Source organism: Nipponia nippon, unplaced genomic scaffold, assembly GCF_047370975.1.
Source record: "Nipponia nippon isolate SJK-2023a ecotype South Korea unplaced genomic scaffold, ASM4737097v1 scaffold_2, whole genome shotgun sequence".
NCBI lineage: Eukaryota > Metazoa > Chordata > Aves > Pelecaniformes > Threskiornithidae > Nipponia > Nipponia nippon.
This window is the reverse complement of record NW_028262336.1, coordinates 55,661,048-55,782,943: the sequence shown is the minus strand read 5'-3', so window position 1 is coordinate 55,782,943 and position 121,896 is coordinate 55,661,048. Positions and strand designations below refer to the sequence as shown.

Sequence of the window (121,896 nt, the reverse complement as noted above, 5' to 3'; positions counted from 1 at the left end):
GCATGTGATGGGTGGGTACCTGTTGTATGTTTTGCTTAGTTTAAAGACTTATTTATTTTTTTTAAACCTCCTTGAATTCTTCGTGTTTCCAAACCTTTCACTTACAGCTTTTAGACAAATGGCAGAACAGAACCAGAGTCATTTGGAACCTGTAATATCCCCATTTATCCCAGAAATGCGGGGTGGGGTTTTTTTTTATATACTTTTTTCTTGCTTTCAAAGTATCTTAGTAATGCAGTAGTACGGTAATTCAAAGAGAAACTATGTTTTTAATAAATTTGATTTTTACAGAGCTGTTTAGATGTAACATTATAATCAAAGCATTCTACAAAAATCCTCCAATATTTTATTCACACTATATATGTGTGTGTGTATTTTAACATACAGTCTGACAGTGAGCAAAAGTTTTTTGATATTTACTCCTCCTTTTTTGGTCATTTATTTAAATGCTTCTCAGATAGACTCAGAGTCCCCAGGAATTTCAAGCTGGATAAACTTTGAGCTCAAGTTGCTTTTCTCAGTTTATCTGTTACACAATTATTTTGCATCCTCTAAATGATGGGATCTTGTGATCCATGCGCTGGCGCTCCCTTGGGTCCCCAGCAGAGTGCAAAGCGACGTCTCTGGTATTTAAACACGGTGAAGTGAGGTCTCTTAGATGCTTACTGTCTCACTCCTGTGAGACTCGACAATTACTTTGTTGAGTCAGTCCAATGCAGCAATTCCAAATGTCATTTAATAACGATCCAACTATTTAGATGGAAGTCAGCTTCATACAACATGAACGTCAAACGTTTATACAGTTCAGCCACAGCTCTTTCAGTATAAACAAACTTCACCTGTTATGGAGTAACGCTTCCCTCTCTACGTGTCTATATTTAACCACGTGTAGGCACATTCTCCTATGGTTAACACTGGCTTGGAGATTTGCCAGTTGTCTCAGGTTTTCCCAATAGGCCATTTTACGTGGTGCTTGCTCCCTTGTATGAAGGGAAACACCGTGAGAAAAGAAGGGAGAAAGCATATAATTTAGCTTTTATTCTTATATATTTTGCAGAAGATCATTATAGATGATTTTTCAAGCAAACCTAGGTAACTGACTTAAGAGTTTATTTCTTTCAGTATTATTCAAATGCAAACAGTTTTTGTAATAGCTTTTTACTTATTGATGCATTTTATGTGGAAGTGTGCACCATGCCAACTCCTAAGTGCGATACTGGGTTCACCTGCTTTATGGAGCATATACATTTCCCAGGAGATCAAAACAATAGCTGGTGCAGAGCTTGCAGGCTCTGGCTAGATGTATACAGATGAAGAGATCAGCAACCACTCCATGGCTAGGATCTGCAGAAAACAGGTAAAATAATTTACCTCTTTTCCCAGCTTACCGCTGTCTCCTCAAAATTTACATCTTTTAAGATACCTTTAGCTTTAGACAGTGAAAGGAATTTAGGACTGAAAATAGTCTGTTTAGGGCATTCTTTCTTATCTCTCCCTCCGCAGTGTTTTTCTTTGAAGTGATGTAAATTCTATTCAGTGATTTCCTATTACTTTGTTCTCCTGTCACCTACAGATTACCTCTGTGCCCACTCTTCCTCCCTCCCTGCATGGGGAGAGCCCATTTCCCTGTGCCTGCCTGAGGTCTCTTAACAGTTACTTGACAAAAGCCAGTTACTCTGTGCTGCCAGGCCTGTTTCCTCCCCCTCCTGCCCGACAGCCCCTCTGGCTTGCCACAGATGCCAGCCAAGAAGAAATTATCTGTGTTTGGATGTCAGGAAGGCAGCAGATAGATAAATTCACATGAGTTCTTAGTGTCTGACTCTATATGGCAGTTTAGCAAATTTACCTTTCAGAGGAGTGAGGTGTTGCACAAATGTTTAATGTTTACTTTTATATGGGGTGATTTTTTTTTTTTTTTTTCCTGTGAGGTGAAGGGCAGGCTTGCATGATGGCCATGGTATAAGCCAATCCAAATGCACTCTGCTCACGTTTCTAGCTCTTAGCCTGGCTTTAAACTTGGGTCGAAAGCATTCATGCTATGCTTGGAGATGGAGTTCAGGGTTTTTGCTGATGTACTGGGCTTCCCAGCCTGTCAGCAGGAGCTTGGACCTATGCTTACATGCTGCGTGGGTGCTTGAGCCCCTTCCCATCCCCTGGTAAGTGCTCTAATCATGGCCGCCTCTGTGACTGGGCACGTTCCTGTGTATAAGCGGAGTGGGGAGCGCAGTGAGGTGAACTGAGAAAAAGCTTATCCTCATGCTTAACTGCCAGTGTTGATGTTACTGAACTGACCAGCTTGACTCTAGAGAACAGCTTTTGGCTTCGTTCCCCACTGAGCAATAAGATTTCTCCTCCATCTCTGAATTGGACAAACTGGCTTTAAAATGGATGGTCTTTTATGCTCTTTTATTTCTGCATGAATCCAGGGAAATGCAGCTGCTCTGGTTTCAATCCCTGTCAGCCACAGAAAAATGTCAAATCTGACAAGTTCTTAGCATTTAAATCCACATCAGCATTGCTATCAAGCAGTAAGAACAAATGTATTTTTAGATACTTCTCTCAAGTCTGACGTTGATGTGTCCTATCGGTTCATTGTCAGATTAGCCCTTTGATTTATGTGGAATAATTTCCACGTAACTTGCTTGGTGACCTTTTAGAGGAAAGGTAAAACAGGCAATAACCTGAGGAAATGCCCGGTCAGCTTTTTGGAGACTTGTGTTCGGTGCTGCATCATGGTCACAACCTGTGCTGTTTAGAGCAAAATAATATAGCGACTTACCACACTGGTGACGCACCACATCGGGGGCGTAAGTCAGGACCTTGCCTGAAAACACTGCGAAAGGCGCATAGCCCGGGCACATGCTCGCTTTTGTTGCGAGGCTGGCGAAAGGGCTGGGATTTGCTGTTGCCGCTCGGGAGGTGCGCGGGCTGCGGTGGGCCTTCTCATCTCCTCCCGTTTCTAAACGGCAAAAAAGTGACACACGGACAACCTTGGTACTGAGGAGAGCTGCACTGGTGTGGTTCTGCAAGGCAGCTCGCTTTAAGGAAACAAGCCAGCTGAAGCACCTGCTTTGCTGCTCTTACTGGCCCTTGTTACTTTTAAAATCTTGGTGACTTTTAGCTGTGTGGTAGGAGTGAATACACAGTGTCCAGGAAGGCTCAGAAGTTTGAATCTGAGCCTCTGGCACACAATCTACTTTTTTTGAAGCAGAAAATGCAGGAACCTCCGCTTAAAAATCGGATTTGACACAAAAACCCTGCAAGAGCATGGCTAGGATTATATATTGAGAGATGAATTCATTTAACCTGAGGGCAGCAGGAGAGGATTAGATATTTTTAATTCCTTCCCTTTCCCTAATGACTGTACAGAGTGCTGACACTTGGAGAAGATGACCTGTACGCTGAAGTGATTAGCATGTGCAGTGAATTTTTTAACACCTCTTACTGAAAACAAAATGCTGGCTCACAAAACAAAGCACATTTTTCATGGGGCATAATAGCAGTCTTACGAAATCAGGAGCATTATCACTGAAGTGGGGCATGCAGCTTATGAATTGGTCTCGCAGATCATGAAATTTGGGACCTATCTTGTCGAGGCAGCTGGGTGATGATTTTCAGTGCTCTCGCAAGTAAGATCATTTAACAACGTGGAAAATGTATGTCAGTAGGAATTGCTGTGGTTTAGCATTTCAGAATAGCTAGATACTTCGCTGCTGAACTTGGGATGATAACTTTAGCTACCTAATTTTTAAAACATACTTGTCAGTTCAGTTTTTCCTGGGAATTCTTACATGATAGATAAATGAATGTACAGATGAGTCAAAAAATTGCTGTAAATTAGTAGGTGTTTATTTCTTAAAGGCCAATGTGATTTGGTATGTTTCCAAATTAAATGTGCAATTGTGCTTTTAAACACAGGACATTTTTTTCATTAAAAAGATAAGGCCTGAATAGAGATCCTCTCTTGGGCTCAGTCTGGTGCCTTAATGAGGATATTACCTGTACAAACAGCTGCAATTAAAGTTTGCTCTCTTATTGTTCATAATTTATTTGAATTTAAAATCAGTAAGGAAAGAAATTTTGTTTCATTTATTTGGGTATTTGATCCAGAATTACGCACTTGAGGGATAGATTATACAGGTGACCCATAGGTGGGATATGTTTGAAGCATTTTCAGTTTTTTTTAAACTATAGGCTTATTGAAAATCTGCTATTTTCTTTCAGTTATTCCAGTGTAATTTGACCTGTATCTCTCTATGACTGTAGTCACATGACTGTGAAAACTGTTACCTTTTTTAAGCTAACTGTACTTTGATTTTGGTATTAAAGTATGCCATCAGCTTTGTTGTTTTCTTCATCACACCAACAGAATGGGAATGTGCCACAGCATGGCTGCAGCCATGGCTTCCATATATTATTGTAAGGAGACAGCTGTTGTGGGACTGGAGTCAGCGTCTTGCGATGCTCTTCTACAGCTTTTCCTATTCTCTTCGTTACAGTGTCGAACAAGGGCTCAGTATCAGCTGATAGAGGATCTGCCTCGGAAGGATCTTGCGAGAGATCAAACAGCAGCGGAGGGTCATGATGGGTTACACCATCCCCAAAACATGGGCAAATTCCTCTTCCAAAACAGGCCCCAGAGGCTTCTGGCTGGAATACTGGAGTAGCGTAATGAGCTTTCCATGTGGTGCCGCCTGCCACAGAAGAAGCACATTTGAACAGCTTAATGGCATCAGGAGTCAGGGGACGTCCCTGAAAGATTGGTTCATGTTTTACGTGACCTGCTTTGTCGTTCCTAGGGCAGGCTTATGTCGTGGTTGTCACATATGGGGAAAGGCTCTTTTGGGAGCTGGCAGGGATTCAGAATGTTTTCGTGGCTCATAGGCCCACCTGGGCTCTGGGTACATCCAGGGCCGTATACACTATGTGGATGGTTAGGTCTAATATTTTGGGTGCAGAGGGAGTCTCTGCCACTTTCTTGCATCCCTTTAAAACTCTACATGCCTCTTGGGGGGGAAAACAAGGAAGGTAGCCCCCAGTTTCTGGGTGGAGGTACTGGTAGGTGGTTCTTCTGTTGGCTCTGTACATCTGAGCCAAGAAGAGCACCTGGGCAGAAACTGATCACAGCCCATTTCCATGCTCACTTTCCAGCACGCTTTCAAATAGGGTGGTAATTGCAGGCCATGAAAACAGTAAAATCTGGAGTCTAGTTTTTAAGTTAACATGATGAAGGCAACTAGTTTGCAGCTTTAGAGCTTGTACTTTATCAAGATCTGGTACTGACTGCTGGGTAAGTGCAGGTCTGTAACTTTTAATGAAGAAATGATAAATGACTGGGACTAAATCTGAATGCAGTTCAACAGATTTTCCTTCTCTCTCCCTCCTCCTTTCTCCCCTATCCCTCACCCCACGTTTAGAAAGCACTACACTGAACTGGGAGGCAAGGATTGTGCCCAACAGGAAGAGAGCAATTAGATAGTATGAAAAAGGGAGAGAAGAAGAAAGGGGACATTCAACACTTGGAGCCACTTCTGCAATGCATTGAGCTGACAACTGCATTGTCCCTATATGGCATTTTCTTTTTGGTTCAATGGAATCAGCTGAACTTTCTTCCTTCTGTTGTCCCTGGAGCTGTTCTTCGTCACTGGGAGTCTGCAGTTTTATTTTTCTGTCTCTGTCGTGTCACTACTGCTAGAACATATTTTGTTAATAAATAAAATTTTAAAACCTCTTAAAAGGTGAGGGAGAACAAGTAACAGATATTAAGGCTCAGATAATCTTTTAGCTTAAAATCTCCAGTTGCTGGCTGGCTATGTATCTATCTATTTCCACCCCACAGTTTCCATGTCCTGCTAAGCTACACTTCTGCACTTCTGTGGAGGGATGATGTCTCAATGGTTCTTAAATGTTTTGGCATTATACATCTAGAAATGTTACAGATTTTAGATATCTCCATTTCTGAAATAGTGAGAGCAAGGATGCAGAAGGTGGATTTCTTAAAGGAAATGGGCCCATTTCCCGATGGCTTACGAAGGACAGGTATTCCTTAGCTCTGGTTGCGTGTGTGCTATGCTGCTGGCTGGGATGTGCTCCAGGTCCTTCTACTTTTCCCTGTCTTGTGACTAAAAGAGCATTTGTCTCATGACAAAAACGCAAGCATCCTCTGTCACGTCAGGGTTCCCCGAGCATGGGATCTGGGTCTTACGTCTGTTGGTCAGGTAGCATAGATACTTGTTAGAAGGAGTGAAATAAGTGCTCTCATGGCCATACGCATTTTTCTGATCAGCTGGCTCTAGTCAGAGTGCTATTGTGATATTGCTAAAATGACCATTTAATAGATAAATATGAGATGGACAGGTAGACTTCTCTAGCTATAGGTAGGAATTTATGTATGTGATCAGTTTTCAGAAAAAACAAAGTAGTCACTCTTTTCCATAAATAGTTGAGCTGAACTCCCCCTAACTTATACACTATAGGGCAGTTCAGAGAAGTGAGCGTAGAGTGAGGAGAATTGTTCTGATTCTGCAAAATTTTAACATCCACTTTTCACAGCTGCAAATAATTACTGGAGTTGCAGAGTGGGAGACAGCCAGGTCCTTTTTAGTTCATTCAGAAGGATACAGTGAGGCTGATTGTAATTAACCTGTCTTGGTGAGCTGAGTAGACAGCTGGGTTACAGAGGGATCCAAAAAAAAAAAAAAAAAAAGGTGGTAGAAATCAGTGCTGATGGAAGCAGCAGGGGTTTCAGTCATCTCCAAGAGGCAAAGAGGGATATGGAATTTGCTACTGAAGTAGCTCTGACAGAATGTGAAGGATGCGTGTGAATTTTAGAGCAACATGTTAATATAATATATCCAAGGGAAAGGAAACCTGCTTCTTCAATCCAAACATCTCTCAAACCCATCTGGTAACAATCAATCAGTTTAACGAGCAGAAATAAACGGACTGTCACTAATAAGCCTTATTGTGCTGTGGTAGAGGAAAGGACTGTCTAACATAGAGACAAAGGCTTCTTCTGGCTTCAGTGAAGGGCTTAATTGATGGGTCCTGCCTGGGTGACATCAAGACACAATGGCTTCATTTCTAGCCTGTCCAACAGATAGAAGTAAACAGACAATAAGTATGTAACACGAATGTGATATACTTGTAAATGAGCTAAAACAGACTCTAGAAAGTCTGTAATGGCAGTTGGAGCAAAGAATCAGAATTTCTGGCTTGGCTGAAAGTTGAGCCCCACAGTGATACTTGAGTAGCCAGTCTTTCAAATGCAGAACATTGCATTGTTTTCAACCCCCTTGCCATGAGTGGCTGTGGCTCAATGGGGAATGGCATGCATAGGAGATCTAGCTGTGTGTGTGGCTTCATAGGAACACAAAATACAGCTTGCATCTGCGTATTTCATCTGTGTTTATGTTACAGGTAGGGTGGCCTATTAGAAATTGATCTGTAGAGCAGAACAGTTATTGATGGCTTGACATCCATGCTGTGTTTGTCTGGGGGCGTTTTGCTGGGGGCTAACTCTTCTCTGGTCCCAACTACACGTCGTCTTCTAGTGATTAGAGCATACTAGGTATGATCCCGTAGCCTATTTTACACTTTGATTTTATCTAAAGTCACGACCTCTAAGCCCATTCCACAACTCAACCCAAAGCACAATGAGTGGGTATGCTCAAGAGGGGTTTGCTTCAAAAGCACACTTCTGGTCTGAATGGAAATTGTAATGTAGCCACACCTTACGCAGCCTAGGAGAAGAGGTGAAAGCTAGGTGAGGAGAAGAGCAGTCCTTTAACCTGAAAAGCAATTCTTCAAACGCATCCCTTGATGGAGTATGTATTTGGCCTTTCACTAGGGAAGTGTGGCGTGACTCTTCTAGCAGGAATTTTCTCCAGGAGTCACTGCAGTCAGACAAAGCTCTCTCTGCCCAGAAACTTTCTCTGCCCAGAAAAAATATGTATTACAAAGAAATGAAGAGAGATTGCAAAGAAAAGCAATGGATTTAGAAGCATAGGAGATTTGAGTTTCTGACTGCTGTTTTGCTTTAGGTAATGCGAACAGCTGAATGGGCTCAGAGTTAGGTGTGATCAAGCCTGGAGCTACTGGCAGTTCTGGTGTGGGGCCGGCTTGGCACCAGCCTGTGTCAGGTGAACTGGTCTCTCACCTCTTGAGGGGCAGCTTTAAAAGCTGTGCTCTCATTGTCAGTCTCTAACTCCCTGGTCTGCTGAGTATTGGACACAAGGGGAGAGAGATTCCAAGCGGTGACTCTGGTGTTTCTGCCAGGCGTAGGCTGCTGCGGGCTCCATGCACAACAGCACAGGGCTCCCTGGGCACGGCCATGCTCCGCTGGTGTGTCTTGGCTCAAACCTCAGGCCTGGAGCTCAGAGTGGGGCTCAGGTGGGCACCAGCGGTGACAACGCTTTGGAAATGAAGCCCCTGCACAGGGCAGGGCCCGGCGAGGGCTCCTGGCGCCGTGAGCCCGGCTGGGCCCGAGGCTGCCCCCCACGCCTCCCGGGGGAGCCGGGGCAGCAGCCCTCAGCCCGCGGGGGCCTGGCCACGCTCCCTCTGCACGCCCACAGACGTGGGTGGCTTTGCATACAGGGCACCTCCGGATGTGAAAATGAAAAGCGGAGCAGCTAGCTGCGCCGAAGCGCCAGGGAGATTTAATTGTTTCATTTTTTACAGCCGCCCCGTCTCAAGCATTAATTCGCGTCTGATGGCGCCCTGCCGCCCCTCGAGCGCGGGCGCTGCTGCCGCCTGCGGGCAGCGAGGCGGCGGTTGCGGCGGTTGGCGGTGCCGCGCTGCCCCCTGGCGGCGCCTTCCCCTGCCGGCTCCGCTCCGCCGGCTGAGGGGAGGGCGGCCCAGGCGCGGCTCTGCGCCCCAAAGCCGGGCCTCCCGCCTGCCCCCCGGTGCGAGGGGACGGCGAGGCCGGGGGGAGCGGTGTGTTCGGGGGGGTGGATGCTGCACAACACCACGCCTGCAGCGTTCCCCTGCCAGGCATTTCCCTCCATTGCTGGCCTAAGCGGTCAGCACTTACCAGGTAAGGAGCACTCCAGTCCCTTCTCCACTGTTTTTTCTGTATTTTAATCATGTCAATCTTGTTTCATAGCCATGGGGGTATCAGGTCAGCCAGACCCCCAGCTCAGGGGAAGCAGCAAGGCAGAGTGAGCTGCCGAGAGCAGGCCCACCTGCTTGCAGCTGCCCCGAGCACCGGCTCTTCAGCAGTGCTGCCCAACTGCGGCAGCCCGGTAGGGTTGTGAAGGCCTTACCACTCAGCTACAAGGCAGAACAGCAGCAGTGGCTGCTGTTTTTTGGGTTTTTTTGTTTGTTTGTTTGTTTTTTAAATAAACAATCCCTTTCCTAGTTCTTAGACAAAAATATTATCAGCATCTTCTCTCCAGAGAAAATAGAGAATGAGGATTCCCAAGAGGAAAAAAAAAAAAAAAAAATCAAAACAAACCCAAAACCCAACCCTTCCCTGAAGGGCTTGAAGATGCTCCACTCCGTGGAAGAACCAGACTTATGAAACACCCTTGTACTTAGAATTTTCTACCATACAGCTGCTTGAGCAGCGTCTGGGTTAGTTTGGATCTCACCCTGAAGGTATTAGCTCCTCAAGTACTGTATGGCTTGTATAGCTTACACATTTTTCCTTTAATGGCGTATCCAGGTTTATCTTTGGGGATTAAGAACCTAAAAATAAAATTCCACCACAGCACCTGGCATCACATCCTCACATTTAGTCCTTAGTCCCTTTCCTCCATGTTTCCTGTCAGCCGAGCGCAGTGACTTCCTGCCCGGAGCCATGCTTCTGTCAAACGTGGTGTGACAAGGGCAGGGACCTCAAGGTTAAACTGGCAGCATGACTAAAACTTTGGTGTTGCAACTCTGGTATGTATTTATTCATGCCAACAAGACAGACAGCGAAGTTAGCCATTATCCTGATATTCTTGTGTGTGTATTTAGGGGAACAGAGAAGCCCTTTTTGAAATATTTGGAAGTACAAGTTTTGTAGTCTTCAGGTTTTCACTGAGCAAGTAGATTCTTGGCTTGATACTATCTATAATTGATACTGTCATTGTATCAGAAGATATCATACAGAAAATGTAAATAGGCATTAGAAAGATCGCCCAGTTAACACTGTGACTTAAGAAGGATTTCCTCCAGGAGTCCCTCCTGGGCTGCCTAAGGTTCTCTCATCCCACGGTCAGCACTCAAAGCGCTCTTCGAACAGCCAGCTCCTTGTCAACATACCAGCTGAATGTGAACAGCTGCTGATGGTGGAATGCCTCAGCATTTGTAACCATTATCTAATTGCAGTCTCTCAAGAACTCCGTAATTCCTCTCTCACTTCACAGATAAGGAAAGCAAAACAAAAATTAAAGGGGCTCATTCAAGTTTCTAAAGGATGGGAAGATGCATAGGCATAGCCTACTGCATTTCTCCAGCTGTGCAGAATGAAGGAGAAAAAAAAAAAAGAGAGAGTACAGCATCACCACAAATTAATCAACTTTACACTTGCTGTCACATCATCCAGTCACAGAAGGTGCAATTCATCCCAACTGGCTTTAATATGAGGGTGATTTTTATATCTGATATGGTCAGTCTCAGCTCCCTTGTTAGTCAGTGGAGAGAAACAGGCCTGACTGATCTAGCCCAGATGTGCTAATCAGAAGGAGGTGAATCACACCCTGTAAACATCTGCATCTCTTCAGTGACTATAGAACAACAAGCCCAGATCCAGGCACCTGTGTTTGGTCACACCGATGCCATCCTCCATTCTGAGCAGGAATAAGGACACAGCCACCAGTCACTGGTCCATTCTCTTTTACACTGTAATGGAGGGTGACATCAGCAAAGATCGGGTGCTTGTTGAAAGCTCAGGAAAGCATTACAGCTGCAGTCAGCTTGCCTAATGCCACAGCTGAAAAATGAAACAAATAAGATAGGGCTATTGAAAAAAACCAAACTACTGCTTAAGATAAAGACCTTAGGTGAGCAGTTCCTTTTTCTTCAACCTTACATTAAAGCTGATCCCAAATGCTTTTGCAGCAAAAGCGACAGAAACACTGCAACGACAGGGAGATTCTTGAAGCTATGCTACCCAGGAAGTGAAACTTCATCTCAGGCAAGGGAGGACAGCTAACAACGAAGCCATTCTGCACCTTGCAGAAGAAGCGAGCATTTGAGGTAATAAACTTACCCCAGATATATGTACATATGTTTTTACGTGATACTCTATTGGAAGCTAGGGGTCATTACATCATCTCTGATATGCAGGAGGGGTGTGTTTATACTCACTGTCCTTTTGGTGCCACCGCACTGCATGCAGAAACACACCGCAGTAGTGAAACATGAACTCATGCTCGGAGTGCTGAACTGTCCCCCGCAGCAAAGGCAGCAAGGTGCGCCCGTCAATTACCCTGATGGAGAGGACGGGAGTCACCAGACTGTTTAAGAATTTCAATCTGCAGCTGGAGCGTGAGCAGTAGTCACTCCCCATGTATGCAGCATTAGGATTTCAAGTGTAATTTCTAAACCAAGCTACTGCTTAGCTAATGAGCCCTGAGATTTTTAATTGTGTGGATGGGTGGAGACCAGTGATTAGCAGTTACTAGCATTTTTTGCAATTACAGCTAGTTCACACATCCTGCCTGAGGAGGTAAGTCACCATTACTGTAATTTCCCTGGGAGTTAGTGATAACCATAGTGAAGGCATGGTTCACAGCTTTTAATTTTGCTCCCTGAGATGGAAGTCACTGATAGCTCTGTGAGCTCAAGGCTTCATAAAAAAAAAATAAAAAATTGACTAACAGTTGGTTTAGTTACACCCTGCCAGTACTTTTATGCTTTTTGCTCAAATGTCTCAGCCACCCATGCTTTCTTGTGTTCTTTAGAGGAGTCTAACATAGATGCTACAAATTGTTTGCTATCGAGGAAGCTATTTCTCCAGTACTGGCAGCCAAATGCAGGCCATGTGCCATTCGCTCCACCTTCCCTACTCATGAAGAACCAGGCTTCCCAGTCTTGGAAAGGGCCTGTCCTAGTACTCTAACAGGACCAACCAGCTTTGTGAATATCCGCATCTGCAGACAGGATGGGGAAAGCTACACAGAAAGCAAGCTAGAGAATTGCCTGGTTAAGAAACAAACAGAATTTAACCTGTAGCTGTTAGGATGCATGACACATATAGTCAGCATCTATCTAAACCAAGAAAGGGGAGCAAATATGGTTTATGTAGCCACCTTTGTACCTGTCCTGAGGCACTGCCCCTCCAGCGAGGTGAACCACTGTTGGGAAAATGTCCATAAGGCTTGTCAGTTCATTGATAACTCTCCCTGCAGGCAACACTCCTGGCCATCTAACTATTCCTGGGACACGGATCCCTCCTTCCCAGCCTCCCATTCCTTTTCCACCTGTTAGAGGAGAGAAAAAAGTACCAAGAAAAGATAAAATAATGGAAGATATTAGACATTTATTATGGATATATAATAAAAGCTTTTAAAACTTTCAGAATATTAAAAATAACTTTAATGAAAACACACTAAATCCTGGAGAACACTAGAATGACTACAGTGCAAATTCCATTCTTCAAAAATAAGTATTATTAACCTCTCTATTTTACACTGCTTTCTTGGGTGGCACATATGGCAACTCAATACTAAGCAGTATTTTTGGCAGAAGAGGAACAATTCCACCCTTTGACACCTGGCAAGACGTTCTGACCAATAATCTTAATTGAATGTCATGTCTGAGAATAATCTCCACACTTCCTAATAATACACACAAGAAAAAAGTCTGTTATTAATAAAAAGCAAAATCTGACTTGGAGTCTATGAGAGGTTGCAGCCCCACTTGGTACCTGAGGAAGAAGGATTAACGCAGGGCAAGCTTGGTTGTCAGACAGTTCACAATCAAAGGCAGCAGGAACATTACAAAATGATTTGCAGTCCTGGAGAGCAGTGAGGGGAATTAGGATAACATGTGATTGCCCTCCAGGAGTTTACAGTCCCAGGGATGCTCTGAGGTGGTCGCAAATGAAAGAGAGTGGAACCTGTACAGCAAATAGGGGAGTACTCTGAATATGTTGCAGTGATGAAGACTTTCCACCTACATTTCTGTTGAAGTTGTCTTGAGGTAATCCAAAGAGTCTTTCTTAACTTGGTTTCTCTTGCATTCCTCTAGTTCCACCATGCAATTGGCTCTCTTGTAAGTCAAAATATTGCTTTGAATAGCATTTCAAAGTGAGAACCATTCATTAATTACAGATATGAATTACAGATGTCAAGGATGGGGATATTAATGAAACAATGTGGTTTAAAGCCAGAACTCCAAGTTGAGGGTCCAGTTAGGAAAAAAAAAATTGCAAAAAGCTCAGGTACCTATATGACCTTTGCTCTGTTATTCCTCCTATCAAGGGCAGAAATGACAAGTCATTGCTGGAAAGTGTTGTAGGAAAATTGGCAAACAAAACTTGAAATGGGCTTATTAGCTCAGGTGATAAATCAACAGCTGAATGGTCGTTTATACTAGCCTCCTGCTTTGCTAAGTAATGCCAGACTTTGCTATGGAGGAGGTGTGCGCATAGTTACAGCTGAGAGGCAAGGCTCCCAGAGCTTGGTTTTAAACGCTGACAAGGTGGCATGATGGTTTATAAACAGGGCAAGTCCAGCTGCTTGTGCAATAACCTTTGTGCTATGTAAGATAACGGTATCTCATGCTGTGTTATTTGCCAGTGGCTGTTCTCATTATTCATATGGATGGCTTATTTATCTTCTTGGTTTTAATATCCTGTTAGCAATATGAGCAGTGAGTTCTACAGATATTTATGAATTAAACTAAATTTTTTAATCTTTTTTGAGTCATTGCTAGTTAGTTTCACTGGGATGTCCTCTGTTCTGCTGTATGTGGACATAAATGGGAATGCCTTTCTGTTATTAATGTCTAAACTGATATTCTGTCTCCTCTTGTCTTCTCTCTAAGCAGGCATTTCATCATTGTCCTCTCGTACTAAAATCTCTGTCTAATCACATTCACCTTTCCTCTCCAGACTTCCCTGTTACAAATATACTTGTGTTAGGCTAGTAGACATGGACTCCCTAGGTTAGGTTCTGAGCTATTCAAGTGAGCCCACTGGCCTTTTTGCATCTGTTGCTGGTATGGAAACTTTGTATCCAGACCTGCAGGCTAATTTAGCATTTAGGACTGTTCCTGGATGAGATCCCAGGTGTATCAAACATGGCTTGTGTGGCTCATCAAGTAACTTACTACTAGACAATGTGCATTTTGATGCTGAGCAAGATCAAGGCACCCACATCTTCTTCTGTAGGAAAATAAGTGATGGGAGCAGTTTTCAGGCTTCATTATACAATAAGTTCCAAGCTGCCCAAGCTGTCACAGTGGCTTTTTGAGCTCGGCAGTCCAGAGGGAGCACATGCAAGAGATACCACAGATCTTCATTTCCACTGAGCTTTTGATACTGTGTTGCAAGCCAGTCACAAAAAGAGAGTCTAGATGAAACATCTGTATGATAGATGAGAAACTGGGAAAGTATAGCAAGAAAATAGTCATCATGATATCTGCCAGTGTTGACACAGATAATTGTCTAATGTGAAAAATAGAAAGATGTTTCAAGTGAGACTCCAAACAGTGTGTTCTGGATCTGCGTCAGGGGAGGTTCAGGTTGGACGTTAGGAAAAGGTTCTTCACTGAGAGGGTGGTCGGTCACTGGAACAGGCTCCCCAGGGGAAGTAGTCACAGCACCAAGCCTGTCAGAGTTCAAGGAGCATCTGGGCAACGCTCTTAGTCCTATGGTTTAGCTTTAGGTAGTCCTGCGAGGAACAGGGAGTTGGACTCGATGATCCTTATGGGTCCCTTCTAACTTGAGGAATTCTATGGTTCTATGATGCTAGAACATTTTCAAGTAGTGATTTGAGTTATGCATTAGGTAATAGGCTTACAATACTTAAAGACAACATGGAACTAGAAGGGGTACAAGCATACCGGGGTCTAAAGAAAGGATGAACAAGGCGGGACATAACAGCATTGAAATACATTACAACCTTGCAACAACAGGCTGTTGCAAGGAGGAAAGGAAGAGTCTCTTCTCTGTAGATTGGTGGATAGGGCAAGATCTGTTGCTTAAACTGCAGCAAGGAAATCCATGGTAGGTACCAGGAAAAAACATCCAGTAGCATAGACAATGGAAACTGGATTATCTGGGAAATCACTGAAGGTCTTTAAGAACAGGTTAGACAATATAGCTGTCAGGAGTAGCTTTGGTGAAAGTGATCCTGTCTGGGGGCTGAAAGATGAATAGCTGATGCCCTTAATTTACTCCAGCCCTACAATCCAAAATCATCATCCCAGTTTAGTAAATACAGTCTATCTAAATGTATTTTATCCTGTCATTTTCTTTTTAAGAGGAAGTCTCATGCATGTGCACAGTACCAAAACTTTACCTTTATAGATCCCATTCCATCCACCCAACTGAGCATTTCCTCTGTGAGCCTCCAAGAATCCTCCGTGATCAGATGCAAAATAAATGAATGTGGTATTCTTCAAGCCTTCTTTGTCAATAACATCCAGAAGCCTGCCTATAAACAAAGCAAAAAATCATAATTATGTCTGGAGATGCAGTCAGACTTTTTAGGCCTTGACTCAAAATTCAGTGAAGATCAAGTCTTTCCGTTTACCTGAATGAGTTCTGTTATGAGCTACCACAAGCAATGCAAAAAGACAATGCAAAAAGACAGACATAATAAGAGCCCAATGGAAAGCTGCTGAATGTGTCCAAAATTCGTTTGTGGTGTCTATAAAAACAGGAAAATTAAAAAAAAATTGGAAAATAGTTTAAATGAATGATCCTTTTATGCAAGCTACTCAGAATACTCTGTCCACTTTATGCTGTGAATTCTCTGAGTCAAGGATTGTCTCCATTGTGTAGCCTCAGGCATCTTGGAAAGCTTAAGTAATAGTGCTGCCTAGGTTCCTAATCATAGAAAACTGCTGTGTCTCACCAGGAACCGAACAGGAACCCTGAGATCAGGCTGCACACTGTCAACCAAAATCTTCTCCTGATGTCAGTGGGAAAACTCCACAGAGTGCAATTCAAACCTAAATTCGTAAGGAATGTTTTTGGTACTGATAGCATCAAATGTTTATACAGAATATGATTTATCTTTGATTGCTTATCCTCATTACCTATTGCATCAAACACATTCACCAAGAATAGCTTCCATAGCTACAGAAGCACCAGCAAAAGCTGAAGTATGCAAAGAAAAAGCATAAGCTAGTGATTGCCTCTTTTGCTCAATCTCTTAACCTTTACAGACTTCCTGTGTCTCCTTGGTCAAACTACTTATTGACCTTACCTAAAAATAGACACCTGCCCCCAAAAAGAGTTTAGATTGAGTCTAGGCATCTTGGTTCTGAATTAGACCCCAAATCTCTTTCTTAGCTGTCCAACCCTGGAAACTTCTGTCCTCACTGGCTGCCATCCTGTTTGGCCTATACAAGGCACGTTCCTTACACCATCAGACTTCTGCTATCCAGCTGTGCTTGCGTAGCTGTGCCTGAAGGTGACTGGTGCCAAAAATCTGCAAGATGAGCATGGCAGAGTCCTCTGATTCAACTGGATCTCACAGAAGTTCTCAGCCTGCCCATCAGAAGCAATGGGGCTCCCCTCAAAATATAATTTTGTAAACATGGTTATTGGAGGAAAAAAGGGTTCAGGGACTGAATCTTGGCCTAGACAGGAGATGAATACTTTGTCAATAGGGTCTTCACTTTTGGCTAAATACAAACAGGAGCTATCTCCCTCCCTCCCACTGAAGCAGAAGGCAACTACTAAGTAAGGCTTTGAACTAAGTGAGTCTTCACGATATACTGACTTCACACAATTTATTAAGTGAAACTCCGTAGCTTTTTAACTTGGCCTTTTGGCTAGGAAGGAGTTCTGGTTTCTGCTCCAATGATTATTCTTCAATAAAAACAAACAAGTACACAAACCAACCACCGTATAAAGTCATATTCAGCAGCAGCACCACTTATATCTTCTGAGACTAGACAGAGCTGGAGAAATGTCATACATTTTGATTAACCACATGATCAAGCACATATTTGATTATTTGACTGCATTTAACACTGCAGCACAGAAGGTGTCAATTAAAAAAATAAAAAGAACAAATCCTCACAAGAAAAGTTTAGGCTTTCACCTTAAGAAAAAAAGAGGTGTGGTAATGGAATGGCAATTGCTGGAGCTAACTGTGTATTCAAGACAAGTCCACTGATTTTTGTAATATGCACAAAGGGAGTTCTGTGACCACCCCTTTAATTTCTTTTCCACATATTGAAATAAATTAAGGATTTTCTTCAAGATGAGCACTTACCCACCATCCAGTCCATCTCCTCTACATTATCTCCGTATAGACCATGTCTGCTTCTTCCCCGAAACTTCTCTGTGGTAACGAGAGGGGTGTGGACATGTAAAAGGGAAACAAAGAGAAGAAACGGTCTATGCTTGTTTCTGAAATAAAAGAAAACAGTAGTCATTTCTCTGCAAACTGTCACTCAGCCCAAAATATAACAGTGACATGGTAGTGACTATCTCAATAAAAATTATTAGTGGGGTCTAAAATAATTTTTGGTTCTGTATTAAGACCAAAATAGTAATGGGTCCTTTCTTTTTCTGGTTCCAAACTAGGCATGCGTAGCACATTAAATAAATAACTAGGAAAGTTCACAGCCAAAAGACTGACACACTCTCAGAGGCAAGGAGAACAGGACTCGCTTGTGTAAAATTAACATGGATGTCACTGAGCATCTGAGACACCCTCACGGAAGAGGCAGATATGACACTGCACCTGCAGAGGAACCATATCCCTTTAACATCAGGCCAGGCAGGATGTCCTAGGAACCTGAGATTATCTATGCTCAAAGTTTTACAGAAGAGATTTATGTTACCCCCAATTTCCCTTAAAAAAACCCTGACAGAAATAGTATAATCTTATTCAGGATATGCCCAGACTTGACCCATGAATACTTTTAAAGTGGCTTGTTCAATGCCAGTTGAGGCTATTGATAGTATTGTAAATGAAGAACATCCTTGGAGAACAAAACAAAACTCACTGTCACCCTCCTGTTTGTAAAATATTAACTTCATATGACACTTTCTATGACAGTCCATTCATCAGGCTAAGATAATTTTTCCGTTCATACTAGCAGAAGGCCCAATCCTTGGCCAGGACCCCTTTGTATTAGGTGAACAAAACATAAACACAAAAAAATAATCTTCCTTTTCCTGAGGAGCTGACAAGCTATGCATAAGACAAAGGACAGCAGTTGGATGCTGACGGGTAGGGCGATGCCAGAAAACAACAAATTACTGGCCAGCATCAGGATGGGTAGGTCAGCATGCCAGCTGCCTAACCTAGTGCTGTATGACACAATGCTCACATTGTTTTTAAAAACCCTTAAAATGTGGTACAGCTTCTGTTGGTTACCTTTCAATGAATGAAACTGCCTCCTTCAGCATATTAGAAGTAGTTTTTTCTAGGTTCATCGGTTGTTCAGTGATATCATGGTTTCTCATCAGGATACAGTTCCAGTACTTGGTGAAACCATAGCTGGAGTACCAAGAGATGAAATACAGGAGACCACAGATGGCCAGACATATGATTATTTTCCATTTTACTGAGAATAAGTTGGCAAGTTTTCCAATCAAAAGAGTAAGCACTGCAAGGATGATCATCTGTGTGTAAAGCCAATATGTATCTTGCAAAGACTTGGCCAGTTCGGGGTCATTTGTGCCTTGACACTCATTCAAAAGGGTAAAAGGCATGCCGTAAAAATAATCAAAGCCATGATTTAAAGGATGGTGGCAGTGATCACGGTGGGATTTGCAGTTCACACCCATATGCCACTTCCCTGAAAATATAAAACAAAGATCTTAAATCCGACATCATTACTCTTGGGAGTGTCTACTTGTATTTCTGATATCTAATTTCTAATTTCTTAACTCCTCAGTTAAAGTGCAGCCAAGGGAGGAGCTGGTGTGGAACGGGGACAGACTCTCAGGGAGCAGTTGTGAGTTGGCACTTTATCTGCCTAAAACAGCTGGTTTTCCTCACCTATCTGTTAAAATTCCATGTAGGGCTTATTATTTTTCACATGATAAAGTAGCCATTCGTTAATGGGTAGCCTGATGGGGAGAAACTGGAGAAACCCTTGTGCCAAAAGAAACAGCTAAGTGCAAAAATATGAACTAATTTACACACAAGTTCCATGTGACCTTCACAGTCCAAGAACAAATTTCAGGAAGAAGGTGTACATATTGGCTCTATGTGTCTATATTCATCCTAAAGTGAGTAGCAAAAATAGGCCATTTCAATTACCCAGTACAATTGGACGTGAGAGAATATCATACGCTGATAATGAACCTTAATGAAGTCATATTACAGAGCAGTGTAATTATCCTGACATTGAAGGACAAACAGTCTATAACCACGGACTTAGGGGCTATTAGCTAGACAAATAACTTCTGAGAACTGCTGACCAGCTCTGTGCTCATGTATATGAATGTTGTTTACTGTATAAGCTATAGCAGACTGCAGTGAGCTAGGGAAAGTTCACCCCTTTGCACAGGCATGTGTGAAGTCAGTACATCGCTAAGACTCACTTCAACTTAGGAACTAAATGACACCTCGGTGCGCTGGAGCCGAGCAGAGGTGTGAAAATCTGTGATTACAATTAAGCACATGACACCTTTGACTACATCAAAAAGAGTTGAAGAGTTTAAAAATGAGAGATGCTTGAAAGACACAGCCTTTAATTGCTGTTCAGGCAAAATTAGCAAAGAGTTAATAGGATTTTCTTTTTTGGATGTGTATTCTGATCCAAAACCCACTGAAGTCAATAGGACTCTTTCACCTTTTTAGTAGAGTTTCTTTTTGCAGAAAATAAGGTACTTCTAGAGTCTTAACTGTAATAATAAGCAGGATCCATAAATAACAAAAATCTAGCCATCAGATATAATTAAGACCACTGTGGTGCCTTAGTACTGACTGGCAGACAACATTTTTCTGCTCGAATAAATCAGTGAATATCTCTATTGGTTCTTCCTAAAGCAATCTGTGCTGGGCAAAAAAGATTCTTTCCTTTGCATTTACTTCTGTTTGCAGTCTACATCTATGTATTCCATACATCCTCATTTTGGATTTATCAGATACGCTGTGCTGACATAGGGGCTTGTGGATGGCATTCTCTAAACCCTGCTGATTTTGAAACTTATGCATACAAGAAACTCTGGTTTAACTGATCCTAGACATTTTGGCAAAGAAAAATATTTACAGAAGCAGCCTCATTTGAATAACAAGCAATGAAAAGGTGGCAAGTTGCTATGTCTCATACCTATAAGTGCTGTAGAATAACCTTGCTGGTGCAGTATTCTGGCAAAAGTAGTTTCATTTGGTGGGAGCCCACCAGAACACCCATTCCAAAAGAGAACCTGCCGCTGAGTGCCTGATGCCATGCCTAGAGAGGAATGAGAGTCTTTAAAATAAAACAAGCCATATTTCAGATTTTCAGTCTTCTCAGATTGTTCTTTCTAATGAATGAGACTCAGTTGCCTAAGCCTAGTGCCTTTTTATAAGCCATTTAGTATGCCCTGGCATATTCTGATTGACGCCCTAGAATAACGTCTCTTCCAAGTCCCATGTCATTATCTGCTATTCCAATGCAGATGCCTCAGCTATGCTGGGTGTCTACAAATGGCACTAAGGTGCCTATGTTTGGACATTAGGCAACATCTTACAACAAAACTTCTATCAAAATATAATGTTAAAAAAAGAAAAGGGGGGGGAGAAAATAAGTTTTATATAGAACAAAAGGCTTACAGAGTCAGGGGTACACACTTCTGAAATGTACAGTTCATGATTACATTTCTCCTTCAGCAAGTCAGAACCACATCAGAGGAGCTACACTGATTATTACTGCCATATGCAGTGGCCTAAGTTTTCTGTCGTGAATTTACGTGGCTGAAGTAAATCTGTTTTAAAATGTTACTGTTGAGAACTATTCCACAGTCTGACACATTTCACTATGAAAAAGATTACCAGGATATTCAAAATATTACACTTAATATAATCTTAATACCACTGAAGATACAGCATTTGCACAATTTTCTTCTTCATGTTTCTACGTCTGGGTGGTTTGTGCTGTTTGGATCCATTTCTGTGTTATCATTTAGCCACATTAAATGTGCTTTATGTGGGGATTTTCCCATAGAAATCAATTGCTAAATCCAGTTGTCTTTATTTTTGCCCATCTCGCTGAGACCCCAAATCCTTAGATTAACTCGTCTTTGAAATGGTTTATTTAAGGAGATTTTTAATAGCAATAATGGCTAGACAGACTGCAGTGAACCGTTAGAGAGAGGCCCAACCTGATCTGATGGGGTATCTGCCAGTCAGGAAAGCTGCTCTGCTTGGAGTACAGACAGCAGCTGCAGCAATGTGCTGAGTAAGTCTCACTCCTTCCTTTGCCAGGCCATCAATGTTAGGGGTCCTAAACATAAAAATACCATCTCTGATAAAAACATATTACACAGAAGTTCATGGTATCCTGCTCCTCCTAGTTTTGTTGAGGACATCACCGTCAAATTTATAAAACTCTCTGTTTACCTACAACTCAACTAGGAAAGCTCTGTGTTATATATTTTTTTGGATACCTTGACTCCTTAGAAATGAATTTTCCATGATAAATTTGGTTTTATTAATAACTAAAAAGAAAAAAAATATAGAAAAGGTATTTCAGGTCTATCCCATATCAAAACCTCACGCAGCATAGTGAAAAAGATTCCACTAATAGATACAGGACAACACAATTTCCAGGACTATAATAGGCTAGAGTAAACACAGGATATATATACAATCATTAGTTATTAGCTGATATTAAATCCTAATCTCGGTCCTTGACATTTCAACCCTGGAGTTGTGGAAACTTATAAATTATACACATGCCTGACAATTACAATGCATGGACACATTTGTAAAATTCTGACTGTATATACTGAAAATTAGAAGTCCAATAAAGTTGCTCAAGCATGCCTGTATAATTATTACTCAGTAGGAATTACTGTAGAACGTTTATTTTGTACATGGTTTGAAAAGAAGTGTATCTAGATAAAACAACGCATTAATAATCAATTTTCTAGTACTGTTACCAGTGGTTTTTTCCACTGAAATTCACCAGGAAGGGATAATTTATTTCACAGAATACATTCTTACCTTATTGTATCATTGCCATAGCAACCCACATCTCCAACACCAAGATCATCAGCCAATATCAGTAAAAAATTGGGTTTTGAAGGATTTGATACACAGGTTCTTGGAAAGAAGCATAAAATTAGCCAAACGTTTAGGCAGCTCCTGAAATTAAAAGTAATACGGTAATATTATAAAAACACTTGTAAGCTTTACAACAGACTTTAAACTATCATTCTTAAAGTTCTATGAGGCCTCAGTATAGATGCAAACAGCTACCAAATACTGCCAGCAGATGGAGCTCCTGAATATTTACAAAAGTTCTTGAGTTTTCTAGAACCAGTAATATTTTTTTTAATTCACACAGGAATTTTGTGTGTGCATTTCTTGATTGAGATTTGCATTGATCTCAGCAGATGTTTACAGTAGGATGAGTGGTTGGATGCTTGCAAGCCTCCCGAGGCAGCCCTTGTGCAGGGGTGTAGGACACTCCTGTTAAGGCTCCTGGAATGAGTGGGACAGGAGCATGGAGGAGGTTGGTGTGGAGCCACGCTGGTTATGATTGCAATGCCTTGACTATTGCATCCACTGCACCCAGTGCTACACACTGCATCTGGAAAGTGCTCCTTCAAGGTTGCAGCAATGGGCTTAACTTCCTACAAGACCCTAAGAATATCTCAGCACATCTTAGTTGCTCAAGGTGTTTGCAAGAGGCACCTTACAGATGTTCACCTGAAGTAAAATACATATGCTAGAACATATCTCCTGACTGCTAGTTCATTAATAGATACTGCAATATGATAAATGCATAGTAAATGTACTACACCATATATTATATACACTCCTAAACCTCCATGTCCTATAGAAGTAGGATGAAAGGCCTTGAAAGACCAATAGTTCTAAACCTGTATTAACTGCTTTCAGATTCAAAACGAGTTTCTAAAATAAATATATAAATAAATGAGAGAACTGTTTAAATTTTCTTAAGCACAACATATAAAAACCAGAAAAGACCCTCAGTGAAAGTCTTTTCTTACCATTGTTTTCCCTGGTAAACTTCATCACTTCCCCATCTATGAAACAGGTACATAGTTGGTTAGAAATTCTGGTAGAAAAAGAAAAAAATAACAAAAAAAAAAATCAGAGCCCTGTAGCTCTGGTGATCTTGTCTGTGAGGTTGGTCATTAACTGCCCTGCATTGCCACAATCATACTGGCACTGCCTGAGGCTGGCTACAACAGAGGTGGACTGAACTACTAGGGCTTGATTACGCAGGCCCCACATTCCTGAACGTGTGCTTGCAGAACCCTGTTGAACTGACACCACAAGGCAGAAGGGGCACTTCTGAGGCCAGGTAAGGTCGGATAGCACAGCATGCAGTTTTGCAAGATCTGTCCTGTTCCCAGCTGCCAATAACTTCAGGGTTAAGTTCACTGAGAGTAACATCTTCACCATTTTACAAACAGGAGGTAATGATAAGTAAAACTAGTATCTCACTCTTTACGTAACCTCAAATTATCTTTAAGTTCCAGGAAAATAATCTAATCCTTACTGTGAGTTTTGAAATGACAAAAAATGCCTCAAAGAAAAGCCATCCTGGAAAGTGATATTGCAGTGTAATTCTTAGGGAAGGCACTATAATATTCCTAGGTTTGGATGCTATCTAGTATGTTCAAGGAGGTGTTTCTGTCTGAATGTTACTAAGAACTGTCCAGAAACATAAATATCATTATGGTTATTTCCTTAAAGGACTTCAAAGCTTAATGTCATTTATAAATTTAACAAGCCAGTTTTTCTACCTGCCAATTCTATGAACTCACCCTGGACTTTAAAAACCTAGAAATAACCCTTCAGTTTCTAAATACTTATTTTTGTCTGGCAAGGCAAATTTTATGAGTGGAAGCAATTTCCTATGCTTGCTGAAATAGGGAGCACAACTAGTCACTTTGTCCAAAGAATGGCTTGGGAAACACACTCCTTTTCCTTGTCAATGGCCACAGACTAAAGGATCTGCAGAAAACGTTGCACTGGAACCGTGCAGGCAGTCATGCAGAAGTACTTGATAAACCGGCTCCACAGGGACTGGCATATGCTTATCTTCATGCGGTACGCTGAAGTAAATTAGAGATGACATGCATTCCTTCACCGTGAAAAGAGATAAAAATCTGAAATATCCCATCCCTGCGCAATCCCTACTTTTCCACGTTTCTTTCTATTTCAAACCAGTACAAAGGCAAAGATGTTGTCAGCTCTATTAAGGAACAGATTGAAGCTAAGAAGAACATTTACTTTCTATAACACCTAAAAGCACATTTGTTAACATAAAGTCACTTCTAAACACAGAGAACTGAAAAGTTCCACCTTGACTAATGAAAGAGATGTACGTTTTGTTTGTTTGGTTGGTTTTCCCCCCAAAATCAGCATGTTCTCAAGTGGGAAAAAAATAGCATTTTCTGAGAACTTTTTTCTGCCTTTTCGGTACAGAAGAGTGTTACAGTTACCTTGAATGCCTGAGGAATACTAAACTGGCCAGAGCAGAGTATAATCCTGCCCTATGCATTTCAAAGAATGAGTCATAGGATAAAAAAATTGTAGATGCTGTTATTCTGATCAGGAAAATAGTACCAGAAGAGTCAGAACCTGGTGTCCATTGACGATTTTTCCAAGTAACATCCAGGTGCTTGTTTGGCTATGGCTGAGACAATATGGAAAATAAAAAGGAAAAAAAAAAAAAAAAAGCTTGATCTCTTTTAGATGTGGAATTTTCCATAGGGTTGATGATGCTTCCACCTCTGTATTGGCAAGATCCTGAAAGATAGTACCAAGAGCCCATCCTCCCCGCCCACTGGCTGAGTCGGAGATTAACAGGGAAGCTGCAAGATCCCTCTGACCCAATGCACTGGCTGTTTGAAGCAGGACCTTGCCGCGAATGCAAATGCCAGAAGCCTAATATCATGCTTTAAAAAACAGGCTGTATTAATGTGAAGCAAAGGACTCACTACTCGGAGCTCAAATCTTTTATTTGTATGCTAGTGGTGCCTCAGAATCAGAGCCTGGCAGCAGTTCCCCCAAAGCCCCAGTGAACTCTAGCCCCATAGGACAGAGCTGAGGTGACGATTAGGCAAGTGCACGAAAGCATTAACCTGCAAGAAGGAAGAACTGGTTCTTATCTATAATGGGAACACCTTTATGGTGCTTTAACAATGGAGGCAGAGCTCTGCCTTCCCAGCAACTGGTAGCAGTGTTGCGTTTAAAGGGCTCGGGGTATGAGATTAAGCCAAAACTATTGCAATGAAAATGTTCTCAGCCTATGCCGAGTATGTGAGGGTTGTCACAGCCCTTGTGAGCTGTAGTGGAACAAAGGAACCAGACAGATCTGGACATCTAAGAAATCCCTTGATTTCCTGCAGGCATTGATAAGCTTTCCAAGCTGGTACAACAGCTCTGCTACCTTCCGCTTTCTCCCCACAGGTTCATGCAGCACAGCCAGCTGGTGATGGCAGGTACCTTGGTATTTAGACAGAGACTTTGTACAGCCCCTCAGGAAAGCTGTGAATTTCAAACCAGGGAGGTGCAGTGGTGGTATTAAAAGATATTTGGGTCTTAATGCCACTGGTAGTGGCGTGATTAAAATTAGTGCTTCCTGATTTACGGCAAGCCATTTTTGGAACACTAATCTTACTAAAGGATGAGAAGAAATAGCAAACTTGTTTAAAAAAAAAAAAAAAAAGAAAAAACACAACAATTTAAATATGCATATTCACCTTTTTCTGTTAGGGGCCAATTCCTTCTGAAAGCAGAGCTTGCACTGACATCACTAGGAGTGTCATGAACCCAGTACTGGGCCCTAGGGCTTGTCCAGTTTCCTTAGCTGTTAAATAAAAAACTGACTTAATCCATAAATCTAACATCAGCCTCTAGTAAGTCAGTATGCCACAATAAATGATCAAGACTAATAAAAAAGGCCAACCCCTTTTAACAATGTGGAAAACAAACCCTTGTCTCAATTTTTCTTCTTACTCCGAAATCCCTCTTGCTCCTTGGTGTGCTGAGCAGTCCTAATCCTTTAAGAAGTGCGTGGGAGGACATGGGCTGGGACTTGCTCTTTTTCCTCTTACTCTCCCTTCCCCCAGTCTCCAGCACAAAAACCGCCTGGGATCCCCGCCAGCAACCGCCAGCAAACTGGAACTGCCGTGCAGGCTTTACATGAATTCCAGGGAGTACAAAGTCCTTATTCTTGAACTACTGGCACAACATGGCTACTGCCTTTGCTAGATTCCCTATCCAGTTAATTCTTTGCAGATTTGTATAAAGCCTGTCACTGCTCTATTTCAGTGCCTCAAAAGAGATGCTATAAATAATAACAACACAGCACTCTGAGCCCTGGGGTTTTGTTTCTCCCACCCTACTTTTCCAGCCTCCCAGGCAGGATAACAGGACTAGCTTGTCCTCCCCCTTTTCTTCTGTCATGTTGTCTTCTCTTCTTCGTTGAATTTTCAGGAAAGGTGGACCTACCTGTGCTGAAGATATTAATTGCACTTTCTTCCCCCACCCCCAAGAACTGAAAGTTTAGTATTGCCCTACCCCACCCCTTCTTTCAGAACTTATCTGTTCTAATACACTTTACCCTTCAAAAGGTCTCAAGCAATTACGTAGAGCTCTCATCTATTCGTTTGTTGACATTTCAGTTCTCCAAGTTACTTGAATACAGTGAATGCTGAATTTAACACTGCATTCTAGAGAAGTCAGTAGGAGTCAGTGAGGTGGAAAGATGAAGCAGCTTAAACTATCAGATTTGTAGAATACATAGCAGGGATAATCGTGGTTGGAAGCAGGTTTTTTATTTGTTGACCTCCTTGCACTTATGACTATACTCAGTTATTTTTATAAGATACAAGTTTATAAGATACAAGTTTTCAAATTGGGATACTTTTACTCATACCTATAGATATGACTATACTACTTATTTTGTATGACTACTTAACAGCTTGTGATGCCTCTAGTGCAAAGATTTCTCTCGAAAAAATTATATTTCTCAAAAATCACGTCATGCCTTGGGAAAGATGGATCTTTAAAAGTTGCCAATAACATAAGTATTAATTTCCACCTGTCTTTGGTCCAAATTATGACTAAACTTTTCTTTCAGCCTTTCCAGACTGTTTACATCTTTCTCACCATGTGATCACTACTGACGATGTGCCCATGCTGCTGCTGGCATGCCTCAAAAACCGAAACGAAACCCCAAATGCACCCAAAACCTCACTCCTTTAAATTTTTCCCTAATAACAAAACTCTATCTGGCAGTAGTGGAGGTGTTCTGCTAGCACAGACCTTGCATCCTGTTCCTCACCACTACATTAATGACCCAATACAGATGTAACAGCTATGATTATTTATTGTCTTCAACAGAACTAAGCTTTAAATCAAGACTTTCTTAAAAAAAAAAAAAAAAAAAAAAAAGAGAGACATTTGTAACAATGAAGCAGAAAGGAGATGATCTTTATCTCTGCATTTTGAGCCCTGCAGTATTTCCTTCTCTTCAGCTAACTGGTTTTTCACTGCGCCTGAGCACAGGAAGCTGCTGTTTACTCACTGCTGCATACAGGCAAATTCTCTGCCAGCAAAAACTCAATTTTTGAGTCATTGTGTGCTTTATATTGCCACTGTCTGGCTTTTTGCACGTCTGAGTACTAAAAGCAAACGCTGACATTTGTATAGTCCCTTCTACCTTTGACAAGTGTTCAGAGTGAACTTATAGTCGCAAAGAACATAAATATTGAAATGGCACAAACAGAAATTTGTAAAATTGTTTCTATGTCACACTTATGAAAAAAGACTAGGAGAGAAAGAGAAAATTGTTAATCCACTAAACTGGCTGAGCAAGCAAAACATTTGCAGGGGTATTCCTTGGGGGAGATGACGACAGGACGACAACAGAAATCAAACTAAAATCATCTGTTTCCATTTACTCACTTCAGCCCCCAAGTTCTTTAGAGTTCTAGCAGCATGCTTATAATAAACTCTGACTTCATCCACTCTGGCAAAAAACACAGTCGTTAATACAATTCAAAGCCCTGAAATCTCTGCAATTTCACTGCAAACTTCAGTGCAAAGTCCCATCTCCTTAGAAAGCCTGGCTAGGGTCACACCACTGCAGGATTTTTGTTTTCTTTGTCTGTTTGGGTTGGGTTTGTTTGTTTGGGTTTTTTTTGTTTGGTTGTTTTTGTTTTGGTTTTTTTTTTTTTTTAACTAGTATTGGCAACACCTCTTTTTACAAGTTGTAGTTTGTAAACCTATGTATACTGCTACCAGATATTTTTGAGCCTTAATTCTAATATGACTCTCAAATGAACCTTGTTTTTCTGGAACTGACACTGAAACAGTGCAAGCTATTAATCCAAAACATTTTTTATTGGCATCTTATATTCAATAAAATTGCTGTTTGCCAAATTATTATGCACCAGGACCTCTTTCTGAAGAGCAAAATGCTCCTCTCTCTTTTGTAACTTGCTGAGTTATACTGGACTTCAACATTTTGTACTTTGGACTGTTTGTCATATATATTATTGTTACCCAGCTAAAGCTGCAGATCTGTTCAAAAAGCTATTCACAACTTGAGGACAATCCCTCACTAAACCAGATTCACTCTGTCTCAGGTGTTACTCAACAGCTCAATGAAATTATTGCAGAGATAAGAGAGAAGTACAGGAAGCAACTGTTATGTTTGGATATAGTATGACCATGATTTGTGGACTACAGGGGTACAACTGTGAACATCTAGAGTTCTGTGTAAGTCTAGTATTTCTTACCGCTGCCTGCTCAGCACCATATGCTAGGTTCTTTGCAGAGTTCTCCAATTGTCTTCCTTGAGCAGGCATAAATTAGGCAGAGTTTAGGCATATACTGCTACAGCCATCTCTTACACGCAAACCTGTGAGACCAATCTCCATTCAAGCCCTTTACCACACCAGACAGGATTTCCTTAGACCTTTGGCTACTGGTGAAGAATGAAGGGGAAAAATCTCTGATCAACATTCCTTTTCTTTATTTTCATCCACTTTGCTTCCCAGAGAGAGAAAGGACACAGTTATTTTCCAAAAGCTTTGTCAGCAGAGGACTCATTGCCACAGGACATGTAAGTAGACATCCATCTCACAAACTTTGTGTGATGTCACCTTCCTTATCACACCGACAGAATGGGAACGTCTCACAGCACGGCTGCAGCCACGGCTTCCACATGACGTTGTACAAGGAGAGCTGTTCTGGGACTGGAGTCAGCGTCCTGCGATGCTCTTCTATGGCTCTTCCCATCTGCCTTATTACAGCGTCAAAGAGGGGCTCGGTGTCAGCTGACAGAGGTTTGGCTTCCGAAGGGTCTCGCGAGAGATCAAACAGCAACGGAGGGTCATGATGGGTCACACCTTCCCCAAAACATGGGCAAATTCCTTTTCCATAACAAGCCCCAGCCCCAGGTGGATGAAAGACAGGGGTCACATAATGAGCCTTCCAGATGGCTCCACCTGGCAGGAAAGAAATCTTATGGCACAACTACAAGGCAATAGAGGAAAATGGAAAGTGCCTTCAAGCAACAGGAGTACAACTATTTACTAAGGAGACCTCTTCTCACACACCCTGGCACCCCCATCACCACAAATCAAATTCTCTATGTGGAGTACTGACTCTGAAGACGGAAAACACTAGAAGAAGAAAACCACAGTAAATTTCCGGTGTAGTAGTAGACAGCCTGTATTCCCACCCCACTTCCTGTTAGGTTTGTTACTTGCAAATATTTCTTTGCCATAAGACACATCCAGCTAGCCAGAGTCACTGGTAAGTCATTCACAACAATTTGAAGAATCTCAGAGATCAGTACTGATAAACACCACAAATTTATTGCATGATGGAAGTAGCAAGATGGCTATCAAGAGGAGAAAACTCATGTTTTGCAGTTACCATGGAACAAACATTTATACTTACTGTCCTTTTGGTGCCACCGCACTGCATGCAAGTAGGACCCACAGTAGTGAAACAGGAACTCGTGCTCTGACTTTTGAGCTCTTCCTTGCAGTAAAGGCACCAAGTTTCGTCCATCAATCACCCTAATATAACAGGTAGAAGCGTAATCAGGTGGGGGCAAACCTGACAGTGAACTGCATACTTATCACTGCCTTTGCATTGGCTGCACTAGTGCTTGAGACAGCATATAGAATAATTTGGTTATAGATTTACAGCAGCCAACAGACTGCCAAGCCAATATATAAATCCCTAGATAATTTTTTTTTTAATAGCTGGGTCAACTCATTCCATTTAGCAATATGTAAACCATATTTAAAGCTTGGTCTAGTGGAAAAAAGTAATTTATTCAGGAAATCAATACCAATCTCATAATTGTTTACATTTCAGCAATTTTCAAAGGAGCTTAAAGAAATCTGTTGAGCAAGGATGGGTTTAATGACTTTAGGAGGTATTTGTAAGTGTCCCTAAGTCAAGTCAGTTAGTACCAAAACAACCTCAGCCACCAATTCTTTCCTGAATGAGGCTGAACCTGGGTTTGAAACTAGCACCTAGTCTTTGGCAGGAAGAACTCCTCTGGCCATGAGCACACCTGTGGGCATATCTGGGAGAGTTTGCTCACTAGTTTAAAATCTCAGACCAGGCTTGAGGCTAAGCAATATTTGTGGGATCCCCAAGGATGATAAGAAACACCGTAAATTGTTAGTAGTTAGCTCTCCTATCAATCTCTCCTGTTGAAAACATCTCCATACCTGTCCTGTGGCAATATTCCTCCAGCCAGATGAACAACTGTGGGATAAATATCCATAAGGCTTGTAGGTTCATCAATAACTGTGCCTGCAGGTAACACTCCTGGCCACCTAAATACTCCTGGCACACGGATCCCTCCTTCCCAGCCTCCCATGCCTTTTCCACCTGCAGTGAAATGAATCAATACATGGCAGTTCAGAGGCAAACAGAAACCTCTTCACTGGCTTGTTGCATTTGAATGCACAGAAAAAGATGCAGTAATACACTGCTTATCCAACAGATTCAACTCTTCATTTGTGTTGGACTACCCATACTTTAGAAGGCCTCAAAATGTGACATATAACTCATCCAAACTTAGAAAGATAGGGAGAGGCAATCTCTATTTTAACTTCTACCACAGGTTAGGGTAGGAATAACAAATCTACCTTTGAAAACCTATGTTCAGCAACAATAAAACAGCTTCATCCTTCTGTTATCCTCTATTTCATGGGTTGCCTGCATTCACCAGTGTTATTGAAGAGCTTCCCAGCAAGAGAAAAGAGGAGGAACTGGAAATTGAAGAACTCACAAAACTGAAGAAATACATGATATTCTCTTTAAACCCACACAAGACTTACTAATTAGTATCCTATTTTAATAAACAGCAAAAAAAATTTCTTCTCTTTAGAGCCATGGATTCCCTTCAAAATATGTGTCCTTAATACTTATATTTCCATATGCCTTGTGCCTCTCCCTTTTTTGAAATTGAGATTTGGACCTGACTCTCCCAATGCTTAATGCAACATCTCTTAACTCAGAAGAAAAAATCCAAACCTATGAAATTGTACCATATACACTTTACTTCAAATGACAGGAAAACATCTTTTCTCAACTTGCTACTAACAGAAACTAACCTAATGAAGCATCCTGATGCTGGGTGTATGAAGACAATATTTACTTAACTCCCAAAGAAGAAACCTGTTTTAATTCATATATTCAATATGGAAAAAAACATTGTCTTTGTTAGATCCTATCAGGCTTATGAATCAGTCTTATCCACAGAGAAGCACTTTCTCAAGCAAAAGCAGCGAGTGAGATGGAGGGTGAACAGGCTAACTGACAGCCCTTCCCTTTCATAAGGGCCAGCAACCTCCATTGCTCAGCAGCAGAGCATCCACCTCATGAGAGCCAAAATTCCATGTCTTGGACCTCTGCTGTGCCCTGTGGAGCAGCTCAAAAAGGTTCTGAAATGGAAGAAACCCTGTTTAGGAAAATAAAAACATCAAAAGTTTGGGCAAGAGGTGGATGATTTATTGGTGATAATAGAGCCTAAACCCTGACACACATTGTCACATGTTCATGACGGGTCACAGGATGAGGTGGTCTGATGACACAGGGCTGTTCGGGTAGGTGGGAGAAAATGCAGTGAATGCATATTCTTTTGGCTCGAAAAAAGCCACTGTACTGCTCAGCAGGTTGAAGAATGATTCACAGCAGAAAGGGACAAGCAGGAGGTAAAGAGTGAGCTCTTCTTAGACCATCAAGGCCATTTGGATTTTATGCCAATCACTGATTTTGGGTGGAATATAAAAGCATATGGGAAATAAATTATTGCTGCAAGTCATGACACAATGTGCGCTTACTCTATTCTGTATTGATTAGCTGGGCAGCAATGATTTCTGGAACATAATGAGGAAAAGAAACAAGCAAATCAGCAAACAGTCCTGTTCTGGAGAGAGGATAAAAAGTCAGACAGAGAGAGAGAGAGAGAATACAGTATAGGGAATTATCACTTTTTTTCCAGTGCCTTTTACTTGAGAACACCAAATAATTTACAGGTATCAAGCTAGACAATACCTTTGTCAAGGACATGTGTAATAATGCTTGCACTTTACTGAAAGAAAAGGTGACTAAGATTAAAGCATCTCTGTATGTCACCTATATTTCAAGCTAAAAATGCAACTCATTCCAGCCTTGATAGCTTCAGTCAGGCAAATTCATTATGTGTCCGATTTTAAGTTACAGTGTTTCTCCTACCTTTATAAATTCCATTCCAGCCACCTAACTGGGCAGATCCATTCTGAGCCTCCAAGTGTCCTCCATGATCAGAGGCAAAGTATGTGAATGTATGATTTTTCAAACCTTCTTTGTCAAGCAAATCCAGAATTTTGCCTTAAATTTAAAAGAGACAGCAAGGTTTCTATTAACCAATTAGAAAGATCAAGCCATATTTATAATGTTTCAATAATAATCTTTTGCAATGCCCTATAAGAAGTCTTTAATAGTTTAGATTTCTGTAGGTATTAGTTTTCCTGCTTTAAAATACACAGGTATATGTGTCTGAAGTAAATCCTTCATGAAGGATACTTACCGACCATCCAGTCCATTTCTTCTACATTGTCTCCATATAAACCATGACGGCTCTTCCCAAGAAATTTTGCTGTGGTAAAGAGGGGGGTGTGAACATGTAAAAAGGAAACAAAGAGGAGGAATGGTCCATGCCTGTTTCTTAAAAACAAACCAAAAATAAAAAAAAAATTTGTTGTATGTTTGGAATATTTTGAAAGGTTTCATATTCATCCATGCACAGACAGACACATTGGGTCTAGATCATACTCACATCTAGTGCATCCCCCTTGATCACTGTTGACCGTTTTCTTTTTACATGAAATGTGGGCAAGAAAGATCTTTTTTCAGCCAGATTATTTTCAAATTCCAATGTGTAAACAGGCATAGCATTTGCACAGTGCTTAAATGAATCAGATGCCTAGCTCTGATGCCTTTTTAATTAAATGCAGCTGGATACAGTCTCATATTTACTTTAAAATTCATGTGGCTTTTCTAAGATGGCCACTTAAAATTTTCAGTATACTTGTTTTCACAAACTTTAAGAAAAAAATAGTTACTTTCCCTGTTTCACAGAAAGACACTTGATGCACAGAAATATTATAGAAGGCTGTGCAGGCAGAACTTGAATCTAGAAAATGAATGATCTTACTTGGCTTCCTTCTCAATTAATAGAAATAGATTTAAAGTGTTTTGAGATTTTCACATGAAATACTTTTGTGCATCACACACATTTTATCTAGGTGTTTTGTAGGGTGTATGAAAAAGAGCACAAATGAGGCTTGTAGAGTAAAGTGTAAAAATCGGCTGATTAGTCTTGGAGCAAATATAGTAATTACAAATTACAGGGCACAGTGAGATGGTCATGTATCATTTGGTTAAAATATATCTCATTTACTGTAGCTTCCAATATGAGACAGTTGCAATTGAATTTTAAGTGCGTTGGATATGAGTTTCAAAGCAGTTATCATGATACAGCTGTAGTTACTGGAGAATAATACTCTGTTCCAAGTGCCCAGAACATCCTGGCCCCTTTAAAGAAAACTACAGACAATCATTTACCTTTTGATAAATAACACTGCCTCCTTCAGCATGAGGGAAGCAGTCCTCTCTAACTTCATCGGCTGCTCAGTGACATCGTGGTTCCTCATCAGGATACAGTTCCAATACTGCACAAAGCCATAACTGGAGTACCAAGAAATGAAGAAAAGGCCACCCGCCAAAGTAAAACAGGCAATTATTTTCCAGCGGATGGAAATCAAACCAATCAGTTTTCCAGCAGTAAGAGTGAGCACAGCAAGGGCAATTATCTGACTGTAAAGCCAAAGCTTAGCTTGCAGGGCTACATCCAGCTCTGGAGGTTTGTTTTCTTGACAGTTGTTTAGAAGCGTGAAAGGCATACCATAAAAGTAGTCAAACCCGTGATTTAGAGGATGATGACAATGATCATTGAAGGATTCACAGCTTACACCTTGATGCCACTTCCCTGAAGGTTTTAAAGCATGAAAGAAATTAGAACATTAAGGTAGACAACTCAAACAAGGTAACATCATCAGCATCTGTTTGGGAATTAGGCGAGTCACTCTTGTTTTTCAACAGAGTATCAATGCATTCTCTTTGTGCACAAAGGTGCTGGGTGAAACCAGTGCCTGATCAGGTGAACGTCATACCATAACGGGCAATCCCCACATGGACACGTGATAAACAGAGAAATTTGCAAGATGCTCAGCTACTCAGCTAAGGGTCACATAAGAATGGGATTTCATTACCTTTCAGCAAGGATCAAGGAATTAAGGTACTCTAAGTTGCTGGCTGCTTTAATACATTCCCTTCCTAACTTTCAGTTGTTTACTTGCAACTTCATTTTAACAAAATGTTACAAATTTTCTAGAAGATCCAGTAAACTTTTGGCCAATGTTAACAGGTATCTTGATCACCAGACTCCGGAAGATGATTTCTCAGGCATGTCCTGACTCCATATGAAAAGGAGAAAAGGCTGTAAACCAACCTTTGACTCTGCCCCTGCACAAAATAAAGCAAGTAGACAGAAGCTGTTGTCTGCTTAGAATATGTGCCGGATCAAAGGACCCTGAGGTTTGCTGGGTTATGTGACTGCCAAGTAATTACAGACTGAGCCAGGAAGACTACAGTTCATTACCTCGTGATTCAATGCAGCCACATCTATTTCTAGCACTTGGAGATGACAATGAAATTGGCACAGCTGGCCCCAAACCCCCTGGCTTTAAGGGACACAGTGCTTACCCTACCCACCCATTTCTGTGAAGGGATCCATTGCGGGAGTGCCTGTCACTTGACAGTAATAAAAGCAAATGGAAGGGAAAAGAGACTTTGCCAGTTCATTTTAGAGATATTTGGCAAAAGAATGATGAACCTTGAAGCTGCTGAGGTCTGACCAAAGTCACAGACAGGATGGTGCTCCTTTGCATTTTGGCTTCATCTGAGGGAACAACCACTATATCGTGCCTCTTTGGGATCTCACAACCTCATCTGTGAGACACTTGCACTTCATCTTCTCCTCTGTGGGTACAAACTTTGTTCCTTTCTTTCCCTGTCCTCTTTTGTTTCTCCGACTCTTGCCTCCTAAAGGCAGATGAAATACTTTGTATATACTTTGAAAGACATTGTTTTGTTTGGAAAAAAACCTCTACATTAACAAAACTCCCACAGTGGACCAACCTCTGAAAAATCTGAGGCCAAGTAAAATAAATGCTCACCCATTATAATCATGAGACAGTTCTTATTTCTTCCTGTTCCAGGAATGCCCTGTACAGGCATTAACGTTTTCTTAAAACTCTTTAGACTGCAGTATTTGTAGTTATCTTGCAAATAAGAGGGTATTTCCCCCTCAACCTTTTGGTTGATTTGTATCTGTGACTAACTGACCAGTTTGGGTGAATACAATCCCTAAATTCCCCTCATGTAACTCATTCATTCTTCAGGGTCATGCTAAAACATTTCCTCTTACCTATCAGTCCCGTGGTATAGCCTTGTTGCTGTAGCAGCCTGGCAAAAGTAGTTTCATTAGCAGGGAGCCCTCCTGACCCAGCGTTCCACTGCAGCGCTCGGTACCTGTTGCTGGACGCCATCCCTGACAGAAACAGCTCTGGTCATTCCTGCGGGCCTTTCGCTCTCTGCTGGCAGAGGCTGGGCTGCTCCTGCCAACCTCTGCATCAAGAGCTCAACCTGAAGCCAGCAGAGTTCCTCACAAGATGTAAAACCGAGCACATCTTGTAGGCAGTCGCATCAGCGCGTCTAAGTACTTCAGGTAGTCAAGAGTTATATTTCAAAACAAATACTGCTTGGCACCAGTTTTACCATCAAACTGAAATAAATCACTGGTGACAGTATATAGTAGGTTTTATTTTCTGCCTTTCTGAGGAACTGTGATAATTTAGCCTCTCTGCTCTTCATCTAAAATGGGAGACAACAGTTGCATTTCCCTACCTCAGAGCAATGTTGTATCATGTTAGGCGAGAGACAGTTCACCCAACACACCCTGATTTTGCACTTAGCTCTCAAAGTAGCCATCTAATTTTCCTATATAGCACCTAGTGAGAGCTGGATATCTATGAAGCCCTCCATAAGATACCTTAGGTGGGGAATAGATGCAATGCTCCATTTTTCACTGGAGTTTTGTGACTTTCTGCACTTTGCTGGCAAAGAACTCACCCATTTCTCTTGGGACCCCCATTTCAAGCCCTTACCTCTAACCATCACCATCAAGAGGAATTCCATCAGTTTGCCCTAGACTGTGTTGCAAGTAAGGAAATGACAGATATTACTGCTGCTGGCATTTCTCCATACCTATTTTCATCATAGAGAGCTCCCGCATCCTATAGTCAGGCTAAAGATCTGTCAGCTGGTGAGGCAGTGGCTCCCGTTCAGAAGTTACTTATAGAAAGTTTGAGCCTCTAGCAGTGTATCTTCTATCTCAGGTTGATGAAATAGCTGAATTCTCCTGTTCCAATACTTATTGGCTATTGTAGTACCTCAGCACCATACACACAAATTTGTAATTCAAAAATGGGCCCAACCTGATCTAATGGGGTATCTGCCAGTGAGAAAAGCTGCTCTGCTTGGAGTGCAAAGTGGAGCTGCAGCAATGTGCTGAGTAAGTTTCACTCCTTCTCTTGCCAGGCGGTCAATGTTCGGGGTCCTAAAAAACAGTTTCAAGTTCAATAGAAGCAAGGTAATCTGAAACTTATTTTAGTAAGTTGCCAAGAAGAACTAGAGCTTTTGAACAGTTCCTTAAAAAAATAAAAATTTCCTTTACATTCTCCAGGACTGATATAGTAACAAGTTTGATACAGCAGGTGAAGTGGGTTGTAGCCACTGGAGAATCCATTCTTGGGACACAGCCATAGAGTGCATTTGGCAACACTGAAAAGAAATCTAGGCATTGTTGGTACTGTTTAGTTTGAAAATAAAACTGAAGTGGAAAGGCCTGTCTAAGATAGGCTGATATTTTTCTATTCCAATACTTCCAACAGATCACTTTTGCCAGCACATATGGACCCTAAATGTCAGAGTTCATTGAGCCAGAGAATCTCTCAGGGTGACTGGAGCTCTTGGAACCAAGACTTTCTGTTCCACATTTTTAACATGTGCTATTTATTTCATAACACAGTGATATCTTTACATAGTTATTTGTATGGGAGCCTAGCTCTCCCAGCAGAATGGGCTACAACACCACGAAGAGCGAGAGCGCCCTGCCCCATCTTCACCACCAGCAGAGGAGGACAACGGAGTTCCACAAGTGCGTTGCCATTTCTCTGCACAACCCCACCAACATCATGTGGGGGAGATGCACCCAGAGCATACCAACAAAATGTCTGTGCTCCACTTGGAAGACATGAGTGGAGGCTTACAAGATGTGCTCCTAGTGCCCATTCAGTTCTGCTTTGCCTTTTTAGTTTTGAAGGAATGTAATCACTAGTTTTGAAGGCACATAATCACGTAATGAATATGTGGGTCAGTCCACATGAGTCTGGATGAGAGTGTTTTGGAGGAGACGGCAAGTAAGTGGATGAGGGATTCTAGAAAAGCACTGGGTGGATAGAGTAAGGCTTAACTATGCATGAAAAGGAATGAAGAAATTAATGCATGAGAAGGAGAGAGAAAAGTAACTCTAATAATAAAACAAGTGGCTGGAGAGTTAGCACATGCAGGAGGGGTGGGAGGAATTCCCAGAAAGAACTTAAAAAACAAAATGAAAATATGGTATCTTTTTTTTTTTCTTTCACTGCACACTGCTTACTTAGGCCCCAAACCTATGTGCATATATACAGGTACTTAAATACACAATCACTAGAGCCTTGAATTCAGAGATTAAGAACATTTCTTATTTTCTAATTCGGCCTAATTAACCAGGATAGGCGTTCTGTAGTGCTAAATATATTGTACGGAGAGATCTTTTACCTTATAGTATTGTTCCCATAACAACCTATATCTCCGATGCCAAGATCATCAGCCAGAAACAGAAGTATATTGGGTTTAGAGTCCATAGCTGCACTCAAGCCAAGCATGTTCCAGAATAAACATGAAATCAGTGCCGTTAGGAGGTACCTCCTGAAACACAACAAAATAACTTTTTACATACGTGACTTGTAAGGGTTGGAGAGGGATGGGAGCCCTTTGGCAACAGATCTGAAGCATGAAACACAAAACAGTGGGAAACTTAATTTCCCAGCCCCACTTTCAGTGGGAAGGAGGACAGAGTTTTACTAGTTCCATTTCTTCCATCTCTGCTACCTAGGTCACTCTAGTCAGAGAGGCTGCAGTAGCCTTTCTACATCCCAAGAAGCAGGGACATAAGTGAAGGCTGTCATCTTATTCATTTGGCCCAGGAATTTTCATCTTGAATCAGTTGCACAGATTTCAAAATATATCAAAAACTTCGAAGAGCTGAGAAAAATCAGTGTTTCTAAGTTTCACAAATTCTATGAAAATTCAGGTTATGTTCCAAAGTCACTCTGATGTTTTCTGAATATCTTGTCTCCAGTGAATAAAGCAGTTTTAATTATATTTGGAAGGGACGTGGAAAAACCTGAACAAACTCTCCCCTCCAACTCAAGAACACTTGAACTGGAAGCCATCTCCTCCACTACCATTCTAAGATGCCAACCAGGCCCCATACCAGCATTAGCTATATTTAAAATCTGCAGAAAACAGAATTTACATTTTTACACATACATACCATAGTTTTTATATAAATATGCCTAGAACATTTGAAGCTATGTGTTCCTCCAAGTAAGTATTGCTGATCAATAGTCTTAAAACCTAATCCTGGATTGATTTTTCACTTGGACAGAGTTATCACTGCAATATGTCCTAATTTTGCAGGACATGGGGCAGCCGCCACTCTCTAGCACAGACTGAGAAAGCACTGCAAATCATTCCAGGGTCTGCAGTTTTGGTGTGAAGATCTCATATACAAAAACATGTTTTTGAATGAACAAGTAACCATCACCTCTAACAGGCAAACACAGCACACAGGACTTTCTGTAAACATGACTGTGAACTCCCAGTTGTAAATAAGTAACCAGTGGCTATGGAGATTTAATCATCCAAGAGCAAAGTTCCAGCTGTTTTTTTTTTTGTTTTTTTTTTTTTTTGTACATTCTACTACTAAGTTACAACAGTGATTTACAGAGTTGTGGTGAAACCTTGCTTTAGAAGCACTGTGGTCAATTTCCATCTCTATACTTGGATTACTCATTTTAAGGAAAGGAGAATTTTCTGTTTGCCAATGTTGTATCTCCCAAGAGTTACAGGGCATTGTATTAGTACAATGAATCCTTTCAGAGCACTCATAAATTCAGTTAGAGCTGCAGGGGGAAGGTCTCCATAGGACCCTGGAAATAACCAACCCTCACCAGCCCATTTCAGTCACTTGGGCATTCTTCTTTCCAAGCTGGGGACAAGAGTAGTGCTCCCCACCTCTGTTACATTAAAAAAAGAAAAAAAAAAAAAAAAAGGCAAATGATGAAATCTGCTTTTACTCATGTCTGCAGCCCCATCCTAGCACTTTGTTTTCTTGTGGCGTTAAGTGCTGGATATTTCCTGATCCCTGTGGTAATCCTGCTTGTGGATTAAGATAGGGTCAAGGACAAATTTCATCTCAGGTAACCTACCATTTAGAGTTCCAAGTCTGTATCCTAAGTTGTTATGTAGCATTACTGTACATTATAAAATAACCATGCTTAGAGCTCAAAGTGATCGTCTTTCAGCAATACATGGAGGAAGAGTGCAAGAATTGTTCAGTTACTAAACACCAATAAATCCTGAAGCAAAGTAGAACTTAAGTTCAAAGAAAGTAGAACTTAAAACATGCATATAGATACATATGTGTTTTTATATATATATATATAAAACTTTTCTGAATTACCTAGAAAGCTATTCTGGAAATGATAATCTGGAAAATACAGGACACTATTTATGTAACTTTTATTTACAAGACTTAATATGGATTTACACCATAGTTGAGCTCCCATAGCTTTATTGACAATGATCTTCTGAGGACAGGTTAGAAACCATTGGCACAGGCAATCAAGTGTTGAAAAAAAACCTACTAAACTATAAAATTTGGTGCCTGTACTTGCCTTAGAATTATTTTCTAAGGTGATGCTGCTGTCCTTAGTGCATACCTAGAGAATTACAGCATTATGAGATTAGAACATCCTTCTGTTCAGGAAATCTGCTCCTCCTACAAGATTTCACAGGGAAGTTACACCCGTGTAAGAGCCTGGCACCTTAGACTACTTCTCTAAGGGCTTGTAGAAAGAGAAAGACAACTTTAGAACAGTGTGGGGCTCTAATTAAAAATTAGAATTAAAAAAAAAAAAAAGGGGCAGGTGGGGAGAGAACAATGATGACGTGATTTTTAATGGAGTTGAATTTCTTACATGGGGGTAAGAAAAGTGATTCATTTGAGCCCAGGAATGCTTGGGGAAAAAAGGCGGGTCAATTCAAACAATGCAATTTTAATTCTGCGAAGTAGAAACAAACACATGCAGGGAGGAGCCAGAAATCTGTTCACCTGAATAGAATGGCAGCAATGGCTGTACAAGGTAATGGTGCAGTCATCTCCTGGTAGGCAGCGATCCTGAAAATAAGTTAAGCTTATAGTAAGCAACAAATGGAGCACAGTCACCAGTGTGATGTTGGAGGAAAAAAGGAACCCAGTCAATCCTTATATCTCTTTACAAAAGAGGAACTAGTGAGATTATTTTACCTCAAAGACATGAGTACTGATGGGATCAAACTGTGTACTGACCAAAAGCAGACTATTTTCAAAGTGAAGTTTGAGAACTGGAGAGGGGGCAGAAAACCACATACAAAGGATTCAAGAGTGGGAAAAGACATTTTATTTTGAGAGAACAAGAGCTCAGTCAAGAACAAGACAGTAAAAGATTAATTAGTGCATAAATTCATGGGGAAGAGACACAGGTCTTAGAAAGCTCATCAATTTTGCTGAGACAGAGTCAGTGTTTGGAAGGTGAAGTCAGACAAATAAAGCATGCATTTTCTGCAAGCAAGGCAATTTATTATTCAATCTTATTTCCAAGTAGACTGCAATATAATCATTATTGCATACCTTAAGTGGAAGAAAGAAAAGTATTGTAAAGAAACACAAGTTATGGGACTCCCCGTAATGGGCAGTGAGCTGAAATTTAACAGTTCACAGTAAACATGATCAGAGCAACAATCTGATATAAACTCCATAGTATTTTCCCCAGCAGCCACTTCATGAAACATCTTTTTCTAAGCTACCTAGAGGAGTTCAATTAAAGCTAATTTTAAGACTCTTACCTAAAGAGTTCAAATAAACTGAAGAAAATGGCCCTTGACTTGAAAAAGCTGCTTCTCATCACACCATTACTTCTTTATTTCAAGATTGCTTTTAGTTCTCATATTAATAAGCCTCTCCACTATATAAATTCAGGTTCATATAAACCCAAAGTAATCCTAAAATACTAATTCTATAGATTGATTAGTCCTTGCACAGACAAAGGGGACTCCAAATATACGTGGTGATACTAAGTTATTCTCAACAGAAGTCTCCCCATACAAAGAATCACTGGAGGCAACTGTGGATTTCCCAAAGTCTAACAGAGCTGGTTATTTTCAAGCTGATAGCAAGTACAGTCTTGCAATTTACCACTGACGCTACTACTCAATTTCAACTGAAGGGTTCTCAAATGTCACTATTAACTAAAAACATTATTACTTCATTTACAACCAGACGTACAGAGCATCAGTTATTCAGCCTAGTACCTCCACATAAAAAGTCATAGGACTCTATAATAATTCAGTCTAAACATTTCTGCAAAATGAGGCCAAATTGTGCAGCACCATGAACAGCAGGAAGCGGCCAGCACAACTTTGTGCGGACATGTTCCCCTTAGTTAAACCATTTTAATTGTCTGTAAACCTTATCCAAAATTTACTGTCTTCTGCAGCTGATACTACACGACTGCCCTGCCACTTCTTTCTCCAGATTTGTCAGCCATTAACAAAGGCTTAACTGACTTACAATACAATTAATTCAACCTGCTAGGAATGCCACAAAGCCTGCAACTGCCTCAACAGCCACTTGAAGAGATTTAGCAAAAGAAGCTTTTGCTTGGTTAAGTGGCTGAATTAGGTGGACTTGACTCAACTCAAATAGATTTGTAACAACTCCAATTAGTGTTATATAGCTTTTTCTAGCCAACTGCCTTGTGCAGACCCCGGGTTTTTTGTCAGCTCTGTTTTACAGAAAGCAAGCCGCAAGCCTGAAACTGCTAGAAAATTAGCCCCCTCTTCCCCGACTGCAGCTTAGCTCCAGGCAGTTCCCCATTCCTCCAGATATTTCACTTGTTGAATATATTCCAAGGTTGGAGTCTATCCTTCTTGAAGCCCTACAGAGAAGAAAAAAGACAAACCTTCGCTTCAAAAATATCTGCCCATGGCCAAAATATGTATTGAAGCCAGGCATATCTCATGTTTCACCCTCATCCTAGAAGACTGGCAACACCACCACTCACTCTGGGAATCCACCAGAATTGAAAGGAACTCCTCATTCTTAAAAATGTTGAGAGATACAGCTCCAACAGAAAAAACTGGAATAAGCTCTTGTCAGCTAAGCTATAAGTCAGTAATTGGACACAGCAAAAGAATTTACTTTTTTGTTCTCTTTATCTGACTTCAGATACTGAAAGAAATTATTGGCACACTGATGCAAAACCAAAACAAAACCCCAAACCCTTTACCACTTATTTAAATGTAACAAAAGTGAATTATAAGTATTAGGACAAACACCTTCAAGTAACATGTGGAGGTACGTTGCTGTTTAGCTGTTAGCCAAAAATAAACACTTGCTTTCTGCCTTCTATAAAAATATACTACACAACAGTATATTAGAATGTAATTAAAAACGCTAACTTCAGCTCGCACTATAGCTCTGGAAGAAACACATGCAACATACCATACGCAACACGCCATTCCACCTTGTTATCCCTTTCCTCCCTCTCTCCCATAGCTTCTAGGCATCCAGATATTCAGTAAGGGAGCAGCAACAAGCAAGGAATGAGCGAAACAAGGAAGAAAAAGCTCCCAGCTGGTGTGAACGTAGTCACTTGCTCAGAGCTTACAGCTGGTGAGCCAGAAACAGGTGCTGTTCATCAACCATAAAACAAGGGATGATCTTGCAAGAAAGGCAGAAGCCAAAAAGCAGGAGATGCTCAGTGGTCTTTCTTCCTGTTCATTCTGCACTCTCAGGGAATCACCTGCAACAGTGCTCACTGTGGGGGGTGTAGTTCTTACTGACCTGGATAATATCAATAGTTGTTATCTGTTACCGTGATTAATAGCACTGTATTACCACTTAGCATTGTGCATTGTCAGTAACCAAAACTTATAGCAAGAAGCCTAAATTGCAACATAAAAAGTAACCTAAAACCTCTCCGGGACGAGAGGAAATGGCCTCAAGTTGCACCAGGGGAGGTTTAGATTGGATATTAGGAAAAATTTCTTTACGGAGAGAGTGGTTAGGCATTGGAACAGACTGCCCAGGGAAGTGGTGCAATCACAGTCCCTGGAAGTGTTCAGAAAACGTGTGGATGTGGTGCTTAGGGACATGGTTTAGAGGTGGACCTGGCAGTTAGGTTAACGGTTGGACTCGACGATCTCTCAGGTCTTTTCCAACCTGAATGATTCCATGATTCTAATTTTTTTAGTTTATTATGGCTACCCTGTTCTGGCCTTGCTGCGGCACAGCAGCACCTGCCTTCAGAGCAACAGGGGAAAGGGATGGCCTGGCCCTAGGCTTTGAATTAGCTCATGCATTTTCACATTGTGATTAGCACTCCCTGGTCTAAATGATCTAATTGTGCCTTCTGGCTTCAAACTACTCAGCTACGAGCATGCTGCTTTCCTTACAGCAGCGACAAGAGCAACGCACAAGGGCGGAACATTGGCGACAGAAACAGGGCAGACAAAGGAGACAGAAAGAGTGGCAACCAGGAGCACGGCTGCTAGAGAAACAGTGAAGATCACACGGAAGCAATCTGGAGGCAAATTATGCTTTCTGTATGCAATCTTAAAGCCACAGCAACTCTAGCAATAATACAACTAAAAGCAGAACACCTGCCATTCACCACCTAACCCTCCAAAAACTGGAGTGTGGTTTGAAACACCAATGAGGGAAGGAAAACAGAGATTGTTAATTATTGTAACGCCCCCCCCCCCCCCCCCACCGGCACGCTGTAACCCCGCTCACAGGTTGTGTTTGCTGGCTGTGATCGGGCGGATCGGCTCCGCTGGAAGGCGGAGGCCGGGCGGCGCTCGCAGCCGGAGGTCAGCGGGGGAAGGTGCGAGCAAGAGCAGAGGCAGGACGCCGTCCGAGGAAAGCACAGCTCTGCGGGGCAAAGTTCACTGTTCAGCACAGCTTCCCAAAAACGCCTCGCGGGACACGGGCTCGGTGCCGCCGGGAATGCCCCCGCCCCGGCCCCGCCGGGAGCGCGGCCCCGCGGCCCTCGTAGTCGGGGCTCGGCGGCGAGCAGCGCCAAACTCACCCCCTGCTCGAAAGACGTGTCAGCTTTGTGTAAGGGAGGGAGGAAAAAGTCCTCCCCGAGGGAAAAACGGAGGCGAGGGGTTTTAAAAATTTATTATTACTGTTATTGGGGGTTTTTAATAAAAAAAGCCGATCATTTACTTACTCCATGCTTGCTCACTCACTGCCGGAGCTCTGTTCTCACTTTCGTCTTTGTCTCAGGCTTTCTGATCTCTGCTTCTAAAGAGGTGTTTTCAAAAGCACATCTTGTATGTTCGTTATCAGAGTAATTGATGGGTGTCAGTCGCCTTTAAAAATCTGGTCAAAGGCATTTCATCCCGCCTGCCGCAGGGGAGGGCTTCCCTGCCTGCTGAGGGTGGCAAGAGCTGAATAAGGAAGAACCGTTTGGAAGCAGAAGCTGGAAACACAGCTCCTGTAACAGCCAAGGCCAATAGGAAGAGCTTTAGCGGTAACTGAGTGGAAGATCACAAATCACGGGCAGTGAGACTGTAGGCAACATCATGCCATATGGAGAACCACCCTATGGATGGAAGCAGGATGGCCATGACTAATGCAGAAGGCGAGCCAATTAGTCCCCTTGAGATCAAAGAAAATCAACCATCATAGTGTCACGTTAGTGTATGTGTACCAACTCTAGCAGCCTGTCTAATTTCCCATCATGTTATTACAGTTCCTCTGCCTGTGAGCACTCTTCTGTGCCAGCCTCAGTACTGACATGGTTGCACAGTCTGGCCTGCCATGCTACTTTGCAGGCCCATGGGGGCACCGGACCCCTCTCTTTACTGGCTACATGTGCTTATGGTGGTTTAAAAACAGGGTGCAAATGTGTCATGCTGTAATCCACTGAATAAGGGCTTTATTCAAAAAGACAGAAAAAAAGAATAGAGGTTCTTGGTGTAGATATATTATTGCTCAGAGGCCAAAATAAATATTAATACAAAATACCATAGCAAGGTGGAGAAAACAATCAGAATGTATTTACTAGACCTTGATAAATACAACGCATGGATACAATGAGATTCATAGCATCATCAGTGGGTGCAGTGCATGAGTCTCAAGGAGAACATTAGGGACTTAATTATTTATCTGGATATAGCAGCAGCAATTGCACCATTATCCTCAAGAACCAGAACTTTTGCCCAAAGAAGTAATTGGTAGAACTAGTTGAAGCTGGGAGAAGCTCATGGAGTGGGGCAAAGAAATGAGAGTGCAAGGAAGAAGCCTTCAGATCAAATTAGGACAGGGACACTTATGGAAGGAGGCTTACATGCATCAAGGAACAGATATTAAAGTAAATCTTCAGAAATACTAAAGACATTTTTTGAGGGACTTGGAAAGAACTAGGTGGAAATGGTACACCTCAGGAAGCAGCAGAAATTTTCTGGGTTACAAACCAAGACTGAAGGAAAGAATCCACCTGTCTGCAAAGACATGGTGAAGAAAGTAGGGGTCTGGTTTTGGCCCTTTTACTCCAGTGAAGATCTGATCACACCACTCCCAACTCTCACACCTGTGGAAATCTCACTTTCAAGCCAGAAAGGCTCTTCCACCTTGTCTCTCTGACCACCTGCCATAATCAGAAGCAGAGTAAGGTAATGAGATGTTTTTAAAACGCTCCTTGTCAACAGCATCTTCAGTTTGGCCTCCAGAGAAAGACTGAAATATGGTGAAATAAAGCAACTTCAGTATCTCCTGATTATGTTTTTTTTTCTGATTTCTCAAATTCTTTCATATAGATTGAATATGATTTTTTAAAATACTTGCTATTTCGACATGTTAATTTTGTGTGAATATTTTACTATCTCTTTGTTGATATAACCAGTTTTAGTTAGCTTACATTATACATATCTGTTCTTTTTTTCCCCCACAGAACTGAAAAGTGCATTTTTTAACTTTAGGTACATTTTTCTATTTGTTGTTTTTCTCCAGTGTTATTCATCATGTCTTTATAGGTTGTTTTGGCATTTTTGTGACTTTAATATCTTTCGCTTGGGATTTACAATAAGGCTGTTTATTGTTAGTCCTTCAAGTCAATCTTTTTGGCAAGCTGAGTGACACAATCACTCTGAGTGACATATGGATCCCCAAGATACAGAAATAACCAAAGACCAGCTTTAAATTCAGCCCCCCCCCCCCCCCCGCCCCAGTCATCCAAACTTAATGGATGGGCCAGTTGCACAGAGCCTAAACATCAGCGTTTGCAAGAGCTGTATTTTCAACCACAGAAAGAACCTGCAAGTGCCAAGAAAGAGCACTTTGTGAAGGGAGCCTCTTGTTAGCAGTGTCTTTGCTGCCATGTATAGAGACCCAATTTCAGACCAAGACCCTGTCGCACAGTGCAGAGACAGAGAAGGAGCTGTGCCCCTAAGTGTTAAAAATTAAAATTCATAAACATTTATTTATATTTGAAAATGTTCATCAACAGTCAGTGCTCTTCTGGATATCGAAAACTCGCAGTTAGTAATAAGGTTAAAATGGCATTTCTCTATCAGTTGTATCAATATTTGAAGAGTCCCACCTAGCACTATCTAAAATCAGAGCCTACTGAGTATACTTGTGTTGGTACACTTGCATATTGTAACAACTAAACAGTCATTGCACTTAAAGAAGACACTTATTTAAGATCTTAGGTACTTTAAACCAAATTTATTTGTTATAGTCAAAATATGGTAATTATATTATTAATTGTACAGTTGTTAGAATAAAAAATCAGTCTCTGCTCCTCAGCAGATCTGTGTTGGTTTTTCCACTATGATTACAGATGCTGTGATAGCATTTCTTGCCGTGTGACTGGAAGACAAGGAGAAAAGTTTAAAACTTGGGAGACGTGTGATTTCCACAGCAGGTAAGATTCCCCGGATTTTGATCCCTTGCAGAAATCAGTGTGGCACCTGCCCTAAGCAGTACTGCCAGAAGTGGGAAAACTGGAAGTTGTGATGACTCCTTCCTGCTGGGAAGTGCCGGGCAGAGAATAGAAAAAGCCTCCCTGTAGTTCTTATGTGGGTCAGAAACTCAAGTAAAGTACAATCAGATGCAACTAATTTGGTGGGCCCATGACTGAAGTGAGCATGAAATACTTGCTATAGGATATGCTGTTCTGGGAGGCCGGTCTGCTCCTGTCTTTGGCTGCAATCCTTTAAAAAGTTTTGGTCTCCTGAGCAAAAATAAATATTTATTTAAGTGTAATTTGGACATTTTTTTTCCAAAATGTGAGTTTGCAAAACTTTTCAGTGCCTGAAAAGAGCTAATGATCATGGAAAATTCAGGGCAACATTAGCTTTTGGAATGAAGACATAATATTTAACAGAACATGCTATTTAACAGAAACCGTCAGTCTTGCTTGAGATAGTGCTGAAACATAGACATCACAGATACCAACTTGTATATTCAGGGACAAAACTGTTAATCCGTGGGGCCAACCAGATTCTCAAAATGTTGCATCATGGTCTCCCCAGAAGGACACTTAGCTTGAAATACTGAAAACTATGTGATCTTCTCGGTGATGACATGCTGAAGTCAAACTGAAGCAGTTGACCAATGTGTGTTCAGAAGAGTTCAAAACCAGCTTAAAAATATTCCTATTATTCTAAAGCAAAAAAGAAGATTCAATACAACTTAAAAAAAATGCAGTAATTCTTTTCTTCTTCTTTAAGCTTCAAAGATCTCCTTTTCAGTAAAACAGACAAATATTTTATGACTGATTTTTAAATGAAGAGAGATCATTAGACTTTCAACATCTTAATTTGCTCAAATGCTGGTTGCTATTGTGTTTGAAAACATTTTCAGTATCCAAATTTAGATTTTAGGGGTTTTGTAAGATGCTCTTGAAATCCAGTCTTGAACACTATCATCTACATCATCTTAGGCTATGACGAGTATAAATGCGTCTAGATGAAAACTGTATTGTGACTAAGCAGGAAAAGTCAGTCTTAGCAAATAATTTGCATTGAAATAATAGTGCATCAATCAGGTGGAAAAAAAGAAATGTGGACAAACTCATTAGTATTTGACAGAATGTTTCCAGTTCTCGTCTTGTACTAATGTCGTACAACTTCTGAAGAACCTTCCACTAGTATTTCTTTTCCTGAAGGGCTAAATCTACAAATGGTGTAATGGGATATAGTTACACAGATTTAATTCTGTATACCTAACCTGAAGGTATCTTTTAAAAACTGAACTTATGCATGTGTGTTTATACAAGAATACTAGATGAGATGAGTCTTTCATTGAACAGCAGTGAGATATTACTAAATAAGGTATTTTAAGAAGCACGCAAAAGATCTGGTGGCAGAAAACACTGGCCAGCTGCCTGGCTCTCACTGGCATCTTCAGCTGATGTCAGCGGGAGCTCTCAGCATGGCAGCTTCACTCCTCCAAGAACATACACATTGAAACCATTGAGGTACCAGGCACTAGGCAGCTTCTGATAGAGGCGCATATAGTTATCTGGTTTTTGGAGCTTCCTGAGGAGTTCAGTTTGACAGGATAGCTTTTCTTGAAAGAAGGAATTTCAGAAAATTATATAGTACTCAAACCAATGGCTATTTTATGGGACGAATAAAATTTGATACACAGCTAACAATAATGGGTCTGCAAGCCAGCCATCCTGCCTGTAATTCTGCCTGAAAGGAACAAGCGTGAGTCTGTGTGGATTAGTTCAGTTACCTGTAGGGCTAAGTGATTTCATGTTTCTGAATGGGAGTAATCTGTTACAGGAAATAATATTCACATTTATTCACATTTCAGTCTTTTTGTTTGTTTGTGTTTTTGAAGACTGCACATCAGCAGAGGCTACGGCCGTCTTCAACATGTAGGCTATCTGGCCTTCTCTTGCTGTGACTGACTGTGCCAGCAAGACAGCAATTAATCCTCTCTCCCTTCATGAATCACCATTGGGTGTCCTGCAGAGAGAGCAGGAACCCATCACAAGGGACATGAGGAGTTTCTTAGAGATGGAACAAGAGCAAGAGCTTCAGTGAGTTATTGATGATTCCTTGAGAACTAGTCAGATACAGGGCCTGGCTCCAGTTTCATGAAGACTTTCAGAGGGAAATAAATGAGGAAAGGAGAGGCAATGCAGACCAGACTGGGGACACATGGTCTCTCAGTTAGTTCTCAGATATGGAAGTGGAATGCACATTTTTTGCAATGAGGAAAAAATTTCCATCTCAATAGATGAGAGGCTCCCAGAGCAGTGTGTCTGTCAGTGCAGGGATGTGCAGCACCCTGCAGAGCTTTCAGTGAACTATTTTTATTTGGCTGAAGAAAGTTTCTCATGAGCTGTTTATTCAAACTATCATAAATAGACTAAAGCTGGGAGTTATATAGTCTAAAGGGCCACTGCAACACTTACAAAACACGACAAAATCTCAGAGGCATTCTCTATCCTTGGAGGCTACTTAGTCAACCTTTTACCAGCCCCAATGCAAGTGTTTCACCTGGAGCATGATTAATGTTTTTTTTCCTTCTCCTTTTCATGTGACTGTTTCATTCTGGCACCAATTTTGTTGATGCACTTTGCAAAGTTTCAAAGGGTCTTTGCTCCAAGGACCTGTAATCCAGGGTTGTTAACAGCAAATCTAGTGTTACTGAGAATGAAGGTAACCTTGAGCAGCGTAGAGCTTGGGAGCAGTAGTATTCACTGGTGGTGTTTCTATCTAATGAAAATGTGCTAGTCTATACAAGACATATGATGCCCCATCTTCCCCCGTTATGTCATGATGGATGGTTTGACTCAGGGAAGCAGTGTTGTGTATATGAGGACCCAGCCTATAAATTCCCGAGGCTAGCAGAAACCATATGATCTATTTTACATATATGAAGAGTCTGTTGAGCTTACTTTACTGGGGACTGAACAGAGCATTTATCTTTTTATCACTCTCTTGCCCCCCTCTCCCCCCACCCCCCCCCCCCGCATTATTTATTTATTACCTGGATTACTTTCTACTACCTGGTTAGCTCACAGCCAAGGGCTCAAACGCCCCACCTGAGGTTAAGCATCATTGGTCTTTCTAAGACACCAAGAAATTCTTATTCTATTTCTGATAAGGTAGTAATAAAGCAGTTCATAGTACTTGGCCAAGAAAATGAGTTGGTAACTGGTGAGGCACTGGAAAAGGTTGCCCAGAGAAGCTGTGGATGCCCTTTCCCGGGAAATGTTCAAGGCCAGGTTGGATGGGGCTTTGAGTAACCTGACCTAGTGGAAGGTGTCCCTGCTCATGGCAGCGGGGTTGGAACCAGATGATCTTTAAGGTCCCTTCCTGAAATGCCACCGAGGCAGGGAAACATGGAGGAGGCCTTTAGTTTGTCCTTCCTGGCTTCTCTGCTGAGGCAGGAGATCTGTCCGCATGGAGAAGAGAAAACTCAGTGTTCCTCTGCACTAGATTTTACCTGGGGTGGGGTTGAGAACCTGACGTGGCACTCTGGTACAACCCAGCTGTTCCCCTGGTGTTCTCCATTTAATAGAGAGAGTGCACAAAACATCAGTTCATGCTGCTGGTGATACAAAAAGACTATGAAAGGGAAGCAGAAAACCACCTATAAGCCATATTGCTTTCATGTTTTATAGATCTTATATTCACCCAACGTTTTAAAGTATTTACAAAATATGTGACATATTTGTCTTAGTTACTTAATATAACAATTTATAAGACACATAAAATGACTTTTTTTATCATACTACTATGGTAATATTACTAAAAGGGACAGAGAGCTTTGGCTGGAACTCAGGAAAAAAAGGAGACCCTACCACCTTTGGAAGAAGGGGCAGGTGACTCAGGAGGACTATAAGGATGTTGTGAGGTTACGCAGGGAGAAGATTAGAAAGGCAAAGGCCCAGCTAGAACTTAAACTGGCCACCGCCGTTAAAGATAACAAAAAATGTTTCTACAAATATATCAGCGACAAAAGGAGGGCCGAGGAGAATCTCCCTCCTTTGTTGGATGTGGAGGGAAATATTGCCACGAAGGATGAGGAGAAGGCTGAGGTATTTAATGCCTTCTTTGCCTCAGTCTTTAATAGTCAGGCTGGTCATCCTTGGGATTTTCAGGCCCCTGAGCTGGGAGATGGAGATAGGATGCAAAATGAAGCCCCAGTTGTCGAAGAGGTGGCAGTCACCAACCTGCTCCTCCACCTGAATGCGCACAAGTCCATGGGGCCAGATGGAATCCACCCGAGGATACTGAGGGAGCTGGCAGAGGAGCTTGCCAAGCCACTTTCCATCATTTATCAGCAGTCCTGGTCAACCGGGGAGGTCCCAGACGACTGGAAGTTAGCAAATGTGATGCCTCTCTACAAGAAGGGTCAGAAGGAGGATCCAGGGAACTACAGGCCTGTCAGCCTGACGTCGGTGCCGGGGAAGGTCATGGAGCAGGTCATCTTGAGTGCCATTACACGGCATGTGTGGGACAATCGGGGGATCAGGCTCAGCCAGCATGGGTTTATGAAAGGGAGGCCCTGCTTCACTAACCTGGTCTCCTTCTATGACAAGGTGACCCGCTTAGTGGATGAGGGGAAGGCTGTGGATGTTGTCTACTTGGACTTTAGGAAGGCCTTTGACACTGTCTCCCACAGCATTCTCCTGGAGAAGCTGGCTGCTCATGGCTTGGATAAGTGCACTCTGTGCTGGGTAAAAAACTGGCTAGACTGCTGAGCCCAGAGAGTGGTGGTGAATGGAGTCAAATCCAGTTGGTGGCCGGTCACGAGTGGTGTTCCCCAGGGCTCAGTGCTGGGGCTGGTTCTGTTCAATATCTTTATCGATGATCCGGATGAGGGGATTGAGTGCACGCTCAGTAAGTTTGCAGATGACACCAAGTTGGGTGGAAGTGTCGATCTGCTGGAGGGTAGGAAGGCCCTGCCAAGGGACCTGGACAGGCTGGATGGTTGGGCCAGGGCCAACTGCATGAGATTCAACAAGGCTCAGTGCTGGGTCCTGCACTTGGGTCACAACAACCCCATGCAACGCTACAGGCTGGGGGAGGAGTGGCTGGAGAGCTGCCTGGCAGAAAAGGACCTGGGGGTGTTGGTTGACAGCCGCTTGAACATGAGCCAGCAGTGTGCTCAGGTGGCCAAGAGGGCCAATGGCATCCTGGCCTGTATCAGGAATAGTGTGGCCAGCAGGACCAGGGAGGTGATAGTGCCCCTGTACTCGGCACTGGTGAGGCCGCACCTCGAGTACTGTGTTCAGTTTTGGGCCCCTCACTACAAGAAGGACATTGAGGTGCTGGAGCGTGTCCAAAGAAGGGGAACGAAGCTGGTGAAGGGTCTGGAGCACAAGTCTTATGAGGAGCGGCTGAGGGAGCTGGGGTTGTTTAGTCTGGAGGAGACTGAGGGGAGACCTTATCATTCTCTACAACTACCTGAAAGGAGGCTGTAGCAAGGTGGGGGTCTGTCTCTTCTCCCTAGTAACAAGTGATAGGACGAGAGGAAACAGCCTCAAGTTGCGCCAGGGGAAGTTTAGGTTGGATATTAGGAAAAACTTCTTCACCGAAAGGGTAGTCAGGCACTGGCACAGGCTGCCCAGGGAAGTGGTTGAGTCTCCATCCCTGGACGTATTTAAAAGATGGGTAGACGTGGTGCTTGAGGACATGGTTTAGTGGTGGAGTTGGCAGTGAGAGGTTAACGGTTGGACTCGATGATCTTAAAGGTCTTTTCCAACCTTAACGATTCTATGATTCTATGATTCTAATAGCAGTCTACTTCCAAATATGATAGAATATTATTTTTTTCCTAGGGGACTTTTTTCTTATCTGCAACATTTAATTTGCTATGTACTTTATGAGTTTCATTCTCAGGATCCTGTGAAGCAAAGAGAAATAGCGTTGTTCTGTTTTGCAACTTCCTGTTAGGTGTGGTAACAATAAATAAATTAACAATGTGTAAAAATCCTAGTCTCAAATCTCCTGAAATAGGCAATTTTCACTGATTTAAATAATCTTCCAAAAAGCTGAAAATTATATGGAATGGCAAAAAAAAGAATAAGCTCAAAGCACAGGTTGCAATATGTTAGTAAATATTAACTGTTAGATCTCTCAGTTTGCAAAATTTATCTGGATGCTTTCTCAACATGGGGAAAAGCTGGTAGCCAGCTGTGAGAAACTGCAACTCTCACTGCCACAATGGCAATACAATACGTGGAAAATGGGAAATAGCCTGAAGGTGAAAAATTACTCTGAAAAAAATACTTTCAAACAAATTGACGACAAGAAGAGGTTAAGAACAGCAAAGAGAAACCGGTTCCCATGGTATTTATGGAATGTACAGGATATGATACATTCTTTGTAAGTGAATAAGACTACCCTAAAGAAATACCTGCCTTAATCATGCACTTCTTATTCAACTGGAAAACAGCCTGAAGGACTAACAGTGGCAAATATTTATGGATGTTCATTACATTTACTGTCAAGGAGACTACTTTGATGCACTACTTTGTTTTTATCTAAAAAATGCTATTTTGTGTCTCCCAAAACTGCTTCTAAGCCTGTGCCACATTCATCAGAGTACACAATACATGTCAACACAAGACATGGAGACAATGACTGGCCGTGTGAGTGTCCTCTGTGTGTGTCTCTGGGGTACACACTCAGCTTCACCATGGGCTGAAGCTGCAAAGGGGAAGGCAGCAGCCATGTCCCCCAGCCTGGGCAGAGACCCCGGGTCCCCAGGCACCAGGCTGGGCTCCAGCAGCCAGGCAGGAGGGTCCTGGGCCAGGGCGGCTGGAGGAGGCAGCTCTGCTCCTGTCACTTAACATAGACAAATGTAAGGTTAGAATTCCCAAAGAAAAAGGAAATTAAACTAATGAAAAAAGGTTGTTTTTCTGCTTCAGCTGCAGAAGAAAGCAGAATACCATCATCTGCTGACTACCCAAAAGAAAAAGAAAGACAGTATGGTTTTGTCAAGGCAGTCTTTATTATTGCTCATGACTGTTCCATGCATAATGTCTGTGCTACCAAGCCCCGAACGTTTGCTGGTCCCATGGCACTTTGCATATCAGCAGGGCCTGATAACTGTGCTTTCATGGGTGAATGCCAGTATCCGGGACAAATTCTAGCTCAGATGTCTTCCTGTGCCCTCTAGCTCCAAATGAATATCCTACAGTACTATGAAGTATTTCTGTGCAAGAAAAATTGGTTCAATCATGTGAACAGGTATTATATCCACATATTTTTAAAGGTGTTGAAAAATTGAGAGGACGTAAAATCCCAGATACTAAACTGGCTTAAGAATTGAAGTGAGATCTTGGAAAATGACTGAGAAAATTGAAAAATGCCAGTCTGATTACAGTAATTTCATGTAAAGAAAACACTGCACATTGAATATGAAAAGACCTTTAAATCTAGCCAAGAAAGAACCAGTGAAATAGAATACATTCAAATGAGAAATAAAGCACACACTCTTAACAATGGAGGCAATTAGGCAACAATCCAGTACATGTGTGTTGTGGTTTAACCCCAGCCAGCAACTATGCACTACACAGCCGCTCACTCACTCCCTGCCCCCAGTGGGTAGGGGAGAGAATTGGAAGGGTGAAAGTCAGAAAACTCATGGGTTGAGATAAGAACAGTTTAATAATTGAAGTAAAATGAAATAGAATGGTAGTAGTAGTAGTAATAATAATAATATAATACAATAATAATATACAAAGCAAGTGATACACGACACAATTGCTCACCACCCACTGACTGATGCCCAGCCCGTTCCCGAGCAGCAATCCCTTCCCCCCACCCGGCCAACTCGACCCAGTTATATACCGGGCATGACGCCATATGGTATGGAACAGCCCTGTGGCCAGTCGGGGTCAGCCCCCCTGGCTGTGCCCCCTCCCAGCTTCTTGTGCACCTGGCAGAGCATGGGAAGCTGAAAAGTCCTTGACTGGTGTAAGCACTGCTTAGCAACAACTAAACCATCAGTGTGTTATCAACATTATTCTCATACTAAATCCAAAACACAACACTATACCAGCTACTAAGAAGAAAATTAACTCTATCCCAGCTGAAACCAGGACAATGTGAAGTGATGGATTCACTTCATCTCTTGAAATTATCACAGTAAGACTGAGTGCCTTTCTCATCAATAGCACTGATGGAGCATCTGGGTGAATTATAACAATCATCTGTGACATGCATGAAGTCCTAGCACACAATAAAACTTTGCTTTTAAGCTGTAGGGCTTTGTTTACCTGCAGATTTCCTGCTGGCTGAATTGCGGGAAACAAGGGGGAAAATAAAACCAAAATAAGCCAAACATTAATCAAAGGAGATGAACAATTGAAATGGGTGCTAGGACAATAGTTAGAAAAATAGCAAAAACTGTGAAATAATTGAATGGGCAAATTATCTTCTCAGATGCCTACATATTCAGATCATATTCAGATATACCAGTGCAAACTTGTCTATGTGAACAGATATATATTGTACCCTACAATATATAACAGATATATATTGTACCCTACAATGAAAAGCATTACCTGCAGGGCCACTTTAATAGGAACAACCATTTCAACACAAAGAATGAAAGAACTGAATATACAGCAGCAAAGGAGATAGATCTAAGTAAATCTAGCTGTTTGGTGGGATAGAAATTTAACTTGTGAAGCAAAAAATACCTTAATTCTGCATATTTTTTTTAATAGTAAATTAGAGTTTGTTTATTTTCATAATTAGTATTGGGCATCTTTCAAACAGTCTTTTCCGAACATACTACTTATTAGCAGGAACCAGTTATGACTGAGATATGGCCGGCAAGGTAACTCGTGCAATCCTGTGCCCAAATGACTGAACTGGTTAGCAGTGTGGCGCTTCTGTGACCATCAATGCCACTATGCCCTTGCCAGTGCTGCTTAGGGAGCTGGGTGCAATGGGAGCTTTGAAAAGGGAAAATCCTTTCCCTTTTGTGTTCTGCATCAAAAGAGGCTGACTCCAACCGGAGGAATCCCATCCTTCTCAGAAAGCACAGACAGCTGTTACCCAGCTTGTCATGTTTCCAAGCTTTATGCCTTACCCGGGAAATTTCTCCTGATCCAGAAGCCCCAGGCTAATCAGCTGCCATCATCACTGCTGCTGGAGGGACTAGCTACAAGGAAGGAAGGAAGCTGTTTTAAAGGAGATTCTGTGAGGAACTGTGGGCAAAATTGTTTTGGAATTATTTTGGAGGCAGTAGTCTGCAAAAATTTTTATCAGTGGCACCTTATGCATCATCAGTAAGGGTATCAAAATTAAGGAAGACCTCAGTCCATGAATTACTTAGAAATTCAGAACAAAAAACCAAAGCAAAGCTTCTAAGTATACATTCATAAACAACGAAACATATTTTACATCATTACTTGTACAGCTCTGATCTTGGCCTGCTTCAGTGCATTTGAACTATTCATGCAGTTGTCAACAGATGCAAGTGAAAACATGCTCTTCAGGCTGTTCTGTCTTGCTCGCTCCCTGAAAGGGTCCAGCCTAAAGCCACCTTTACCAAATACTGTGCCATTCACTGGAACAATTCTCATATAAAGGCTCCATTAAAACAAACAAACTAACTAACAAACAAACAAACCAACAAACCACCAATCAACACCCCCAAAGAAAACACTGCTGATCTAAAAACACTTTTGAGGAAGTAACTTGGGTTCTTTCCTTTATAGGTTGGCAAGTTTATTATCACCTTCCTTATCACACCAACAGAATGGGAACGTCCCACAGCACGGCTGCAGCCACGGCTTCCACATGACATTATACAAGGAGAGCTGTTCTGGGACTGGAGTCAGCGTCCTGCGATGCTCTTCTATGGCTCTTCCCATCTGCCTTATTACAGCGTCAAAGAGGGGCTCGGTGTCAGCCGACAGAGGTTTGGCTTCTGAAGGGTCTCGCGAGAGATCAAACAGCAACGGAGGGTCATGATGGGTCACACCTTCCCCAAAACATGGGCAAAATCCTCTATCATAACAAGCCCCAGCCCCGAGTGGACGGAAGACAGGGGTCACATAATGAGCCTTCCAGATGGCTCCACCTGGCAGGAAAGGAAGAAGGCTTGCAATGACACTGGTGGTTATCACAAAGCATTAGAAGAGAGAATGTTTTTCTAGAGTTCGTTTCTGGTTGCATTTCAGCTCTACACTTATTAGTTGATATAGTATTGTAATTTCATTTAAAATTAAGTGCCACAGAATTAAACCAATAATGTAAAATAATTTCTGATGTTTGAAAATTTCTCCAAAATTTTCAGCAAGTATCAGTTATACCTGACTTTTTTTTTTATGAAGACATGAAAAAAAAGATTTGGGGTTTCCATGGCTTGCTTCCTTGTTAAGGTAACAGAAGGACAAAGGACTGAGGCAAGGACTTCTCCATGAGACAAGCAGGGCATGGACTCCCCAGGCCTTGCATTCAGATGGAGAGGTGGGTGAGACCCATCCTGAGCTCTAGTAGCCTGTCTAGCATGTCATGTGCCTTGGAGCCACAAACAAACTCTTTGTGCCATACAATACAGGCAATACTAGTAACTTCTTTGCCACCTTACACCTGGAACTACTTGGAAAGCTGCAAACCTGGAAAAAATGTGTGAGACAAATCTTCCCTCCTGTAAATTGAACCTAATTCTTGGGAAAGAAGTTCTGTACTCACTGTCCTTCTGGTGCCACCGCACAGCATGTAAGTGAATGCCACAGTAATGAAACAGGAACTCGTGCTCTGAGTGCTCAACTGTTCCTCGCAGTAAAGGCATCAGATCCCGGCCATCAATTACCCTAGCAGAAAAAACGGAGACCATCAGACTGGGGTAAGCTGTACAGGACTGCGTTCCCTCTGCACACCTCTTGCTGGAACTGGCAACTCTGAATGAGGAAGATGCTTGTGGAAGATTGCAGGTAGATGCTGAATCTCAAATGTAGAGAAGAGGTGACTGAGCTGTGGTAACATTTATATGTCTAGAAAAGGAGCAGGAGTGAAAAAGAAAATGTCAGACTCAGAATGTGTTTCCAAACCAAATTTTCCGTTGTCTTGGGAGAGAAGGAGGAATAAAGACACTTGTGTTTGTACCTGTCCTGGGGTAACACCCCTCCAGCCAGATGAACTACTGTAGGATAAATGTCCATAAGGCTTGTAGGTTCATCAATAACTGTGCCTGCAGGTAACACTCCTGGCCATCTAAATATCCCCGGGACTCGGATTCCTCCTTCCCAGCCTCCCATAGCTTTTCCACCTTTCATAAAAAAATAATATATTTTCATTAAAATAAATGTTTCATTTAAAACAGAGACATTTTAGACAAATATTATTGTATTATCATAAGCTGTCTAATGTTACCTTTATGAGCCTTCCTTACCCTTTTAGTTATACCACTAAGCTCCTTCTCCTCAGCATCAGTGAAAGTGTGTTCACTGTATCAGACCTCTCGAGTGACCTTACACACTTACTCCCTTCTGTTGTTTTACAAACACATTGCCCCATCAAAACTCAGTGTAGATAAAATTTTCAGGCATAAAGTGATATCCCAGCCTAGTTCTCCTCTTTCTTTTACAACCCTATAACATAGCAGTTGTAGTTAAAGCAAGGGTTCAGATGTAAGATGCAACTAATATTTAATGAGAAGTTACACAGTCCTCATCAAATTTAACTTGTGATCAGTTGCCTCACGAGGAAATGCCAGTTTGAGAGTTCATGCTTATATAGAACACATGCGCATGATAGAATTCTCTAAATTTTTAAATGCCTGATTAGAATGAGACAAATTTGCTTCTAAGTGAAAAAACACTGTTACTCCTTGAGCGTACAGTCTTATCTAAGCTTTAGGGATGTTCTGAGTACTTTACTGGGTTGTCACCCTCCCTGACAGCTCTTACCTCTGTATATTCCATTCCAGCCACCCAGCTGCCTTTTGCCTTCTTTTCTTTCCAGCCATCCACCATGATCAGAGGCAAAGTAAATTAGTGTGGTATTTTTCAAGCCTTCCTTATCAATAGCGTCTAGAACCTGGCCTATAGACACAGGAATATGTGTGTATTAAACAGCAAAAATACCACTTACACTACATAAATTTTAGCCTCTGACTTGTAAACATTCATCAATGTAATTTCTTATCTATGTAGGGCTGCTCATTGTTTAAAAGAAGAGGTTTTGGGGTCGAGATTTGTAGCTGTGATTTCACTATCTGTAAAAGCACAGAAAATTTGTGATGTGCTGTAACCCCTCTGTTATTAGTGTTATCACAAAGGCGTGCAAGAACCACAGTCACAGACAAGAAGCCTGTATTGTTATGGGCAGAAGTCCCGTGTGCTGTAAAAATACGGAAAGAAAGCATGATCCAAGGCCCCCCAAAAGTTAGATTCTACACACATGGTGGCCATCATGAGAAATGAGGAAAAAATGTTGTGTATCCTTATCTTATATAGTCTAGACCACAGTTAGTATTTGCATTAAATTACTGGCTGGATATAATATGCATTAATAATATAGGGCTTTTTTAATTACAAGTCATTCTTGAGCTGTTTCTGATGTTCTTAATTATATTTGTGGTGTGTAAGTGCTTGACAAGTAGGTTTGAAAACCAATTCTTTCTGAATGTGTACCTGGTTCTTATCGCTTTTGCAAATGTGGCTACATTTCCTCTGCCATGACTGGGTGATAAATAAGTCTCCTTCCTGTCCAGAAAACAGGCTGAAAAATAACATGAATCTAATTTCTGGGCCATATCAATTAACATTTATGAACATTTCTGGATTTGTGAATGGGCTGAAAAATATTCAGTATTCTGCTGAGTGTAGCAGTCACAGAGAAATAACCTGCTGGTTTACACCTGGAATTAATTTGCTTATCAGTTTTATCACCTTCTGATGTGTCCTACTTCGAAATGGATAAGGCATGACCATAAGAGACTGAAATTACCTGATCTTCAACAATCAGAGAAAACTAAATAATTCTCAGTTCATGTAGTATTTAGTAAGAAAAGCAGGAGAGGTCCTTGCCAGGAGCCAATGGGACATGGTTAAAACTGGTAAACACTAGACAAAAAAACCTGAGTGAACAGAAAGATGTATTTGGTCCAGTCCTGGAGAAAATAAAAAGCCAACACTATAAGCCAACAGTGCTCATACAAGACTGACAGATGTTCATGAAAAGCTTAGGACTTTTTTCCTTCTTGCTTTTGATTCTCTTTGTTGTTCTTTTAAAAATGACTGCATTTTTATTGTATATTCAGACCTAGGTATGAGGTAGTTGGAGACATTGTTATTTACTGTGATGACTTACCAACCATCCAGTCCATCTCCTCTACATTGTCTCCATACAAACCGTGGCGGCTCCTCCCAAGAAACTTCTGTGTGGTGAGGAGAGGGGTGTGGGAGTGTAAAAAGGAAAGGAAGAGGAGGAATGGCTTGTGCTTATTTCTAAAAAACAGAAATCAACACTTTGATATTAGGAAGGAAGGTGCTCAATACATACAGAGGTCAGTCGTAACGGAAAATGTATGATTTGTGTGTATACATATTTCAACAATCACTTCAGAAACATCTTACTTCGTAAGGTATTAGAATCCAGTGATTAGGATCTGACTGACAAAATAATGTTTGGCCTATATAAAATGACCCTCTTTATTCCCTGAATCATACATGGAAAAGTTTCAGATTGAAGCTCCACTTCCTGCTATTGCAAACCACCACAGCGCTTACTGAGATGAAGGCAGCAGGTTCATCTCCTGCCAGCTGTTGCCCACGCGTCAGTCCATACGATAAGGCTACCTCACAGCTCTACTTCCCCTTCCCCATCCCACACACACATTTCTGCCATCAGCTGCTAGCCCTTAAGGCTGCAACGTTAGTCTCATTGATAGAAATATGTATTTCCTCAGAATAGCCTAGAAATATTCAATCCAACATGTAGAAATGTTATCAACTTTAGTGAACCTAGGAATAACAGACATCCTTAAGCAGCAGCTAATTTTTTTGTTTAATACTGTGATATCATTATTAATATTATTAATAATTAATAGGCATAATAGTACTTATGATCCTATATAATATTATAAAGACTTCGCATGGGAAAATGCTGTTTAAAAGTTGCAAGACATGCAAGGAGCAGAAAAAATGTGGTCAAAGGAAACACACTTTACCTTTCAATAAATGAAATGGACTCTCTCAAGATAAGGGACGTAGTCCTGTCTGTCACCATTGGCTGCTCAGTAACTTCGTGGTTTCTCATCATAATGCAGTTCCAGTATCGTACAAACCCGTAACTTGAGAACCAGGACACAAAGAACAAGAGACTAAACCCAGCAAGGCAGGCCAGCGTTTTCCAGTGGACTGAAATCAAGCCGGTCAGTCTTCCTAGGGCAGCAGTGAGCGTAACGAGGCTAATCAGCTCAGTGTAAAGCCAGAGTTTGCTTCTAAAGACTCTGTCCATCTCTGGTGTTTCTGTTGGTTGGCAGTCACTTATTAGTGTAAAAGGCATCCCATAAAAATAGTCAAACCCGTGGTTTAAAGGGTGATGACAATGATCATTGCGGGATTCACAGTTAACACCTTGATGCCACTTCCCTGAAAATATAGATTATTAAAATATAAAGAGACAATATTTAAAAACAGGCTTTTCCTTGTACAAAACATTTCTCAAAAAATGGTTGGTTTTTTTCCTCTTTGTGATAACTTCTTTGTCCTACACAAGTATACTGAGTATGCAGTGATATAACGGGATATATTGTACGATTGATGAAAGGAAACTTCTACAAATTATAAATTTCCAACAGTTATTGGTGCTCTGTATATATACGTGCCCTGTAGTTTTGATCAAATGTAAAAAACTGGACTATAAATGGAACTAGAAATTGAGAAAAATTCAGGTTTTCAGAACCAAGCAAAAATGTAAAGCCTTCCTGGAGACCTGTCAGGTATGAAATACGAGGAAGTCCTTTCGTAAGCACAGGGCAATATAACATTGTTCTGTTGTCTCTTTACCTTCAAGATGCTATGCAGACTTGTTTCTGAAAAGTTTTGAACGGCTTGATGTCAGGACTCTGGCAGCACTCAGCGACGTGTTGGTGCCAGACTGATAAGGGAAGCTATGGATGGTGTAGTCAAGTAACTGGCAGCTCTGCAGTGGGTTTGCCAGACAAACCACCAGATCCAGAAGAACTTGAACTCAGGAGATCAGGATGTCTCATGAAGCTGTACATATGTAAGTAACTTTGCTGATAATAGTGTCTCCGTATACTGGATGAGAATAAAAGGCCTTGTTTTATAAGTATTTTTGCCATTTATTTGTATTTCATCAAATTTAAAAAGTCAAAGCCGCCTTCTTTTAAATTCTGAAGTCTCCATGTATCAAAAGGAACATCTCCTGACCTTTTGCAATACAAGTTGTTCTTTATTGTGAACATTTGTCCACTATTATGATGAATGGCACATCAAAACCATGCTTTTGCTTCCCCTCCAGTCTATGCAAACAGACTGGTTAGGCACTTACACGGAGACATAACAAGTTGGCTCATTTGGCTCACACACTGAGGCTTGTGAATATCTGAACCAAGTGACCAAAATCTACCTCTCATCACAGAGATGCAGTTTAATTGCATTTTATGATCTCTGATGTAATGCAGGCCCTGGATACCAGAACTATGGATCAAAATGAACTTTTAGAATTTTACTTGAAAACTAATTTGCAACTAATTCTTATTGTGGAGTAAAGAACTGTGTACTTACAGAAGGATATTATCCTTAACAAATGGTTCACTATGTTACCAATACGTATACCAGCAGACAGCCCTCAGTAGGTTTCAATAGAATTACTGTGCATTACAACAGGAGCAGAAAAAAACTACTTCAGAGGAAATAAATTGCTGCTTTTTGAATATAAATATAAAGAAAGAATGAAAGTTCTGTTCTAGGTGCATGAATTGCTTTCAGCTACAATCTCTACTCAGTTTACCTCTTGACATATTTAGAGCCAGTGATACAATGAAACAGGTTTATAATCAATACATAGATGCATTGGTCATAAATACAGGTGCAGCTAAAGTATCCTTGGACTTCAGATGCACTCCAACACCTAAATCTCCAGCTGATGTTGATAAAGCCTTCTGACATGCTACCAAAGACTTGAATTTCCAGAAGATAAACTAAGTATGTAATGAAGATAAATTAATCTTTGAGGACTTTATGTTATAAAACATGGTCTTTCTGACTACAAAGAATCTGCAATGCATTTCCCAACAAAAGGTCTCATTATCACATCAAGCTGAAGGTTATTAATAGGATTTAACTCTGCAATTAAACTGGTTGTCCTTAGAGCCAAACAATCACAAACCATTCAGGTGAGTCTATTCAGTGCTCATTCAGCTGTGGTGATGTGGGTATGTAAGATTTCTTGCTTCATGACTTGAATGTAAGTTGTTCTTATGGGTTTTTTTTTTTTGTGTCATTTATCACTAGTGCTTTCCATCATCCCCTAAGGTGCAATTAATCAGAGTCTATCAATACAGTTAAACTAAGTGATGCTCTTGGTTTCTATGGTGTGATTTTAGCTGAGGTGCCCACAGGTAAAATTCCAGCACAGTTTGCTAGCTGGCTTCTAGGAGGGGTGCAGCACAATCTTCCTGTGGGGCAAGTCCTTTGGCAAAGTGGAGACAAATCTGATTGTTTTGTTAGTGATTACATGCCGAAGCACGTGGCTAATAGACATGGGCTTTTTTATGAGCTGATTAAAATAACTAAAATAATATAGCTTCAAAACAAACAGGAGAAGAACATTGAGTAATATAGGACTTAAAATGCTTGGAGAGCTTAATTTAGTTTTGTCCTGTATAGTTTAGATTTATTCTGCTGAATGAATGCAAATCCATTCCTGCAGGCACTTTTATTAGTAAATTCAATTTATTTGTGCAGCCAATATTTTTATGTGTCAGACATAGATTTTGGATATTGACACTTAGATGCTTAGATGAGATAGGACAAATAGCTGAAAATTCAGCTCAGGAACGTTTGTGTTTTATCAGTCTGTGGAACTATGTGACATACCTAAGATAAATAATTATCATAGAATGCTTTGGGATGGAAGGGACCTTTAAAGGTCATCTAGTCCATCCCCCCTGCAATTGGCAGGGACATCTACAACTAGATCAGATGATTGCTCAGAGCCCCATCCAGCCTGTCCTTGAACGATTCCAAGGATGGGGCATCTACCACCTCTCTTGGCAACCTGTTCCAGTGTTTTGCTACCTTCTTTGTAAAAAATTTCTTCCTTATATCTACTCTGAATCTACCCTCTTTTAGTTTAAAACCATCACCCCTTGTCCTATCGCAAAACGTCCTGCTAAAAAGTCTGTCTCCATCTTTCTTATAAGCTCCCTTTGAGTATTGAAAGGCTGCAATAAGGTCTGCCTGGAGCCTTCTCTTCTCTAGGCTGAACAACACCAGTTCTTTCAGCCCTTATTCAGAGGAGAGGTGTTCCAGCCCTCTGATCATTTTTGTGGCCCCCCTCTGGACCCTCTCCAACAGGTCCATGTCCTTCCTGTGCTGAGGACCGCAGGGCTGGATGCAGCACTCCAGGTGGGGTCTCACCAGAGCAGAGTAGAGGGGCAGAATCACCTCCCTCGACCTGCTGGCCACGCTGCTTTTGGTGCAGCCGAGGATATGGTTGGCTTTCTGGGCTGCGAGAGCACATGGCTGGCTCATGCCCAGCTTTTCGTCTATCAGTATCCCCAAGTCCTTCTCCTCAGGGCTGCTCTCAACCCCTTCATCCCCTCATTGTGGATTGCCCCAACCCAGGTGCAGGACCTTGCTCATGAGGTTCACACAGGCCTGCTTCTCAGGCTTGCTCAGGTCCCTCTGGATGGCATCCCGTCCCTCAGGCGTGTCGACTGCACTGCTCAGCCTGGTGTCATCTGCAAACTTGCTGAGGGTGCACTCAATCCTGCTATGTCATTGTGAAGATTTATTAATTATATAATTAATTAATTAAGATTAATTATGTGCAGCTGGATCATGACCAAAAGTTACAACTGTATTACAAAAAAAAAAGTTCTGTAGAATGTAAAGTAAAATGGAATTCTTATTAATACTGAAGGAGGTAATGTTTTGTGGGCTGTACTCAAATCTTGGTGAACTATAGTGGCAAGGTGCAACTAAAGAAGAAATAATTGCTTTGTTTCTGTTTTTGAAAGGCCAAATCCTGTGATATTATAAACTGGTTCTGTTGTTTTAAGTAGCAGCTGTTTCCTTTTCCAATAGCATTGGAAAAATTATCATATACTTGATAGAATAATATTCAAGAAATATTAATGTATTTTCCGTTATAAACAACCACAGCTGTGCTTGAAAGAAGGCCAACAGTAAAGACTATTCTTTTTATCAGATGCTTGTTCTTTTAAGAGAGATTCTTTTTGGTCAAGATTTCTTCTTACAAGATATTCTTAAATCAGGAAATAAAAATGTTACAACTGAGGGTTGAGCAGTTGCTAACTAAAACAAATGGTTTGAGTGAGATGTGCAGGTGAAACACATTCTAGGCCATCTTCAGGAGTGTCCCCATACCTATCAGTCCTGTGCTGTAGCCTTGCTGCTGCAGTATTTTGGCAAAAGTGGTTTCATTTGGAGGAAGCCCTCCTGAGCCAGCATTCCAAAAAATAACACGGTAATTGTTTATAGCATCCATCCCTACAAAATACAATAATAAATAATCTTAGTAAATATAACTGGTAGAGTACTTTTATCAAATACAGTTCCTTTTTTCCTGGTTTCATTGGTATTATAGTGTTAAATGTTTATCCTAATACTGTTTGTTTGGGGAAATTAATCTAGGACACTGGACAAGAATAAGAAAGAGTTAAGTCTCTCCATTGTGTAATACCTATTCTTCTTTGTCTTTCATAATGAGATTATTTTATTGTATTTTATTTTATTTTGAATGGCACAGTTGCATAGGAGCTTTTATATGTCACAGTGGCATCCAGGCTGTATGAAGTGCACTTACTTAGTGTGAGTGTGAGGGTGGGGAGGAGGGTAGCGAAACTTCAGCCCACTGACAGCCTCAAACTCCAGCTTGCATAAAGCTGCCTGGGAACTCAAGATTTCCCTGCACGGTGGCATGGCTGTCATCCAACATCTGAAACCCACAGAGTAGCTATCTAGCACCATAATCTTCTCCTCACCTGCAGGTTTACACTCTGTTATTTAGCATTATATAGTGGCGTAACCTCATCATACAACATAACTTGACGTACAATCTGTCATGGAAGCGTTGAACGTGTCTGGCCCTGTAGTTATAGTGGGAGAGTCTGTACACGCTCACGTGCGTTTTCAAGCTATCTATCTCAGTGGTAGCTGTCATGATAAAAGCAGGACAACATGTCAGCTTCAGAATGCCTCAGGAATGAAGGCCCTGAAGATCATTTGCAGCAGAACAAGCATTAGAGAGTCGCTGTTAGAAACATGTAGAGCTATTTGTTTTTCATACCTCTTCATCTCAGCGATGCAATTTGACAGGATAGTATTTTTTCTTCAGAAACAGAACTGGGGAAAATAACATAGCTGTCAAACTGTTATTTTATAGGGCGGATTAATTCTGACACATAGGTAACAAAGCTTTCCTGTAAACGACTCGTTCTGCACCTTGACTAGAGGGAATGGACACACATCTGCATAGATCTCCTCTGCTCTCTGCAGGGCTGAGTTGTTTCTGATATCTGATAAGGAGTCACCCATGACAGAAATTAATGTAGCTGGTGCTTTAGAAATGTGTTATTATTATTCATGTTCTGTGTAATGACTTTTTTGAATGTAACAATTTGTACTAAATCCATTCTGGCTGCAATCTGTACAGTAGAGCACCAAAATGCAACGGAAGTCGTGAGCTGGGGGGGAGCAAGCTGCTCTGCAGAGCTGGTTCTTTTCTGCCCCAGGGCAGTTCATTGTACCCCATAAATCTAGATGCCACCTCAAAGGTACTAGACTTAGCTGCTGTGTCTTTGTGTGCCTCAGTGAGGGATGACATGTCTGTGGCACCCCTTCTATTTGCACACCTTCATTTCTTTTGTGCCCATTGTATGACGTTGTTCCCTTCATCAATAAAGCAATGTTTAAAGGCTTCTTGGTTTTGCAAGACAAACCTGATCGGAGGGGATATCTGCCAGTGAGGAAAGCTGCTCTGCTGGGGGTGCAAAGGGGAGCTGCAGTGATGTGTTGGGTCAGTTTCACTCCTTCCTTTGCCAGGCGATCAATGTTTGGGGTCCTAAAAATGCAATCAACACTGTCAGATATCACTCAGAGGCTCTTCAAGGGAATGGGGATGAGGAATAATATACTTATCTTTATTTTGGGAAGTTTCTTCTATTTGAAGATGGCCAGGAATTATTTTTTTTTTAATTTTATTTTAATTTTCTGAAGTTATGGGGAAATGCTTTTTTTTTCTTGCTTCATTAGTAATTGCTATCTGGATAAATTTCAAGCCAATCATTCCTGCTTGTTTCCCAAGTCCTCTGAAGGGCCTTGCAGAATTGTACCCCACTGCTCTTGAAAAGAAGATTCATGCCTTGGGGATGATGCTATGCTGAAGTGGAGGCCCAGCCATGCAGAGCCCCATCAGCTACCTACAATTGTCAGCTACCTATTATAAACTTGCCAGCTGGTGCTGATCAGGGTGAGATTCTGAGAACTTTGCTGGATGAGGGAAGCAATCATACCAAATTTGATTTTGTTCAAAGAAGTGACAAGCTGGTAGGAAGCCAGCAGGCAATACCATGGCACAGTTTTCAAAAAGAAGGCAAATTCTATGTCCTTGGGTCTGAAAAGAGAAGTATTTCTAAGCAGCATAGCTCATTGCAGTGATTTATACTGCATTTTGGTATGAAACTGGGAAAGAATGGCAAAACAGAGTTAAATGAGATAATGAGGCCTGATATGTTGAAAGATGGGACAACATTTCTATCTTCAGGTATGTGTAAGTGCTTAGCGCTTCTCAATGTCAGGCACTTAAGGAATACACAAGAACGGTTGACATATTCCCACAGTAAAGCAGCTTGGAATAGCAGAGCTGGCCCTGGGAATGCCCTGTAGGCTGTGAGAGAATCCTGGTAGTGCTTTACATTTACTGTTAATGGCACCCATGGGAAATCCTGCCATTTCTGCAGGCAATGAACTTGAAGAGAGCTCGAATAGCTGATGATGGGTAGAGGATTGCAGTCTTACATTAAATAATGCACCAGCTCTGTTCACTGTTATGCTCAGTTTCCTTACCTAATAGTATCATTCCCATAGCAACCTACATCCCCTATGCCGAGGTCGTCAGCCATCAACAGGACAATGTTTGGCTGTGTGACGGTGGAAAGCTGTGCCAGCAGTGGCTGCAGAAGCAGACTAAGAATCAGGGGTGCAACCAGGGATGTCCTGAAACACAGAAGAAGGAAAGAAGCCAATGACCCGGCGTCACGTCCCACCTGGGGTAAGAGGGGGAGTGACTAAGATTCGCAAATCCTCTTGGGGTGGATTAAGGTGAGCCAACACTCAAGGTCTGTACACAAACACCAACTTTAATGGAAAGCTTCTATAGAAACAAATATTGAGTATGAATATTTGATACCTGCCAGCCCTCTCACAATTATATCTAACCGAGGTATGCAGCTAAGCTATGTGGCTTTACGGAAAATCGAGGTAGGCTGTGCTGTACTTAACTATAATTTAACAACTTTAACAACTTTATAACCCTAGGAGAAGTGAAAGAGAGAGAGGGGGAGAGAGAGAGAAAGGGGAAAGAAGAAGAGAATCACTGGTCCTGGATCCAGCGTTGGACCTGCCAACGTGGGTATTCTGTGGAGAGAGGGACAGGGAGGGGAGAGAGAGAGGGAGTCCGTCCCTATTTATAGATTTCAGTCTCTGGATCTCTGGAACCTTCTCTCGTCCCAGTTCGAGGAACGGTAGAGATACCAGTTGAATTAAGAGGGGCGACCAGTCAAGCCAAGAGAAGTGATGGGGAAAGTGATTAACAAGTCCCCTTTGTTATCTTCCGTGAGCCTTCTCAAATGGACCCTCTGGCCGTCCCCCGGCTCACTTACTGGGGACGGCCCATCCAGTTTCCCATCCCCAAATCAATCAAATCCTTTTCAGGGGCGTAAGGTGCCTTGGAGGCAACTCCCGCAATGTCATCAGGTCGGGGCTCCGCCCTCATACTCTCTTGAGTGGGCTGGTCAATTTGGAGGGGTACTTTCTGTTTGTCTTTCCACGCTTGCACGAGCTTCTCTAAGGCTATAGTAGGCATACCATCCATTAACTCCCAGGGAATCCCCTTTTTGATTCCCTCTGCCCACAATAGGTTTCTCCTTGCCTCTGAGGCCCGAGGGGGTGGTCGATTTTCCCACTGTTCCACTCTCCGTATAGCAGTTCTTGATTTTATAGCCCCGCAGTGAGACCCGTTCTCCTACCATAATTTTTCAGTTCCTGGGCTACCTCCCCCCAAGTCATGGCCCCTCCTCGTTGGTTCCACCTCCCCCCTCCCCTCGGGGCTAACGTGTCCCTTAGACAGTCTTGCAGCTGTACCACATACAGTTTCAGTGAGTCTGGAAGACCCCGGATCAGGGGAGTCATTCTGTCAGGGTGTGCATTTAGCAACATCAGGGGAAGCTGTTGAGAGACTAAACGCCTGTCGTGCAGCAACTGGAGGCAGGCAACATTTTGTAAACTTTCAGTTAAATGATTTGTATTGGGGGTCTCAATACACACCAGGTCTCCTCTTTCCAGAGGGTGTAAGTCTCCTGCCCAACACGCAGCTCGTTGGGTTAACAACCACGGCTCTCTTTGATCATCAGTGGTTAAAAATACACCGGGACCCCAGTATCGCTGCGCCTCATCTGATAGTAAAACTTGGTCTCCGCTGGTCAATGAGACCCTCCATACATACTCAGTCTCAGATTCTTGAGCCCTCCTAGTATATTTTTCCTGGATTTTTGTTAGTTCAGTTGCCAAATACAGCACCATCCGCGTGGTGATTTGCGAAGCTCCTCCACCTTGGCCTTCGGTGGTCTCCGTTTTAATTAATGGTCTCACAATTGCCTGCTCCTTTTCAGTTTCGGGGTAAAAGATTTCTTGACTAGTTCCTAATTCCTTGCGTGGGTATAGAGGTCTTAAGTTGGATGCTGGCTTTTTGGCTAAGTTTGTCAAACTCAAAAATCCTGGTTTGCTAACCGGAATTGAGTCATGATCTGTTCGATCGTAAACCCCCCACTCGTATTATTCTAATTCAGACAAGAAGATTTTCTCTCGGTCCAATGCGTCCGCTAGAGCCGTGTGAGCCTGCTGGCTGGTGTTGCGCTCCACAGTTAGCTGTTTTTGTGGACTCTTATTTTTCTCACGTTCCATTGTTAATTGGTTCTGCAAAGACCTAATTGTTTCTCCTTCCGCCTGCCTTGCCAAATGCCTTTCCTTTTGTGCCGCTGTCAGTGCAGCTCCTAATATAGCACACACCAGAGCTTTTCCTTTACCCGCTTGCCGCTCCTTCTGTTTTGCAAGGGTGACTATACGATTCACCACTGTCTCAGGGTCATGCCAATTATCATGAGCCCAAGCTATTCCAGGTGGAGTAGGGCATGCCTTGTACTCCTTCAACTTCTCAAAAAATCAGGGAGCAGTCAAGCATCGACATCCCAGTTCCAGAAGCGGTAGAGATACCAGTCAAATTAAGAGGGGCGACTAGTCAAACCAAGAGAAGTGATACCAGGACCCTCCCCCAGGCCGTATGTGTGTGGGGGAATAGGAGGCTTCGCAGACTGCAGGGGATGGGGCCGAGGCAAGGCCCTCCCACCTTCGCAGGACTCCCTCCCTCACCCCTAGTCCTGTTACTGTCCGGTCCTGGCTCCTAGTGACCGTCGCTCTACATTGTGTTTTTAGCAGCCATTGAGCACCAAGGCTGTTTGAGACATCTCGTTGATTTGCACTAGCAGTCCTCCACACCTGGCCATTCATCACTCCTGCCCCACGTGGCTGAAGACCCTCCTGTGAGAGCTTGACTGCAGACCACGCCACTCTCTGCCCAGATGCAGAGGGTGTATTAAATTTTGATCATTGACCCAAACAGATGTCGTGAAAAGGAATATGTCAGGACCGTAATTTTAAAATCTCCTTTTCTGATTGTTTCCAAACTTCCTATCTTGGGAATTTACATGTGACAGATGACGTGCAAGTTATTTTGCTTTAGTGGCTCGGGATGTTTTTTAGAAGTTGATCTGGGAAGCTGAGAATGGGATCAACTTCCTCTGACATCCGTCTCGCCCAGACTAGGACCTTTGTGTCATGAAAAAGTTAAGAACAAGAAAAACAAACAAACAAATCACATTGTGAGTATGTTTTATAGATAAACAACCCTACTCTTTTATAATACAGTATTATGTCATTATGAAACTTCACTCACTTTAGATCTGATATAACAATAATTAATGAACTTTTTTCTTACCAATAAGATGTTAGTTGCCAAATCATTTCTGCATTTGGAGTGTTCAGATCCTGCAAAACCAAGAGAGAGCGCCTTGTCATGTTTGCATCTCTCTAGTAATCACTGCAATAAAAATATATAAAAAACTTAATCTAAGCCTATCAATGTTCTCTCTGTTTTATTTACACCTCAGATCAGACCCTAAATGAAGAAGAGTAAAGGCATTGATGTTATTTTTATTCCTAGCACTTCTTCAATTCTTAGACGAAATTTTCTTTTTGTGTAGAGAAGTTTATCTTAAAATAGCAAAATAATTTTCTTTTGTTACGTGACTCAGCTATATGAAAAATACTTACTGTTCAGAAAGGAAGAGAAGAGCTTTTTAAAATCCAGTCCTCAAGATCATTTATTTTTCTGTAATCACAGAGACGGTAGCAGCCTGCTGCTTCTTCACATAATGTGCCAAGTTTCCTTTCAGGCTTGTAAGAAATATCTTTAGTTGTAGAAATTTTAGTCATCCTCTTCCTTAGAAGACACTGAATTTGTGACCTCCTGGTGTTTGACTCTGAGCTGAGCCTTTGCCGCCTTTGTATGTGTCAGATTTCAGGGTGTGATGCTCTTTTCCCCCTCTCTGCACATCTTTCTGCAAAGGTTCCACTGGGGCTTTCTCTTTCACTGCCAGGACAAGACAAACTGTTTAAAGGCTTTGAAGTAAGGGCCAGATGACCTTGGTTCAAAGGCTTTAAAACAGACTGCTTTCAAATTTATCCCATGTCTGGTTGAACTATACCAAGCATCTCCATTTTATAAATTATGTTGGTTTCACATTTTGTTTTCCAGAAATGATAGTATTTAGCAGCTTAGCTAATATCCATAGTTCTTACATTTTATTCATCAACACTACAGGCCTCAATGGGAAAACTTAAACTTCTGTGCTTAGGAAATTGGCATCCAAACAGCTCCAGACATTTATTTACAAGCACCAATGCTGATGGAGCATTGCTATCTACAGACACTCAGACTTAGCTTCCTGCAGTTGGATTTGTGCCTTTGCTGTGCCCTAATTTGGTATATAAAAGATACTGGAGGACACCTCAGACATCTTTTACATATACATACTATCTGCCTCCAGAACAGCTGAAATAAATGGGTGTTGGAAATACTCAAATGTAATTGTGTAATTAGCTGTCACTAACTGCCTGTACTTCACAGTAGAGAGACACTGATTCAAAGCACAGGCTGGAGCTCAAGGCTGAGTTTCCTCAGAAGCTGCCTGTGAACTAGCAGGCAATATACAGAAAACAGTTACTGCACTGACTGATATTATCCCTGTGAAGCCATTTCCTTAGTGAGAGGTGGTGGGAGCCTGGCCAGGGAAATTTTAGCAGCTCGGATGGGAACAAGAGGGACAGTGAAAGCAGCTTGCCCTGTTCCTCCCCTTTCTGAGGGGGCCGGGGGCCCAGGTCCCCGCACTGCAGTGCAGCTCCTTGCTCAGCCCCCGGCAGCTGGGGCAACAGCAAGCACCCACCTGATTCAGCCACCAGCGGTTTGGAGGATGCCTTTTTGGGGATCTCTTTGGGACCACTTTTGCCAAAGTGGCACTTAAGCCATGCTGCAAGCAGACTGTTCACTTTGCTACCTGAATTGAATTCAGCTTTATCCCTCTCCCATTATTTAACCCCCCCAGAGCAATTTAGTTTTTATCCCTTTCTTCACCCGTTTTAATAATCCAGGGGGGTATAGCTTGTGTATATTTCATATTTTACTAACTGTTTTCCTTTACTGATTGAACTTTTGTGAGCTGTCTTTACTTGCCTATCAAAATACTCGCAAGATACTGAAATCCCAATTCAAGCCAGTTTGCATATGAGAAAATATTCATTTTAGATACACTCAGATACATATTTCGTAAAAACAGTACCCATTTGTGGCATCAGTTTCGCAACACTCAGGGAAAGGTCTTGCAGGTAATTCCATTCAAATTGGTACTGTTCAGTCTGTGAAAATGCCTTCTAAAAATTCCTATTTTGTAGTCTTGATATAGATACAATAAAAGCCAGACACATGATAACAAGTTGCCTGCAGCTGACTGCTCTCACCTGGTACACAGGCATGTATGAGAATAATGTTGTTGTAAAGGGAAATGCCTTTTAAAAACTTCCTCCGGATATTTTTATCTACAGACGCAAAAAAAAAAAATTCCAAATGCCCATTAAAATTTTCCTACGCATTTCCCAACATAGTAAGGGAGGAATACAGTACCTGGTCAAGTTATGCTCAAAGCAGGCAGCTGATAGACTGGAGCGTGAGCTTATTTTCAGTCGACTTAAAACCATTCCAAATTTTTCAGCACAATGACTGCTGCTACACCACAGCATCTAACATCTGTTTCTGAAGGCAGTCCTTAAATCTGCCCTAGCTGCTCATGCGCGCTTTGCCACAGGAAAGCCATGTTATACCGGAGCTTGCAAGCGGCTGCATGGTCGAACTTATCCCGGAGTCCCTTAAGCTGCACGTCCCACTGCTGTTTGCACAATGATGGCATTCATACACGGATGAGGGTCGGGCTGGGGAACACCAGAAATGTAGCTAAAATGCTTTCTATCCAAGCAGCAGTTTCTCAAGGGAAGGGAAGAACTTCCTTCAAGTCTGAGACACTCCAGTGAAAGGCACTATAAATAACAGTTCCCCATAAACCTCTCCTCGTTTCCACCAAGGAAAACAGAAAATTGCTGTACCTATGAAGCAGCAATTCTTTGTCTGTAGAAACAGAAATTGAGTGAATATCTTCGCTTTATGGCAGCCCCGAGTGCCTGCAGCAATGACAATATCATCTCTGCACACGCAGAGAGAAACAGTTTTAGGGTGTGGGGAGGAAATGCCGGCAAGAGACCTGAATTTGTTTTTGCAGAAAATGAGTCATTCGGCTTCACTTCTGAGTGCTGCCTGTTTCTTAGTCATCACTCAAAGAGACAAATTAAGGTTACGTGCTGGCTAATGCTTTCTTTCTTGATTTTTTTTGTTTGAGTCCTGTTGTACTGAGAATTTTAGGAGAGCATAAGATACTATCAAACAGCAATCTTGCTTTAGTGTCAGAATTTGCTGTGTTTTCATATCTTAAAAGAGAAGGGAGACATTGTTATGAGTCGGTGGTTCATCACCAGGTGCAGTGCTGAGGCTGGTTTGCTAGTGCAGCACCTCTGAGGCCAGTTAGAGCACCATAGGTGATCCCTCCCCTGCTTTCTCTCACCCCAACATTTCCATGCTTGAGTGGTTACAGCCAACACACACAGGAGAAGTGATGTGTCTGGTTTTCCTTGTCTTAGGGCCTGCTTCCTTATCCCCACCCATGTTATAGCATCTCAATCTGTACCTTTCCAGTTACCGTTCCCCTTCACTGTGCCTTTAGCGCTTCAGGATTCATTAACGTACATAGGATTTCTTGTTGTCTGATGCCCTCTGCTGCTGTACATTTTCTAAAAAGAAAGCACCTTCTGAGGTGCTGGTTTTTTTCTGTCCAGGTTGTAATCAATCCCAGTCAGGCCCTGCTGACTGGGAGAGCCCCTCTCGCAGCTGGGGTCTCCTCCACAGCTCTCCTATTCTCCTTGTGTTTTTCCAGGACTTCCTGCAAATTCTGTAGTATTTGTAATGGAGAACCACAAACTATAACTGCTATGTTATTTACTAAATTTAAAGTATAGCAGAAAATTGAAGGCATGTCTGCAGTTACATTGCAGGAACACGTCTTTGTTGTTTTGTACGTAGCTGCCTTCTAACACAGAGAGAGCTAGACCAGATCACTGCTGTAAGTAGCACTCGTTGAAATCTGGCTGCTGGGAATTACCGCCTGGGCACAGCTATGGTATAATGAAGATAAAGGAGGCAAGGTAGTGCTTGTGGTCTAAAGACTTTCCTCTCACAGTGACAGCTTGTGCTTATTTTGGTGTTTGATCTTTGAAGGAGAGAAAGGTGAATGCCCTCTCACTGATGCCATGTAAAGATGGCATTTTTAAAAGGTCTAGGCAAAGCTTATTCTGTTCCCAGCCACTGCACTAACTGGCTCTACCTGTTTTTCTATGGGTGAATCTTTATAAAGTCTGTATTTGTTCAGAATGTGGAATGAATGTGGAATTTTGCAGAACCCTTGCATACTCTTGTCTTTTACCCTCATATACTTTAAGTGAGTACTGGAGGAAGTAGCACTCACTGACCCTATTAGAGTAGTTCAACATCTAAGAGTTGAAGGCCCAAGTTAGTGACGGTTTGATACTAGGATGTGATGATTAAGAGGCTCCCTCTAGCGACTAATTTATTTTTGAAATCTTATTATGTTTCAGAGAACATTTGATTCACACTCTACCTTTCTAAAAGTCATTGCTCAATGATGTAAAATGGTGTTATTTCTTTGAACTCTGATTTACACTAGGTCTTCAAGGCCTGAATGCCCAAGCGCAGTTGCAGAGCCTTACCTGTTGTCCTGGAGCATGTAATCCAGGTTTGCGACACCGGGAAGGAACTGGTTCGTGCACTCCAGGAGTGCTCTGCAACATTAGCCAAAGTGCAGTAAGTGGGGGTGAGTGGGAGAGTCACTTCAAAAGTGCACTCCTGGTCTGGGCTATAGCAGTAATTCACATGCCCCAATTCCTGCCTAAGGCTCGACTTAGAAGGCTGCTGCTCACAAGTCTCAGAGAACAATTCAGATTACTTACACGCCATCTAACATCTCAAGGAAATCTAAAAATCAGTGTGTGTTTCCATTTTTGAAAAACAATTTGCTGTGCTGTCTAAGCATAACAGCCTACTTTGGCCAGTATAAATGGTAGGGGCCAGGAACCTGCATGTAGGCATGATCTAACTCTTCAGCAGAGTGGGATGGGAACTTACCTAAAAAATTGAAATGTTTTTTCTGGATCTTGCTCCAATGATTTTTGGTGGATTTTTTTTTTTTTTTTTAATTAAAAGCCATGAATAAGGTGTATAAAGAGCGCTTACAACAGGAACCACAGCTCTGGATTTCCCTTTCAGGAATCCCACCTTTTACAAGAGAGGTGGATGTTAGCTCTCTTCAGAGTAGCTTATAGCTTGTTACAAGGTAGTTAAATGCAAAAAGGGCCCTGACCACTCTGTCCAGCTCAGGAGAAACTGCTGTACATGATCTTCGATGGAAAAGAAATAGTTTTTCTCCTTGCACTTGCCTACACAAGAAGGTGCTTAATTCAGACTCCCGAGGCCCTTCTGCTGCCCTTGGTCATGCAGATTTTTTGTGCAGGTTTACAGCTTCTTTTTTTTTTTGTTGGCTTCTTCCCACTTAGGAGTGCACCGCCCTTGTGTTGTCCCACAGAAGTGGCCCTTCTCTGTATGCTGCTCTAGAGGGGCACCCACCTCCTCTAAGCACTCCATCATCACTCCCGCTGTTGACCTCTCTGGACAATGCAGGCCATGTATGCATCCATGGCAGTCTGCATGGATACTGCTTTTTAGGAACAGTCACATGTAAGTTAAATGCTTAATAACAGGCAGGTGGTCCCTTTGTCCTCTCTTCCTTCTACTGCAGGGAAGGTAGTGATAGCTTAATGTGTATGAATACATACAAGAATTTATAGAGCTTATTTGAAATATTTATTTTTTTTTTCTCATGGGAAAGAGGAGCAAAATAGAACAGTTTTTAGGCAGTTGAGGCCGCTAGACCAAAATTTACACTGAAAATATTAAAAAACAAAACAACCCAAGAGTGTTTCACAAGTAATAAGATCAATACCAAGTGGAAAGATCTGGAAGAAAAACCCATGGATTTTTTCTGACAAGCTATAAAATACACAAACCAGATTTTTATTTTGATAGCTGGTGGAAGCAAGGCACATATCTAGCATGTTCTTAAAAACCCTGCCCTTTAAAACTGCTTAAATCTGTAAGAGGCTGGGATAAAGCACAATAATGCATGAGGATCTGAAGGTATTACCTGATCCCATGTTCTTCTGCTTTATGAATTTTCCAGCACTGCAGCCATTCTTGCAGATACCAAGAGTGGAGTGCTATTCCAACTACAGGGCATGGTTAAAAATCTAAAGTATTTCATTTCAGACTGTTTTCTGATGCCGAGACGAAATACATTCACATAGGCAGAGACTACCTAGAAAAATTACTATGAGAATTTTGCAAAATATTTTTACTAGCATGATAATTTATAAGATAACATAGTGAAAAACCACAAGCCACCAGTGTCACTAAATAAAGACTAGATAAGGCAGTCACAGGGTGTCACAGATTTTCAATGTTTTTATAAACTCAAGTAGTATGAAGTCAGGAATGCTTTTGTGCTAATATACTTTTTCAAGATGAAGTATGGGAGGCTGTAGTTTCTATTGCTTATTAATTAGCAATTAATAATAATGGGTATGAATAATTGGATATTATATAAAATTCTAGTAAAATAAACAGCCTAACAACTTTGAGTATTTCATATTCAGGTCAATTTTTCTGTCTACTGGAGAGTGATCATTTAAACCCATGATAGAGGAAATCTATAATTCAGCATCCACAGAGGTATGGAATCTTAAAAGGTCTTGAGACTCCTTAAAAAGCTGGGAGCCATACCATAGAGCAAGTGTTGCATACAGATTGCATATGACTTGCAGGGGACAGAACAACACTCATTTGTCTGCAAACAGACCCAATGGCAAAGTCAAAAAGAAACCCTGGAGTACATTTTGGTAATGGTTACTATTCTAGATTTATAGACATGTTGTTCCTTGTTACTACAGTTCACAAGTCAGCTTAAAACTATCTTCAGTATTTTTCTGAATGGCCACAAGCTGCAGTTTTGGAGTTTAGCATTTCAAAAGCCATGACACATTTTCATTTCAAGCCTACTAAGTGTAATCATCACCACTGAAAAAACAATGGAGAGATAAAAGGAGAACACTGACCTATAAATACACAGCATTAAAAATAGTTCTTGTTAAATCAAAGTCCTTTTAAATAGTATTTTTATATTACAAGCTTGCAGAAGGGCACTTGTCTTTCAGAACTGAGGATCGACTTCAGAGTAGATCCTCTTGCCTATTTAAAAATCACAAGTCACATAAATCGTCCATTGCAATTACAAAAGTTGAGCACCTGAATGGCTCCAGCACTGCAGAAAGGAGATGTGGAGATTCACCACATGGATATTGGTTGCACTCTCAGGGAATGCAACTTTGTTCCAGAAATCAATGGGGGGAACATTCCTAATGAAGCCACAAAGAAACAGCTTTGCTGTGACGTAAAACAAAAACATGGATTAGGAGGCCTGAAATGTTTTTATATCAATGGCATTCTTAATGGTTATGCTACAGACTTCTGTTGGTCAAGGGTGTGAAATGCATTTTTCCAGTGTATTGTGGGAAAGAAACGGCTAAAACAAACTAACATGCTGGAAGTGATTTTTTTTTTGGCACAAAATGCTTATTCAGCAGAACTGATTGGCTGATACCATGTTCCACCATGCCATTTAATTGCTCCAAAAATGGATGTGGTCTCATGCTTTTCACTCATGAATGTGCTGTGTCTTCTTCTAACATCTCACTTCAACATCTGTAGGCTTAGGGGGAGGTGAATAGACAAACATATCAACATACCCTCGGAATTTTTGCTTGTACCTTATATGCTGTGATCTGGAATCCAAATATTGTAGCATCTGTAGCCTTATAAAAATGCTGAGTACTATATTTTGCTCTTTCTATGCCAATTACCTATCAGTTTATGAAGTTATAGATTTAATTTGTTTTCCCTCATGAGTACGTTTTATTTTAATATGTCTGATTTTCCTACCCATTCCCTCCCTCTTGGCTTTTTGTGGTTTGTAATTAAGTACTGTAAACCCCCCTTTTTAAGGGCCAGTGAATTAAATTCTACTGCTAGTGTAGCTTGAGGAAGGTCACCACTACAGAATATATCCACAAATGTAATTAGAAAGTTTTATCTTTTGGTCCTTCTATATATATCTATTGACTCATTAAGAAATGTCTTTGAAATTGTGAATTCTCTTTCGTTTTCTTCTTACAGAAGTTTAAGTAGTGACTTTACAGCTGGCATCGTATTAAGCAGATTTTCAGAAGCAGAACTAGAATTCCCTTCTTTCATTTTTAAAATGAACAATATTTGGCAAAATACTTCTACAGAAAACAAATAAAATTTCCTTGTATTTTACATGCCACATATTTACTAACTATAGCACTCATTTAAAAGTCTCTAATTTTAATTTTATCCTGGAATTTACCAGCTTGGGTTTACCAATGAAGCAGATCAGATTTCCCATAAACTGCAGACTTCCTTCCTTCCCATATTGTGTTACAGGCACCGGCCAGTTTCAAAATACTAAACAAACCAAGAGTTTCCCCTGTAGTTTTATAACTTAACTGGTCTCCAACCATAAGTGCTCAGCAACACCAGGTACTTATTTCTGTGATGCTGCCAAAGTCAACGTTTGTCTCTAGGGGTTCTCCTAGCTTTTGATCATCAGCAATATGGGCTACATCTACATCCAGGTTTACCAAAGATCCAAAGAGGCTCCAGGCTCTTCATTCATTCCCAGATTTCTTTCCCCTGCAAATCCTTTCCCCTCCTGCCCCACCGCAGCCCCACAGTACATCCTGACCCAAGCCTCCTTGTTTCAGTCTTTAGTAATCCTAAATGCTCACTTCTCTGCAGAAGACCTGGAGATTCATATGCTCCCTGAGCAGAGTCCTGACTTTTCTCCAGCTCTCTCTTCCTACACATACCCCTGTGTGGGGAGACCCTTTGGTGTTTCAGAGAGCCTGGGCCGCCCACTCAGCTGCTGTCCCAGTGTTCGCTAAAATGCCTAGGACCTGACCCTGTTACGTCTCCTGACATGGGCTTCTGTCTCTGTCAGCACTGGGGCTGCGTTACATCTCTCTTTTCTCTCTCTGCCTTCATCCATTCTCTTCTAGTCTGGCTAAGAAGGAAGAGAATTGTGCTGAGGTTTGAAGCTCAGGTTTGGGCCCTCGTGCAAAGAAAAACCAGCTGCTCTCACGAGTGAGGCAGACGGGGCTTGGGCATTGCTGGGGCAACCGCGGGAGATTTAAACGAGCCCCTGGGAAGCGGGAACGACCAGGAGCATGGTGACCAGGATGGGCAAACAGGGCGTGGCACGGTAGAAAGGGCGTGGCGCGGCAGTTTGCGTGGCAGTTGGCACAGGCAGAGCAAGCAGGCAGCTGGCGAGCTCTCCTTGTGGTCTGCACCCTTCTGGAAGAGACTTAGCCATGGTTTCCACTCAGACAAGAGCCATCGCCAGAAGGGATGTGGCGACGCAGACGGAGCTCCCACTCAAACATGCAGCCACCCAGGTCTCTGGCTGCAGGGAGTGCCAGAGCCTTGCTGTGGTGACGGAGGGCTGCCGAGACAACACCTGCGTGAGGTGCGAGCAGGTGGACGATCTGCTCAGCATGGTGGCAGAGCTGAAAGAAGTAGCAAGACTGAGGAGTGTCAGGGAGTGCGAGAAGGAGATAGACTGGTGGAACCACTCCCTACCATCCCTGAGACGAGCACGCCAGATGGAAGCATCAAGAGAAGGAGAGGCTCCCCTGCCCTTGTGCCACCAGGCGGAGGGAGGGGACCCAAGAGACGGAGGAGGATGGATGCAGATCCCTGCTCGGCGCAGCAGGCAAATCCTCTCCTGGCTGACCTCGCCCTCCCAGGTGCCTTTACACAATAGGTATGGGCTCTGGAAGTCGAGGGCCAGGAGGATGAAGATACGGACAGTGATCCATCCAAGGGGTTGACTAGGGGGAACCAGTCAGCCCCACGCATTACAATGTCCACTGGTAAGAAAAAAAGAAGGGTAATTGTCATAGGCGACTCCCTTCTGAGGGGAACAGAGGGCCCGATATGCTGACTGGACCCATCCCATAGGGAAGTCTGCTGCCTCCCTGGGGCAAGGATAAGAGGCATTACTAGGAAGCTCCCTAGGCTGGTAAAATCGTCTGATTATTATCCACTATTGGTTGTTCAGGTTGGCAGTGATGAGGTAGCTGATAGAGGCACAAAGACGATCAAAAGGGACTTTAGAGAACTGGGGCGATTACTTGAAGGATCAGGAGCGCAGGTAGTGTTTTCCTCCATCCTGTCAGTAGCCGGGAGGCATACAGAAAGGAGCAGGAAGACCCATCTCATTAACGTGTGGCTCAGAGGCTGGTGCCAGAGGTGGAGTTTTGGGTTTTTCAATCATGGGGCAGTTTACATGGCACCAGGCCTGCTGGAGACAGATGGGATTCACCTGTTGCAAAGGAGGAAAAGGATTCTGGCTCAGGAGTTAGCAGGCCTCACTGAGAGAGCTTTAAACCAGATGCGAAGGGGGAAAGGGATAAAACTAGGCTTGCTAGGGATGAGCCCAGGGGTGGCATGCCTGTGTTGGAGAAGAGATCAATAGCTCAACTGAAGTGCATTTACACCAATGCACACAGCATGGGCAACAAACAGGAGGAGCTGGAAGCCATTGCGCGGCAGGGAAACTATGATGTGGTTGCCATCATGAAAATATGGTGGGATGACTCACACAACTGGAGTGCTGCAACGGATGGCTACAAGCTCTTTAGAACGGATAGCCAAGGAAGGAGTAGTGGGGTAGCTTTGTACGTTAGAGAGTGTTTTGATTGTCTAGAGCTCGACGACGGTAATGATAAGGTTGAGTGCTTATGGGTAAAGATTAGGGGGAAGGCTAATAAGGCAGATATCCTGGTGGGAGTCTGTTATAGACCACCCAACCAGGATGAGGAAACAGACGAAGTATTCTACAAGTGGTTGGCTGAAGTCTTACAATCCTTAGCCCTTGTTCTCATGGGAGACTTCAGCTTGCCAGATCTCTGCTGGAAATGCAACACAGCAGAGAGGAAACAGTCTCGGAGGTTCCTGGAGTGTGTGGAAGATAACTTCCTGACGCAGCTGGTAAGCGAGTCCCACTGGACCTGCTGTTTACGAACAGAGAAGGCCTGGTGGGTGATGTGGTGGTTGGAGGCTGTCTTGGGCTCAGTGACCATGAAATGATAGAGTTTTTGATTCTTGGAGAAGTAAGGAAGGGGGTCAGCAAAGCCACTACCCTGAACTTTAGAAGGGCAGACTTTGGATTGTTTAGGAGTCTGGTTAACAGAGTCCCTTGGGGGACAGTCCTGAAGGGCAAAGGAGTCCAGGAAGGCTGGATGTTACTCAAGAAGGGAGTCTTAAAGGCACAGGAGCAGGCCGTCCCCATGTGCTGTAAAATGAGCAGGCGGGGGAGAAGACCGGCCTGGCTGAACAGAGAGATTTGGCTGGAACTCAGGAAAAAAAGGAGAGCCTACCACCTTTGGAAGAAGGGGCAGGTGACTCAGGAGGACTATAAGGATGTTGTGAGGTTACGCAGGGAGAAGATTAGAAAGGCAAAGGCCCAGCTAGAACTTAAACTGGCCACTGCCGTTAAAGATAACAAAAAATGTTTCTACAAATGTATCAGCGACAAAAGGAGGGCCAAGGAGAATCTCCCTCCTTTGTTGGATGTGGAGGGAAATATTGCCACGAAGGATGAGGAGAAGGCTGAGGTATTTAATGCCTTCTTTGCCTCAGTCTTTAATAGTCAGGCTGGTCATCCTTGGGATTTTCAGGCCCCTGAGCTGGGAGATGGAGATAGGATGCAGAATGAAGCCCCAGTTGTCGAAGAGGTGGCAGTCACCAACCTGCTCCTCCACCTGAATGCGCACAAGTCCATGGGGCCAGATGGGATCCACCCGAGGATACTGAGGGAGCTGGCAGAGGAGCTTGCCAAGCCACTTTCCATCATTTATCAGCAGTCCTGGTCAACCGGGGAGGTCCCAGACGACTGGAAGTTAGCAAATGTGATGCCTCTCTACAAGAAGGGTCAGAAGGAGGATCCAGGGAACTACAGGCCTGTCAGCCTGACGTCGGTGCTGGGGAAGGTCATGGAGCAGGTCATCTTGAGTGCCATTACACAGCATGTGTGGGACAATCGGGGGATCAGGCTCAGCCAGCATGGGTTTATGAAAGGGAGGCCCTGCTTCACTAACCTGGTCTCCTTCTATGACAAGGTGACGTGCTTAGTGGATGAGGGGAAGGCTGTGGATGTTGTCTACTTGGACTTTAGCAAGGCCTTTGAGCTGGCTGCTCATGTCTTGGATAAGTGCACTCTGTGCTGGGTAAAAAACTGGCTAGACTGCTGAGCCCAGAGAGTGGTGGTGAATGGAGTCAAATCCAGTTGGCAGCCGGTCACGAGTGGTGTTCCCCAGGGCTCAGTGCTGGGGCTGGTTCTGTTCAATATCTGTATCGATGATCCGGATGAGGGGATTGAGTGCACGCTCAGTAAGTTTGCAGATGACACCAAGTTAGGTGGAAGTGTCGATCTGCTGGAGGGTAGGAAGGCCCTGCCGAGGGACCTGGACAGGCTGGATGGTTGGGCCGGGGCCAACTGCATGAGATTCAACAAGGCTAAGTGCTGGGTCCTGCACTTGGGTCACAACAACCCCATGCAACGCTACAAGCTGGGGGAGGAGTGGCTGGAGAGCTGTCTGGCAGAAAAGGACCTGGGGGTGTTGGTTGACAGCCGCTTGAACATGAGCCAGCAGTGTGCTCAGGTGGCCAAGAGGGCCAATGGCATCCTGGCCTGTATCAGGAATAGCGTGGCCAGCAGGACCAGGGAGGTGATAGTGCCCCTGTACTCGGCACTGGTGAGGCCGCACCTCGAGTACTGTGTTCAGTTTTGGGCCCCTCACTACAAGAAGGACATTGAGGTGCTGGAGCGTGTCCAAAGAAGGGGAACGAAGCTGGTGAAGGGTCTGGAGCACAAGTCTTATGAGGAGCGGCTGAGGGAGCTGGGGTTGTTTAGTCTGGAGGAGACTGAGGGGAGACCTTATTGCTCTCTACAACTACCTGAAAGGAGGCTGTAGCGAGGTGGGGGTTGGTCTCTTCTCCCTAGTAACAAGTGATAGGACGAGAGGAAATGTCCTCAAGCTGTGCCAGGGGAAGTTTAGGTTGGATATTAGGAAAAACTTCTTCACCGAAAGGGTAGAAGAAGAAGTGCCAGGCACTGGCACAGGCTGCCCAGGGAAGTGGTTGAGTCTCCATCCCTGGAGGTATTTAAAAGATGGGTAGACGTGGTGCTTGAGGACATGGTTTAGCGGTGGAGTTGGCAGTGCTCGGTTAAACAGTTGGACTCGATGATCTTAAGGGTCTTTTCCAACCTTAACGATTCTATGATTCTTTTAGACAGACCTAAAAATACTGGAAATGTCACTCTGACTTCAGCAGACTCAGCTCTGACATCTGCAGTTCCCCATGTCATTTCTGGAGACTGCCCAGAAGGCTGTCCTTGTTACTAAAAGCAGTGACAGGATTTTGAATGACACAACTATTCACTTCTGTCCTTTACAGACTCTGCATTAGGGAAATTACATCTTAGCAACTCTAAATTGATTTACATTTCTTATGCACTTACGAGAATGAATTATTTTTCCTATATATTTCATTATGGTACATGTCTTTCTATTTGTCTGTGCATGCAACAAAATTAAAAGCAGAATATTAACAGTGAAAAGAGGTCCAGATGCAGTAATTAGGAGAATATTTGTTATGCTACAGAGCTAAGTAGTTTATTAATAGGTATGGAAAATGTATCTGAAGAAATGCTAATTACAATTACGCAAGTTGTGTAATATGCCAAACAATTTCCTGTACTGAAGAGATTATATGAACACTGTTTGGTATTACTTTTACGTGCAAGTTTCAGGCATTCATTAATGTAGCAACTGTGATCCAAAGTGTATTGACAGCTTCCATATGCTCAGACCAATAAGGAAGTCTTATTATTCATTATTTAGTCTCTGATATTAAAAATCAGCTAAACTCTACTCTATATTTACTGCAACATGCTATAAATTCTAAGGCAGAAATTATCTAAAAGGGCAAAAACTGAAGAAGGTAAAATAAGGGAGAAGTAGTTAAGACAAAATTATTTGTGTGTTCCTATATATTTTAAGTATTTTGACACATATTGGGTATACAGCATGTGCATGGCAGTTATTTCAATTATCCCAGCTTGTTGGCTTAGTTTAGCCAGGAAGTCAGGTGGGGATTTAAATTATGTAAAATATCTAATAAATCCAATGAGAGTATACCCAGTACATCACAACTAATACTCTTCAGTCTGATGAATGGACAAAGGCCTTGTACATAATCTTCAGGAAAACAAGCTTTTTAATATGAAAATCAAGTTGCATTTTTCCATTTATTGGGTTGAACTATAACACATGCTCAAATGATCTGGTTAGAAGCCACATGCTTTGCATGAACCTTAACTTTTTCTGCCTCTGCTAACAACATGTTGCATATGCATTACACTTTCAGCCCGAGATTCTTCATTAAAATACTCTACGAAATAAGTAATGAGCAGTTATTTGAGCCATGCCCCATTTTGTATTACTGATGCATGCTCCCACTCACTGCAGCTCTCATTCCAGGCTGGGTTTGTTAACATGGACACCTTGGTACCTGTGGAATCCTATTATATTTTGGTGCCTTAAGTACTTTGGTATCCCATTTCAACATTAAAAGTAATTTTATCTTTCATTAAGAACTTCCAAATGCATAAATATCTTGTGGCTAAAATCTTGGTGATGTTTTTAAAACTTACTGAAGTTGTTTTCTGAGAGTGTGTTCTCACCACTAGAGGGCAGAGAAATACAGCATTGGCCAGCAAGTAAAAACGCCCTGATCTACAGGGAAAATAACTCTGCTTCGTTGCTTTCAGGATCCAGAGGCTCCTCCATCGTTCTTTTCATCGTTCTTTTTCTATTGCAGACAGCTCAGATACCTTCTAATGGATTGCTAAATTGTGTACAGAGCTTTAGGTGGCATCCCTGGACTCAGGGTTTGTTCTACATGAACATCTTCTAATTTCAGCCTATACATGTTTCTGTTCATTCATCAGTCTGAAGGGTACTGGTTCTGATGGACTGGGTATATTATAATTTGAGTTGTTATATATTTTGCAGAATTAAGATCCCCACCTGACTTTCTGTCTAAACTAATTCACTTTCCTAAAGCAGTTTGAAATGCTGTACCGCTTGCAAAAGAAAGACTTTAGATGTTCCACAGGCTTTGTTTTACATTTCTCAGTGACACCACTCGCAGCTGCCTGGTGCTAGGACACTTGCCATTGTCACTGGGGTTTTGAAGCACTGTGCTCCTCTTGGACAGAATTTGTAGTAGGATTCCCTGGTAGTACTCTGCAGGGGATTTAGGGATTCCAGGGAAGCCCAAGCTATCTCAGATATGAGAACCTACTCTAAAAATGAAGAATAGACATCAACGATTAGGCTTTTGAGAGACATTTATTAGCTTTCAATAAGATACAATAATTGGAGAGATTTTTTCTTTTCTGTTTTCTCTCATTAATTTGTTTGCTTCTGTGGAGTAAAAAATCTGGTCAGAAAATTACATTTTCCTCTTCCAACAAGTCATTAATTTCTATCTGACTCCTTACGTAAGAAACATTAGAAGCCAGTGAATCCTGCTTTAGAACCACCCCTGTAATGAAAAGATAGAAAAAAAAATCCCCCAAATTATGTGTAAAGTAAAAGAGAATCAGAAGATAAATACATCTTTTCATGAAGCTGAATTTTTATATATTCAGAACAGATTTTGACTTCCTTAGTGTTTGCTAAAAGCATTAGATGAAAAAAAACCCACTTTATTTAAAAAACATCTGCTGTAAAGAATTCCTTCTTGAAACAGTCACCTCTCATTGCCTCCTGCCATACACATCAACAGCTTCACTTCAGCTCAGGCTGAGGCAAAGAAAAACAAAATGGGAACAGACATGCGCCCAGTGTGAACGAATGGCCTGAACCCTGTTTATTCCTCACTTCTTATCATAGAATCATAGAATCATTTAGGTTGGAAAAGACTCTTAAGATCATCGAGTCCAACCGTTAACCTAGCACTGCCAAGTCCACCACTAAACCATGTATCTAAGCACCACATCTACCCATCTTTTAAATACCTCCAGGGATGGGGACTCAACCACTTCCCTGGGCAGCTTGTTCCAATGCTTGACAACCCTTCCGGTAAAGAAATTTTTCCTAATATCTAATCTAAACCTCCTTCTTGGCACAGGCTGTTTGGTAAGAGTGGGAGGGCGAAGTCTAACAGCCTGAACCTCTGTGTGTGGAGCACCACCTATAGCCGGAGCACCACCTATAGCCGGAGCACCACCTATTGCCCTAGCACTTATAGCCCTGGCTCTAGGTGCTCTGGAGAAGAAAGGGTGACTTTAACCTACCGCAGCTGTGGGGAAAGGTTTATTCCCACCTGCTGGGTCCAGTCAGCTGCACTGACACCAGCCCTGTTCCTGAAGCAGAGCCAGAGAAAAGCAGTCATTCTGTGCGGGTATGTTAATGCTGCTGGAAATGAAGCAAAGGAGCATGATACAGAGGCTATTTCAGAAAGGAGGCAAGAGTCTTTTTGGCTTCCTTGCAGTCTGAGCCTGTGGATAAGGAGATGGACCCAGAGAAAGCTGAGGATTTGCTCAATGCTGTGCTTGTTGAGGGTGTGTGTTCACTGCAGGCACCATTTGAATGATTGGCATCCAGCTTAGAGAGTGCATGTTAGTCTTTGCTTCAATTACTGTTTCCTCATTAGTGGTGTGTTCTTGGCTTCATCCTTCTTGTTGGCTTAGGCCTCTAGAAGGCCCATCCTCTAATTCTCTGTACTGCAGCTGATGAACTGATCCATGTGAGTTGTGGGTGGTGGTAGAGGGGGAAGTGCCCTTTTCTGAGCACAGACAGAAACAGTGGGAGATGCTGGAGGACCAACAGCTCTCAAGCATGGCTCATCTATGACCTTTTTACAGAATGGGCAGCTTAGTTATTACCCAAACTGGATTAAATAGTTGTGCAGAGACATCATACCATCTGTCTGTCTTGAACTGAATGCTGCATTGACTACATATTTGAATAGGTGGCAAAGGGAATCTTTTGCCTAATGCTATGCTTTTAAAATAAATACTGATGATACCAGGGAAGTTTCAAAAACGTAGGAGAGTGGTGATGTGGTGGTGATGTTTAAAATGCACAGGAAGATTGACCTGAGCAAGCCTAGGCTAGCTACACTAACATTACCTGTCAAACAAACCCGATGTTTTCCTTTGCAGTTACTAGTTTGGGAAGTGATGGTAACTGCAGGATTACAATCTACCTATGGCTTTGAAAGCCTTTATATAACATAGAATGAATTCTAATTTTAAAAGTAAATACTCCACAATACCAGCAAAGCATATATTAAATGGGTTAAGAATAGACTAACTGGCATGTTATGAATAAGGCAGTTGTTTGTGAGGAAATGTTATTCTGAGACTTGTGTTTATAAATATCTGCCTTAGATCTAGCACAATCGACACTGACTGTGTGACATGGAGCAAAAAAATAATGCTGAACACATCTGCTCCAAGGACTGAAGAAGACTAAGTAATCAAGACAAGAGAGTCCTACAGTGGAATTTGGATTGCTTGATAAACTGTGTCCTTTCGACAAAGGCAGGGCATTCACATGCTGGCCTGTGAAAGGCAAGCTTATCAAGTAGGGAGCATATCCTGGAAAGAGTGGCTGTGAAAAGGGGCTAGTGATAGTGTCCTTTTAACTTGGCATGAATTGCCAGATTGATAGTACAGAGAAAGAATTATGTGGTCATTGAGTTTATACACACAAAGAAAGAGTAGCAGAGTGCTAGAAAGCTGTTCTTCTGAGATCTACTTTCTCAAAAGGACTTTTCAAACAATGGAAGAGGTACAGAAAAATAATTTTAGGATCACAGAACACAATTTACAGTGGGAGGCTTAAAAAGACTTGATTAAAGAATGCACCAAGAGGTGATTCCTCACAAATATGCAGGTTTCTTGGGGGGGGGGGGGAATAATGAATATTAAAGTCACTAATATATTAATGGTGAAAGACTTAACAAATACCAGTGGCTAACAGCAAAATCTGGATAGACCCCTGCCAACGGGAAATAAGCCACCGTTTTTGATCTCAGATTGCAACAAACTACTGAAGAAGGCATAGACTTCTCTCTTAACATGTTCAGCTCAAGCTTGGATGCCTCTCTGGAAGAAAAGTTTTAGCCAAATAGATTATTGGCCTTAATATAGAAATAAGTGGATGAAATGTAAGGTCTTTTGCTATCTTGCAGGTCAGATTAGAGGATGTAATGGCCCCTATTGACATACAACTCTATGAGTCTCTGAAAAGGCTGTTACCCAAAATATTCTAGCAGTTCAGTGTAGACAAGACAGTCTAGACTGAAGCACACACCAGGAACCAGTGTTTTTAAGCAGTTTTGCAGGATTCCTTTTCATTATAAAATAAAACCCACTGGTTCAGTACAGTAGAAAAGCCAAACTGGCCTTAAAAAATGGAATGACCTTGGACCGTTTGTCCTTGGCAGGCTTATAATAATGCCTAAATAACAAGTAAGGTGTTGTCTAGTCAGGGAGCAATTGAAAGCTACTGCTGCTCTTCTGAAATAGTTTTCATTTTGTTCTTCCAACTTACTGTACTTTTTTTTCAGTCAGGTCAATTGTGGCTTGTTCCTGAGCATGTGAGAAAACAATTATGCCATATTTCTCATGCCAATACAAAATGTTCACTACTAAAACAGCGTATATTTTGTTCTCCATTCATAAAATCTACCCCTTCCCCATGATCGATTCTGCAGATTAGTACAAATATCTGCAGTTTCGGTTTCAAACAAATTTCTCATTTCTTTCTTGCTCTCTCTTTTATATTAATATATGACTTTTAATAATCTAGTGTAGAAAAATCATACTGAATCTTTTCTTTCAAGTGGCTTCTATAACTGTACATATGTGACTTCATGTGAACTATAAATCCTGTTACATTAGTTATCTTTTTTTAAATTATTTTGGCCATGGCTTTAAGGGGCCGCTCAAGAACAGGATATACTGACTTTATAGAGAGCACTTCTGCCTTAGGTTTTACAAGATGCAGTCAGCACTGCTGAATACCTAAATTCTGAGGGGCTAGGACTTTCTTAATAAGATCTTTTTGTGGAATTCGTTTTTTTTCAGGGGTTATAAGTCTAAATCTTCCATTTATTTTCAATGTAAGTACTAGACTTCTATGTGTAAATAGAGAAATTGACATAACCTTTCTGCCTTTCAACCATCTGCAGATATAAAATGCAAGCACAGTTACAGCTTTATGTATTGTGCTGGTGTAAAGACATCATACAAAAGGACTCCATATTTCTTATACTAATCCAGTTCTTATACTAATCCATATTTGCCCAGATTTTGCGACTTTACTTAGGAATCTAACTTTGTGTGGATAAAATAATACCTTGGCTTTCCTCCAGACTCTGACTCCTCTAACCAGCATTTCTTTCTGCGAGTTTCATGCAGTATATTCTTTAGGCATATCTGAGTGCACAAACAGAAACACAGACTGATGCCAGTGAGCTATTACGGTTCGTCTGACATAGCTGAGGCATTTCACGTGACTACAAGTTTCTGGTAGGGTATTATTAGAGACCCCAAACAATCATCAAATTTAAATGCTTGCAGATTTTAATGTCTGATTCTTTTTAGGCACCTGACTGAATAAACAATTCAGTTGTCAGAGGTCAGGAGGTTTTGTACCTCTAGTTGGTGTTAATGTGGCAAAACAAGCTTTATATAGTTTCAAAACAAGCCTTCAGTTCCTCTGCCACGCTGTTTATAGCAGCAATGCTTGCATATGCTGCTTCTTCCCCTTTTAGAAGCAGCAATTTCTATCACAACAATGAAGCTATGAAGCAAAATTTACACAGAAATCTCAGCCAACGATCTAGTTAGCTGGGAAATCATATAAATGGTTTGATTTATTTAAACATTGTCTTGAAATAAAGCTTGGTGAGAAAATAATAGTAATGCTCCCACACACACACCAGGTTCCGCTATTCCAGCCAATGTTTTGCCAGGTGCTTTGCTATTTATTAACACTACTTAGCTGTAGCTCTCCGATCCCTCTGTTGTTTCATTGTTTCCCCCCCCCCGGCCCCCTCCCCCCCCCCCCGAAAATTTTGACCTCCAGAGGAGTTCTAGCAAAGCAAGGGAAATGTATTAAATTGCAAGGTTGTTCTTGCCATCTAAGTGCTTATACTGCATTAGCAGTATTCTTGCTGGAACCAAGCACACAGAGAGCTATCCTACAGTTTGGAAACAGCTACTCTCTGAATTTGAAGTTTTCAAAATATCTTTGCAGCCTAACAATCAAATAGGTGCATTCTGCAAGGATTCTTGAAGACTGGCAACGGGTACAAGGTGGAGGGAGGTGGTCACCGGTCTCTCAGCCAAGCTAATGGAGACAAATAGCATGACGAGGCCCCTGTGCCTTACGAGGACAACCTTACTGGGGTGTACTGTCTTCCCTATTTTCAAGAAAGTTAGACCTGGAATGGCTCCCATTCCATGTCCTATGACACTAGTTCTCTTTTTTGAGCTCTTGTTTTTAAGTATCATGGAAATGGTGTCCCTTATTTTGTTCCTCCTATATGCTGGTGCAATATGTGTTGCTTAGAAATGCTGTACTTCATTTGCCTGTCACATATACTTAAATGAAAAAAGAGCAAAGATAAATGAGAGGCAGGGGAGAGAGGGCAGTAATTGAGCAACATTTCTTTTTCCTGCCTCAATCCCATCAAGGCATGCGTTTTCCTCCCTGTTAGGCATATTTTACTTCTCTCCATACGGTAGAATTTATGTTCACCCATTAAGAATATGACCTAGGGGTGTATGTGGCAGCAAGTCAGAAATAATTTAGTCATGAGATCATATCTGAAGAGAAGTACCTTGCCACTGGAAAATGTTCTGGTGGTGTTATGAAAACACTGATGCATTTGTATTAAAAGATGCATTATTGTGATAATGCAGAGTAGTTAATATGTTAGTGAGCATATGGATGAGAAATAACCAAAGTTAGGAAGTGACATGTTACCAACAGCTGATGATGAAGTTATACTTGGACTAAGACTAAAAATTACTTTGACAGCACATTTCATTTACATGAGTGCTGAATTAATCACTGCCCTTAGCTAATGCATTTACCAGACTTTGTGACAACATGGATGAAACCTAGATTCCTTTGTGTTTTTTTCTTCCTTGCATTTACATGGAAAAATGTATTACATCACCCTAAACTCTCAGCTCAACCAGTCTGTGGTGCCAAAGGGCTTACAGAATGTTCATCCCACCTTTTTCAGGAAGTTATCTACCAAATCTTACATGCTTCCTTACTGATGGAAGTAATATAGTAGTTGCTTGGTAGTTTCTTGTTCGTCATTCTAAAAGTACTATGAGGAATACTGAAAGAGATTAAAACAAATACAGGCAGGGACCTAAAATGGGAAATAGGAGGACATGAATTGTGTTCTTTAAAACAGTCATATGACATGGCAAGGCAGTAGAATATAGCATGGTGGAAGGCCATTTTGCAAGAGAAAAAATTATATACAACCTGCAATATCCTGTGTGGAAATATGCATTTTAAATATATCATGTTACATGCTTCTGTATGAAAAGTATCTTTGCATCATTAAAGTAAAGGGTGAAATTTGGTCAAAACCCCAACGACAAATTCGTATAAGCTCTGTCTACATTAGCAAGGAGCAGGCACCAGTGCACACACTGCTTGCTGGATCTGCAGCTTGAGGCAGTTGGTGCTGCAACATCACAACACACTTGAGGGATTTTTTTTTTTACTTCAGACTAACTTCAGAGTGGTCCCAGAGACTGAATGCTGGAGCTGCTGGAGTACATTAGGTGTTGTCCTGCAGTTCCTCTTTCAGTTTAATTTCACCTGAAAGAAATCGTTTGTGCATGCCAGCTCCACTAACTCCATGATACAAACAAATGTGCGATGTACATGAAAGTACAGGGAGAATTGCTTCAAAAGAGTAGATGTACCCATTAAAAGCCAAAGCATGACTTGATCCATTTATGACTACAATACAGGGGAACGTAGTACTTGCAAGTAGCAAAACCCTATATCCTTTAATGCGCAGGAGGCATTTCTAAATCAATGCCAAACATTATGATTTCAGAGCTACAACATAACTTACAACTTCTGATGTGTTCATTTAGTGGCTAGGGGCTATGCGGAAAAGAGTTGTTAAGGATCGCAGTCTTATGCTGTCAATTCTTCTGTCAGTTACAGAATTACTTTTTGTAATGCTAATTAAAACAACGAGCTTCAGTAAAATGCGCTTGTCTCTGAAATATATTAGCTCAGAAGTATCTAAAAACCAGCTAAATGCTGAGCTATCCAACTTCAGGCCATAATTTATGTCAGGTGTGCTTAGGTGGGGCTTGATGAACTCCAGCTTGTCCTGCTTGCACTCCAGGCTGCCGCACACCCATATGGGAGGCAGATGGCTTCTTCAGCATGGTGCTGGGCTCTGGCGGGGCCATGCTCCTTCAACACAAGTAGTTTGGCCGGTCACAAACCTCTGCTGAACTGTGCAGCCTTTGGATCAAAACTGGTGCAAGTGCAACAACCTCAGAGCGTCGGATGGGCAGGGTGCGTTAGGGCTTATCTGCACCTGGGTGAGTAGGTACGCTCCTAGGCATGGGCATGCCCAGCCAGCGGATCAGGATTCCCAAAACTACCAACGAAAAACTAGTTTGCAAAGACAGCTCTGTTAGTAGATTAGAGGGTTTTTTTTCCTCTGAAAAAAGGCTGTGTTGTGGTTGCCATGTCCCTGAGGGTCCCCACTGCCCTGACTGTCCCTGCCCAGCCCCCAGGATTCCCCCCCTGCCCCCCGCTCAGGGCCCAGGATCGCACGTCAGCGCCCCAGTGCTGTCAGCCCCTGCCCCAGCGATGCCGCAGCAGGGCCTGTCTCCAGCTCCCCACAGCCCTGCCCTGCCCGGCCATGGGCCCCACTGACCTGGGCCCACCCGTGGGCCCATGTCCTGTCCTGGCCTTCATCTGTCCCTAGGGAGGTGCCCGATGCCCGGGGCTGGAGCTGCCCCAGTGCCCCCTGGGTGCCCTGCACCTGGCTGGGGCTGGAACGGGCCGTGGCTGCCAGGCCTTGCCCTGACCCACCATGGGGAGCCCCCACTGCTCCCAGGGAGCCCCTGATCCCCACAGGGTCCTGACAGTGGTGGTAAAATGCTTTGTAGTTCTGGATAATGTTTTCAAATCACAGACTTTAAATAGACATTAAATACTGTCCTTCAACTCATGGAAAGGTAAAGAAATAATAGGAAAGGGCTGTAGTCCTGCATGTGTCCCCACCTCTGCATGCATGCTGAGTGTGGAGCCCGACGGTGACTGTAAAAGGCAGAAATAAACAGAAAATAGAGTGCATGAGACTGCAGGCATATAAAGTCTTTTCTTTCAGTGATTCAGAAGAAGGTTTACTTGTGAGCAGCTCAAGGTGCTCACTGTGGGCTGAACCACTCGGAGAACAAGGCTGGAGGGTGTGAACCAACTTGGTTAATGCTAACATGCCCGGAACGTGTGCCTTCTGAATTTTGGGTGCTGTGGCCAGTGATGTAACAAAGGACTAAGGAAACGGTCACCTCTTCACCCAGGCGAGAATATCTTTGCTAACACAGCGATGAAGTTTGGACAGGGTTGAGATGCTGCTGTTTAGCTAAAGCTCAGGAGAGCTCAGGCAACGTAGTACTTTGTGTTGTGACTGTGGACCCAACAACTCTGAACGAAGGTCAGGGGAGGAGATACATATATATGTGTGTGTGTGTATGTGCAACACCTAAATATGACATTGTAAATATGTTGTTGGACTCTTGCAGACAAATATGCAACAGCAACAAAATATAGAAATATCTGATGGACAATAGTAGGCTAATAGGTTCTGGTGACAAGTATGCATAATATTGACTATATTTCTTACTATTTTTAAAGTGTCTTTCATGTGAATTTGATGATTTATTCACAAGCTGTGTGTTATTCCCTTTTTGAATCTTGACGGATAACTGTAAATGATGGTGCACTGAGATATATATGTACAGTGGCTGTAGGAGTCAAATCAGTTTAAATTCTCCTGCAGTCCCTAAACCAGAATTTGGGCTGGTGTTTCACTGAGCAATGAAACCAAAGTGCAGGAAAGTGAGGGCAGTATGCTTCAGCTTTCACTTGCACGCTACAAGTGCACAGCACGATCCCCATTTGGAAGGGGATTTGTGTTAGTCCTAGTAATCTTATGGGCACGTCTTTCATTCTCCCCCTCTAACCTCAGCTGTCTTGTTTTGCTGCAAGTCTTAACCTGTTTTACAACACTCCTACTCTCCCTTCTTCCCAGAAAAATAGGCATCAATGATGAAGTCTTTCCTGCATACGAAATATTTGTAAATAGCTTTGGGATTCTTTAGAGTGAAAAAGGATATTTGAATGACAGCTGTTTTAACTCATCTGGAATTTGCTTCTTAAAAGGAAACCCATTGTCCCAATCTGTGCAATGTTGTTGCACAAAAAAAGATTTTATGATAATCAAGGTAGATTACGTAATCAAGATTGATTACCTAAGGAGAATTAAAACAGTCTGTGTTATTAAATAACTAGATAAACAGTTCACATTCATTATTTGAACTTACAGAGAGTGTCTCTATGCAGTTCTCTAGGATTTTTTTATTTAAATTCCTGTAATTCATTATTTCTACACCAGAGTTTTCATTAAGTTCTTAAAAAAATACATGAAGTGATGAGTAACTCTAGAGTCAAAGCATCAAACATCTCAAGTTTACAATAAGTTATTTCATATAGCAGTTAGACATACGCAGAATCTCTGTGCAACTATAGAAAAACACGAACAAGTTGCACAAACCACTATTTTCTGTTACTCTGCAAGGTATGTGAACATAATGAAAGTGGGAGATAGGTAATTTTAATATTTATTCAGAACTGAAAATGCTTATGTCTGAGCAATGTTTGTCCATAGGTAAAGCGTGGTTGAAGTTTTAAATGAAAATATTTTTGTTCAGGATCAGGATGACAAGGCTGACAAAATCTGATATTGGCTGCTCAAGGAAGCCTTGGGCCGACAGAACCTGGTCCTCATGGGTGACTTCAATTACCCAGACACTTGTTGGGAAAACGACACGGTAGTGCACAAGTCATCCATCAGGTTCCTGGAACGCATTGAGGACTGCTTTCTGCTGTAGATGCTGGACGTGCCGACAAGGAACAACACATTGCTCAATTTACTGCTGACAAACCAAGAAGACTTACTTGACAACATAACTGCCAATGTTAGCCTTGGATACAGCGATTACAACATTGGGGAGTTTAAGATCCTGCTGAGCACTCTGAAGACCAGTATTAGGACAAAGTCCCTGGATTTTAGAAAAGCCAGCTTCAATATGCTCAGAGTTCCATGAGAAGCATCCATGGAGGGCAAAGGAGCGCCCTCTCCAAACCTGGGCTCTTCTATGGTTTTGTGTTTGTGAAACTTCATCAGTGTGGTATGCTGTATTCCGTAATGCTATGTATGACCAGCACTTTTTGTGTTTCCTCTGTCCAGAGGAGACCATTTCTCTTCCCATCTATAAATTGGCAGAAAATGATATGCAATAGGAGGTGGACTCATTACTAGGTCAGCTGAACTTCTAGAACTTACAATGAAGATGATGAAACAAAGAGTGGCATCATTCATAAATCTTGTCTATATATATTTCGTGTAGGTAAACAGTGAAAAAGAATTTCTGATTTAAGGTCAGTGATGTCCCAGGACCAAATAGTTACAAGCTGTCTTTAGGAGGGTAGCTTCTAGAACAACTTTCCCACAATAATGAGACCTATGAGTACTTTAAAAATATATTTAGATAATTTTATTTATTTTTAAAAAGAATTGTATCACATATCTGCCTATAAAGGCAGAGAATCAGACTCTAGGACTCAGCAAGTTCTTTCCATTCTCATGTGAAAAGTTAGCTAATATATTATTAAGACTATCATATATTTTAAAGTCATATTCAGGGCTATTAAAAAGTCAGAGCTAAAAATTTAAGTCAACTGTGAATACTGCCTAGCAGCAAAAAATTACAATAATTTCTCTAGCATATGTCCAAGTACATGGCACTGAAAAACTTAAGGGAGAAGATTTATCTATCTGCAGAGTGTCCTGTTTCTACAGCATGAAATAACAGAAGGAAACTTGTTCCATAGACCAACTGACAGCAGCTACCAGAGGTACCGAAAGGAGCTACTTGTGGATCTTCCCTTGTTGAAGGACACATGCCAAAAAGGCATGTGCTTTTAGTTTTTACAAATTGTGCTTTTAGTTTTTACAAATGTGTGTAACTGGCCAGAAAAATAAAAGGTTTTTGATACGTCTAAAAATGCCCAGTCAATTTCAAATTAACATGCATTCCCATGGATTTAAAATCAGGTTAACGATTCTTAATGTGCTTTTAGGCACAGAGCATTAGCACCATTTTTCTCTTTTCTTTGTCGCTCCAAAGCAAAGTAAAAAGAGAGACCCTTATTCTGGAAGTGCATGGAGAATGACTAAAAGATTTCCCTTATAGAAAATGCTCTCTCTCCTTGCTGCTGGCTTTCCTCTGTTTGGAAGACAGAGTTACTGTTGGAGAAGAGTTGCTGAAGGGAAACAGTGAGCTCTGAAAGCCTGGGCCTTGGCCTGGAGAGTGAGAGGCAGCCTCAACCCAAACAAGAGGAAGCTCCCCTGTGTGCTGAGGGGCTATGGCTGAAGGACATTACATGCTACCTAAAGAAGGCTACGGTTACTCATAGCAGTACCAGAGCAAATTAGTAACCTCTTGTGGCAGAGGAAAAATCACACTCAAAAAAGAAATGCTGTAATTTTGAGAACGGACACACTTACTGTTTGTCCTTCCCTGCTGTTTTATGTGCTTTAGCGCTGTCTGATGCCAGTGAAATCAGAGCATGGGACCAGGGAGGGGGATCATTGTTCTGCTTTATTTTAAGAATGTCCAGTGAATGCTGTACCTGTGATGAGCAGTGAAGTATCTACAACTCAGATAAGAAGCAGTAAAATAAAGGATCATGATGTTGATAGGATTGAGGAGTGGGCCCATGTGATCCTCACGGAATTCAACAAGGCCAAGTGCGAGGTCCTGCACCTGGGTCAGGGCAATCCCCAATGAGGGGATGAAGGGGTTGAGAGCAGCCCTGCGGAGAAGCACTTGGGGGTACTGGTGGATGAAAAATTGGATGTGAGCGAGCAATGTATGCAGCCTGGGCTGCATAAAAAGAAGCATGGCCAGCAGATCGAGGGAGGTGATTCTGCCCCTCTACTCTGCTCTTGTGAGACCCCCACATGGGGTCCCCAGGACAAGAAATACATGGACCTGTTAGAATGGTTCCAGAGAATGACCATGAAACTGGTCACAGGGCTTGAACACCTCTCCTCTGAAGAAAGGCTGAGAGAGTTGGGGTTGGAGAAGAGAAGGCTCTGGGGAGGCCTTATTGTGGCCTTTCAATACGTAAAGGGGGCTTATAAGAAATGTGGAGAGAGACTTTTTACCAGGGCCTGTAGTGACAGGACAAGGGCCAACAGTTTAAAACTGAAAAAGGGTAAGTTTAGATTTGACATAAGGAAGAAATTTTTTATATGAGAGTGGTGAGGCACTGGAACAGGTTGCCCAGAGAGATTGTGGATGACCCATCATTGGAAGTGTTCAAGGCCAGGTTGGATGGTACTTTGAGCAACCTGATCTAGTGAAAGATGTCCCTGCCCATGGCAGGGGGGGTGGGCTAGATGATCTTTGAAGGTCCCTTCCAATCCAAACCATTCTATGATTCTATGCTATATGACTTTACTCCTTAATTTATTTCATTACTATTTTGGGGAAGTTTAGTTTTCAGCATTAAGAACCTACTTTGAAGATTGTGTAGAAGAAGAACCCATGAAAAAAGAAGAGTCTTTTTTACGCAATATACAAATCAGTATAGTAAATAATAGACTACAAAGAAGCAACAGAAATTTATTTCATTTTATTAAATACTATAGATACAGGTAGTGAACCTTGCTATATTTGCATTGTAATGGTATTAATTGTTAATATTATTATGATGAATATTAATGTCTTCTGCCTATTAATGTAATGCAGATCAATGCAAATGTAATCATAGACAGGATAAAAGAATGCCCGTGCTCACTGGTACTCGTGTAAAATGAGGCCACAAACAATCCAATTGCAGCGTTGGCTGATCTCTGATGCTGACAAACAGCTGATGTAGAAGCTAATGCAGAGGTGGCAACAGTCACAGTTACAGGTGTTGTGTTACAGTGAAAAGGGGAGAGAGTGGATCAGAAAAATGATTGTGCAAGTTGCAGTGTGAAGGAGTGGCACTAAGTCTTTTGATCTTTTGATCTAGAAATTGAAAAGTTTCAAGTCTGTTGAGCAGAAAGGGGATGTTGCCCTATGAGCTGTTTCTGCAGATCTAACAGCTGAGGCATTTCTTAAATATCCTGAGTGAAAGGTACACAGCCAAAAATGGGATTTTCATAGATAAATCTAGCTGTTTTTAAGAGAATTTATGTTCTTTTTCTAAGCTGTTTCCAACTTTATAATGAGAGTTTAACCTTGTGTTTGCTTGAGTATGCTGTATTATTCTTTATCCATGCACTTGTATGATAGAACTGCGGCCAGGCAAAGATGAGGAATTAGACTATATTACCTGTTTGGAGGGAAAAGATCCAAAATACAAGAGTGTGTGCCAGAAGGCCTTGCAGATCTCACACATTGACACATGTATAAATGCCTAGGGGCTACAGCACATTTCCTGCCAAGCCTGGGGAGGCTGGGTACTGGTTTTGCCAGGTCCTGGAAAGCTATCCTCTCTGTCAGGCCCAAATCAGTCCTGCTCCTGTAAGAAACAGGTGGCAGTGAGACGGCTGACTCTGGCCAGGCTCCTCGCCTATCACACCTGTGTAGCAGCTGTTATTGCTGGACTCTATACTGGCTATAGATCCTCCAAATTAAAAATGGGATGTGTTACCCCTGATCCAAGGCAACTGAAGACTTTGACTACCAAAGCTGTATGCCAATAAATACTACACAGTGAAAGAGTAATTTTTCCCCCTGCCCTAAGAATTAAAAGGCCATTTTACCACCGCTAATTTAAAGCAAAATTACTTCAAACTGCATCCCTTGGAGACAGACTTTAGAGGCCACACATTTACAAAATGGCACTAAAGAGAAATAGCCATATTTATTTTTCGTCTGAGGTCTGCTCAGAAAACTTTATAGATTTGGATAATTATGAATCATTCATTGAAAAGCTTTTATTTCATACATGGCTGCACAACATCATGACCTTTCCACACAGAGATGCTACTGTTTTGTTGGTTGTAAACTTTGACTTTCAACTTTGAATAGAGCAATTCTGGATAAAAAATAAACATTTTTCACTCCATTTGATTCGTCTGTGTTTCTGTGGGGAAAAAAAAAAAAAAAGACATTTTTAAAGAAAATTTTTTAAAGAAAAGCTATTTTTAAAGAAAAGATACACAGGTTCTGTGTCTGGAAAAGGCTATATGGTTCTTATTATCTCATGACCTGTAGCATTATTTTAAAAAAAGAATAATAAGCTCTTCACTGTAATATATTCTGGACAATCTGGTTGTTACCTAAATTCCTCAAGTTGCATTAGACTCTATTTGACTTTGGTTAGGCTTTGGGTCTATTGCATTAGCAATGAAACAGTTGCTTTAGCATTTCCTTTTGCAGCTTTCCATTACAATCTATGTGAAATCCAGATGTATTTGTTTTCTTCCAAAGAGTTACCTTGGGATACAAAATCACGGCTAATGAATCTGAATGTGTTGGATTAGATCCCACTCCAGCTCTCTGGGAAACCCAAATTCCATTACCTCAAAAAACTGAGCCCAAAATACATTAAAAATGCTCTATATGCCAAATAACCGTGCTTATTGATTATACGAAAACCTACTGCTTTTGCTTGACAGGAGGAGTTAACACAGTTGAGACAGTGGAATGATAAATTGACCGTCTATCTAGTCTTTAAACTCATTTTTTCTGTCTCTATGTTTAAGAAATAGTTAGGAAAAAATAGGCTCTCCTGAATTGAAGAGTTTGTAAGTCGAATTTTATGCCTTTATGCCCCAGAAAGTTTTTTCACTCCACTAAGTTCTACTTTAGACATCTGAAAATAGATCCTTACAACGGAAAAGTTGACTAAATCCTAGCTGTGTTATGACACTGCCAATGTAGTATTATATTGAAATTAGTTTTAAAAAATGTAACAATTTAAAACAGAGGTGCAAGAGGTAAAGCTAGAGATAAGTCACTTAATACTTTCCGACTGAATTATACAGAGGTGACAGCAAACTTACTTTCCCTCCTTTTTCCTTTCCTCAACCAGCACAGAGGATCTGCGCTTGTCTCCTTTGTGACCTTTAGTCAAATTTTTACTATTGCTGTTTTGATCACGATGAACAACTCTGTTGCTGGTGCTATGGTACTAAAGACCTTTTTCAAAGAAGAGCTGCCGAAGAGTCAGCTGCTTGCAGTTAGCAGAGGCAAAACCTCAGAGCATGATTAAACTCCAGCATGTACTCAGCACGTAGAGCTGACCTGCTCCTCTGCCTCCTTTCCAATATTCTTGTGTTTCCAAACTGTCTGGAGATTGGGTTTTCCAAGTAATATTTTCCAGAGAAGAATCAGTAAACCAACTAAAAAGGCATACTGAGCATCTTCTTCAGCAGTTCTGGGGTACACAGTATCTTTTATTACTTGATAGGAAGTGGTTCGTGCTGAGCATCTCAATATCTTTCAAAAAAAAAAAAGCCTTAATTTGTTTAATACCATATCTACAGTCATTGTTTGTGTAACTGTCCAGCCAGCCAGCCACTTCTTTTTATCTTCCAATTCCATTAACCTATTTCCTGCCTTCCTATAGGGAACCATAGGATTTTTCTATCTTACTATAAAACATATTAAAGTCACTGCAGATTTATTATTATCATTTCCAGTGGGTTAGGAAGAATACTAGTTTGATCTTTATTTTTCTCAATGATGCTGTACTATTTATTGTGCCCTGTGGAAATTAAAAGCCAAAGGCCAGATTTCCAGTGAGTGTAAATGATCATGCGCCAAGGACATTTAGAGATCCACAGGCCTATTCTACCTAAAAGTACAAAAAAGTACATACAAACTAACAACTTTCTTTTTTATAAATCTTATTTTCAGAACCAAATTACAATATTTTTCCACTTCTGGCATAGTAAGAATAATAGTGGAAGTGTGTGAATGTCATAGAATCATAGAATCGTTAAGGTTGGAAAGGACCTCTGATATCATTGAAGAGTTTACAGTATTTCACACAGGACTAGAAGGCAAAGGCAAAATTTCACCAGATAACTTTCACAGAATTGCCCAACACTACAGTGTTAATTTTTTGACTCACAAAAGTGAAGTCAAACAAGGAGACATCAATTTCCAAGAAATTCATTTGGGAAGAACCAGGTTTTTAATTTACCTATTCTACATCCTGAATAAAGCCTTGATTTTTTTGTGGGGGCTAATATGAGAGTGAAGGGAGAAAAAAAAAAAGGTGAAAAGAAGGAGAGAGAGAGTTTTTCCTGTTTTGAAAATCTTTGAAAGATTTGTTTCATTCCCTGTGTAGAATAGGAAGGATTTTTTTTTAAAGTTCTTTGATTATACCCAGTTTGAGTTCAGTGTGTGTTATTTTAAAATTAGCTTACACTATATGCAAGCTTCTGTCTTTCACACTGGAATTCTTCACAAGCAAGAATAACATCCAAGACAGAGATGATTATCCGATAATGAAGAAAATAATTTATTTCTGACTCTTTCCTCCTTCAGATTACTTCAGATTACTCTGTCAAGATGTTAAGTTTCTTTTCTGGAGAGCAGAGAACATGAATGCAATATGATGAATGAATATTATATAAAGTTTTGTTGACTGTAAGGCTTTTGGATCAGCGAGTGTATTTTGTGCTTTTGTCATGCCCAGCACATTGCTTGGAAATGTCTTTATTAAAGAGGAAGAAAGAAAGAACAGTATATAAATTGGAAGCAGAAAACAAATAGCAAGGTTGAAACAGAGCACTGGAAGGATTTAATAAGCTAATTTTAGGTTTGTGACCAGTTACCTTTTTTGTGACTAGTCAGTTGACCTAAATTAGACTCATTAATGTGAAAGATTCTGGATTTTTTACTCACTTATTGCCAGAAAAAGGGAATTTTTATAATACAATGTTAACTATGTATCCTAAAGCTTAGTTTAATTCACAATGACTGTTTGCAAATATTTTTCCTAGAAGCAGCATATTGATTATTCCCACAGTTAATTGATATTGAAGGACTGAAACATTGTGGCTTTTGACTGTCCAATTAGTTTCATTTCCTTACCAGTAATTGACACAGTATATTAATTTTCATTTCTCTTCACTAATTCTTTTTAAAGATATGAATATGTGCTTCATCTGGAATGAGAAGGATATGTGGCACTAATGAAACATATGTAGTCTACAGTACATTTTTGTAATGTATGTATGTATGTGTTTAACTTTTGCAAGACAAGTAGCTCCTACTGTTGAAATAACTGAAAAAGAATGTGCAACTAGTTGAGGTTCTTAAGGTGAAGATTAGAAGAAAAAAGTTCACACCTTTTAGATGAAATACACCTCTAAGTGCTTGTTAATACAAGCAAATTTTAGAGCTTTCATCACTATAGTTTCCTTCAAGAGAAATTTCTTAAAGGCAGAGCAACATGAGAGGTAGCATGACTGTGTTACAAGATCTCAGGACTGAAAAGGCTTAGCATGGGTTGCTGCACCTCCAGCTTTCAACCATCTGCTCCAGTGCCTGTGAGCTACCTGTCAGTTTGCCTATGAACAGCAGAGTGCACGAGGGCATGGATCTTATTTAGCAGAATTTTATGGGGCGTTCCTGATAAAAGAAATAAAGGAATGTCTAAGGTAGACAAATGAAGAAACTGTTTGGGCGGCAGTCTGAATGAAGAAACACCTTTAGCTGCCTTATTCAGCTGCCGTGCCTTTCACTGGAAAGGTATCAGAAAGTGAGCTGTCTCTGGCAGACATGAAGAGGAATAGATAGAGCATAAGCTCACTTCGTTTGTAGTGTGCTCCTGCTTTTCTGCTCAGTCTCTAAATGCTGTTGTTTAGAATACAGTGGCTCTATTGAATTCCAGCATGACAGCCCTGTGGCAACTGGATGGAAATTTGTCAAGACTTTCTTTTTAATTCTTAGGAGTCTAGGGTCAGGGGGAGCATGTTGGTAAATTCATTATTCTGGTCCCAAGTCCTGTGTCTGGCCCTTGCAAGAAACACTGGAGCTCTAAGTTCCCTAATAGCTGGAGGAGAAACATGGAATTTGTTGTCTGGCAGAAGACCCTTGCTGGTTTTTCATTAGAAGGCTCTAGGATTTCAAAGCAATCAATCACTTCCGTTTCTCTGTGTGAGTCATATATAAAGAATGGGCTTGTTGCATGACACTTGGAAATAGCCTTGCAGTAGCAGCAGTGGGAAAATTCTTTTGGTTAAAGTTACGGATAAGAAAAATGTTAATTTTATGAACTAAAAAGAATAAACAGTAAAATTCAGTTTTAACCAAGAGTACTGATACCAGAAAACCTGATAACAAACCCTGCCTTTTCCACAAACGGAAACAGTACTCCTTAAGGTAGACTTTTCCAGTTGCCGATGGCTCTCAAATGCTACTGCTCATGACCATGCTTTAATGGAGGAGATACAGGCAGTTTAATGGCAAAGTTGCTTTGGATCAGGATGCTCCGAGGTAGGGAAGTAGGAAGGGAAGACTACTAGAGACCTGTCACTACCTATTTCACCACATTTCAACAATCATATTTTGGAGGAATTAATCTGGGTTTTTTGTCATTATTATTTTGTTGAGTGAAAGACCCATTATTCCTAATATTGGACAGGTTTTCATCTGAGGCATGTGTTACATTTTCTTTTCCAAAGCTCAATTTCCAAAGCTTTATTGCTAGACTAATATGACTAAAATTAGACAGAGAGGATTTTCTTTAGCTGGCTGAGATAGTGATGAAAACACCCACATCCTTTTCTTCTTAATTTTGGGTACACTCTCACCTCTCTTTCCTTACATCAGGAGGGCTCTGCCCAGGGAGGTTCCACTGACAGTTTTTTCATAACAAAACATTGATGATTGCATTGTAACAAGGTTAACACTGTAAAGAATAACTTTATGCTCAATATGACACCAGGATGAAAAGGCCTCTTGGCTTTGTTGGATGCCAAAAGCTGTCTATTAGTGAAACCCTGTTTTAGATTTGCTTGGATGAGCTGAAAAATGTTAAGTTTTATTTACTGCTTAAACTGCTAAGAAGTGAATGGAGAAATTAATAAAACATACATTTGGGGGAAGAGGAACAAGAGTTCTGCCTTCCCCCTAGGGAAATACTGGTTTTCTTTACAGGTGCAGGAGGTCCAAGATCGTTGACTTCTTATCTCTTTTCCATTAGAGTACATGGTGGTCTGTGCAAATATAGGACTAAGGAGAAATTGCTACTTTCTTCTTTATTATCTGCATACCAGCATAATTGGTCATGGGAAACGCAGGAACTCAGCTGACAGATTGTGATTTCTAAAGCATTTATTTCTGATACGTAATGATTAAACACAAAATACTTTGTATGAAAAAGAGATGAGCAGCTCTGACTGGGTGGAGCACACAAGTGGAACACTTTCATCCCTACTTCTGAAATCTTGCCTGTAGACATCTCTGTTTCCAGAACCCACCAACTACTTTTTCCAACCATTTGCATTTGAATGTCCCTTGATTTTTAGATCTCAACAGTATTACTGGGGTGGTCCATTTTGCACTTCAGCACTCAATGTTGCCTAAGTTTCAGCAGTTTCTGCCATGTTCCTTCTGTAAGGGCACGTGGGAGACGACATCCCCTGCTTCAGTAAGGTGATCTGATCAAGGGCCTTTTCAGTGAAAAAGGGGATAACAAGTAAAGAGGGAGTGATGAGATGATACAGAGACATGAACCTGGACGACAAAGATAATGGAGAGAGTGGGAAGAAACAAACCTCTTTGGTCACACTGACTGATGGGCCATCAAGAAATTGCAGGCTTTCCCACTGACAAAGATGCAAAGCTGCATGTCCCAGATATTTGGGGTGAGTGGAGTGTCAGTGGCACTATGCAAAACTGATGAGGGAGTGCATAAGGGATGGGGAGGAGCAAAGGGAGAAGAAAGGGACAGGGGTGTGCATAAGATGGTCTGGCTGTCTGCAGACCATGGCTGGTCAGCATGCTTGTCTGACCCAGCTCTGCGCCTCACCACCCCAGACTGGCCTGTCTTCTCCTTAAATCCTGCGGTAACTCTCCCTGCGCCTCCTCACTCGCTGTCCCATGCGGGTGTGAGTGCTGTAGGGATGTGGTGATGGCTGCTGGAGGGGCATGAGTGGATTTGGGGCCAGCCACTGGAGTCAGAGGGGGGTGCAGATGTCCCATGCTGGTGGTTTCAGCAGCTGGATCTTGTGGGGTCTCAAGGGCACCAACCGGAGCAGGTGGGGGACTCAACCGCAGCTCGTAGGGCAGGAACAGTATGCGTCCCAAAAACAACTATGGGGGAACCAGGTGAATGAGACGAGTGATGGGCTCCATGCTGGTGGCTGGAGTGGGGCTGCGGTCTCAGCCCGTGTGCCTGGTGCCAGCTGCTGGGCGGTGAGTATCCATATCTCTCCCAAACTGAGTGTGCATGGGATGTGCATGTGCCAATCGCAGCAAACTCCATGCTGGACCCACTGACGAGCAAGAGGACCTGGGTCCAGGGAGGGGCACCAGGGGGGTGGTATTCAGGGGATCTGTGAAATGTGACTCTGGAAGGTGTCTGTGTGCCTCTGGGATACATGCTCAGCTTCACTACTGGATGAACCTGCAAAGGGAAACGCAGCAGCTGTGTCCCTCAGCATGGGCAGAGACCCTGGGTCCCCAGGCAGGATAGGGGCTCCCAGGCTCCAGCGTTGCCAACGGCAGCAGCCACTTATAACATCCTGTAGCAATTTCTTGTATACAGAAGAAGAATGCAATGCTTGGGGATTTTTAAAGTAATTTTCCTTCTGCTTTCTAAGTATCCTTCGACTGACATTTGTGTAAAAAATTAGGTCAAAAAAGAACTTGTTTGGGGAAGTTATAAGCCAGAAAAAAAACAGAGAGGAGATGTTGGGGTTCAGCCTCAGTACAGATAACTACCATCCAACTTGCAGAACTGTACACAAATAAACACATTTAAACAAGTAATATGAATATAAACAAATAATTTTACTATTACTATTACTTGGCTTTGTCAGCCAAGCACAGTCACTTCATGTTTGACCTAAGCAGATCTGCCGTGTCAGCAGGAGTCCAGTGTCCCATAATGGGGTTTTGGAGTTACCAAAAAAAAAAAAAAAGTCTTCTGAGTCTTTGAAGATGAAACAATGCTGTCTGCTTTTCAAACATTTTTCCTATTGACTTTGTGGTGTGAGAGCACGATGAAAAGCAGAAGGTTTTGCAGCAAAGCGAGGGAGCACTCGAGCAGTTTGCAAGGAGTGAGAAATTTAGGATTTCTGTTTGACCGTGCCTGTTGTTATCCCAGCCACCCAGGAAGAGCCGAACAACAGGCACAGCCCTTGCAAGAATAAGTCACTTTTCATGTATGATGGTACATGAACATGAGTCTCAGTGACATCCCAGCCTTACAGCTAATGAAGGATGATCTTAATTCAGAATTAAAAGATAATTATGCATGTAACCCAGCTATGCAATACTTCTATTTATGAACAAAATGAAAGGAGCTAGGTGGGACAGCTTGCCTTTTTTAAGCTATATTAGGCACAAAGGTTTGATATTCTGGAGCCTAAAGTATGTGTGTGTGTGTGTGTGTGTGTGTGTCAGGGAGCACGATTCAAAATTTTGCTTATTGTCTGGCCTGTTTTCCAGTGCAGCGTCACTATATAATTACAATAAAATAATCTTCAGGGCGGAGTCAGTGCTGAGGTGCTCACTGTATTAACTCACTTTGCGTGCCTGGGGACTGAGTTAAAGATATTTGGATTATAGAAATCAGATTTTCTAACTGTTTTCATGGTCAAGGCTGTAAGAACTGCCACTCAAAAACTTGGTGTGGATGACAGAAAATACATTTCTTTCCATTTTGGAGCAAAAATCTTACAGGAACTCATTCAGATTTTGATATACTTGGCACCAAGTTGGTTTACAAGTGAGTTGGGTTTTCATTAGAAAAGGACATGAAACTATTGGATAGCTTAGGACCCATTTTAAAATACTCAGGGCCTAATGCTGTGAGGTTTTGAAATCAGTAAGAGTGGAGAATGTTTGGCATCTCTGGAATTATGCAGTGCCTGAAAAAATTATTTAAGGTACAGTGTTTTCTTTGTTATATTCTGCACGTAAAGCACTAATTTTCACTAGAGTCCCTTTCTAAGGAAATGAATCATGGCATGGGCTGATGTTTAAAAAAAATACAAAAGGTATCCAGGTTTCGAATTGACTTTATCTTTAAGTGCTTGATTATTTCTGAATACTATGAATAGAGCAATGCATTTTTACCCCCAAATTCTATTAGAAGAAAATAAAAAAGCCAAGTTTCATGCTTTTAAAAAGTTTGTCTAAAACTTCAAAATTCTTGAAAGCCAACCCTCCTCCCCGTCAATCTTCATGAGCTTCTCCTTCTTTGCTTTAAAGAAATGTGATCACTGTTTGCATTCATTTGTATTTAAGCAAAGCACTTCCAGGAGGAAAACTACACTGTGGAGAGAGTTTTATTTACATGGGAAACAAATCTAGCTGACAGTCGTAGCTTAATGACTGGCAAAGAGCCCTTCAAAGATTTGTCTCCTATAAAACCAAACTGCACTGCTTTCCAGAAAAAAATATTTCCTTCCTCGAGTGACCTGCCGTTTGTACAAATTAGTGTCAAGGATGGATTTCAGCACTGCGATGACGGATTTGGAACACACAGTGCAGTTTACATGTCAAATAAAATTATGTGGACATTCTTCACTTTCACAGCAATCATTCACAAAACTCAGGAACATCAACAGATTTATAGCCTGTAGAGTGTGAAAATGTTTTGATGAGCAGTGTCGTGCTAGGTCACTCATCCTTAATAATACTGTTTCACATTTGTGCCACAAACAAAACCAGCTCAGGGCAAAATGAAATGTTACACTGACTGCTGCTGGAAGCAGTAGAAGGGCAAGGAGAAGCCATCAAACCCTGTAGCTGGCTTCATTTGCAAAGTAGTCAATGTAAATTAAAGATTATTAAAGATCCCCCAAAGAATGGGACACGTGCTTAAAAACCCTGATGCTCCTGCAGTGAAAATAACTTGTCACTCTTAGTCTGGTGGCTTGCTGTTTTAAATTTGGAGGACAGCTGTGATTTTCTGTCACAGGGTATTAATAAAGGAAACAAGAGGTCAGTAGAAATGCAACATGTTACACTCTTCTTTTATAAGATGTACACATCTGCTTTTAATTATTTTGTTCATAGAATCATAGAATCATTTAGGTTGGAAAAGACCCTTAAGATCATTGATTCCAACTGTTAACTTAACACTACTAAGTCCACCACTAAACCATCCCCCTAAGCGCCACGTAAATCAGTACACACTTTTAGGCTGAAACACAGTGCTTCCCACGTTAGGTGGGTCTCACTGCTGTGGCTTTCTCTCCCCTCTCAGCCTCACATGCAGCCCCTTTTCCTCCCCGGTCCCCAGGTCACTCCTGTCGCTCCTCAGGCTCTGCAGCAGTCACCTTGCCATATTGCTGGCTCAGGTCCCACTTTTCATGTCAGCAACCTCAGGCTGGTGAGGTTAGTAGCACCTTAGATGGGAACCAGTGCTGCAGGGCTTACCTTCAATGAATCTTTTTCTTTCATTTAGAGAGCATCTCCCCCTTCTCTAAGTAGGGAAATACAAACCCTAAGATTTCGTATTCTGATTTAGTGACAAGAATGCACAGTTAAGTTACAAAATAATCACTGCTGTTTTATACGTATAGCAATGCGAGATGCTCTCCCCAAATGGATGATTTTGGTGAACTGGAGAGGTTCTTGGAGAACCGGGTCTTCCCTTCATTTCTTTCTTCCTGCACTGGAATTGGTCTTCTGTTACCAGTCAGTCCACTACCACAGAAAGGCAATATGAATACCCTTGCGGTACCTTTACACTTCTTTGCTGGAACACTACCATGAAGCCATGGTTGATTCCTGTTGCTCGTTGCGAAGACTCATGGGTAGATCAAAAAGTTGAACAAAACAACATGAAGACAGTACACAAAAGTACATAAACGACATGAGATTACATTGTGCATGAAAGATAGTTAAATGTTGTTAACACATTGAAGTTGACACTCCAGTGTGCATTCACAAGCACTTCTTACTTGTCTAACATGTCAGTGGTTTCTGCAAACAATTAGGAGGCCAGCTTCAGCCTAGAGCTGGGGGTTTGCAGCCATCACTGCCTGAGAACCGTATGGCATTATTTTGGTGAAATCATAGCCACCCTACCATGTACCCAGCTTCAGCAACCTCAGAGATGTGTTTTCCCACATACTGCCAGAATTGCAGATAGCAGGTCTGATGGCACCATTTTCAGAGTTCTGCTTTTGAGGCTAAAATAATGTTTAAAATGTGCATTTGATTTCCAAATCATAACCATTTTTTGAAAACTTGGAAATATTACTGAAGATCAATATTTATTATGATTAATCAAGGGGTGTCAGGAGGTATGACATTATATGTATAATTCTTCTCAAGACAGCTCACTATCCTTTTTTACTTACCATCCTGCCCAACTTTAAAATGCCATTTAATCCTATATCCTAATTTGTAGGTGGAGGGGTAGTAAAGTAATCATGTTGTGTTGTTACCTCATAAAACAATTTTAGCTGCATGAGATTGCTCTTGGATCACTGCTAGACTTCACAACAAACATGAAGAAGCCAGATGAAATAACATACCCTATAAAAGCTGACTTACACAAGAGTCTTATCCACCAGTGAAAAAATCTATTTCTTTTTTTGTGTAAAAAGAAAACAGTTGTGGAAAGGGCAAAAAATATATGTGAAAGGTTTCATGCATGAATGAAAGATTTATTTGTACCTCTAGACAAGATTTATTTTAAAGGAAACATACTTCGTTTTATGCGTTATCTGGTAACTCATCATATACCTAGAATGAAATATTTATGTAGATAGTTTGTATGAGCAGGCAGGCACTCACAAACAGGCTGGCCTTCTGCTATACTAGACTTTTCAGATGCAATAGTCCTTGGAGGGCCTAAGCCCTACCATACACAGAAAATACATACCATTTGGTTGAAATACCACACATAGCTTACCTGACACTTTACTATCCCTCTTAGGCCAGAAGTTCCTCCAAGGAAATGACTCCAAAAAAGATACAGCAGTTATAGCAGTTACAGATTAGCCTACCCTGTCAGGAAGAATGCATCTGATGGTCTCATTTTCTTGCTCCATTTTGAGACCTCTAAAAGTGTACACGTCATGTGGGCTGAAGATTTCTCTGACAGCTGGGTGAATTTGCCTTTTCTCAGGTTTGTTTATTTTGGAAGGGGAGGAGAATGAATAGGACTGTAAATCAGTCCCTTCCCACCCAGCTCATTTTGTTTGTTTTTGGCCCCATCCGGGCCCCATTAGTTGCAGAGCACCAGGGCTGCAATCAGCAAAGCATGGGGCACTGCAGTGCTCCTTATGGCTCAGCTTCAGAATAAATGCTGTTGGGGGAAATTAGGTCATAAAATAATTTCCTGAACCTGTATCGTATAAGAAACTGGAAGCAATGTGTTTCAAAATAGAGCTCTGTTATGATGAGTTTCACCTTTTTTTTCCCCTGTCTCTTTGGTAAAATAGTGTTGAATTCATTATATTTTAAATCCCATAATTGATATCAGGGCTGTATTATAGCAGTGCTTTGTAATTTGGTTTGAAAAGCCTTGTTATTGTCTACAGCCATATTAATGATCTAATCAGATGTTGTTGGTGTCTTAGCCATATGTGTATTGTATACTTGGATTTGTAATCAGATGCATTAGCCAAGAGTACAAAAATCTCATTCAACTTAAGCATTTGAGTAGAATACAAAAAGGAGTGCAGAATACCTAATATTAATATTAATATTCACGTATAGTGTTTCATCTAACTGAATGGCAAACCATAATATTGTTCTTATTTGAATCTAATCAACTGAACTGAGTATTAAAAGCCTGGGGTCAGCCAGGAGTTTGAGGAAGGACATTGTTCTACAAAGTGCACTTAGTCACTGTAAATTGCATCTGCATGAAAATCAGTGTAAGCTGTTGTATGATATGAGACCTTGTAAGTGTGCCTGCAGTTCTTTCAACATGCATTTGAGCAAGAGCAGCTGATCTTGCTGAAATCAATTAATTGTAGAGTCAGTTGGAATGAAACCTTGGAGGTCACCTAATCCAACCGACCACAAACCTAGCACCAGCACTACATGAGCTTAGCCATAGCTTTGTCTAATCAAATCTTGAAAATCAACAGTGTTGAAGATTCCTCAGTCTCATTGGATATCCTCTTCCAATGCTGCACATTTCATTCATGTGAATGAAATTTTTTATTTTAATATTTGACTTGAGCCTCCCAAACCTTCTAAGTCTCTCTTGCAGACATGGCTCAGATGCAAAAATCTGAAGCAGAAATCAAGTCTTCTGATTTTCAGTGTACTAGGACTATGCTGGTATTGTATGGCAGGTACATGCATTTTATGTTGTTTCATTTATTTGTGATGTATTGTAGTTTGTTTTACTTGTTTTTCTAAAACATTATAAATAAGAGTATCAGAATCATCATCATGATGCAAAAGTCTTGCAGTTTGTCCTAGTGAAGCTGAAAATATTTTGTTTATGAATCAGACATAAACATTCATGCCTCCAACTCAGGTAAGCTGCTCAGATGACCAAATCAGAGTTTGAACTCACTTCTGTCAGTACAATATATCAGAAATTTGGGTGATCACTGTCAAGTTGTACTGAAATAAAACATAGAATAGAATCATAGAATAGTTTAGGTTGGAAAAGACCTTTAAGATCATCAAGTCCAACCATTAACTTAACACTGACAAGTCCACCACTAAACCATGTCCGTAAGGGCCACATCTACACATTTTTTAAATACCCCCAGGGATGGGGACTCAACCACTTCCCTGGGTAGCCTGTTCCAATCCTTGACCACCCTCTCGGTGAAGAAGTATTTCCTAATACCCAATCTAAACCTCCCCTGGCGCAGCTTGAGGCCATTTCCTCTTGTCCTATTGCTTGCTACTTGGGAGAAGAGACAGACCCTCACCTCGCTACAACCTCCTTTCAGGTAGCTGTAGAGAGCGATAAGGTCTCCCCTCAGCCTCCTCTTCTTCATACTAAACAACCCCAGCTCCCTCAGCCGCTCCTCATAAGACTTGTGCTCCAGACCCTTCACCAGCTTCGTTGTGCTTCTTTGGACACGTTCCAGCACCTCAATGTCCTTCTTGTAGTGAGGGGCCCAAAACTGAACACAGTACTCGAGGTGCGGCCTCACCAGTGCCGACTACAGGGGCACTATCACCTCCCTGGTCCTGCTGGCCACACTCTTCCTGATACAAACCAGGATGCTGTTGGCCTTCTTGGCCACCTGGGCACGCTGCTGGCTCATATTCAGCTGGCTGTCGACCAACAACCCCCAGGTCCTTTTCTGCCAGACAGCTTTCCAGCCACTCTTCCCCAAGCCTGTAGCGTGCATGGGGTTGTTGTGACCCAAGTGCAGGACCCAGCACTTAGCCTTGTTGAATGTCATACCCTATCAAAACCCTAGGAAATACTTGGGTAAAAAACAGTATTAACCAAAAAAATTCAGACACCTCAAACAATTCAGTATGATTTACTACAATAAAATGGGAAATTATACAGCTAGAAATAAGATGTTCTTTAAAGATGACAAAATTTTTTTCTTCATGCATTTGCTGATTTATGTAACGATCACTGCAGAGTTTAAAAACCTGTGCAATGAATGAAACAACGTTTTGACTATTGTGTTGTCATAAATCAATAGCCTACTTTAAAATGTCACTTGGAGAGCTATTATTCATTTTTTTTTTTCTATCAGGGCAATCTTTAGCAACCTTTAAAAAGATGAGATAAGCATATTTTAAGCAAATCATCAGGAGTAAATGTTACAAACTGAAAATTTTCATGCTAGACTTACATTGCGAGCTAAAGCTGTAGGAGGAATGAAATAGTTTAAAACCCCCTCCCATTGCTACCTTTTCAACAGAAAAACTGTAAATCCGCCACCTACCACCACCATGGTTTTTGCTTTAAAACTGGTGATTAAAAAAATGTATTTATTCCATCTGAAGTGTTTTCTGATCATTTCCTTGTTATGCCAGATGCCTATCATCATTTTATGGGAAAACAATGGCAGTTGTCACGTCAGTAGTGGAATACCCATTACTATGACGGATATTCTGCCCATAAAAATCTCTCAGCTCTGAATATTATATCGAAGAGCTGCAGGACAGAACCAGACTGAACTAGTATGTTGTTGTTGTTAATATATCCCATTCCAATGGTCAGAAAGATCTGACCTTCCTGTTGCTAAAATGGAATGGAAAAGTGAAGTGTATGAATATCTATTTATGGTAATGGAAAAGACTGAAAGTAGGACAAGGTCATTTTGTCCATGAAAAGAGGAGTGTGAGGAAATGCATCTCAAGCACAAGACAGAAAACTCTGAACAGCCTGTAGAACTGGCATGTGCTACCTGCCAAGCTGGGATGCCTTAAGCATTTAGACTGAGCTCCTCTTTCCCAGTTTTCTATCCAGCATGTATATCTGTCAAATGAGGTGTTATTTTTGGAGTAGCTCTATGTATTGGTGTAATGAAACATTTTTAAAGTTTGAATTAGCTGGCACTTTTTAGACTTCATCTCTTTTTTTAATTCTGCACATAATTTTGCAAGTATGTTTTTCAGCTTTCTCTGACAACATGAGCACTACTGGAAAACGGTTATAGACATGAGCTGAAAGGGCATGCTAGGTAATGACATGCACACATACACGTTCCCAAATTCAGTACTGTTATGCTAGTTAACTCTCAATTTAAAGTTACCCAGGTCGGATAAACTAGTAAGAATCACTTACTAAAAGATTATGAATTAGCAAAGACATGATAAATGCTTTAGAAGCATATGAAGAGAGTAGGGTATCTGCTTTGCCAGTACCAAATCTGTCCATGATGCACTGATTGCTCACAAGGTCTGTAAGTAAAAAATGCAAAAAGTTCTCCATAATGCTGGCTTAAAAGTATAGGCCAAATCCTCACATTAGGTTGAGGTTTTGATCTCATAGGAATTCAGTCTTTGGGTGCTTGAGGGTAACTCTTTAATATAAAATGAGATATAGGAAGAAGGGACAGTGATAATTAGTATCTCCATGGAAAAGTGAATTGATTAAAGGCTCAAAATATTTTCTTCTGATTACTTGGAAGAGTTATATTTCACAATTTGTTTCTGAAGTCTTCCTTTTCTTATATTCAAACGTTGTTCATTTTAACCCTCTTTTAAAGAAAGGTATGTAATGAATGCTTTGGCTTGGCTCACTCTTCTCTGCAAATGGCATTCAGTTCTTGTATTAATTTCTTATGCTTGTCTTGTTTAACTAACGGTACTTAGGAACGGGAACACTGCTTTACAAAAGCCCACAAAGAAGCAGTAATAAGAATAGTCATGAAGAGAAACTGGCAGTCATGTGCTTTTTTGAAAAATGGTAGCAAGCAGATGACATGCTCTTGAAGCAAGAAGTTCATAAAAGTTCCTAGTCCTTAGGCAGCCAAGCATCTGAGGAAGAAAGCAAGCACTGGAGTTCAATGAAATGGGTGCTACAGAAAGGAAGAGAGGAATGGGGAGCCTGATACAGGACAGCAGGGAGGAAGGAAAGCAGAGCAGCAGTGATGAATTTATATAGCAGTTTGGTCTAATTAAACCCAGATGGGCATATTGCTCAAAATAGGCTTAAATTTCACTCTCCTCTTCTTTTTTTCTTTTCTTCTTCTTTTTTTTTTTTTTTTTTTTTTTTTTTCCCCCAGAGCTTAAGCCAAGAGGAATGGAGTATCTCCTGAGTTTGACATCCAAACTGCATGTATCATACAATCAGAGGATAGTGGTGGACTTGGCAGTGTTAGGTTAACAGTTGGACTTGATGATCGTAAGGGTCTTTTCTAACCTTAACGGTTCTATGAATCTACGATTCTACGATTCTATGATTCTATGATCTTTTCAGTGTTTTAATACTTACAGTTTCTTTGTTTGAAATGGGTCCATGTTTAGAACATGTTTCTGTTCTTAGGAAACTCTTCCATGCATTAAACTTTGTATCGTGAGCACAGACCTCCTAATTGATAAACGGAGCCATGGGCTGTTGCAAAGGTAGCATCAAGGGGCCTCATTTCACTGGGGCTTGCAGCAGCGACAGACTGCTAGGGTGTAAGGCTGGCCCTCCTGCCTCCACCCCGCTCTCTGCCAGCAGCAAAAAAACCCCTCCTTCAGGTTCATTCTGCTCTGGTTTGAGATCTCCAAGCAAACTGCTTTTTGGATGTACTGTTAAATATTGTCCAGCTTCTCTCTCATCCCGAAATTACGTTGGCGATTAGCTAAATAAGTCTGATCCTAAGCACCCTTTTAGCACAGTCTTGTGGCAGTACCTAGGCACTCCCAAGCTTTTTGTTTTCCTGAATATATCAGTCAGATCTATCTGTTTTCCTTATGATTCTACGAGGCCCTATTTTGCAAGTCCTGGGAGTACTTTTTGTTTTAACGCATCTTCTCTAGGTCTTTAATTGAGAGTAAGGTTTAAAACAGGTGTTATGGAAAATACGATTAATATTAAATGTTACACAGGAAAAAAACCACAAAACTTTAGTGTACAGTATTAACAAAAGATGCACTTGCATAGCTGTTTTCCAGCTGGGCAGAATTAGTCAATTTTATTGCGAGTAATACTTAGCAGTTTAAAAGTTCAACTTGTTTGGAGATTTTTCTTCAGGGATACTTGTGATAGTTCCAGTGCTGCTTTCTTATTACTATAACTGACCTCAAATTGCTAAAGAATGAAAACTTTATTTCAGGAAGTTAATTCTACTGCAAGAATTTCCTTACAGTCTTGTTAATAGTAGCTTAGAAATAATTTTTTATTTTTGGCGACTTTTGGCTATTTTCTTGCAGAATCGTTAACCTAGCTTTAATGCTAGTTATGACAGCCACCTCAAGCACAGCCACAAAAGTGTTGCAAAGATCCACTGTCAGTTGCAATATTTGGCCACCCTGTAAAAGAAGCCCACAAGTGTTTGAATGGCTCTTACAACAGCAGTAACATATCCACTTGATAACATGTCAAGCTATAGCAGACAGCTCACACCACTGAAAATTTCAGGGAGAGAGACCAACTTTTCGAGCTATGCATACAAGAAGTAAAAAATGCTACGCAGGCTTTTAATCTGTGCAGAGGACCAAGCCACGTGTGTGTCCTTGCTGTGCCATGTGGAGCAGGCACCAAGACCAGAGATTCTATTACTCTGATGAGTCACTGGTCTGTAAGTATCACCCTGTATGTCAAGTTATTTAAATTAAATAAATTTAATTTAAATTAAATAAATTTAAATAAGAAATGCAGCTGAGGGTACTAGAAATTAGGTTTTTTTCAGATGTATATTTGGAGAACTGTATGCATGTTACAACTATAATCTTAATGGAGACTAATGGAAAATTTTCCATACACATAATTTTTTAAAATAATATGATTTGTAATGGAAATGTTACTATAGCAACATTAGTTTTCAGCCAGCTGGTAATTTTATAATTCAACTTTATGGGTTACTACATAGCATAATGGATGAAATCATCATCAGTAAATATTTATGCAGAAAGAAAATAGAAAATGATAGGCTACTGTACACACATCACTGATGTTATACGGCAATGTCTTTAATATACATAGATATTAATGTACTGGGGCAGAATTTTATGAAACTTGAGTAAACAATTTCAGCACTTAATTCCCATTTTTTTTTTAATGTAGTGTATGCAGATGGAGCTTGATGCCCAGGTGGATTTAGGCACCAGAACAAAAGCAAACTTTTTGATTCACTGTAGAACCCAAAACTTGCAGTAAAATCCTTCAGCACTCTTTATGGCACAGGTAAGAAAATGGATAGTAAAAGAACCCACAAAATTTGACAGAAAATAAAGCATTGAGGGTGAGTGGGTCTTCAATTTTTTTTTTTTTCAGTGTTGTGGTGGGATGACCCTGTCTGGCAGCTAAGCTCCCAGCCAGTTATTTGTTCACTGCCCTGCAGTCGGATGGAGGAGAGAATTGGAAGGGCAAAAGCAAGAAAAACTCATGGATCAAGATAAAGACAGTTTAATAAGTGAAGAAAGAAAAAAAACCACCCAAGTAATGCAAAAGCAGTCACTCACAACCTCCCACCGCTGGCCGATGCCCAGCCAGTCTCTGAGCAATGGGTACCTCGGAATAACTACACCCCTGAAACTCCCCAATTTTATTGCTGAGCATGATGTCATATGGTGTGTAATATCTCTTTGGCCAATTTGAGTCAGGTGTTCCAGCTATGTCCCCTCCCAGCCTCTTATCCACCCCTAGACTACTTGATGGTGGGGTGGAATGGGAAATGGAAAAGGCTTTGACACTGTTCAAGCACTGCTCAGCAATAGATAAAACACTGGTGCGTTATCAGCACTGTTTTGGTCACAAATCCACAACACAGCACCACATGGGCTGCTATAAAGAAAGTTAACTCCATCCCAGTCAGACCTAGTACAGGTGTTTAGGTACTTTCCTTATGCTCTGTGCTTTCTGTGATACACAGACCTGAGCTGATTCCTGGAGGTCCCATGTCCTCTTTCCAAATCAGACCAGAAGTAATACCTTAAAAATCAACCTATGCCGAGAGGTTTTAAGGTAACAGCAGATGAGTTGTTAATCCCTATTGTAGCTGAACAGAACGGTACAGTGTAATTGTCAGGAAACCAACGTGAAAACCAACCCACCACACAACTGCAGCCAAGAGGCAGGAGGCATGGGAGAAAGAAGATCCTTATTGGATTTGCACCTAAACCCAAAACCTGCTCAAGCAAGCGAGAAGACGATGCAAGGAAGTGATTGCACTTGTTTAGTGTTATACTTAGTTTCTTGCATTACCCAAAGTGAAAGCGAATAGATTTGGAAACCTTGTGAAGCCTGCAGGTCTATTTTCTGCAATTACTGTAAGTTAACTTAGTAGGTGAATCATAGAACTCAAGGTGTCCCTAACAGCAGATCTCTGGAAAGGGCTTATTTAAGGTATCGATAGTTAAGCCAGAAAGTTTAACTTCGTTGAGGAAGTGGCAGACAGTTTGTTTTCCATGAAAAATGTGAGACTGGATGAGTAGGAGTAGTGATGTTGTAGAAGTGACTTTCTGAAGATATAAACAAGGCAGCTTTGGAGGGTGAAATCATGGCTTTTATTGAGCTAACATGTATTTTGAAAAAGCAGTTAAGTTTTTAGCCCACAAGACTTCTTTGGATCTCAGGCAGAAGCAGTAGCATTCAAGCTTGGTAGAGTGGGTGAGCAATTCTTCCAGGTCTAACCTCAGCTAAGCAGAGAGCTTGAGAGGCCGCATATGAGCCAGTGCTGCAGCTTGCCCTGCCGGAGGGAGCAGTTTCAGATAACTCGTGCCCCATGCGATGGGTCTCAAGCAGCTGGCTGGGCAGGCATTGACCGCAGGTGTTTGTCTGGGGCTCTGCAGCCCTTCAAAATACAGTGGAGTACTTTTGAATGTAATGCATTATTGTGAATTGCTTTTAGCTTCATAGAAAAATCTGATCTGTACTCAAATTTTAATTAGTGTAACTTTATGAGAAACATCTGTGTTTGTCACTGAGAAACAAGCTTTGCTTTGAGCTATAAACCACAAAAA

General features: G+C 41.6%; 3 protein-coding genes and 1 long non-coding RNA gene across 18 annotated transcripts; 1 reads left to right on the top strand and 3 right to left on the bottom strand.

Annotated features, from left to right (window-relative positions):
- Positions 1–249: 249 nt before the first annotated feature.
- LOC104009832 (arylsulfatase D) lies at positions 250–29,160 on the bottom strand. 6 transcript variants are annotated; one of them, XM_087756466.1, is made up of 12 exons: positions 26,253–26,651; positions 26,021–26,127; positions 23,294–23,361; positions 22,281–22,421; positions 21,437–21,558; positions 20,404–20,526; positions 18,498–18,921; positions 17,385–17,521; positions 15,456–15,590; positions 12,248–12,410; positions 11,296–11,417; positions 250–4,694 (listed from the first exon to the last, which is right to left on the bottom strand). In XM_087756466.1, exons 3-12 carry the CDS (start codon positions 23,344–23,346, stop codon positions 4,324–4,326), a joined length of 1,791 nt encoding a protein of 596 aa, XP_087612592.1. In that variant the 5' UTR covers positions 23,347–23,361; positions 26,021–26,127; positions 26,253–26,651; the 3' UTR covers positions 250–4,323. The 6 variants fall into 6 exon arrangements, with proteins under 6 accessions (XP_087612592.1, XP_009460136.1, XP_087612593.1 ...); XM_009461861.2 differs by lacking the exons at positions 26,021–26,127; positions 26,253–26,651 and adding an exon at positions 28,230–29,136; XM_087756467.1 differs by lacking the exon at positions 26,021–26,127.
- On the top strand, positions 23,493–58,180 carry LOC148055792 (uncharacterized). The gene is made up of 3 exons (XR_015704577.1): positions 23,493–23,610; positions 48,182–48,265; positions 58,049–58,180. It is a non-coding gene; the product is annotated as an uncharacterized LOC148055792 (long non-coding RNA).
- LOC104009830 (arylsulfatase D) lies at positions 29,285–45,797 on the bottom strand. 6 transcript variants are annotated; one of them, XM_087756456.1, is made up of 12 exons: positions 45,566–45,796; positions 45,127–45,264; positions 41,404–41,469; positions 38,784–38,933; positions 37,400–37,521; positions 36,331–36,453; positions 34,407–34,830; positions 33,370–33,506; positions 33,036–33,170; positions 31,022–31,184; positions 30,234–30,355; positions 29,285–29,776 (listed from the first exon to the last, which is right to left on the bottom strand). In XM_087756456.1, exons 1-12 carry the CDS (start codon positions 45,568–45,570, stop codon positions 29,409–29,411), a joined length of 1,953 nt encoding a protein of 650 aa, XP_087612582.1. In that variant the 5' UTR covers positions 45,571–45,796; the 3' UTR covers positions 29,285–29,408. The 6 variants fall into 6 exon arrangements, with proteins under 6 accessions (XP_087612582.1, XP_087612583.1, XP_087612584.1 ...); XM_087756457.1 differs by lacking the exon at positions 41,404–41,469 and having other exon boundaries at positions 45,566–45,797; XM_087756458.1 differs by lacking the exon at positions 45,127–45,264 and having other exon boundaries at positions 45,566–45,797.
- Positions 55,461–75,175, bottom strand: LOC104009829 (arylsulfatase D-like). 5 transcript variants are annotated; one of them, XM_087756463.1, is made up of 12 exons: positions 75,069–75,175; positions 73,163–73,481; positions 72,828–72,877; positions 69,623–69,772; positions 68,497–68,618; positions 66,923–67,045; positions 62,509–62,932; positions 61,650–61,786; positions 60,245–60,379; positions 59,442–59,604; positions 59,028–59,149; positions 55,461–58,413 (listed from the first exon to the last, which is right to left on the bottom strand). In XM_087756463.1, exons 3-12 carry the CDS (start codon positions 72,851–72,853, stop codon positions 58,043–58,045), a joined length of 1,773 nt encoding a protein of 590 aa, XP_087612589.1. In that variant the 5' UTR covers positions 72,854–72,877; positions 73,163–73,481; positions 75,069–75,175; the 3' UTR covers positions 55,461–58,042. The 5 variants fall into 5 exon arrangements, with proteins under 5 accessions (XP_087612589.1, XP_009460134.2, XP_087612588.1 ...); XM_009461859.2 differs by lacking the exon at positions 73,163–73,481 and having other exon boundaries at positions 75,069–75,174; XM_087756462.1 differs by lacking the exon at positions 73,163–73,481 and having other exon boundaries at positions 72,828–72,929; positions 75,069–75,159.
- Between the last annotated feature and the right edge of the window lie 46,721 nt (positions 75,176–121,896).

Excerpts from the sequence above, each read along its gene's own strand:
- LOC104009832 (XM_009461861.2), bottom strand. The coding sequence starts at position 23,346 with ATGTACCTGTTTCATAGATGGGGAAGTGATGAAGTTTACCAGGGAAAA. Across the intron at positions 22,422-23,293 it reads GTTTACCAGGGAAAACAATG|GAGCTGCCTAAACGTTTGGC; the intron begins GTAAGAAAAGAC and ends TTTTAATTTCAG. Across the intron at positions 11,418-12,247 it reads GGGGCAGTGCCTCAGGACAG|GGTAATTGACGGGCGCACCT; the intron begins GTACAAAGGTGG and ends CCTCTCCATCAG.
- LOC104009830 (XM_087756456.1), bottom strand. Across the intron at positions 33,507-34,406 it reads GCAGTGTTATTTATCAAAAG|AAACAGGCATGGACCATTCC; the intron begins GTAAATGATTGT and ends TTTGTTTTTAAG. Across the intron at positions 29,777-30,233 it reads GCGGTGGCACCAAAAGGACA|GTGGAGCCATCTGGAAGGCT; the intron begins GTAAGTATAAAT and ends CTTTCCTGCCAG.
- LOC104009829 (XM_087756462.1), bottom strand. The coding sequence starts at position 72,907 with ATGACAAGGCGCTCTCTCTTGGTTTTGCAGGATCTGAACACTCCAAAT. Across the intron at positions 69,773-72,827 it reads TGGCAACTAACATCTTATTG|GACATCCCTGGTTGCACCCC; the intron begins GTAAGAAAAAAG and ends TCTGTGTTTCAG. Across the intron at positions 60,380-61,649 it reads GGAGATGGACTGGATGGTTG|GCCAGGTTCTAGACGCTATT; the intron begins GTAAGTCATCAC and ends CTGTGTCTATAG.